Source organism: Macaca fascicularis, chromosome 13 (genome assembly GCF_037993035.2).
Source record: "Macaca fascicularis isolate 582-1 chromosome 13, T2T-MFA8v1.1".
NCBI lineage: Eukaryota > Metazoa > Chordata > Mammalia > Primates > Cercopithecidae > Macaca > Macaca fascicularis.
This window is the reverse complement of record NC_088387.1, coordinates 117,780,928-117,925,106: the sequence shown is the minus strand read 5'-3', so window position 1 is coordinate 117,925,106 and position 144,179 is coordinate 117,780,928.

The following is a 144,179-nucleotide window of genomic DNA, read 5'->3' as shown; positions in this document are numbered from 1 at the left end:
ATGTTCACTGGGTAAATGAGTTCATCTCAATGACACCTCTAGGACTCTAGGTATCAGCATCCTGCACTTCCTCTCTGGTGTAAAAGAGTGTTATGAAAACAGAGTAGAATTCTCTGAGGTCAATAGAATGGACTGAAGAAAGCACCATGCTAGGACCCATAAAATGCTGTTGATTGCCAATAGCTTTACCCCAGCATCACTTCCTGCCCAAGCAATGCAGATGGGATGTTAGTTGTCTGATGTCCTCATACCATGATTTTCTGGAAAGTTGAAGGATTTTCTTTTCATAAAGATTTATTTGTACAACAAATTCTTTTTTGGAAGACAACTGTGCTACAATATATTTTTATTTCTCTCTCTGTCTTTTCTTCTCTCATTAAAACAGGGGGAAAAACATTGACTTTTGTTTCAACCTACCAGCCACCGAGTCTTCCATTCTCCCTGTGTTCCGTTACTGTGGAAGGTGAACACTTTTAATCTCATTTCTGTGTCTTTGTTCCTTTGCTTGGAACCAATGCCCCATATCCTAAATACCTGCAGTACATCTGTTGGGATGAATCCAGTTTAAATACTGTAATACTGCATGTCATAGAAAGAATGAATCGTTTGCTACTGTGTGCTATCATATGACTGTTTTGCAAGTCTATGTCACTGGACTGCAGACATTGCATATATTCTCCTTGTCCTTAAAAGCAGGGAAATATTTTACTCTTATTTATACTCTTGGAATGGTGTGTGGCACCAAATAGGTTCTCAAAGATACTTGCTAAATAAATAAATAAATAATTACTAAAATATAATGCAGCATGGAAACTAGAAATGGCCTCAAAGCCTGAAAGAAAGTGATTCAGTCTAATAGACATACAAAAACCTAATGAATAAAAATGTATTGCGTAGCACAATTATGTGACTTTTTAAGTGAATGGAGTAGTGCTTAAAATACTAGGCAGATGTGTGGCACTTCTGTGGTCGATCATAATTGTGACCATTTTTCTTATTTTGAATTTAGCAAAGTCTCTCAATTAAAACAAACTTTGTGAATCTTGGATAGTTATAAATGAAACATTTGGTTCTTATCAAAAACGTATGGTTGGGCTGGGTGTGGTAGCTCACGCCTGTAATCCCAGCACTTTGGGAGGCTGAGGTGGGTGGATCACCCAAGGTCAGGAGTTGGAGACCAGTCTGGCCAACATGGTGAAACCTCGTCTCTACTGAAAATAAAAAATAAGCAGGGTGTGGTGGTGGATGTCTGTAATCCCAGCTATCTGGGAGGTTGAGGCAGGAGAATAGCTTGAACCCAGGAGGCAGAGGTTGCAGTGAGCTCAGATTGCACCACTGCACTCCAGTCTGAGCAACAGAGTAAGACTCTGTCTCCAAAAAAAGAAAAAAAAAAAGGAATGATTGTCCTTTCATCCCAGTTACATGTAGAAATGATCAAGTACCTGATTCTTTTGGTTGCTGAGTATGAACCAGCTGGGGACCCTGACTTTGACAAAACGTTGCTTTTATAGAGGTGCTCATTCTGATTGGTTTAAATACTGACGTTTAGAGTTCATGATCTTCCCATTCAGTTTTATTAGCAAGAATTTTTTGTTAACCTTTCTAGTCAATGGATTCCTGTCACCAACAACCAGAAAGGAATTTACACTGATTACTTCACAGTGTATTTTCAAGAACCGGCCCATCAGGACAGCCCTGCATTTACGTGCTTCTTATTATGCATGAGAGAAGGGCACGTGCACTGGAAGAAGGCCCTTTTGTAGGTGAGTGAATATTTGAAAAGGTGATATTTATGTTGATACTTAGAAATACAAGAACGACATGCTTATTTTATTAAAGTCATCATGCATTTATTGAAAAGTCTTCCTAATATGGTTATGCTATACTGCTTGCGCATAAGCATGAGTATGCGCTTGTGTGTTCACATGTGGCAAATGGTTTTATAAAGAGAGTAACACATTTTCTTTTTTATTATATAGGTGACACTGAGTAAGAAACATAATAGGGACCCAAATGTGACCCAGGTGTCATACCGAACCCTGGTACTTGAATTATACTGTCTTCAACTACTCCTCCAGTTGTCCCCACTATTTTGCTTCCCCCCCTGTCAACAAGTAGTCTTTCCTAGACAGGATTAAGATAATAGAAAGTGTTTTGTCTTCTACCACATTCCTTCAACTTGAAGTAACGTTGTCTATGTAAAAGATAATTACATGTATTTTAAAGGCTTAAATAATCTGAAATTTTTAAAAAGCTGAAACACTGAATATTTTATGTCATTGCACTTGATCCTAAACTATAATTCTTTCCTTGTTTTGGTAAGACAACATTCCATTGTGAAATCATGTAGCAAGCTTGACAATAAATCACACAGAGATTATATGGATTTAACAGGCTTCATGGATAAATAGAAAGCCAAATGACAATCTGTGTCTTGCTGAGACTCTATGGAAATCAACTGCATTTTTAATTTTTAATTTGTAGTTATTTCTTCAAATTGGTATAACTTGCTAGAAAGATCAAAGTTTCTTATTAGTTTATTCATACATATATTTATTTATTTATTTATTTACTTAGAAGACCTTGTCATTTAAACTCTGAGAAAATAAAATGGTAAGCTGTTCTATTCTACAAAGTTTAAACAGAAACAACTTATTAGGGTTAATAGCACAATTCTGCTACATTCTGCTATTTTCATCTCAAATCCATCTTTCCATTGGTATTGTTTCAATTACTTCTTCCTTGTATATAACATGTTTAAATTTTTAGTAAATTGCAATCATGTTTGAGTATGTCTTTGGTGTTGACACTGAGCAGAATTGAATACAATAGCTTTTTATACAAAAAAAAATTACATTGTCCTGCTCTTACAAGGATACTCCTAAATAGGCATTTCAAGCTAATGAAGCTCTGTATTGGAAATGAAGAACACATGTTCACTTCAAGAAGAGCAGGAAGGAACACTCAAAAATTGGGTCATATTTTGACCAACTACCTTATTCTTTGCTCTGAGTCTTTACGAAGTCTTGGTGTCTGCTTCATCACCACCCTCTGCCCTTCACTAAATAAAGAATACTGATAATTTGGAAAGTAGTAAGTAAATGGAAAAATTCTCACTCCACATTGTACTAGGTTAGTCAGCACATTGTTGTTGATTGCTCATGACAGAAGCCCTAGACTTACCTGGCTTATGAAAAAAGGGAATTTATTGACTTGCATCATGAAAAATGTAAGTATTCAAGAATGACCTAGAAATCCTAAGCAGAGCAATCAGGCAATAGAAAGAAATAAAAGGCATCCAAATAGGAAGAGAGGAAGTCAAACTCTCTCTCTTCACAGATGATATAATTCTGTTTCTATAAAACCACATAATCTCTGCCCAAAGGCTCCTAGAACTGACGAACAACTTCAGCAATGTTTCAGGACACAGAGTCATTGTACAAAATTCAGTAGCATTTCTACACAAAAATAATGTCCAAGTTGAGAGCCAAATGAAGAATGTAATCCCATTCTCAGTAGCCACAAAAAGAATCAAATATCTAGGAATACAGTTAACCAGGGAGGTGAAAGATCTCTACAATGAAAATTACAAAATACTGCTGTAAGAAATCAGAGACAACATAAACAAATGGAAAAATGTTCCATGCTCATGGATAGGAAGAATCAATATTGTTTAAATTGCCATACTACCCAAAGCAATGTATACATTCAATGCTGTTTTTATCAAACTACCCATGACATTTTTTACAGAATTAGAAAAAATATTCTAAAATTCATATGGGAAAAAAAAGCCTGAATAGCCAAGGCAATCCTAAACAAAAAGAACAAAGTTGGAGGCACCATACTACCCAACTTCAAACTATGCTACAAGTCTACAGTTACCAAAGCAGCATGGCAACAGTACAAAAACAGACACACAGACAAATCAACTGAACAGGTTAGAGAACCCAGAACGAAAACCACACACCTATAACCATCTGATCTTTGACAAAGCCAGTGATAACAAGCAATGGGGAAAAAGGCTTCCTATTCAATAAATAGGTGCTGGGATAACTGGCTAGCAATATGCAAAAGGTTAAAACTGGAACCCTTTCTTATACCATATAAAAAAATAAAGTCAAGATGGATTAAAGATTTAAATCAAAAACTTTAAAAACCCTAGAAGAAAACCTAGAAAATGCCACTCCAGACATTGGCTCTGGTAGAGATTTCATGACGAAGACTCTAAAAGCAATTGAAACAAAAACAAAAATTGAAAAATGGACTCTAATTAAACTAAACAGCATCTGCACAGCAAAATAAACTATCATAAGAGTAAACAGATAACCTATAGAATAGGAGAAAATATTTGCAAGCAATGCATCTGACAAAGGTATAATATTCAGAATATCTACAAGGAGCTTAAATAAGCAAGAGACAAACAACTCCATTTTAAAAATATGCGAAGGACCTGAGCAGACACTTCTCAAAAGAAGACATACATGTGGCCAACTAGCATATGAAAACTGTTGAACATCACTAATCATCAGAGAAATGCAAATAAAAACCACAATGAGACACCATCTCACATCAGTCAGAATGGATATTATTAAAAAGTCAAAAATAACAGATGTTGGCAAGGTTGTGGAGAAAAGAGAACACATATGCTGCTAGTGGAGTGAAAATTAGTTCAACCACTGTGGAAAGCAGTTTTGAGATTTCTCAAAGAACTTAAGGCAGAACTACCATTGGATCCTGCAGTCCCATTATTGGGTATATACCCAAAGGAATATGAATCATTCTGCCAAAAAGACATATGCACTTATATGTTTATTGAAATACTATTCACGATAGCAAAGACATAGAATCAACCTAGATGTCCATTAACATTAAACTGGATAAAAAGAATGTGGTATGTATACACCATGGAATACTATGCAGCCATAAAAAATAGTGAAATCATGTCCTTTGCAGCAAAGCTCCATTTGGAGCTGAAGGCCATTATCCTAAGTGAACTAATGCAGATACAGAAAACAAAATTCCTACTTGAATGTGGAAGGTGGGAAGAGGGTGAAGATAGAAGCACTCCCTATTGGGTTGGGCACTATACTCATTACCTGGGTGACAAAATAATCTGTACACCAAACCCCTGCAACACAAAATTTACCCATGTAAATTTTGTAACAAACCTGCACATGTATCCCTGAACCTAAAATAAAAGTTGGGAAAAAAAAGAATGACTCAATCCAGGAGCCAAATAAAGACCTTCTCCCAATCTGTGTTGCTCAACTTTCATCAGTGGTAGCTTTATTCTTGGTGTTCACATGAAGTAAGTTATCTGTCAAGAGTTTTCATGTGCCTGGATCCAAGTCCAGAGATAATTGGAGGACCTGTTCCTCGCTTGTCAATCAGCCATCTCTCTGTGTCTCCTTTAGTGGGACTGGGTCATATTCTTAGCCAACTCTGGCCAAGGGGCTGAGTTTCTCTGAATAACCAGGCCAGAGCCACATGCTTTTCCTATATCTAGGGTTAAGCCAATCCACAGGACACCCATAGAGAGATGAATTGAATATGGCTTCCAAAGCCATATGGGGCTATAGTCCTCTGGGGTGGTGGTGGGGGAGTAATAAAAAGTAACAAAAGCAGTGGTTTTCTACCACCTAAATTCATGAGTTCTGTTACCTAGAACAAAAGTAAGCCTCAAGATATACTCATCAGGTTTATGAATATCTTACTTTAGTTTGTTTGACTTCTGATTGATCAAAGTTATAGTAGAAAATAAACAATTTATCACCTAGTCTACAAATTAGAAATTAATACAAATTTTAGAAATACATAAAGTAGTAATTTGATGATTTCCTTAGCAATATATCAAGTAGTAATTTGGTTAATTCTTCTTTTCCAGGTAATAACTAAAATGTATAATGAAATATATCAGAATTATTTTTAATTGCTTCATTTTGAAGACCAACTTTTAATTAACTAATTAATAAAATAATCTTTAGAGATTAAGCATGCCTATGGCTTTGGCTTAAGGCCATTCTGCCATTGCATTTTTCTTCTGTTTGTTCCCTCTGATTTGGTCTCTTGTTATTTTTTTCCTGCCATTCTGTGTTTTCTTTGTATCTTTTTCAGAATTCCATTTGGATTTATGTCAACTACTTTTTAGTGTATTTTTTGTGTAAAATTGTTAATGGCTCTACGTATTAAATTGTGTATATATATAACTTATTACAGTCTGCTGGCACTGACATTTTATTATTTTGAGTAGTGTAAATGCTTTATCCACCTATAAGTCCCTTTGTTCTTTTCCATTTGTAATATTTTTATTTTTATATTTTCTCTGCATACTTTGGGAACTATATCACACAATATTATGATTTGTTGCTTCAACCTTCAAATATAATTTAGAAAACTTAAAAAGAGGAGAAAAATAATCTTTTTACTTACTTTATCCTTTCTTCTTGGCATTCCAAGGTTTCCCCTTTTATCATTTCCTTCCTGTCTAGAGAACTTTCTTTAGCCATTCCTTTAAGATAGTTTTGCTGGTGACAAAGTATCTTATTTTTTTTTTTTTTTTCCATCTGAGAGAGCCTTGATTTTCTCTTCATTTACAGGATGATTTTGCATGATAAGATGATTTTGCATGATTCCAGGTCGACAGTTCTTTTCTTTGATCTCTTGGAAAATATTGCATCATATCTTCCTAGCTTCTGTGGTTCTTAATGAGAAATCTGCTCTCTTTCAAATTATTTCTTTTTATAGCTAAGTTTTTTTCTCTCTCACTGCATTCAAGATTTTTTTTTAATCTTTGAAAGTTTGATTATGATGTGTCTTGACATGAATTTCTTTGGACCTATCCTTTTTGTTATTTTCTCAGCTTCTTGGGTCTATAGATGGATTTCCTGTCCTTCACAGCAAGGTGAGGGGGCATATATGCCCCATGTCCCATTTCCTACAGCATTTGCCTAGAATAGCATAGTTATCATCTAAAGGTTTTCTGGGTTGCTTGGCTGCCACATTCCTTGTCTTGTGGTGAGAGAGAACAAGATTCACATGGCGTTCTTTAATTTTTATTGTTGGAGGCCATTGGTGCTTTTGGGTTGCTAGCTTTTCCAAGATCTGGTGTGGGATACATGAGACTAGGAAGAATTCTATGGAGCTCACTGCTTCGCTCCTCCTTGGGCCCCAAGGTTCCTGTCCAGTAGGTCTTCCTCTCTTCACCTTGCAGAGTCTTCTTGAATTTGTTTATATATAAAGCCCAGAGTGTTTTAGCCATCATTAATGAGGGGTACCATTTTCAATACAGAAAGTAAAAATTCAAGTATTTTTTCTGCTGCCTATTTGTAAATATTGGGCAGTAGAGAATGTTCCATTTTATTATTTGAGGGTTAGATGACTTTTAGCTTGGATATTCTTGCATCCTGTAAATATAAATTTGAAGAAGGGGCAATAATTTCTCAGATTTCATTCAACATGTATGTATTATACTTTTACTATATGCCTAACTTAGAAGTTTATTTGCACTATGGTTTTGGCTTCATAAATTAATCAAGAAATTGTCAGTTGTGTTATTAATTTCTTAGCTTTTTAAGAGAAGTATAGGAAAATACAAATGAGTCCTTTCTTTAAGGAACATCGATGCTAAGCACAGGAACTCTAGAATAGTATTACACAGCCTGATACGAATTACAAAGTGGGGGCTTTGTCCAGGGTAAAGAGCGCATACTTTGGAGCCGGTATAATTCAGGCTTAAATCCTGAATAAAACATATATTAAATGAATGGGTTGTGGCAAAGCAATTAGCTGCTGTGTTTCTTTTTCCTTATTTGTAAAAAGGGTTCTCAATGAAAGAAGGTAATGTTTATAAAACACCTCACATAGTACATGAAACACAGAGGTTTTCAGCGAATGGCACCTGTCATTATTGACTACATGTGCAATGAGAAGTGTGAGATTTTTGCTGTCTCAAAGAAACCCATGGTCTACCTAATGCTTGTCAAAATCAGAAAATTATGCTACTACTCAGATAGGATTGGTAAAGCCTGCTAAGACCTCACTGTTGGTCTAACGGATGCCAGCATTGGGAGAATGGATTTAGTGTTAGGACTGGCCAAATTGGCATTAACCAAGAGGCCAACAGGTGGTGGACAGCACAGTGCCGATGTGCAGGGAGTGGTTATGCTAAGAGAAGCAGGGAAATTATATTTCTGGGTCATTCATTTAACCTGAAGTTATAATTCAATCAAATAGAGGGTTTTGGGAAAAGGATACATTTCCAGGGGTGTGCGTGGGAGAGGGTGTTGTTAGTATGAAATCAGCGGAATTTCAAGGCCCGCAGTTGACAGGCTTTGCTTTCAGGGAAGACTCCTGCCTGACCCGGGAACTAAGGCCAGTCCAGTCTCAGTGGTAGGATCAATAAACAAAGAATGGGAGAAAAGGCCCAAGATCAATGGGTGAGGTCTTACGGTGAGATGAGATCCTGTTTCTTGATCAGAACGGACTCACAAATTGTTTCAGGCGGAATTTGCAAGAGGAATGCAAGCCAGGGAGTCCACTAGCACAGCAGAAAGAACTCTGGTCTCCCAGAGACTCATGCTCCCATTCTGCCCCTCCCATTGTAGGTCTGGTGACCCTGGATGGTGCCTCACCTTGATGGGCTTCACAGTGCCACTCTGCAAAATGCAAGTGACAGCAATCACCCGTTAGAGTTTTAGTGAGAATAAATGAACAGCACATACAAGACAGGTATGTCATGGAGGCATGCAAAAAGGTCATGTCTTGCCTCCCTTTGAGTGCCTGAAGAGAGAGGCACATGGGAGAGCCATCCACGAAGGAGGAAGGGCTGCGTGCCAGGAAACCGGCCTGCTTGCTTCAAGGCAGCAGTGTGCACGCATAGCTCTTTGGACCGCAAGGCACAGGCACTCAAGGTCAATTTTCCCCAAGCTAAGGTCTCCCTGCATGTCTCTGTAGTAAACAAGACCAGAAAAAGTCAGGGTTGAAAAATATTTTAGAGTCAGATATGATTAAATGGGGAAGTGCGTGATGTGACCAGTAAGTGCTAGAGGAGGGTCATGCAAAGGACAGGTTGGTGTGGACCGACAGAGAGAGAAAATGTCAAGGAGAGGGCGAGTGGAGTGGGATCCTGGTAGGCCGTGGATTGTAGACCGGCTTCGAGGTCAGGACGAGGTGGGATGTGGCGTGCCAGGATTCTCTCTGAGGACGGTGTGTTCCTGTGGAGAGTGGCTTGCCATTGCAGTGGAGTGCTGCTTTTGTTTTTGTTTTAAATTGGCTTTTATTCTGTGTGAATGTTTTATATATGTGAATGTTTGTGGAGGCAGGAAGGGGGAGAGGGACACACAGTTATGTCCTGACTGCAGGAAGTCAGAGAGACTGCCAGAGAGACAAGGTGAGTAACAAGGGTAGTAAGCAAAGGAAGGGTGGGGATGCAGGTCAGGTTCCTCCTGGGAGTTCAGGGCACTATCCATGCCAGCGACAGCTGCCAAGGGTATGGAGGACTGCCCCAAGCCACCAAAGAAACTGCCCCAATTTTTCTTTGTCATTCTACAGTAACCCTTTTCATGATTATTGATATCTACGCATTTCCATAAAATACTTCCAGCAAATTTCTATAGCTCTTCACATCTAATAGAATCAGGATAACACATCAATGTGACAATCCATAACCTGTAGTAAGGACATGGAGCACCAGCCATCATGCAGTAGAGAATACCCCCGATGCCTCAGGCAGGGCTGCTGCAGACAGATGAATAGGACCCACTCCCCACCAAATCAGGAGCTCAATATTAGCAAAGGTGTGGACAGGATCCCATCTTGCTGGGGGTGGTGGGATCAGGCAGAACCTATGGCTCACGTGCATGGGAGTTGGGTGGGGAACACCTGTTCACAGCGTGGCTTTACGTTGGTCACCAGTATGGAAGGTGAAGGTTCAGTAGACAAAAAAAAATTAATGATGAAAAATTGCTTAATGTGAAAATTAGTTACTAAAGTGACTTAAGTCCGCTCAAAAACAAGTTGTTGCATTCCAATTTTATTTATTTATTTAGAGATGGAGTCTTGCTCTATCGTCCAGGCTGGAGTGCAGCGGTGTGATCTCAGCTTACTGCAAGCTCCGCCTCCTGGGTTCACGCCGTTCTCCTGCCTCAGCCTCCCGAGTAGCTGGGACTACAGGTGTCCACCACCGCCCCCGGCTAATTTTTTGTATTTTTAGTAGAGATGGGGTTTCACCATGTTAGCCAGGATGGTCTCGATCTCCTGACCTCGTGATCCGCCCGCCTCAGCCTCCCAAAGTGCTGGGATTACAGGCATGAGCCACCACGTCCAGCTGATGCAGTCCAATTCTTAGCCAAAGGGATGGGTGGACTAGACATACGCTTTGCTACTGTCCTCTGGAGTGTGTTTTCTTTGACTTCGTAGAGTTGTTTCGTTAAATATGAACAAGTCAAATAACCAGGTTAGAGGGAAAAAAATGGCCCCCACCATGGGAAAGTGGTGACGAATTTATTGAAAGTAGTAATATTTACCTTATGGAAAAAATACATGCTTGGAATATTTTCTTCATGTAAATTTGGATTGTGATGAAAAATTTATCAAAGAAGTAGGGTGTATTCTCTACTGCATGATGGCTGGTGCTCCATGTCCTTACTACAGGTTATGGATTGTCACATTGATGTGTTATTCTGATTCTATTAGATTTGAAGAGCTATAGAAATTTCGTGGAAGTATTTTATGGAAATGTATAGATATCAGTAATCATGAAAAGGGTTACTACAGAATGACAAAGAAAAATTGGGGCAGTTTCTTTGGTGGCTTGGGGCAGTCCTCCATACCCTTGGCAGCTGTCACTGGCATGGATAGTTTAAGTGTGGGGTTGCTTTGCTTCCCTTGGAGAACACAAATCATGCCTATATTCCTAATATTAAATGAGTCAATACAAAGCCATTAAATGGACTAAATCACCCTTGGGTTCCTCAAATAAGTGACTTTTGGCTGCTATCCACTTTTAGGTGATAGTGCAAGTTGTTAAGAAACCAGGTTTTTCTCAGGACCAAAAATTTAACAAAAAGTTGAGAAAGAGATTGAGAAGGATAATTCCAAGTTTTCTTTAGTTCAGTGAAATTCACCCCTTTGTTATCACCTTCTGAACATTTGAGTTGGGAAGGGAGACACAGGCGCAGGACTTCATATTCACAGTCAAACCCAAGAGCCAACCACTTCCCTTAACCCCTACGAAAATGGATAGTTTCACTTAAAATAAAGGATTTTAGTTTCACTAACATAAAGACGAAGGAGAGTAGGAAGTTGGGGGTTTTTTGGTACTTAAATTAAGGCTTTGTTTATCTTAGATTTATAAATAAGAATAACTTATTTGTCTGTTCTTCTGTTACATTGATATTGTATTGGTTTAGTGGAGATAATGTGATATTATCTTGTTCAGCTAAATTTATGAGTCCTAATCCTGGCAAAGTTTGATGGTAAACTGCAGAGTTCAGAAAGATAGTTTTGATGTATATACTTTTGTAATTTATGAGAAAAACACAAAGGATTCTATCTCACATACATATATTTTTATTTTTATGAGATTAATTATATGCTAAGTCCACTATTTTTAGGAACTTTCATTTGTAAATTAGAAAACTACAAAAACACATATTATTCTTTATATGTCCAAAATAATCACAGAACTCTATTCATAGGCTTACCTATGAATAGGTATGAATTCCTTACCTATGAATAGGTTTCTGAATCATTTAGGAAGCATTTTCTTTAAGCACTGCGGGGAAAACAAAGCTTGCTTTAAAGAGAGTCCTCGATGGAATGGAATGAGCTTCAGCAGACAATGCTTTGTCTTTTTTATTGACAGCTTTTGGCTACTTTATGTCTTTCTGTTTGCTCACATCAACCTTGTTATTTTTACATTACAAGAAAGCAAACAGCCGCAAATCTTTCTGCAGACAAGTCAATAGGTTTTGTTCTTTCTGGTTTTACCTTCAGAGGCGTTCACATGGAGACAGGCTTGTAGCCAGAGGGCCTGGGGTGACTGGTGCCAGGAGGGGTTTCTGGCTGCAATGAACAAGGCTCCCCCTACACCGGCATTCGATGTCTGGTTGGCTCCATGTTCAGCTGCAGCAGATACTTGTATGATACGTTGCCCCAAACCTCTGGACAAGTTTAAGTTCTCATGGGAAACTGCAGCCAGAGATGTACAGGGAGAACTTAGCTTGGGGAAAATTGACCTTAAGTGCCTGTGCCTGGTGGCCTAGGAAGCTGTTCATGCACACAGCTGCCTTGGCGAGGGTGGGCTGGTTTCCGGGCAAACAGCTTTCCTCCTTCTTGGGTGGCTCTCCCGTTTGCCTTTCTCTTCAGGAACTCAAAGGGAGGGAAGGACATGATCTTTTTTGCATACCTACCTAACACACCTGCTGTGGAGATGCTACCCATGTATTCGCACTAGAACTCTTACAGGTGATTGCTATCACTTGCATTTTACAGAGAAGCAACCAGAAGCTTATTAAGGTGAGGCACTGCCCAGGGTCATGGGGTCTGTAAGGGGAGAGGCAGGAAAAGAGCATGGGTCTCTGGGGAACCAAGGTTCTTTTCACTGTGCCTGAGGACTCCTGGAGATGCTTTTCTCCACCAGAACGTGTTGGTGTCACGAATAGAAGAGCCTCCGTTTCCCTCCTCTTCAGTCCTATGCCTTGCCGTCCTGTTTCATTCAAGCCTCTCCTCCTTTCACCATGCATTCCAGCCCCATTTGTCCTGCACAGTAGCCCCCTCATGGGCAGAAGAATGGCTGTTGGGATCTTTGCAGGAGTGGCTGGTGCTCCTGCTCCTGCCTGTGCAGTGGGACCCAAGTGTGTGCCAAGGCTGATGCTGGTAGTGAAGGAGGGCATTTGCCAACCCGACCCTGCTGCTGCATGGCCTTTCCTGTGACCTTTCTTTCCCTTGTAGCTGGTGAGGAAGGACAGCCATTTGTTGGGGCAGCTCAGACCCAGGCCAGAGTTCACTGGGGAGGTGAGCAGGCTCTGCTGCCTGTCGTAGCTCTGTCCTGTGATGGCTTTTGTGGAGCTCATCCCTTCCCTGGGAAACCCTTTCTGCCCCACTGGGTCCCTTCTGCTCATTCAGAAGGACATAGCTGGTAACTGCTCCCTGTTATGAAGTCCTCCCTGCTCTGAAGTCGAGTCAGACCTTCCCCTCAACCCTGGCTGCTTCCAATGGGCTGCCTTGTGTCCCCCCAAATTTCTAGGGTGAAAAAATCCTAACCCCCAGCACCTCAGAATGTGACTGCCTTTGGAGACAGTCTTCAAAGAGGTGATTGAGTTAAAACGTTATGAGCATGGGCACTGATCCATTGAAGGTGACCACAGCTGTCTGCAAGCCCAGGGAAGAGGCCCGGGAAGAAGCCAAAGTTGCTGACACCCTCATCTCAGACCTCTGACCTCCCCCACTGGGAGGGAATTCATTTCCTCTTACGGCAGGTGTTCAGTGGGACTAGAATCCTCTATTAGTCCATTTTCCTGCTGCTGTAAAGACATACCCAAGACTGGGTAATTTATAAAGAAAAAGATTTATTGGGCTCATGGTTCCACGTGACTCGGGAGGACTCACAATCATGGTGGAAGGCGAAAGGCAGGTCTCCCATGGTGGCAGACAACAACGGAATGAGAACCAAGTGAACGGGGTGTTTCCCCTGATAAAATTATCACGTCTGGTGAGACTGACTCACTACCAGGAGAACAGTATGGAGGAAACCAACTCCATGACTCAGTTCTCTCCCACCGGGTCCCTCCTACCACATGCGGGAATTATGGGAGCTACAATTCAAGATGAGATTTGGGTGGGGACACAGCCACACCATATCAGGTACCGTGACCCTAGCTGACTGGCGTGCACACAGTCAGAGCTCCCTTCTCCTAACAATGGAGCAGGTTCTGGGATAGGGTGAGGCTGCATGCCTTGTGAGAATCCACTCTGTCTTACTCCAGTGTTTGTGCTCTTAACTTGGCACTGTATAACTTCAGAGAGGAGGCTCAGAAGTGTATGGCATTTAGGTAGGATTTTCCTGCTAAATGGCTAACCTGGCCTTTTGGAGGCGGCTGGCTCCACCTCTGCTGTTCTTGCCTCCAACTCAATGGCAGGGCTGGTTTCCACAGCGTTTTGTTAATCCAAGATCCTCAGAGGACAGCCAGGTCAAAACCGACGTAAGTCTCAAGACAGAGTAATCGTCAGAGTTCAGAGCTTGCTCAGAATCATCCTTTACTGTCTAGATAATTTCCTGTTTGTAATTACCTGGTATATTTGAAAATTGTTGCAAAAGTGATAGCCATATGCCTGAATCTATCTAAAATAGAAATGTAAGATGCATTGGGTGTGGGTTCTGTTGCTTCTCTGCAGAGCACCTGGGTCGATTTCATCTTTATCTGATGTTCACACAGTTCCAAGAAGTTTTTCTTCTTATTTTCATCTTCTGTGAATACAAGTCAAAGATTCCGACATTGCATATATATTTCCTTACATATTTTATATGTATGTATGCACATGCATATAAAGCATACAGTAGACTAAATGAATATAATGAATAATTATAAACACTTGCATAATTATATAAACACTCCTATCATTATAAATCAGATAAAAAGTAGAAAATTATCACAAACAGATGCCCCAATTGCAACTCTTCCTCATGAAAAATTAACCTTTTATAAGTACTTCCTTCCTTTCAAAAGTAATTTTACTACCCAAGTATGCATTTCTAAAAATATTTTAACTGTCCTCTTACTCAGTCTTCATATAAATCGAATTGAAAATATACTGTATATATTCCTTAGTGTCTTGTAGTTATGGTTTAACCTTATATTTGTGGGATGCTATTGTTTTTAGCTGTAGTTAACTCATTTTCACTGTGGTATATTAGCCCATTACGAAAGAAAAACAGGATTTTTAACATTGCACTGTTATTCCCAAATATTTATTTCACCTTCCTATAAAGTTACACATGGCCTCACATGGCCATACAATTTGCAGTGCCTCCCAAGGCAGGATGATGTATCCATGCCCCATGGACGTGGCCCTCACCCTCTGCCTTGCTACACTACACATGTGAGGAAACATGATGCATGAGGTCTGAGCAGACTTTCAGGACCCTGCTGCACGGTCTCCAGCTCTAAAAAAGCAGCATGTCTCAAAGAGGCAGTGATCTTTTCTTTCTAGAGTAAAGACGGTAAGTTGAACAGCTCCACAGGGAGTCTTCAGCCAATACGTAGCAACACGCCCTAGATGCGTGAAATGGGAAAGAAAGAAACTATCGTAATTGTAAGCCACTAAGATTTCGGTGGTGTTTGTGCACTTATATGTATATTATGTATTATGTTTGCAATATAATCACAATTGATGTATGTCAATTAATGTAGCATGCTTATATTTTAATAGTATGTGTTTTATGTTCATGTATATTATGTTTATATATTTCTTCTGACCCTGCAGCTTCCTAATATTCTCTTCAGGCATCTCTGCATGGGGAAGACACAAAAGGCACTCAATATGTAGGATGTGACTTCAGAAATGGCATCACTAAAGCAGCACATTTTAAAAATCAACTCTATCAAATTTCACAGCCCACTTTAATTTCTTCATCAAGTAATTCTTCCCAGACTACCTCAGTTTTGAGAGATCATTCCTTTTCTCAAGTTCCTGGGATTAAACACACATTGAATTACTTTGGGGCATCTTTCATCTTCAACTCTTATCTTTCATTCAGCAACAACACTTTTCCAATTTTCATGCTCTCCCTTCCTAAACCATTGTCTGTCTTTATACTTCCCAAACCACTGGCACTTTTTAATAAATATGATATTGAAATAAAAATCAGATTTGCCTCATACTTTTTTCAAATCCCTTCAACATGTGTGCTGATGTAAAACTCTCTGAAAGTCATGATGATCTGTTGTTTTTCTTCTTTCTGGGATGTGGAGAGAAATTGCATCACGATGGGCCCGTGTCCCGGCCACCAGAGATGGTGCTTTTCTTGTTGAGTCAGTGAGAATCCTCATCACTTACACCTGGTGGCCTTGTTGTAGGGAGCCTAATTCTTAATTTTTTTTTTTTTAATTTCTATAGGTTATTGGGGAACAGGTGGGGGATCCCCGTCTCTTCCTCCCCATACTACCACAGCTGATGCTTTCTTGAAAGCACCACCTCCTGGCAGTAGGACAATCAGCACAAAAACAGTGCATTAAACAGCCCAGACTAAGGACCCTCACAGAGCCCGTTTCACCCTCCTGCCACCTCCACCAGAGCCGATGGCCAAGGTCCTAGAACTCTTCAGAGTATATGCCCTTTGTCTTCAGGTTACCAGGGTGGGTAAGGAAGGACCACTGGGTGGGGGCAGGGCTAAGCATGTCTGAGCTCAGACTCTCCTCGGGTGGGTCTTGCTGGGGCTGCTGTCGGGGGTGGGGGTGAGGCTCCCAGGTCAATGGAGCTATGTTCCTAGGAGGATTATGGCTGCCTTTCCTGTGCCATGGAGGTTGTTAGAGAAGTGGAGGAAAGCCGCCATCAGTCACAGGCCTCACCCAGCTCCCAGGCAACCAAGAGGGTGGGTCTCACTCCCACGTGCCCCTCATAACAATTCCAGGCAGTGGGTGAGCAGGGCTGAGAACTTGCCCCTGGCCACCTGCCTCCCAGCTGTGAAAGCAAGTAGGACTTTTGTTCTTCCCCTGCCTATGGAGTCTGCACCGAGGTGGATTCACGCCCTCCCCTGAGTGCTGGCTCGGAGACTTCTCCATTAGTTCAAACTGTTAACAAAGTTCAGCTGGAGGTTTCCTTCTCCCTGTGGGCTTTCCCCAGTGCTTCTGGCCTCCCTCCCCAAGGACCCCTGTGAGGCAGGGCAGAAATCGCTTGCTAGGGAACCCAGCGAGCCCACAGGGCTTTTCCCGCTGCTTCCTGTACCCCTGTATTTCACTTGGCTCTCTAAATGGACTCAGCTCCAGGTAACGTCAGAATCTTCTCCCATAATCTAGAGCTTCAGGTTCCCCAGTGGGGGGATGTGTTCCAGGGCGGATGGTCTCCCTTTCCCACTTCCACAGTTCGGGCACTCACAGTATTTGGGGTGTCTCCCGAGTCCTGCAGGAGCCATCCGCTACTGTGGGTTCTCTTGGCTTTCCTGATGTATTCCTACCGTTGTTCTGGAGCAAAAGTTCACGACGTGAGCCTCCACACACTGCTCAGTACATCCGAGCAAGAGCCACAATCTAGTCCTGCCTCCCGGCCGCCGTGATCCCCTGTCTAGTCCCCCCTCCCATCCGCCGTGATCCCCTGTCTAATCCCCCCTCCCATCCGCCGTGATCCCCTGTCTAGTCCCCCCTCCCATCCTCTGTGATCCCCTGTCTAGTCCCCCCTCCCATCCTCTGTGATCCCCTGTCTAGTCCCCCCTCCCATCCTCTGTGATCCCCTGTGTAGTCCCCCCTCCCATCCGCCGTGATCCCCTGTGTAGTCCCCCCTCCCATCCGCCGTGATCCCCTGTGTAGTTCCCCCTCCCATCCACCGTGATCCCCTGTGTAGTCCCCCCCATCTGCCGTTATCCCCTGTGTAGTCCCCCCTCCCATCCGCCGTGATCCCCTGTGTAGTCCCCCCTCCCATCCTCCGTGATCCCCTGTGTAGTCCCCCCCCATCTGCCGTGATCCCCTGTGTAGTCCCCCCTCCCATCCACCGTGATCCCCTGTCTAGTCCCCCCTCCCATCCTCTGTGATCCCCTGTGTAGTCCCCTCTCCCATCTGCCGTGATCCCCTGTCTAGTCCCCCCTCCCATCCTCTGTGATCCCCTGTGTAGTCCCCCTTCCCATCCGCCGTGATCCCCTGTCTAGTCCCCCCTCCCATCTGCCGTGATCCCCTGTCTAGTCCCCCCTCCCATCTGCCGTGATCCCCTGTCTAGTCCCCCCTCCCATCTGCTGTGATCCCCTGTCTAGTCCCTCCCATCGTCTGTGATCCCCTGTGTAGTCCCCCCTCCCATCTGCCGTGATCCCCTGTCTAGTCCCCCCTCCCTTCCGCCGTGATCCCCTGTGTAGTCCCCCCCTTCCATCCACCGTGATCCCCTGTGTAGTCCCCCCTCCCATCCACCGTGATCCCCTGTCTAGTCCCCCCTCCCATCCTCCGTGATCCCCTGTGTAGTCCCCCCTCCCATCTGCCGTGATCCCCTGTCTAGTCCCCCCTCCCATCCGCCGTGATCCCCTGTGTAGTCCCCCCCTTCCATCCACCATGATCCCCTGTGTAGTCTCCCCTCCCATCCTCTGTGATCCCCTGTCTAGTCCCCCCTCCCATCCGCCGTGATCCCCTGTCTAGTCCCCCCTCCCATCTGCCGTGATCCCCTGTCTAACCCCCCCTCCCTTCCGGTCCCCCCTCCCATCTGCCGTGATCCCCTGTCTAGTCCCCCCTCCCTTCCGCCATGATCCCCTGTGTAGTCCCCCCTTCCATCTGCCGTGATCCCCTGTGTAGTCTCCCCTCCCATCCGCCGTGATCCCCTGTGTAGTCCCCCCTCCCATCCGCCGTGATCCCCTGTGTAGTCCCCCCTCCCATCTGCCGTGATCCCCTGTCTAGTCCCCCCTCCCATCCTCTGTGATCCCCTGTGTACTCCCCCTTCCCATCCGCCGTGATCCCCTGTCTAGTCCCCCCTCCCATCCGCCGTGATCCCCTGTCTAGTCCCCCCTCCCTTCCGCCATGATCCCCTGTGTAGTCCCCCCTTCCATCTGCCGTGGTCCCCTGTGTAGTCTCCCCTCCCATCCGCCGTGATCCCCTGTGTAGTCCCCCCTCCCATCCGCCGTGATCCCCTGTGTAGTCCCCCCTCCCATCTGCCGTGATCCCCTGTCTAGTCCCCCCTCCCATCCTCTGTGATCCCCTGTGTAGTCCCCCTTCCCATCCGCCGTGATCCCCTGTCTAGTCCCCCCTCCCATCTGCCGTGATCCCCTGTCTAGTCCCCCCTCCCATCTGCCGTGATCCCCTGTCTAGTCCCCCCTCCCATCTGCTGTGATCCCCTGTGTAGTCCCCCCTCCCATCCACCGTGATCCCCTGTCTAGTCCCTCCCATCCTCTGTGATCCCCTGTGTAGTCCCCCCTCCCATCCGCCGTGATCCCCTGTCTAGTCCCCCCTCCCATCCACCGTGATCGCCTGTGTAGTCCCCCCCATCCTCCATGATCCCCTGTCTAGTCTCCCCTCCCATCTGCCCTGATCCCCTGTCTAGTCCCCCTCCCTTCCACTGTGATCCCCTGTGTAGTCCCCCCCATCCGCCGTGATCCCCTGTGTAGTACCCCCTCCCATCCTCCGTGATCCCCTGTCTAGTCTCCCCTCCCATCTGCCCTGATCCCCTGTGTAGTCCCCCCTCCCATCCGCCGTGATCCCCTGTGTAGTCCCCCCTCCCATCCGCCGTGATCCCCTGTGTAGTCGCCCCTCCCATCCACCATGATCCCCTGTCTAGTCCCCCCCATCCACCGTGATCGCCTGTGTAGTCCCCCCATCCTCCATGATCCACTGTCTAGTCCCCCCTCCCATCTGCCCTGATCCCTTGTCTAGTCCCCCTCCCTTCCACCGTGATCCCCTGAGTAGTCCCCCCTCCCATCCTCCGTGATCCCCTGTGTAGTCCCCCGTCCCATCCGCCGTGATCCCCTGTCTAGTCCCCCCTCCCATCTGCCCTGATCCCTTGTCTAGTCCCCCTCCCTTCCACCGTGATCCCCTGAGTAGTCCCCCCTCCCATCCGCCGTGATCCCCTGTGTAGTCCCCCCTCCCATCCGCCGTGATCCCCTGTCTAGTCCCCCCTCCCATCCACCGTGATCGCCTGTGTAGTCCCCCCCATCCTCCGTGATCCCCTGTCTAGTCCCCCCTCCCATCCGCCGTGATCCCCTGTCTAGTCCCTCCCATCCTCTGTGATCCCCTGTCTAGTCCCCCCTCCCATCCGCCGTGATCCCCTGTGTAGTCCCCCCTCCCATCCGCCGTGATCCCCTGTGTAGTCCCCCCTCCCATCCTCTGTGATCCCCTGTCTAGTCCCCCCTCCCATCCACCTTGATCCCCTGTGTAGTGCCCCCTCCCATCCGCCGTGATCCCCTGTCTTGTCCCCCCTCCCATCTGCCGTGATCCCCTGTCTAGTCCCCCCTCCCATCCTCCGTGATCCCCTGTGTAGTCCCCCCCTTCCATCCACCGTGATCCCCTGTGTAGTCCCCGCCTCCATCCTCCGTGATCGCCTCTGTAGTCCCCCCCATCTGCCGTGATCCCCTGTGTAGTCCCCCCCCATCCGCCGTGATCCCCTGTCTAGTCCCGCCTCCCATACGCCATGATCCCCTGAACCCTGTCGAACTTGATTCTTATCACTCACTCTCTTCCTCTTATCACTTTGTCTTCCGTACAAATCAGGGTAGGTGGTTAAGCTCACGGTCAGGGGTTCCACCCTAATTCAAACATTTGGGGTGACATTGTAGGCTTTTGCAGTGCAAGAGATGCTCAGCACGATATGGATTCATCGTGAATGCCAAACTATAATGGTGATAATAAAATAAGATTTTTAAATTTAATTCAACTTTCTATTAAGTCAAAATTTTGATACCTAATGAAAACGATCTAAAAATTATATTGGCCTTTCTGCCCTTATAATCACACGATATTCAATACAATGGGAATTTTGTTTGAGGACTGATGCTATTAAAGGTTTCAGTTTCCAACTAAATAATCTTCCACCCAGAGTAGATACATAATGGATTTATTTTCTTACAATACATTTGTATTAATAGACATAGGGAATATATGGCCATTGTAAGCTCCTCTTCATTTTGGTTTTGTTTAATCAAGATTGAGAGGTGTTTTCACTGTGGCAGCATCTCGTTTTGTCTCCTTTTCTAAATTGTGTGTTACAGAAATTATGTTTTTCACACTTTCTTTCTTCACTCTACTAGCTTGTTTCAATCATTATTCATCCAAAAAAAAAAAAAAAAAAAACCACTTTTCATGAAAATCCACCTGAGTACTACATGCCAGGAGAGAGTTTCAAAATTGAACCCATCGTAATAAATGCTATGAGATATGCATCTACTTTGATAGGTGTATCAGTTATACTTTAATAGTATTTTTAAATGGAAAATTATTGAAACATTAAAAACTACAGATGGATCATTGTGATGGATTTTTTTCTGTGAAGAACTAATAATATATGCAAATGATTTTAGCAGATAAATATGGAACAAAAAAAAATGCCCTTTCTGAAATCATTGCAGCTCTGATATTCCCAATATGCTAAGTTCAAATTGTGAAGAAGCTTTCAGAAACAAAAGTAATTTGCTTAACTGCTTCGAACTTTAAAACTCAAAACTTATGCTAAATAGGAGAGCATCCGTGGTTTGGTTTAAAGAAGGACTATGAAAATATACTGTTGAGAGATAGTTCTCCATAGGTCTGGTGTTTCTGCACATCCTGTGAACAAAGGATTTGTTCAAGAAAGTTCTCAGACACCCTTGGAAAGATAAAAATAGTGTCTCAGATCGGAGAGATGCACACACATCTCTGCCCAGAGACATTCCAGGTGAGAACGCTGGGGCATCTCCCTCTCTTCTCCAGAGAAAACTGGCAGTAAGGCAAATGCCTTTCCTTTCTGGAGAGGTGGGGCAGGTTGCCAGCATCCAGCGTGTAACATATTGTCAGGCCTCTGAGGCCAAGCCAAGCCACTGCATCCCCTGTGACTTGCAGGTATACGCCCAGATGGCCTGAAGTAACTGAAAAATCACAGAAGAAGTGCCAATGCCCTGCCTCGCCTTAACTGATGACATTCCACCACAAAAGAAGTGAAAATGGCCGGTCCTTGCCTTAAGCGATGACATTATCTTGTGAAATTCCTTTTCCTGGCTCATCCTGGCTCAAAAAGCTCCCCCACTAAGCACCTTGTGACCCCCACTCCTGCCCGCCAGAGAACAACCCCCCTTTGACTGTAATTTTCCTTTACCTACCCAAATCCTAGAAAACGGCCCCACCCTTATCTCCCTTTGCTGACTCTCGTTTCAGACTCAGCCCACCTGCATCCAGGTGAAATAAACAGCCATGTTGCTCACACAAAGCCTGTTTGGTGGTCTCTTCACACGGACGTGCATGGCACATATCTAACCAAGAAGTCCTCAGCTGTGACAGTGTCTGCCAGGGCCCATCTCTGCATTGCCTTCACGGGACTTGGAGGGCAAGAGGGACCAATGTGAACTTGAAGCACCTGTTGCCTGGATGCCCATTTAAGTTCTTTGTTTCCAGACGGGCCAATCTACGGAGGTCCAGTTAGCCAACCCAGCAGCCCTCTGCTTCTAGAGACTGACCACTGGGCACGAACCTGATTCTTCTTAAACGAATGAGATCATAGCTGTTTGAACTGAAATTTCTGCAACTTTCTTATTCATGTGTAGATTAAAATTTTCAGAAGCTTATAACATCAGAGAATAGTTTATTTATGAAAATAGGCATCCAGGGCATCTCTAAGATCCATAGTAAATCTCATATTTATTTCAAGCTCATACTCTAATTTGCATTCCAAAAATCTGTGTTTCAGTGAGTCCCTGACCATTCTGCTGGAATATTTTGGCTGAATAAATGGAGCAACATTGGGTGGGAGGTTTGAAAGGATCGGAACCATCCATGCTAAGTTGACGTGACACGTTTAGGGATGTGACCACATAGCACTAAAATCTCGACTAGATTTAATTGACACCCGTCATGACAGCAGGTGGAAAGCTGACCTTTGCTAGTTCCCTATATCAACTTTGATTTTATGTTCAACTTTGATTTTAATTTATAGGCCTTTGGTCCTCAGATATCTACCCTCCCTGGAATCTCTCCTGCAATTTCCAGGTATTAGCATTCTGAGGTTTTAATGCATAAATGGGACCAGTCAGCAGTATTGGAGTAGCTCTATAGAAGCACTGGTGGTGTCAGGGTGCCAGACCTGGACAGTGTCCCCAAGTCAGAGAGGCCATAGTGAGCATGAGCCGCAAGTGACTCTCCTACTGGAAAGCCGGTGCCTCACACATTGTGTGTCTTTTGGGGGATTTTGGTGTGTCCCCTTTCATTCTACTGTAATTAGAAATAAACTTTAACCTCCATACAAGTACAATTTTCTTCACTTGGCTATGGTCACAGGCATAAAAAGTAATAACAGGAGCATAAGGGCAAAGCAGTACTGTATATAGTATTTTGAGTGCCTTAAAAAAAAAAGAATGAGACATCTGAAGACAATTTTTTATAATGCAGCACACATCATATAGCATAACTTAAATATGCTGCTCCTAAAGAAAGCCATATTTAGGCAAACTCTCAGAGTTATCTTTTCCCTAACAGACAACAGGTTATCACTAAGGTTTTTAAAGTGCTAGGTACTGTAATATAATGGTATCAATTTTTTCCTTATGTGCATCTATTTTGTGAAGCAGAACAGCAAAATTTTAATAACCCAGTTTCTAATCTTTAGAGCTTAGATACGGGATCCAATTTGCATGTTTTTAGATTTATTTCTGGCCTTACAAATACTGGATAATTCATGAACATTCTACAATAATTGCAAGTTGATTTACCTACTTCCCACGCCAGCCTGCACATTTGCCTGTGCAATGAAGGTAACTGGAAGTAATTTTCTGCTTAAGAAAAATGTTATCAACAAAGTATGTCATGAGCAAGCTTTTTTTCTTTAAAGGTTTCCTGAAACAGGTAATTGGATTGAAATTTTATTTTAAAGAAGCAAAATACATTGATCTGAACAAGCTGCATTTTATTAAAAACAAGTTCTCTAAAATCACAATTGGTGCTGTCTTACTGTAAAAAAAAAAAAAATTGAGCTCTTGGGAATTGTAAACCCAGAGACATAAGCTGTTAAGGGACACTTGGAAATTGTATACTTTTCCTGGAAACGTCAATATTTCTGAAAACATCCAGAATTATTAGGCCATCAGATGTTCCAGGGCTGCCCATGTCTGTCCTTCCTGGATTCCTCCTGGTATCGGTCTCCCTGATTAAGAAGGTTGGAGGATGGTAGTAATGTCTGGGAAAAGAGTTGAGAGGGTGAGAAAAGTTTGGTGAGAAAACAATCAGCCTAATGCTTTCAGTGAAGCCCAGTTTTAGCCTGGAAGCAATCACGGTGGAAAGACGTATGTGTGGGCTTCCACTCCGGCTTCAGGTTTCGGCACCAGGCACCTCTGCTTCCCTCTTTCAGGTGTTAATTCCTGAATTAAAGCAGGCATTTATCCTGCCAGTTGTTCTTTCTGTTTGTAGATTCGATTGAATTAAATGGCTGTTCACTGATGTTTAAAGGTAAAAGCTCAGAACAAGTGAATGAGAACACAAGAAGTCCTCCTTCGCAAAAAGAAGGACAATGAAAACACTGAAGCACATCATGATGTGAACCAGTCTGAAGTATTGACTTCAACATTGTTAGGATTCATTTTTCAACAACACTGTAGAGAGGAGGACTGCAGTTAAATTGTTAACCTAAGATGTGGAGCTTGGAACATTGATCTGGAAGCCCAAAGCACTCCGTTCCTCTCTCGCGTACTAACCCACCTGTTGACTTCATACTTGAGTCTTGACGCCCCTCACCTTTGGCTGCGTTGCACTCCAGGCCACCGCAGAGCCGTCGCTAGCACCCACAGTAGTCAGCTGAGTGCTGCCTCGCTGGCCTCTGAGCTTGTTCTGAGCATCCTTTCACTCTGTCCAGCCAGGTCTATCCTGACTCCACTGCTCCTAGTTGGGACCCACTGCTGCTGTTTTTGACTTGGTATTTGGTTTCTGACTTTCAGCTTGGCTTTGAAGACGTTTGCTTGGCTTGCACTTCTATCATTGGTTCAGAATTCATCAGAGGGTTTACTCGCTGCTAGAAACCTGATAGAACCCCCATTAGCCTAGAGAAAGATCCTGCTAATTTACTTAGGAAGAATTCAGACACTATCTGCACCCAGACTAGAACAGCCCTGGTGTAGTCTCTTAGTAGGATGATACGATATCCTCATGCTTCTGTTTTTTTGTGTGTATAGTGAAGATATTCCATTTGTGGCTAACAAAGACCTTGTTGCTATATTCTGACAGTAACTGACAGTGAAAATCTCACCTTCACAATGGAGAATCAAAAATCAAAACAAGAATAACAACCAAAAATCCTAAAACTACTATTTTATCTTGCTTCTAGGATACAGGCATTGTGATTTAGGAATTCCCCCACCCCCCCAAAAAAAATACACCCATGTAAGACCTTGATTTCAAATGATTTATATGGGAACAGTGGCCAAATATAAGAATTTTGTTGGCTGAAATGACAGCATGAGAACAAAGGCAATCAGTTCTGATATGGTTTGGCTCTGTGTCCCCACCGAAATCTCATGTCGAATTCTGGTCTTCAGTGTTGGAGAAGGGGTGAGGTGGGAGGTGATAGGGTCACAGGACAGATATCCCCCTTGCTGTTCTTATGACAGTGAGTGAGGTCTCATGAGACCTGTATGTCTGAAAGGGTGTAACGCTTCCCCCTTTGCCCTCTCTCCTATTCCACCATGTGAAGACACACCTGCCTCCCCTTTGCCTTCCACCATGATTGTAAGTTTCCTGCGGCCTCCCAGCCATTCTTCCTGTACAGCCTGCGGAACTGTAAAACCTCGTTTCTTTATAAACTACCCAGTCTCAGGTAGTTCTTTATACCAGTGTGAGAATGGACTAATAGGAGTTCTGAAGCTGCACGTGGCAGTGACGCCTCAGTTCTGCGCTTCCTGCTCAGGAGGCTGCAGCCCTCTTGTCAAATCCATTCTGGAGTAAAGTTTTGGGAGTTGTCTCTTGAAATTTGACCTATATTCTGTCTTACACTCACAAAGTTTCTGTGAGTTCTGCATATCTGTCAATAGTTCCTTTCCTTCATAACCAGCTACAGTGTCTTCTATAGGTGGACTGCTAAGGACCATGACCAATCAATATACATTTAGGAAACAGTAATGTTGGCATGCTTAGGAGAAAAAGAGGTATAATCATATAATTAGATATACTTGCGTTACAGCTAAGTCAGTCTCAATTTTCACATTTGTCAAATACGAATAGTAAGAGAGAGGAAAAAAATACATATGAGGCATCTAACACTGTGTCAGGTACAGAGAAAGAAACCTCAGAAGAGAGTGCCGAGTAAGCCTCAAGCTTACCAAATGAATGCACATTAATTAAATAGCAGAAATGTTAGTCCTAATTGGATTAAGCAGTCTTTATCATGTCAGAAAAAAATATTGAGAGGCAAAGACAAACTTCTAAAATTACCCAGTATATATATATTTTAAAAGTTTCTTATTGATGCCTAAAATAACTAAGTCTAACTAGCAAATAACAAATAATTTTTAAATACACTATTTACAGGAACCTTATTACCATTCTTAATTAAGTATTTCTACAAATGATGGAAAGAGTAGGGGAAGACATATTAATAAAAAATGCAGTTGTCTAAATAGAATGTCTATTGGAGGAAATGAGAGGTGGTGGTGGGATGGGGAGAGAGAGAAAACAAGGGGAGGAGGAGAAAGTGTAATACAGTTTCTGGGTAAAGTGTCCCCAAGATTACTTATCGAAGGGTCTGAGACTCCTCCTTGATTAGCAGTTTCTGGTTCCTGCCAGTTTTCTCAGTTCTATCACTTTCTCCCCTTCATGATTATAGACCAGTCTTCTTCATCTCTCCATTTGGTCACTTGTTGCCCAATTATTTCCTTCACCCACTGGGTAATAGACATTCTAATTAAATTGCAGGCACTTTATTCAATGCCAGCTTTCTTTGTACATGGAGACATTTCGTAATGTCTAAAGAAAAGCTCCAAGTTGACATTTCATTGATGTCTCAAACCTAGCCTATGTTTATGATCAGATGCAAGATGCTTCTGTTAAATTTATTCCACTTTTGATTTCAAACACATAGACTTAAAAATGCTGTCATCTTTAAATTGTACACTCTCATTCAATTAGTGCTAAGTTCAGTTGGTTTTATAGGCCAATCTTGAATCAATTATTGTATTTTTGTTCATTGCCTTGGTTCAAAGTCTAATTATTTTTTTACTTGCTTTCTTGTGATAATACTACAACTGATCATTAAGCCCCTTACTCTCTGAAATCTAATCCATTCTTCATATTTTGTGTTTCTTAAACACATAATTCCTAATATTTCTCTGTACAAAAGACCTCTTGGGTCTTGCTGCCTATAAATCCTTTAGAATCACATTTAAGGGTTTCTAAAATCTTAATGTCCTGTAGGTCCATCCGTGTTATTGCAAATTTTCTGTTTTTGGTTTGTTTGTTTGTTGTTAAGGCTGAGTAGTATTCCACGGTGTATATATACCATGTTTTAAAATCCATTCATCCTTTGGTGGACACTTAGGTTGTTTCCATATCCTGACTATTGTGAATAATGCTGCAATAAACACTGGGGTGCAGACATCTCTTTGGTGTATTAATTTCAATTCCTTTAGTGAGATTGCAGGATCATGTATACATGTGTTGAAACATCACATTGTACCCCATAAATACATGCAATTATTTTTGCCAATTAAAAACAAAACAACACTGTAAAAAGGAGTTTCAGAAATCTGCTACTTCTTGTGTACTGATCTACTCCCAGAACTTCTGTTATTCTTATCCTCTAGTGAGGTACTCATCCACTGGAGAAGAATATTTATCTTAAGTCAACATGCGTTCATGACATAATTTGCCAACTGATTGAGTCATTGATGGAAACATGACACTGTTCAGAAGTTTCTAAGAAGGAATAATAAACATTAACTGTTTTCCAGCTTTATATGTCACCTGTACTGGGTCCTCTTTGTTCTGACTTTTTGTTTAAATATGGAATTCCATTTTTAGCTCTCTGCTTTTTTTATTTTTGCTTCTCATTTCTCATCTCCTAATCTGTGGTCTCGTCTATGCCTATTAAATGAATTCTCCATCTATGTGTGTAAGAATACTTGTCCGTATATATACTTGCCCCTAAAAGTGTCCACAACTGTAACCAAATGTGAATGTTTTACAGCCATAACCACATCAAAAATCCCAAAATAGAAATCACATTTTTTTTCAATTTATAATTTCTCTTCTTCTCTTATAATTCCTATTTCAGGAATTGGCACTATTACGCCCCGTGTACCTAATTAGAGGGAGATAATCACTTCTTCAGGAGAACATTCAGAAAACTCCTGAACAAAAGAAGACATAGCCTTTGTCCTCATGAGACTAAGATACTTAGGGTAAGCGAGGACCAGGATAAAACTGCTCTGATTTGGAGCTTGCAGAAGAGAAAGAAAGTTGATCCAGTAAAAATCACCTGCAAGCTCAAAGGTGCGTCGCCTTGGTGCATGAGGTGTGTAGTGAACCTCAGTTCTTTCCCCATGCCTCCTCCTGGGTTGCTGTCTTTTGCTGGTGTAACATTCCTTACTGGAATCTGACCCAATTTAGCTGCCAGCGCTTGCTCAGTGTGCCCTTTCTTTTAGTTTTTAGTACAACTTTGACCTTGTGAATGTGCCTTTGACAATTCCTCACAAGTTTCCTGCCTGTGACCCTGTGCTGCCTTTCCAGACAATGTGCTCTACCTCAGCCGCCCGGAAATGGCATCTTTTGTCGTAATCCACCCTGGGTCCTGCCAATAAAGGAAAAGAATGGGGCTCATCACATCCACTCTCCTGGCTCCAACCATAGAATGACAGACTTAACACCTTGAAAAAACATGAAGAATCACTTCATCTCATCTTATTTTTTTATGAACTGAGCCCCAGGAAACAAGAATGGAGCCAATAGGATAGAGTGCTTTAAAAAATTAACCTATGCTGGTATCTATTAGACATCTCTAGAATTTGATGCTTATTTTTTTTCCAACTTCAAACACTCAAATATCACAGTATGAGTTAGTTTACTTTTAAGTATAACTAATTTTAGAGGCAAGGACTACCCATTGATTTGGGAACACAAATTGTACAAAGAGCACCGAAACTTTTCAGAGTTTAGTCCTAGCTACTTGGGAAGCTGAGGCAGGAGAATTGGTTGAATCCAGGAGGTGGAGGTTGCAGTGAGCTGAGATCGCACCATTGCACTCCAGCCTGGGCAACAAGAGCAAAACTCTCTCTCAAAAAACAAAACAAAACAAAACAAAAAAAAAGTCTTGCGCAAGCAACAGCTCTGTCAGCATGACCTGGGTTCCTGCCTGTGTGCCCGTGTCTATGCCTCACGCAGCCTCTACCCTGCTTTTCTAGTGTATTAGTCAGGGTTGTTTAAAGGGACAGAACTAATAAGATTTTATATATGTATTATAAACGTATAATATATAGTATAGTTTATTTTATATAGATAATATTTATGTGTATGTACAAAATATGTTTTATATGTGTATATATTTTATATATATATATATATGAGTTTATTAAGGAGAATTGATGCACATGATCACAAAATAAAGTCCCACGATAGGCCACCTGTAAGTCTAAGAGTCCAAAAGCTGAAGAACTCAGAGTCTGATGTTCAAGGGCAGGAAGCATCCAGCACTGGAGAAAGATGAAGGCCGGAAGACTTGGTACGTCAGCTCGTTCCAACTTCTGCCTGATTTATTCTAGTCGCGCTGGCAGCTGATTAGATGGTGCCCACCCAGATAGAGGGCGGGTCTGCCTCTCCCAGTCCACGGACTCAAATGTTCATCTCCTTTGGCAACACCCTCACAGACACACCCAGGAACAACACTTTGCATCCTGCAATCCAATCAAGTTGACACTCAGTATTAACCATCACATCTGGGGTGACCTGATGTGGCTCAAGCCAGAGTTTAGCTTCTGTGCATCCTTTATTGTCTCCAGACTGTGTCCTTGTTATATCTAAATTCCTTCACTCTGTTCTGCTCAGGCTACTATACTCTTGTCATTGGCACAGAACAGGGACATGTACTGGGGAAAATGGGGCAGGGAACAGGAAAAACTTGGGAAGAAAAACAAAAGGCCAGGTGTGGGGACTCATGCCTGTAATCCCAGCACTTTGGGAGGCCACGGCGGGCAGATCACTTGAGGCCAGGAGTTCAAGACTAGCCTGGCCAACATGGCAAAACCCAGTCTCTACTAAAAATGCAAAAATAAGCTGGGCGTGGTAGCAGCGCCTGTAATCCCAGCTACTCAGGAGGCTGAGACAGGAGATTTGCCTGAACCGGGGAGGTAGAGGTTGCAGTGAGCTGAGATCCTGCCACTGCACTCCAGCCTGGGAGACAGAGCAAGACTCTGACTCAAAAACAGAAAACAAACAAAAACAAAAATAAAGAAGAACAACGGGAGGCAGGAAGGTCCAGTTCAGTTGCTTTCTTCTCTAGAAGCAGATTGTTCCGGGCCAGGACAGCTTCTTTTTCACATGAACACTCAGACACTTTTTTCTTCGTGCCATTTTAGCGTGGTCATTATGCATGTCACTTTCTCTCTAAGAGACTATGGGATTTGAGAGAGTAAGGCTTAATGTATTCTGGCATAGAAGAGACAGTAACTGTTTATAGAAAAGAAGGGAAAGAGGTAGAAAGGAGGAAAATGTAATAAAGAAAAAGAGAAGAGGACAGAGAAGGGAAAACTATGGATGAAGAAATGATTAAATATGGAACAACTTTAATCTTTGCAACCTTATTCATATTCACAATTTCTTAATTATCGTTTGTCAACAAGATTGACTCCACCCTTAGGTTCAAGGGTAAACTTTTTTTGAAAAATATAAATGTGACTCTAGTGCCATGTTTTATAACCTCCCTGCCACACCCCCTCCTTTGCTATTGACCATATTATACCGAGACCGAGTACTTGGGCTGATAATCTTCACAGGAGTGTGATCACTTTCTTTCTGGATGCTTGACAGTTTCAAGCCTCCCGGGGGATGTTGCCTGGACTGTGCTGTTGCTATCTCTGACTTCCAGACTCCTAGAAAGCAATATTCACTAGTTTAAAACATTTATTAAGTACCTACTATGTGACTGGTACTGACTGATAGCACTGTTCTCAGGTCTAAGAGAGCAATTTTTTAAAAAGTCAAAATCCTTGCTTTTTGTGGTGCTTCTATTCTAGGGGGAGACAAGCAAAACACAGAAATTCAGTCTGCTCACTGGAGACCCCCAAAGTTGCCACAATTGTGGGCAGCAGGACTCTTGTGTTTCCTGTCTTTGGGTAGCAGTCACTGGCTCTGCATTCTTTTTTTCTTTTTTTTTTTGAAATGGAGCCTCACTCTGTCACCAGGCTACCAGGCTGGAGTTCAGCGGTATGATCTCGGCTTACTGCAACCTCGGCCTCCTGGGTTCAAGTAATTCTTCTGCTTCAGCCTCCCGAGCAGCTGGGACTACAGGCGTGCACCACCACGCCCAGCTAATTTTTGTATATTTAGTAGAGACAGAGTTTCACCATGTTAGCCAGGATGGTCTTGATCTCTTGACCTCATGATCCGCCTACCTGGGGCTCCCAAAGTGCTGGGATTACAGGCATGAGCCACTGCATCCAGCTGGGTCTGCACTCTTGAAAAATTCAGTTTTTCCTTTGGGCTTCTGTTGGAACATGCTATAAACAGTAGCTGCATGAAATGTGCTAATGTTTTTGTTCTGAAGGATATTGTTTAGAGCTTTCTTAAGTATTGCAAAGTGTCCATTTTATAAAGACTAATAAGAGAAATTATCTTCTCATCATAAAATCTAAAAAAAGTAGCACTTTTCATGAACAGCTAATATATTCTTACGTTATGGATTCTATGGACGTCTTAATTAATCTTGCATTTTACTTTTGGCTGTCAGAAAGCACAGAGCCGAATTTGCATGGTTCATTTTTAACTATTATGAAGTACTTTACACCATTACTTTTTGTGCGCCAAATTACCCCAGCTTTGTCTCTTCTCTGACCTTACTTTTCTAACGATTGGCTCTCCTCATTTATATTTAAGTTTCATGATTCCTGCACTTATTTTCATGAATTTGTCTCTCTCTTTTCCTCACAATGTGGGCTATTGTGTCAGCTAGATATTGAATTCATGTGAAAATATCAGAGAATCCAGACACGATGACTTTAAGAAACTAATGGTACCCATGGCTTGAATCTGATGATGACAAAGAGAATTCTGCAGGTTTGTCCGGGGGTTCAAAAATGAAAGGGCTGATTCTTCTGCCATTTCTTGGTCTTTACTCCCTGGCTACCTTGTAGTTACAGCCATATGCAGTACCGTACCTACTTCTGGACAACAAAAAGGGAACAGGCAGGTCAAAAAGCACTTACCAGTTGGGTCAGACTACAGTTAATGTTTTCTCAGCAGCTCCAGCCAGGGACTCCACCCCCACATGATTGGCAGGAGCTATGTTGGGGAAAATCTCTACATGGCTGGCTGTCTGTTTTATGATGGATGTATAGCCCGTCCAAAAAAACAATCATGTGTTAATAAGAAAAGAGGTGAAAATGGCTATTGAACAAACAAGAAACAGTCTCCGACACAGGTATAAATAAGTAAGCCATCTTAGTTTTCTTTGTGTCATTTTAATGCTTTATAATAAAAAATTTAACATTTACATAGCACTTGAAACCTTTTTTCAAGTGATTTTGTATCTGTTTCAATAGCTTTATATTCTTTTGCTACTCTTTTCTACTAAATCACTGGAAATATTTGTCACTTCCTATAACTAGAAAACCTGGAATTTTCATTCAAATGATTAATGACGTGTTTCTCTGTATTTCTCCTTGTTATTTATATAATTTCTTTAACCCAATTTCCTTCTGATAGTTTTTCTGTTGCGAGACTAGATATTAATTTCACAAAATTTGCTAAAATCTTTTACAAATGCCATAAATCCCATTAGGAATTCATTATTCAAGATACAAAATATAATGCATTTTATAGAGCTTTTAACAGAGTCTGTAAGCCTGAGGCAGCAGCTTTGAGTTTTTGCTGTAAATAGGGAGCCACAGCTGCCCTTACCTTGACTTCACATCATTTCAGGAAACTGCCCGTAGAATTTACTGCCAAGTGAAGAAGTATTTGTCATGGAAATGGATACTGAATGAAAAGAGAGAGAGAGAGAGAGAGAGAAATAGAGAGAGAGAGAGAGAGAGAGAGAGAGCAAGCTCCCTTTTCCTTGATCTCTTTGGAATAAAAACCTTCAGGCACCATCTCAGTAGCTTAAAAATTTTCCTTCTTTCTCTTTTCTTCCTTTCTAATATATTATCAACATTTAACGATTGAAAGAAAAAGCTGAACTTGTGAGGCTGAGGTGAGAGGATCGCCTGAGCCTGGGAGGTGGAGGCTGCAGTGAGCCATTTTCATACCACTGCACTGCAGCCTGGGGGACAGAGCTGTATCCTGTCTCAAAAGAAAAAAGCTGGGCTTTATAGACTATGCTGTTCCTGACTTTCACTTTTAAAGTTCTTCTTGTAGATACCTTTACATTTCTCAATAATATTCCTTTTGTGATATTTCTCGATGCACTGACTTGTATACCACTCACACCCCATTCCCCTCCGCTTACTCTCCTAACACTTTTTATCACATTTTTTAGTCTCATCAATACTCATTATTTATCCTATAGTAACTAAGTAGGAAATGTTCACTGCCGACATGTGATGTTCTGAGATAACATTTGTTTTCTTGTCTTATTCTTTTCTTTCCATTGGCTATTTTTTTTAATGTGTTGAATTTTTATTTTGCTATGATGTTTTAATTTCCAAGAAATCATTCTAATTCTGAGAATGTCCCAGTGTTCATGTTTTTTTTCTTTTTTTAAAAAAAATAGTTAATTATCAAATAAAGATCGGTTATATTCAAGTTATACAACATAATTGATTTACATTATAATTGATCTCCTATATGTATACATGGAATACACAATGAAATTAATAAGCTCATCCAAAACCACTCATACCACACTTTAACCTCCAAAACCTGTTCATCTGATAGCTGAAAGTTTGTCTCCTTTGGCCGACATGTCTCCATTTCTCCCACCCCCAGTTCTCTGATCTTGCCCTTTATGCAGGCAAATTCTTCACCCTCTCCTTTGTTCTCTACATTACCATGTTTATTGTTTTTATAACACAAATGTAATTCATTATATTGTTCTTACATTTGTCTTCATTTATTACATTGCAGCAATTTTGAAAGCAGAAACCATATTTTATTCACCATGTCACCTGGGCCTGGTACTTGACCTATAATAGTAGTAATTATTTCTTGAATTAATTAGTAGTAATTAGTTGTTGAATTAATATAATATTCAAATGAGAACCAGAGGTTTTATAATGTGACTTGCTCTGCGTTATCAGATTATTAACTCTGCGCGGTAAAATACGTATTTTTCCCTGAAGCCTTTCCTTTTTTTCCTGAAGTTATCTTTGAGAGTAGGACACAGTGGAAATAAACATTTTTCTAATAATGTTTTTGCTAACTTTTGGGATTCGTGGGATTTCAATAAATGATGCTCCTCTTTCCCTCCATATTGTGTAATGAATAAAAAGACAGTTAATAAAGTCAGGTAGCTGGAGACTCAGCTCTCAGCTTTTTGCTGGGGGCATCTTGATTGGAGGATGTGCATAAGAGGGATGCCCACAGTGGGCTTGCAGGCACATCACACCAGTAGCGGAGTGGTGTCCCCACAGACAGTGACAGCGGCTGATGGGACATCTTTGTTCTGCAGAGAGGCTGGCTTGGAGAAACAGTCTCAGGGGGCTTTTCACAGACTTACGGGCAGATCATTTCCTGTCAGCTAATTTTCTCCAACTTCATTTCCTGTCTCAGTGCTAAAAGCAATCATGTATCCCATCAGACATTTTAAGTTGATCCCTAAAAATTATTCACCATAATTTTAAATACCTACAAAATGTATCATTTCTGGCATATTGGAACTAGTAATATAATAATAAAATTGATATGAAACTCTTTTTAATGCATCCAATGACCTCTACATGTAGCACATTTATGTTCACTTTAAGGCATTTAAAAATGCATGATCAGGCCGGGCGCAGTGGCTCACACCTGTAATCCCAGCATTTTGGGAGGTTGAGGCAGGTGGATTACTTGAGGTCACGAGTTCAAGACCAGTCGGCCAACATGGGGAAACCTCATCACTACTAAAAATACAAAAAATTAGATGGGCGTGGTGGCGTGCGCCTGTAATCCCAGCTACTCAGGAGGCTGAGGCAGGAGAATTGCTTGAACCCAGGGGGCGGAGCTTGCAGTCAGCTGAGATGGTGCCACTGCACTGCAGCCTGGGCAACAGAGCAGAACTGTCTCCAAAAAAAAAAAAAAGCATGCTCAATAATGTGTTTAACTATACAGTTAAGTGTTTCATATATATTCATATACATATATGTATTCCTATATGTGCACATGTGCACATGTGTGTATGAACATGTTCTTCGTTAACAGTGGGAAATCTTAAATCATTTCTTGTTTCCTTGACCTAACATTTCCATTCTACTTCTCCTCCCAAATTTCTAACTCAGTTAAAATATGCTTGTGTGTGAAAATAATCAATTACCACATGATGAAAGCACACCACATACATGCTACCACATACAGAAATTTAAAGATTTCCTGTAACCATGAGATGCTAAATAACAATATTTATCTTTAAAATAAAGTTTTGTTAAAATTATTATTAATACACAGTTAATAAAAAGATAAATGCATATAAATTAGTACTTAGGCAAGTATGTAACGAATTGTAAAATTTCATTGGAAAACTATCACTTAATGAGATAAAACTATCACTTAATGAGATTTTTTTGACTTTTTGTCAAAAAAATATCAGGGTTCAGATAAATTCTATTCAATACTTTTAATTTTTATAGATACAAGACAGGTGCTCTTACAAAAAAGTAGATGGAGAAGTGAGGGGCTTATGATAATGTTACTCTTTTCTAAGATTCTGTTTAATTATGACATATTGTGTTATCATCAAAACTTACTCTAAATGTTGTAAGTCAGCAGGCAGCTGCATGAGATTATATAAAGTTTATGAAAACAAAGAATGCCACCTGACTATGACTTTGTGAAAAGACATATCATCCATTAATAAAGTTCCTTATGCTTTCAGAATCTGAAAGGTATGCTGCTTTTAGTTTCTCCCAAGATTAATCAAACACTGTTACTATTATTACTTTTTTTTTAGCTAAATACACCTCATTGATAAATGTTTGAGGTGATATATATCCCAATTACCCTGGTTTGATCATTACAGATTTTATGCAGGTATCAAAATATCAGCTGTACCCTGAAAATATGTATAATTAATATAAATAAAGTAAAAGGTGAAATAAATATATATAATATATATTTATTATATATTATAATATATATTTTAATATATATTTTAAATATATATTATAATATTATATATATCTTTATAATATATATTTAAATTTATAATATATATTTAAATTATATATCATATTTAATATATAATGTATAATATATATTATGCATAATATATATTAAATATTTAATATATAATATATCAAATATATATTTTAAATATATATTTATATTAAATATATATTATAATATGTACATTTTAAATATATATATGTGTGTAAATATTCACATGAAAAGATGGAAAAAAACTTATGTACTCCAAAATTCTATGGAGTTGCAAATATGAAAACATCGCCCGGGTGACCGCTGTAATGAGGCTCTTGATTTTTCCATAGCTCTTGTGTCTAAGTCTTAGGGTCATCACAGCCTGTAAACCCACCCTAGATTTGGCACGTGACGTGCTTTGGCCAACAGGACAATCACATATGCAACACAAGGGAGACCTAAAATGGTCTTCACATGGGGGCACACTCTCACTGCTATCCTAGGAGCCCACTTGACATGTGCCTGAAGCTTAGGCTAGCCTGCTGGGTGAGGAGACACACGGCCCAATCATAGCCAATAACATGGCAGCCTGCTGATTTGCCACGGAACAGGTGGGTAAGCCTCTCAGGGCCAGCCAGGATCAGCAGCTGGACTGGACGGAGATGTGTCAGCAAGCACAGACAACATAGCCTGCCCCGGCTCAGGTCAGCAAAAGTATACAGTTCACCAGTCAACTTGTGAGGACCAACAGATGAGTTTTGTTTTAAGCTACTGAAATTGGAGTTGGTTTGTCAATAGTAAACAATAAAATTTAATCTCAATGTGTTTGAATATAATAATGTTGAATAAAATGTTATCATGTGCTGTTCCTGTTAGTTATCTCAATTACTTGAGCCTGTCTTCTGTATAACCTACTATATAATGTTCATTTTTATTTTAATACCAATCAGCAAAATATTTTATTTTCTGAACATAAAAGTCTGATTCCCATTTTTCAATTAAAGTAAATATTTTAGTACATATTACTTAATGAAAATTGTTAGATAAAATTACAAAAAATCAATATTTAAATTTTCCAGATATTGATTTATGTTTTAAATAACCTCTAAAAGCAAAAATAAATTTATATGCAGTTAGTCTTTGCTTTTGTAATTGGATAATGTAATGGATGGTTACAATTTAAAATTGTTAATAAAGTGAAAAGAATACTAGAAATACATGATATTCTTTGTAAATATGTGTACATGCATGTGTGCGTGTATATGGAATAATTGTGTTCATGTTTTAGAAACTGTTTAATGTGAGATTAAATTTTCAAATTTCACAAATTAGTTCACAGATTTCATGAAACAACATGATCAAAGTTTTCTCATGTATGCCATGGAAAAGACAAAGAAAAATTACTAAAAGCTTAATTGGTCCATGACCTAGAATGTGATTCCATTTTTTAATAGGAGGTAGAAAATATTAAACATTTTATGCAGTGAAGTAAGATGAGGATTGACTATAATTAGAATGAATGTTTCATAATATGATTTGATAAAATAGATTTTAACTACTTTTTTGGAAGAAGTATATTCATTCTAAAAGAAATCATAAAATTGTTATTCATAGCATTTTTTTCTCAGCTCCATTCAAAAGAATGAGCATTACTAACCAGTATCGATTACTTTTTTAAAGGTGATTGCCTTTTCTAGGGACGGGCATTGACAGTAGCTGGAAAAATTCCTTATACTTAAGTCAGGAAAAAGCCATTTAAATGCCAGAATTTTATAAAACTGCCAATAAAATATTCTCAAAACTTTTTGTGAGAAATTTAAGCTTGTTTCTAGGAACATAGTATTTTGTATCAGATTGTTTTTAACATACTTCAATGACAGAATAGATTTTATGTTTGAAACAGCAACATCCAATTCCTGACAAACTAAATCATATTAATGAATCATGATAAACATTGCTAGTCGTAGAACGATATTATGCACATGTACAAAATGTTCTAGCATTGTTGAGCTGCATATTAAAGTGTTGAGGGGTGAAAAAAAAAGTTTGATTAGATTTAAAATCTCTTCAAATTCTTGAGGGTCACATTGATGTGAAGATTTGTTCACATAAGGTGGTTATAAAAATAAAATTGAGGCTGAGCACGGTGGCTCACACCTATAATCCCAGCACTTGGGGAGGCCGAGGTGGGTGGATCACCTGAGGTCGGGAGCTCGAGACCAGTCTGGCCAACATGGTGAAACCCCGCCTCCACTAAAAATACAAAAATTATCAGGGCATGGTGGCACACGCCTGTAATCCCAGCTACTCGGGAGGCTGAAACAGGAGAATCGCTTAAGCCCTGGAGGGGTAGGCTGCAGTGAGCCGAGATTGTGCCACTGCACTCCAGTCTGGGTGACAGAGCGAGACTCCATCTCAAATAAAATTAAAGTAAAATAACTAAACTAAACTAAACTAAACTAAACTAAAATCGGAAACCTAAAAAAAGTTTGCAACAACTCTAATTTTGCAATAATTCATTTTAATGGACAAATGTTATGTTCAATTTTCTTGGTAGTATTGCAGATAGATTTTTAAATCTAATCAAACTTTTTTCACCCCTCAACACTTTAATATCCATCTCAACAAAATTAGGACATTTTTTACATATGCATAATATCATTATACAACCGGCAATGTTTATCCTAATTCCTTAATATAATTTAATGCATAGCCCATGCTTTTAATATATTTTTTAAACTTGTATTTTAGGTTCAGGGGTACATGTACAGGTTTGTTATTTGGGTAAATTGTGCGTTGCTGGGGTTTGAGGTACCCAGGTAATAAGTATGGTATTCATACTTACTATGAGTTTTTCCGTTCTCACCCTCCTCCTACCCTCGCCCTCAAGGATGCCCGAGTGTCTGTTGTTCTCTTCTTTGTGTCTATGTGTACTCGATGTTTAGCTTTCACTTACAACTGAGAACAGGTGGTATTCGGTTTTCTGTTCCCATGTTAGTCACCTTAGGATAATTCAAAATAGCATGAAAGCTCTTATTTACAGAACATGCATGCATTTGTAGAACAGTCGTCCTGCTGCTGGCTTAGGCACCACCTAAAGAACCTGTAGCTGCAGGAGGAAGCATCAGGTGCTGAATATGAAGATAGCACATCATGGCCACTGCTTGGGGCTGTGCCTGACGGGATCCCCCCTGTGGCCTCCCTGCTTTGGCACAGCTGAGCAACTGCACACTAAGTAAAGCGTCAGTCTCGTTTTGGGCACCTCAAGAATAGCTGCACAGCGGCTACATGGTTGCCTTTGTCACAGCAAGCAGCAGTGTGTTCCACGGCTGCCTGGTAGCACTTCCCTAGACAAGGTCGGAGTGTTGTGGTTGAGTCCCCAGTGCTCCATGTCAGCCATTGAGCTCCAGGCCAGCAGGGATCATACGTACAAACCCCATCCTCCCCTCCGGAACCAGCCTCGAAAGCACCTGGGTTGCGGCTGCTGGCTATGGAAGCTGCTAGACAAGGGTGGACTGGTGAGCATCTCACGGCACATCTGTGCCCCACCTGTAAGAGGGAGCCTTGAGGTCCTGCTTGGAAGCTGTGAGTTAGACTACCTTCCTGTCCATCAGGCCAACCACAAAGCTCTTCTGCTGATGAACATTCGATGCCTCCTCTTGGCTTACCCAAATACCATGAAACTAATTAGCCTTCCTGGGTCTGACTCCAGCCATCCTTCACATTTTTGTTTCTTACTCCTTTCCTGCATTGTGCTCCAGTCAAATGAAAGGCTTCTTATACCATGAGCTGTCTGATCACTAAAGTGTTGTTCATATGAGTTATTCTATCTGTATCTTCCTCCCCGCTTTCCCTACCTATTGAACTTCGCTCCCATTTAAATTTAGCTAAACTGTGACTTGGTCATCACTCCACAAATTCTAAAAATATTTTGTATTTTTATAACTCGTTGCATATTGTCTTAAATTATACTTTTGTTTTAAAAGTATTTTGCTCCTCTTCTGGAGAATCTACAGGAGATTCTGATGGATTTGTTGGCCCCTTAATGCCTGTTGCAAAAATACATACTCAGTAAGTCATTATTGAGTATAGATTAAATTGTTATAAAACCATAAACTAGCTAAATTGGGTACTTGAAAAACATTTATTTTATGTTCTATCTGTCCATTTATATCCCACTTTAAATTGTTTTATCCTACTGAGAAATAGATACAGTGTGCTTATTGACACACCTGCATACCTTGTGCAGTATCTGTACTAAGATATTTTCAGAAGCATCTGTCAAGACTCAGGTTTTAATGTTAGTAATATATCAAGTACAAGAGATTTCTTCATGCTTTCTTCATAATCATTCACCATATTCTATAAAGCACCATTTATAGAAAATCTATTCCCCTCAAAGAAGAAAATCTCTAGCAGGAGCTTATATATGATTGCAACATAAATAATGCAATTCATTTCAATAATGGCATAACTGTTATTATTATGAATGGTTAAATCTTGCCTCAACTATTTACTAAATAGCTAACTTTCCTTTTTAAATAATTTTTTCTGACTCTCAGATTCTTCATACATGGTAGTTGATTAATCACAGCAAACAGGACAGATGCTTATCTTTATGAGCAAATAAAGCTGAACATTTTTGTCTTAGATGACACCCCCTATGTCATAGGGTAATAGAATTAAATTTAAAAAATAGTGTTTGTGCATATGTGTGAGTGTGTGTGTATGTGTGTGTGTGTTTTGTTGGTTATCTACCAGGCACTAAAAATGTTACTACACTTTTCTCTTTCTGACATAAGTGAGATGTGACATTTCTCTTAAAAGCATGTTACTCTTTCTGATGTTCAGCTATTTTTGTACTTGCACCTTTTATCATCACACAAGATGCACAAGAAAATTTGAACATACGTTTTCCAGTAAAATCAACTTTTCAACCACTAAAAGTTATTTTTGTGTGTGTGGAAGTACACTCAACAGTAAGTGTGTTAGGGAAAGGGGTTGCGAGGGTGTGTGTGGGTATGTGTGTGTGTTTAAGAAGCAAAACATTTTAGCCTCTTGACCTACTTGTAGGGGTTGTGGGGTTTTAAAAGTATTTTCTCATCAGACCTGATAGTGAACATGTGAGAAGCACGCTCATGTGGGTTCTAGCCGTCCTTGCCAGGTTATGAATATAGACTGAATTGATTTCTCCTGATGGCTGTTCCTTCAACTAGGAGAGAATAGGGTGGATGTGTGTCAGAGTCTGAGATTCGGCCTTTCTTGCTTTGTGGCAAGTAGAGACCTTAGGGTCCAGGAGCTAAACAACGTTCGACAGGAATGAGATAAAATATTTGGTAAAGTGGTGGTTCTTTCACCACCATTCTTTATGAGAATTGCACCAGTGACGTGCTGCTCTACCTTAGAAAGGAGAAAAGCAGCAGATTTAAAGGGAGAGGTTACTTCCAGAATGGAGTACCCTAAGTAATTTCTGTTGTGCACAGTAAGAGAGCACCAGAGTATGGGTGAACTGCCTTTCATAAGATGCCTTCACTGATGCTGTCCAGCATCCCATGCACATGTGTATATGCTCTCCTGCATGCATGTGCGTGCATGTGTCTATTGACATTTGTTCTTAATAATTAAAAAATAAGTCACTATCACATATCTGTAACTGAAAATGCTGAAAACATTACTGAGTTGTATTTATTATGGGATATTTGACACATATTTTCTGAATATTGATCATTAGAAGTATTTGAAAATTTAAATATTAAACCTGCATCACAAATTTCTGTTTTACCCTAAATTGTGTGAGCTGTTTCATTTATTTATTTATTTATTTATTTATTTTTTTGAGATGGAGTCTCGCTGTGTCGCCCAGGCTGGGGTGCAGTGGCCGGATCTCAGCTCACTGCAAGCTCCGCCTCCTGGGTTTTTACGCCATTCTCCTGCCTCAGCCTCCCGAGTAGCTGGGACTACAGGCGCCCGCCACCTCGCCCAGCTAGTTTTTTGTATTTTTAGTAGAGACGGCGTTTCACCGTGTTCGCCAGGATGGTCTCGATCTCCTGACCTCGTGATCCGCCCGTCTCGGCCTCCCAAAGTGCTGGGATTACAGGCTTGAGCCACCGCGCCCGGCGAGCTGTTTCATTTAACTTTATTTCTCTTACCTCTGTTTAAGTAAGTAAATTCCTTCTAATTTAAGATCTTCAGATCTGAGTTTAAAATTTTGGATTTTCTTTGGCTAATTAAGATCAGCAAGACATAAATAAGGTTTCAATTTTTAAAAAATGCTGTGAAACAGCATGTTTTACTATTTAAAGTTCATCCTAAGAAAGGCAAAGATGAGTTTTCTTTATTGAATAACTTAGTAGTCACGCTGTGTACAATTGACTCAGGTTCGTTGTGAGAAAGCTACGGCATGTAGATTGTGGTGGTGTTCATCTTGAAGCAGGTACTTCATCTTATTTATCTGGACTCCATACTGTCCAGCACCGTGCTTTCTCTCTAGGATAGCCTTCATAGCCTTTGGTAATTTATACATGAATAAACAAAAATATTCTTAATGTATGTTTATTCAAAAATGTCCATTTCTTGAACTCAAAGATCATTTCAATGTACCTTCTTTCTCAATTAAATTTACAGTGGTGGAATGAGGAGCTCTTCGTGCTAACACGTCATAGGGATTGGCACCACCCCAAATTGATGGGAATAAGGAGAACCTGGAGGCTGGGAAACAAACTTTAAAACTAAATAAATAGTATACGTCCTGACCAAGGCTGGGGCAGAGAAGAGGGCCAGGAGCTGTCAGATTAAAGGAGATTTCAGAGGCAGAACCAACTAGTTTGTTTCTATGCGATGGATAAGAACATGGGAGATGAGGATGCATTCAGTCTTGGGTGATGCCATCAGCACTATTAACTGAGGTAAATTCTATTTAATCCCCATTGCAGGTGAAAATCTAGATTTGTGGAAAGTGAGGATGATGAGTACGATTTAAACAATTTAGGGAGACTCCAGAAGACATGAATTTATAGGAGATCCAAGAAACTGCCTTCAAGGCAACTAGAATTGTGGATTTCAACTTGGAAGAGAAATTAGGGATAGACATTTTAGAGTTATCAACTGAAAGCCTGAGAATATGTAAATCCAACATTTTCATTTTTAGTTTTGTTGAAAGTGTCTCAAGTTGGTCGTGCTTTGAGTTGTCACACTTTATGTGTCCCCTCCACACTAGTGTGTTCTCCTGGGCTGGTTATTTTGAATAAACTCCTATTGCTGAAGCTGTGGGTCCGCCCACATGGTCCAACTTTGCAGGTGTCCTAAGGAACTCCTAATGAGATTGGCCTAGGTCCATGGGCAGCTCTAGGTATAGTCAGTTGGCCTTCTCTCTTTGCTTTCCACCTCTGTAGTTACTGGAATTTTTTTTTTTTTTTTTTTTTTTTTGCTGCTTATGCTAATTCTCCCAAACACAGCTCATCTTATTCCCTGCTTTAGGAAACCTGCTACTCCTGTTAGTTCTCAGAGTTTACCCGCCAGCCTTTCTCTGGCAGTGGTCGAGGAGGAAGAGGAGGCCCTGCAGAAGCCAGTCTTGATCTGGGCAGCTCAGGCTCCTTAGCTTTTCCAATGGGCACTAGACCAGGGGGCTTTTTTCCAGGGCTGGGTTCCCAGGGCTTCTGTGCTACACGGGGCATGGGGCATCATGTAGGCTGACCCACAGCCGTTAGCAGGTCTGCAGGACGCACCCTCCCATCTCAGCTCACATTAACCCTCCAACAGCAAACTCAGCCCTTTCCCCTCCGGGAGTTGTTGCTCTGTCATACCAGCCCCACTCCCTCCTCCTGCTCAGGCCCTCTCCCAGGGGCCCCAAGTGGGCGATGGATAACTCTGCCTGCAATGGCCAATTCCCACATGTGCTTGTGAGGTTTTTTTTAAAATGACGTTAGAAATTGTGAGTGTCCATTGCAAAGACAGCTGGGAGTGGACTCTGCTCATTTCAGATCAGTCAAACCCTCTGCTTGTTTTCATCACATTGTACCTTTGTTCTTATCATTGTCTTTCTGTAGTTCTAAGAATTCAGAAAACCTTTTTGTCTTTATCTCTCTCTCTACACTTCTCCAACCTGAAATTTGTCTCTTGGGCTTTCTTGTTCATGCTGTTATTCCCACTAGGTTTTCTTTTCCTCTAAAGTAGACTCTCCCTCTTGAGTTGCACCATTGCTCAATAATGTGTGTAATGCTCACGCCACTTTATACAGGCCCATCATGGCATATTCTAATTGCCCTGCTTCCCGGTAAGTATGTCTGTAGCTCTTCAGGAGTACCATGTCTTGCATCTTGCAATCTTACAGCTAGGGAATCTTGATGTAAACTAAGTTGCTCAATAATGTTTGTTGAATGAATCCCAGACTGTATATAGTAAATTTTCTTTTATCTCTCAAACCTCAAGTATAGCAGTTGAGTACAAAATATTTTTTTGAAATGCTCTAAGAAACTCTCTTTATGTTCAATGTTTTCAACATTTATGTAATTTAACATGTCTGTAATAAATGTTAAAAACATTGAATAGAAAAGTAGATGGAATGTCTTGTTTTTAAATTGTCTATGTTTTGACGTTCTCTCATAAACGATTCCAAACTGCTCCCAAATATACATGTCTCCTTTCATTCAATTAACTTTACTTTTAACTACTCCTAATAACAATACCTAACGGTTTATTCTTGTGGTAATTTGCTTTTTGCTACCGTCTGCAAGTCATTTTTAGTTATCCTTGGACCTTTGTTTTCCATCTTCAGTAGGAAACTCCTAGGAAAGTGGTGTCCAGTAGAACTTTCTGGGGTGAAGACAGCATTCTCACCCGAGCTGTGTGTTCTAGGAGCTACTGGCTTCGTGTGGCTCTAGAACACTTGAAATGTGGCCAGTGTGGCTGAGAAACTATGATTTCCTTGTAATTTAAAATAGGAATTTTAATAGCCATGTGGCTAGTGTTGGCCATATGGGACAGCAGTTCTAGGAGGCAATGGCGACTTGGCCACTCACGGTCAAAGCACAGCGCTTACCGTGACATCATCAAGTACGGCAACCTTGGATGTTCCCTCACATGTGCCTCTATTTATCCTCCAAGAAACTGGGCCTTTGTAAAGAAATAGCTTTATTTGACTTTTTAAATTCAAACAAAGATAATTTATTTTCAATCTCTGACAAATGTCCAGTCACTCTTGTATACTGATGACAGGGTAAGTGACCATAAATAATTCATAGCATAAAGGCAAAGTAATTCTATTTAAATTTTTAAGCCTAAAAATCAGATTAAAACTTCATTAGGTGGCTTTGGTATTATTTCATTTTAAGTTGTGATTTGATGTTTTATCAGTAACTTTTTCTGGGTTTATCAACAACACAGTCATTAGAAAACCTTTTAAAAATGCATTCCGGGCCAGGTGCGGTGGCTCACGCCTGTAACCCCAGCACTTTGGGAGGCTGAGATGGGCAGATCACCTGAGGTCCGGAGTTCAAGACCAGCCTGGCCAACATGTTGAAACCCCGTCTCTGCTAAAAATACAAAAGTTAGCTGGGCATGGTTGCGGGCTCCTGTAATCTCAGCTACTCGGGAGGCTGAGGCAAGATAATCACTTGAACCCAGGAAGCGGAGGTTGCAGTGAGCCAAGACCATGTCACTGCACTCCTCTGGCCTGGACAACAAGAGTGAAACTCGGTCTCAAAAAAAAAAAAAAAAAAAAATGCATTCCAGTATTTGTCACAAAGTTTTATATTTTTTAGTTAATAATTTTTCCTCTGGTTTTCTGACTTTTTAAAGATTAAAATAAAATATATTTAATTTTTCCTGACCTGACCCTTCCTGGCAATCATCTATATGGCAAGCAAAATCACAGACACAGGGCAGACGTAGACAGTGTGATGATGTCTTCATTTATCCTGTTATAAAATCAGGAATAAATTACATGAGGGCAACACGCGTTTATTATCATGTTCAAAACCCAAATGGATAATGCTAGGTTGCTATAAAGTCAAGGATCACTCTCTGTCTCGTTTTTAACACAGACATTTTGCTTTTAATGATGTGTTAATTGGAGGAAACATGAATGCCATTTGTGTTATTCTTTGTTCTGGCTGAGGAATAACTGATATTATCTAATGAATATGCAAATAACTCAAGGCTCCTTATTAATTGTGTCTAAACCATCTGTTCCAGAAAAGAGCACTTGCATATCTGCCACATAACGCTATATGAATGTGTGCAGAGAAGTGTTTAAGAAGCCTGGAGAATTTAATCTATATATTTTAATGAATCTATGGTTTCACCAGCATCGATAAATGAGGCAGCTGTCCTAAAATGAAATTAGTTGTTCCAATGAGATGATATGGGATTAAAATTTCACAAGAAAAATGCCAAGAAGAATATTAGTGTTTTAAAATACCTAAACCACAAATTTTGGAATCCCAAGGTTTGTTAATGGAACCCAATTTATGTGGACTTAATCCACAAAATTCAGATCTGAGATAGGCATACATTGCCTGATTAGTATGCAGTTTGTATGTAGTATGTAGTCTGCAGTTTGTATTAGTTTGTAGTTTAGATACATACATGATTAGTGTAACATACTCATATTTATTCAGGGAACTTACAGTATGAATTGTTTTTCTGCTGGTATCTTGTAAAAGGTAAATAACAGCTTTGAAAACATTTTTTTTTTTTTTTGAGACGGAGTCTCGCTCTGTCGCCCAGGCTGGAGTGCAGTGGCGTGATCTCGGCTCACTGCAAGCTCCACCTCCCGGGTTCACGCCGTTCTCCTGCCTCAGCCTCCCGAGTAGCGGGGACTACAGGTGCCACCACCTCGCCCGGCTAGTTTTTTGTATTTTTAGTAGAGACGGGGTTTCACCGTGTTAGCCAGGATGGTCTCGATCTCCTGACCTCGTGATCTGCCCGTCTCGGCCTCCCAAAGTGCTGGGATTACAGGCTTGAGCCACCGCGCCCGGCCGGCCTTTGAAAATATTTTTAAGGAAAGATGAGATAAAATAGAAATCTTATGCCAGATGTAAAGGACTTCTCTAATTAAATTGCAAACAGTAAAAATGAATTGGAAAGAAGTTTACTTCTATTTTTACCTCAATTCTCTTCAAATTCAAATCATTTAACTCCATTTTAGATGGTGAGAGACTGTTTTTCAAAAATTCTGCTCCACAATTCAATTAGACTACATGGCTATCATTATTAAATACAGAATTGTTATTTTTTTTTTTGTCTGCAGGAGTAAACAATAAGCAAAACAGGAAACTGTTTTATTTTACGTGTATCTCATTGTAAAGACACATGTTTTTCACCTCTTTGGATTACAGTCTATAACTCAAATATGATTTTATTTTATAAATATGTCTGGCACTCATTTATATCCTAACTAATGGGCACTTTAGGAAGATTTTTTAAGTCTCAAGTCAAAATTCTTTGCATAAGTAAACAACTCATTGAACTTGTGATTTGTGCTTGAAAACAAAATAAAATGTATTAATTTGATAAGATGTCTTCCCCACTGAATACAGCCTTGGCCAGGGTCTAGATGCAGGAACAAACTAAGAACTTTTAAGAATAGAAAGTCAGTTCTTTCTTAATACAAAGCTGAAGATTATTTTTGTGGTGTTTCTTCAGGATTATGTAATACAATCACAACATTATGATGATATATTCATTACCACCCAAATTAATCTCTTAAAAATTATAAAAATATTGTGCCCCTGTGTACACACACACTGCAGCTCACAATAATCATCTCTTTTGTGTTTATATTCAATCTTAGTGCAGTTAAATAGCATCTTTTTATAAACTGTGGAGAAAGCAAACTTGGGATGCTGTTGTCTAGCCTGTGGACAACCACAAGTTATGTGGGAGGTTTCTGGATGTCACAAATTTTTTGTTAGGAGAAACAAAACAGTAACAGTTGCCACAGCCCACTGTGTGTGGTGTGCTCCGAGAGCCAAGCAGGACGTAGATAGACTATCTTCAAATATTCAATATTTTCATATCCAGGGAAGGCAGTATTTTAAAAATCACTAAAATACATATTAAATACATGCCCTAATGTTAGAATGCTTACTTTAAGCAATGTGATATAAATATGTTTTCTCTACATGTAACCTGACACAAGCAGTCGCTATTAATGACCCTATTTTCTCCATTTGCAACATCTGGGGATGGGAAGAATAGAAAGACATCTAATGTAGTATGAAGATTATAGTTAATAATATTATATTATGTACTGAAGATATGATAAGAGAGTAGATTTTTAGTGCTTTTAGTGGACACACAAGAAAAGCTAGCTATGTGAGATGATAGATGTGTTGATTTGCTTGACAATGGTAATCATTTTACTATGTATACCTACTATATCACAACAGCATGTTGTATACCTTAAACATATACAATAAAAAGTTAATTAAAACACCTTTAAATATGAGCCAATTTTCTGTTTACCTTTCTAGAGATACATTGGGCTTTTATAATTTCTATTAAAGTAAAACTTTTCCCTGAAATGTAGTATCCCTAAATGCTACAGAAATGCGTAAGATTATTTCCTTTAGAATATACCTTATAGGTCAAATTTTTGAGATATCTAGTCATAATAATATTGTGGTTTCTCTCATTTTTCCAGCAATACCAACATTGGCCAGTATATGATGTTAACGTGTATGCTTAATGAGCCAGTGGCTTCATTTATATTACACTTGTATCATACTTTTAAAGTTCCATATTGTTTAGTTAGTTAATTCAGAGACAGGCATGGTTCTTCGCTATTTCTTGTTAATGACTCCCATTGTACCAATCTTTTTGGCTTCTCAATTATATTATGAAATTGATTTTTTTAAAGTTGTTTTAGATATTCATTGTATTTTCTATTATTGAATTTCTCCAATTAGTAGTATAAATGTGGGCCATTACAGCTTTTTTTTTTTTTTTTTTTTTTTTTGAGACACAGTCTCACTCTGTCACCCAGACTGGAGTGCAGTGGTGTGATCTTGGCTAACTGCAAACTCCACCTCCGAGGTTCAAGGGATTCTCGTGCTGGGCCATTATATCTTATCAAGCCCCTGTCTTGTCCATGATTTTGTTACCTCTTGCCAGTTAAGTACTTCTCCAGTGGTTTCCCATTAGATCTCCCTGTTCCTATTCCATACCTCCTTCAGTCTCTCCTAAACAGCACACACCCCTTTTCTCTAAATCAATATGATTTCCATGCATTTCCATCTGTAAAAGTCTTCCAGAGATTCCCATTGCATACAGAATTTTTTTTTTTTTTTTTTTTTTTTTTTGAGACAGAGTCTCTCTGTCATCCAGGTTGGAGTACGGTGGTGCGATTTCAGCTCACTGCAACCTCCACCTTTTGGGTTCAAGCGATTCTCTTGCCTCAGCCTCCAGAGCAGCTGGGATTACAGGTGCTTGCTACCACGCCCAGCTAATTTTTGTAGTTTTGGTAGAGACAGAGTTTCAGCATGTTGGCCAGGCTGGTCTTGAACTCCTGACCTGGTGATCCACCCGCCTTGGCCTCCCAAAGTGCTGGGATTGCAGGCGTAAGCCACCACGCCTGGTCGCATAAAGACTTCTTTAGATTGATTTTGGTGTCTTTCACTCTATGATTCCTACCTGCTCAAGAAAAAGAGGCTGAAAATGAGACTTCCCGGCATTCTTCAGATCACTGGCACTCTTCGCCCTCTAGCCTCCTCCATGCTTTTCTTTGTGTTTTCTCTGTCAGTTTTCCCACTGCCTCTCTGCAGTTCGGGGAATACCAAAATGTTACTATTTTTTCACATTTCAAAGTTCTTTCATTTAACTTGTGTTTGAGTTGTCTCTCTTGTGTGGTGTCTTATTCCCATTTTAATTCTCATGCCCATCTTAATCCCCTCACTGGGATGGGATTACTCATTGCAGCTTACACATTGTCTTGCACAAAATAGATGCTAGGAAAACTTCTTGAATTGAATTAGCTGGCCACTATTTTTGTAATGAAAAAAGTAAAAGAATATTTTTTCGGTTTTCCAAGTATGACTTCTATTTTATACCTATGTATCTTTTCAACTCAGAGTATAAATGTAAATATTACTTTTCAGCTAAATATAAATAAAAATACTACCTTTCAGCTATACTAGGTGGCCTCTTCAAGCAAAAGAATACAAGGCAAGCTGTTAAAACTCCTTTAGGTATACACTGGATCCAGGTTGCCCTGTGTCTATAATATTGGTGATCACTATTTTGCACTCAATCGTGTCAGAAAGTGTGCTTTGCATTCCTTAAATCTTGTTTCTACAGCTACCCCCTACAAGGTAGGCTTATTGCCTCTAGTTTACAAATAAGAACTTTGAGGCTCAGGAAGGTTGAGCAATTCCAGAAAGCTGTAGAAACCCAAGATAAAATGGCAGAATGTTTATTTTGTTTGTGCTATTCATAGTTCTGTTTTGGCTGTTGAATGCTCTCTGTTGGGAAGGCCTCCAAACACTCTGTCTCTCGGAGCACGTATGCAGACTCTGCAGAGATCCCCACTAGGACCTCCACACTGCATTCTCTGATTTAGACAAAGTTCACTCTGCTGACCTCTTGCAAACTCCCAGTAGTTCCTGCCCCTGGAGGTAAATCCCGGGTGTCTCCTTCCCTTGCACGGCCTCCTTGTTGGAAATGTAAATGTTTTCTTCAGGCTACTGAAACCTAGCTCTGTCCTGTGGGGCACCCTCAGGTGTTGGAAAGCTGATGCATTCTTTTCCTGAGAGGCACAGGCTGTTCTCATTTGCTTCCTCACTGTAGCATTGTGGGCTGCTCCAGCCAGACCCGCATTCTGAGGCTTCGTTGGGTGAGGAGCAGACACCAGTGTTTGTGCCCCTAAACTTCAGAGGACAGATGTCAATTTCTGCTGAGAATTTCCTTATGCAGTACTGGGTGCAGCTATAAATTTCTACAGCTCTGCCGAGGATTTATGTTAATAGAAGCCATCGCTTAACATCTCTGGATCTCAATTTGCTCAGCTTTAAAATAGGGAAGATAAAATCAACTTCATAAAGTGGTAAAGTTTGAATCAACTCACGTAAAATACTTAGAACAGCATCAGAAACATGGTAAGCATTTAAAATATATTATTATGAGTGTTAGTGTTTTCTGAGGTCTCTTGAGGGTGTCTCATTTGGACAGAAGGGGCAAGTACCTCCTTCCCCTTCACCTGCAAGATAGCATTCTCGATTACTACAAATTTCCTTCAAATAAATTTCTCTAGGAAAATGCTAGACTTTATTTTTATAATGTAAACTCCTGAGAATTGTGTTTGCTGGTTCAGTCTGGCTACCTTTTAACACATCCTCTAGGTTTGTACACAATTCCTCTCTAAAACAGGGGCCACTTACCGTCAATAACTCTCAAGACCTTTGAGATCTTAGCTGAAACTCCAAAACCCTGGGAAGGATTCTTTGCACATTGTTTTATAAGGAGAAACACAACTTCTCCTCTAGTGTAGCCAGAGCAGGAGTGACATGAACTAGAGAGGCACTAGCGTCTGTACCAATTTTCCAGTAAAACTCTAATGGCAATGAGATGTCCACTCTTCTTATTTTCTGGATTACTTCCTTTGTCTAAATTTATGTTAATGTGTATATTTATGGAAATATGAAAGAATGGGGCCATTCTCTAAATAATGTATGCAAGGTTCTCAATGAAAATGAGATATCGGTAAAAATTTACTATTTACCAATAAAACACGATATTGAATCAAGTAATAAAGAGGTTAACTAATAACAAGGAAATTATTAACTTTATTGTGTTTTACTATTGAGCAATATTGGACAATTATTTGAGCTGGCACGGAAGGCAGAATTATAGAGCCCCAGAGACGTTCACACCTCTATCCCTGAAGCCAGTGAATATGTTACCTTATGTAAAGAAAGGAATTTTGCAGATAGAGTAAGATTATGGCCTCAAGATAGTAGTATAGCCTGGATAATCCAGGTGAACCCAGTAAAATCAAATGCGCCCTTAACAAAACCTTTCCCAGCTGAGGTTAGGATCAGACGTGGTGACGATGAAAGGGCTGTCAGAGAGATGCAATGGTGCTGGCTTTGAAGATGAAGGAGGGCCACGAGCCAAGGAATATGGGCGGCATCTGGAGATTGGAAAGGGCAAATAAACAGACCGTCCCTTAGAATTTCCAGGAAGATATGCAGCCCTGCTGATACTGTGTTTGTAGCCCAGTGAGACCGTGTGAGACTTCTAACTTACAGAACTATAAGAAAATAAGTTTTTGTTAAGTTAAATTTGTGGTAATTTGTTATATTAGCAGTACAAAAGTTATCCAGTATCCAAGGCCATGGGAACTCACCTCTTGCATCACTATGACCTGAATGTGAGACATGGAGTCAAAGGAGATCATTTTTTGAATTTTAAGGTTTTATGACTGCCCTATTGGATTTTGAACTTGTGTGGGGCCTGTAGTCCCTTTGTTTTGGCCAACTTCTCCCATTTGGAATGGCTGTATCTACCCAATGCTTGTATCCCCATTGTATCTAGGAAGTACCTAACTGGCTTTAGATTTTACAGGCTCCTAGGTGGAAGACTTGCCTTTTCTCAGATGAGACTTTGTACTTGGACTTTTGGGTTAATGCTGGAATGAGTTAAGACTTTCAGAGATTGTTGGAAGGACATGAGTGTGTTTTGAAATGTGAGGACATGAAATTTGGGAGGGGCCAGTGGTGGAATGATATGATTTGGCTGTGTCCCCTCCCAAATCTCATCCTGAGTTTTAGTTCTGATAATCCCCACGTGTTGTGGGAGGGACCAGGTGGAGATAATTGAATCATGAGGGTGGTATCCCCCATCCTGTTCTCATGAGAGTGATTAGTTCTCAGGAGACCCGATGGTTTATAAGGGGCTGCCCCCTTCACTGGGCACTGATTCTTCTCTTTCCTGCTGCCATTCAAGACATGCCTTTGTTTCTCCTTCACCTTCCACCATGATTGAGAGCCCTCCCCAGCCATGTGGAACTGTGAGTCCATTAAAACTCTTTTTCTTTATAAATTACCCAGTCTTGGGTATGTCCCTTTGTTAGCAGCCCAAGAACATCCAGCTTGTGATGCCCACAAGCGAGGTACTGCTGCAGAAAATTCCAAAAACTGGGAGGTAAATTTGCTATTGGCCAATGGGCAAAGGCTGAAAGAATTTTGAGTAGAATGGTAAAAACAGCTTGGATTGTCTTAGACTGTTTGCAGAAACAGGCACTGTAATGATTCTGATAGCGAGGACTCAGAAGGAAGTGAGGAGCATGTAGAGAAAACCTAATTCATATTCAAGAATACCAAAGTCATCATTAATAGATGACTGGTAGAGATATAGACATCAAAATCACTGTTGCTGAGAGCTCAGAAGGAAAAGAAGAAACATGTAAGTGGAAACTGGAGGAGAGGCAATCATTGTTGTATGTGGTAGAAAGCTTAATGGGGTTATGTCCTGTAATTGTGCGGTAAGCAGAACTTTTAAATGATGAAATCAGTTGGTGGAGGTGATTTCCAAGCACAGTGTTGAAGGTGGAAACAGTATTTTGTTTTTGTTTTCTGCTTATAGTAAAATGTGAGAAGAACGTGATACACGAGGGAAGAACTATGTAATAAAATTGGTCCAGGAGTTTATAATTTGAGGAATTCTCAGGCTATCTGGAGTGTTCAGTCATATAAAAGGCTCTTAGAAGAGATTAACTTTGTGAGTAAAAAATCCTCTTAATGAGACCAGAGAATATCTAGGAAACTTAAGGGTATTGCAATCGAGCCTTCTCAGCAGAAGCCAAAAATAGAAACTAGAGAGATCTATGAATGAGCCTCTTATATAAATGGAGTGAATTCTCTATTATACACAGAAAACCCACAAGATGGTTCAGAAAATTATATCAGCAGAAACATTAACTAACACAATCTAATTGACATTTGTAGAACACTCTGGCCAATAGTTACCTCTTATTTTCAAGTGCTCAACAAATGTTCACCAAGACAATGTCCAAATTTCTGTTAACTTGTCTGACAATTTTTAAACAAGCATGTTGAGAACTCTGACTGTGGCTTTGCTCATTTTTCCTTGAACTTCTATAAGCTTTTACTTCATGTGTTTTGAAACTCTGGTATCAGTCATATAAACATTTACAAGTTTTATATTCTCCAGGTGATATGACTTCTTTCTCATTAGGAAATGACTTTATTTATGCAAAGTAATAATGTTGGTTCAGAAATCCTCCTTGTCTGATGTCATACAGCCACACCAGCTTCTTTTGAATAGTCTTTTCATGGTATAGTTTGTATTCATCATTTTAATTTTAATCTGTTTTCCTTTATATTTAAGATGTGTTCTCCTTTTCTGTGTTGTGGCCTGGAAACTTTTGTTCAGATGGGAAACTGAGGCAATCCTAGGGCTCATCCTCCTTGCTTCTCCTCTCTCGATGATCACTGTCCTCGATTGCTTGATGTCTAATATCTTAAAACAATTGCTTCATATATGTTGTCCAGTATTTTAAAGTTTTTTTCCCAATAATAAGAATAAATTAGACTCATTATTACATTGTAACCAGAAATTAAATATGATTGCTCATATGCCACATTAATTCAGTTCCTGGGCATCTGATCACATGAAATTAAAACTGTGGCACAGATAGACCTATACGCAAATGTTTACAGCTGCTTTATTTGTGAACATCACATTTTGGAAATGTCTTTCAACTAGGAAATACATAAATATAGTACATTCATAAAATACTATTCAGTAATAAAAAAAACCACATGGATAAATCTCACATGCAATTTATTGAGTAAAAGATGTTTTTATGAGACTAATGCAGAAGGCTACATATTATATAATTTATATTACGTCTTGAAAAAGAAAAACCTAGAGACAAAGCATTTCAGTAGTTGCCTGAGTCTGGGAGTAAGTAAGGCATTTCACTGTAGACAAGTATTGGGTAACTCTTTGGGCCTTTGGAACAAATCTATATCTTAATGATGATTATATTACTATATTAATTTGTCAAAACTCATAGAGCAATATACACCAAAAAATCATACCACAGTTTAAAAAAATGGATAAAAAGCATTATGGCAAACACTATAAAATAGATATAAAGAGTAAAACAGAAATTCTAAGCAAGACAAATTAAAAAACACAATCAGCATTGTATTAGAGAACGTGAAGTCAGTGAGAACCCAAAGAAGAAATTGTGATGTTGTTGGAGATATATGATCAATTGTCATATGCTCTACCTCCTGCCCCCAAAATAAAAAAGAAAACTTATGGCAGGGTGTGGTGGCTCATACCTGTAATCCCAACACTTTGGGAGGCCAAAGCAGGTAGATCACTTGAGGTCAGGAGTTTGAGACCAGTCTGGCCAACATGGTGAAAACCTGACTCTACTAAAAACACAAAAATTAGCCAGGTTTGGTGGTACCCACCTGTAATCCCAGCTACTCAGGAGGCTGAGGCAGGAGAAACATTTGAACCTGGGAGGTGGATGTTGCAGTGAGCCAAGATCATGCCACTGGACTCCAGCCTGGGTGACAGAGAGAGACTCTGTCTAAAAAAACAAACAAAAACTATGAGTTTATTCACTTTTAATGGTAAATTATTTCAAACATAAATGAAACATAAATAAATACCTGAAGCTGGGTAATTTATAAAGAAAGAGGTTGAATTTGGCTCACAGTTTCTCAGGCTGTACAGGAAGCATGGTTGGGGAAGCCTAAGGAAGCAGGATCATGGCAGAAAGTGAAGGAAAAGCAGGCACATGACTCATGGAAGGGGTAGTTCAATTGAGACTTTAGATGTTCCAAAATAACAAAATGGAGCATTAAAATGTCTTCTGCAAAGTATTCCAGGCCCTATTATGCTTTAAATTTAGTCCTTAAAACAACCTTAGTAAGTAGGGGTGCAGTAGATGTAAACATCTTGCAGATGAAAAGAAGCTAAACAACATTGGTTACACATCGAATAAGTAAGTGGAAGAAAAATAATTGGAAAATAACTTATTCTAGAAAGAACACACATGACAGCAAAATAAGAAAAAAATGATTTAAGAAAATAACAGATAAATTTTATTTATGAATATGAATCAATACTTTTAAAACACTACCAAATATAATTCAAGAGTACACAGACAGATACAATAACTAAAACCTAGTTATGTAGACATGAAGAATGTGAAAAACATGACTATTAAGAAATATATTTCCATCAATATAATACGTATAATGCATCAAGTCATTTAAGAAAAGTTGAATGCTTATAGGTATTGAGAAGGATTTACATGAAGTTCAAAACTCATTGCTTATCATATTAGTAAATGAAAGTATTCTTTATTATGATAAAACATACCTATTTCAAAGTGATACTTAATTGTGCATAACCTTGATGTGATTGGGGAGAATAAACTCAGAATCAAGTTGCATAAGTAACCATTGTTACTTAACTTTGATCTGAAAATGCTGGCCAGTTTTTCAAAGGCTTGAAAAATGTCCTTACCTATTGATTCACTTACTGTACTTCCAGAAGGAAGTTTATCCAAAGGAAATTATCCCAAATTAAGAAACAAAAGGAATGCTTTTACACTGTTGGTGGGAGTGTAAATTAGTTCAACCATTGTGGAAGGCAGTGTGGCAATTCCTCAAGGATCTAGAACCAGAAATACCATTTAACCCAGCAATCCCATTACTGGGTATATACCCAAAGGATTATAAATCCTTCTCCTATAAAGACACATGTACACATACGTTTATTGCAGCACTGTTTACAATAGCAAAGACTTGGAGCTAACACAAATGCCCATCAATTATTCACTGGATAAAGAAAATGTGGCACGTATATACCATGGAATACTATGCAGTCATAAAAAAGAATAAATTCGTGTCCTATGCAGGGACATGGATGAAGCTGGAAACCATTATTCTCAGCAAACTAACACAAGAACAGAAAATCAAACACTGCATGTTCTCACTCATAAGTGGGAGTTGAACAATGAGAACACATGGACACAGAGAGGGGAACTTCACACACCGGGGCCTGTCTGTGGGTGAGGGGCAAGGGGAGGGAGAGCATTAGGACAAATACCTAATGCATGTGGGGCTTAAAACTTAGATGACGGGTTGACAGGTACAGCAAACCACCATGGCATATGTATAGCTATGTAACAAACCTGCATGTTCTCTACAAGTATCCCAGAATTTAAAGTAAAATTTAAAAAATATATATATAAAAAATAAAAAAATAAAAATGCCCTTACCTATTGATTCACCGATTGCACTTCCAGAAGGAAGCTTATCCAAAGGAAATTATCCCAAATTAAGAAACAAAGTTGAGCAAGCCATCAGAATTCAAGTCTCTTATCACTCTGATCCTAGTCCACTTTGCATATTGTATTCAAATTATTTGTTTTAATGATTGTCTCCCTACTGGTGGCAAGCTCAGTAAGGGTAATAATCATTATCTATATATTGCCAGTGAAAGTGGTCACCCATCACACTTTATGACTATAAGTATTGGGCAAAAACATAAATGTTAAACAATGAGATATTATTTATGATTATGAAACCCTGAACATGACTAAATTATCCAAATATTGGAAACATTATATAAACTACAGTGCATCTATTCTTTTAAATATTAAGGCTGTTAAAATTACATTCACAACAAAGTACTAGTTGATAAAATGTACTAAATAGGCATGTGATATATGTGATATGTTTATAATTGAAAACTGGGTGAAAACCCATTGAAATGTTAATGGTGGTTGCAATTGTTTGTTGTAATAGAGTAGCTTATTTTTTCTAATTCTCTGTGCTTTCTAACTATACTTTAATGAAGATATTTGCATTGTTTAGATAGGGAAAGAATAAACAGTCTAAAATAAAAATAGCAATTTATGTCTTTTCTGATTTGCTCTTTAAATACTGCGTATGACAAACAGATTAAAGAAATAGTGTCTCTCTATAATTAAAACACAACATTGTTAGTATATGTGAATTTCTAAGACATGGGTAATTTGCTGCATTAACTAAAAGAAATTTAACATATGGTGTAATTTTCAGACTATTACAAAAATATGAAATATTGCTAGAATAAAGAAGTTGATTATATACCTATAAAAAAGCAATGGACATATAACGATTAATTTATAAAATGAATAAAAGATATGCATATTACAATTTGTGAATAGAATACTTAGATTTATAACTGATATGGTTTGGATTTGTGTGCCCACCCAAATCTCATGTTGAATTCTAATCCCTAATGTTGGAGGTGGGGCCTAGTAGGAGATGATTGGATCATGGGGGTGGATTTCCCCCTTGCTGTTCTCATGACAGTGAATGAGTCCTTACAAGATCTGGTTGTTTAAAAGTGTGTGGTCCCTCCCCCTTCTCTCTGTTCCTCTTGCTCTTGCCACGTAAGATGCACCTGCTTCCCTTCGCCTTCTGTCATGATTCTAAGTTTCCTGAGGCCTCCCCAGCCATGCTTCCTGTACAGCCTGTGGAACCATGAGCCAATTAAATCTCTTTATAAATTACCCAGTTTCAGGTATTTATTTATAGCAGCGTGAGAATGGACTAATACTCTGTATTTAGGTCCATGATTCTCGTTTTTATTTTGATATTATCTTGGTCTCTCATTGAATCTGAAGTAAATACAGATAACTTATTTATGACTTTTTTTTTTTTTTTTTTTTTGAGATGAAGTCATGCTCTGTCACCCAGTCTGGAGTGCAGTGGTGCAATCTTGGCTCACTGCAACCTCCGCCTCCTGGGTTTAAGCAATTCTCTGCCTCAGCTTCCCCAGTAGCTGGGATTACAGACGCATGCCACCACACCCAGCTAACTTGTATTTTTAGTAGAGAAGGGGTTTCACCATCTTGGCCAGGCTGATCTTGAACCCCTGACCCCTTGATCCCCCTGCCTTGGCCTCCCAAAGTGCTGGGATTACAGGTGTGAGCCACCGTGCCTGGCCTATTTATGACTTTTTAAAGACACAGTACATGCACATTTTATAGAATCTTTTTCTGCAGGGTTTCTATAAAGCAGATTTCTATTTGTGAAATTCCAAGTTCATGTATGACCTTGCTAAGAATTTGAGATGTGCTCTTTTAGAAGAAAAAATAGAAATTTCTAACATGCTACGAAATTAAATATTATTGTAAGGTACAGTGGTTATTTAATATTTGATGTAGTAGCTTGTGAGAGTTGAAAGCTAAATAATAGCTAACTAAATATGTCCTATCTTATGGAAAAATTTAGGTTCTATTGGTTTCCTTTTCCTTCTTGGACTTCCCTGAAAAATTCTAGCTTTGTGTTAATGATGCATTTTTGCAAGTTGAATGGAAAGGAGCAGTAATGGAAAAAATAACTAAGGCGTCATTTAAATTATGAAAATTAATGACGTGTAAGGGGTAGCCTTGCAGTTGTCTGTCTCATATGCCTGTTTTCATTACCTAAAACCTGGTAATAGGGGGCAGCTCTGCACCATTTTGCTCTTTCCATGAAGTACCTGCAGCCATGAGGGCAAGTGCAATTCCAGTAGGGTGGAGCAGAGATGAAAGGAACCTGGGTGTCTGCAGAGTGGAGCTGTGCAGAACCCCTGGGTTCCAGACACCTGTGCTCTTTCATAGGTGAAAGAGAAGCTAAAGTCTATCTAGCTTAATCAGCATTAGAGAATTTGGTACTAAGAAATGCACTGAAACTAAGATGTAACAGTTTGCACAGAGGAGGAGGTACGGTTTGGTACTTATGCCATTAACTAAAAGCCAATAAATGGGAATCTCACCACATTTTGAGAAAAATCTACCATCATATAAAACCAAAGTCTGGCTTTTAACAGCCTTGAAACCTGGAATCCTGGGACCTATACTCATAAGACATCTCGCAGTGCTCACAGGACTTTGAAGGAGCAAAATCAGGGGGCATAAAGGGTGTGGCTGTGGTAGTTCCAGGAACAAGTGACTGCCAGGTATCCCATCCTCTCCTCTGAAAATGTGAGTTTCATCACCTTCATCCTAATCCTTCTCCACCAATGTCCATTGGATGTATTGGGGGTAAAGAATTTGTCTTTGGGGTTGGGCATCTCAGAGCTGCATATGAGCTTAGCCTTCCACCAAGTGCTGTGTGTGTTCAAACAATAATATTCCATAAAGTAAAGCACGTCAGAAATGTCCTAACAACTCCCCCGAGTGATCTTTCAGGAAATGAACAGTAAGGTACATTTCCCTTTCGAAGTGCAATATTTGAATCCTGATTTGAAAATGTTGTAGCAGTAAATATTCCAGCACATTCCTGGGCATGCTATTTAAGAAACAGCATTAGCAGCAGCAATGGTAATGGCAACGAACCATGTACTGTGAGAGCCAACTGTGTACCTTGGACTCAATTAAGAACTGGATACCCTAAATGACACGACCCCCATTTTAGAGATGAGAGAACTGAGGCTCTAGAAAAGGTTGAATATCCCGTCCAAGCTACTACAGCTATTAAGTGGCATAAAAGAAATGCAGCCCCATCTCCTAGGCTCTGAAGATTCAGCACTGCACACAACAGCAAAATTGTCAAGCTTTATAAATATAGCAACGGGAGAGATATAAGTCTTAGGCTGATCTGAATGTGCTTTGAAATGTGAGGAACAGGAAAAAGTGTTACATTTTCCACAGCCTTAATGGCACAAAATTTTCACTGTATCGGTGAGGGGATTGAATCTGGCTGGATGGAATAATCTTGTTTTATCAGCGTACTCACCATGTTAGACGTTTTACAGAATACAGAGCTCACAAAGGCTGTGCATTTTTATGAGCTTATATTGTTTTGGAAAGAATACAAACCTAGGTCATTAACTCCTAATGGCTATTTTAAAACACAGCTCTCCTCCAAATTGTTCAGTAATAGGTAGTTGGTTAAATGAATTATATATATTTTACAATGTGTGGCCATTAAAAAGTTCATTTCATGAGAATATTCTCTAACATTAAAAATCACTTATGATCAATTGTAAGATAAAACACTGAAGTCATTATATAACAGGCTTATTTTCCTCTTTTCACTTAAAAACATGTAAATCAGTATGTAGATGGATACAAAACAGAAAGGTTAATGGTGACTCAGGATGGTCGAATTTACATGATTTTTAATTTTTTTCTTCAGTTTGCTTCATTTTTTGATATTTCTACTGATAACATATGTTTATAACGAGATAATATTTATTGAGAAATTGTTACTTGTTTTTCAAAAATAAGACATGATCTTTGAAAAGTATTAAAATGATAAGAAAAAGATAAGAAAAAAAAGGAAAAAAATCCCAAATCACATTACCTAGAAAAAAAAATCTATAGGCCAGGTGTGGTAGCTCACGCCTATAATTCCAGCACTTTGGGAGGCTGAGGTGGGCAGATAACTTGAGTCCAGGAGTTCGAGACAAGCTTAGGCAACAGGGAGGTGCTATCTTTACAAAAAATAAAAGAAAAAAAGTAACCAAGCATGGTGGTGTGCGCCTGCCATCCCAGACACGTGGGAGGCTGCGTTGGGAGGATCGTTTGAGGCTGGGTGGTCAAGGCTGCAGTGAGCCAAGATCGTGCCATTGCACTCCAGCCTGGGAAACAGAGTGAGACCCTGTCCCAATAATAATAATAAAATAAAATACAAATCTTTTATGGAAACTTTTGATGACCAGAACCTGAGTTATCTCACTATGCACATTACCACTAATCTTTTATAAATGGATTATATGGTGAATTATTTTCTATCACTCTGACTTTCCCTCTACATAAAACTTCAGAGCTCTGCCCTTGTCAGTAAAATAATTATATAAACAATTTTATTAAACCCTAGTGTATATGAATGTGCTTTAATTTTCTGCCCTAATTCCTTATTAATGAAAATTTCAGTTTCTTCCAATTCTTCTCAATCATAAACGATGCTTATATATTTTGCCTATATACTTAAAACATTGCATAGCATGTTTTACTTTTAGAATTGTAAAACTGTATGAAAAAGGAGGACCTGTGGTATGTTTTAATAGAAAGTGTATGAGCGTCCTCTGTTCCCCAGACTCTGGCTAAGATTCTATAATGATTTATCATTTTTTAAAGATACTGTTGTGCATTATTTTAATGTATTTTATCTTCTGATTTACTTTTATGTTCAAAAGTGAGATTACATATGCCTACATTTTTATCTATACTGATATCTGTAAAGTTTTTCCTTGCCCAGTTTTCATATAAAGGTTTGTTAGCATAATAAATGAGTTTAGGGTAGCTTTCTGTTCTTTTCTATATTCTGGAACAATTTATATAAATAAGAATCATCTAGTTTTTAAAGGTTTGCTATAACTGGCACTTAAATGTAATCTATTTTATTTTTGAAGTGTTCGTTGTGTTTGAATAAGAACACTGCCATTTGTGGTATACTAATGTTGTATCTGATTTTGTTATTCTTTTATCTTAAATATCAATGTCTATAATCATATATCAATTACCTATCATCTATTTTCTATCATCTGTCTTCTATCAATCATCTACCATGCATATATCATCTGTTTCTATCTATCTGCATATATCTCTTATCTATCTATTATCTATCATCTATCTCTGTCTATATATTTACCTATTATCTATCATTTAGCTATCTTCATCTATCAATCATCTATCATCCATATATCATCTCTCTTCTATCAATTATCTACCTCTGTCCTCTACTATCTATCTATCTATCTATCTATCTATCTATCTATCTATCTATCACTTATCTATCTGTATATCTTTTCAAATTTTTGCTATGCCTTTAAATCACTTGCTCACTACTTGGCTGGGGAAAACAGAGATTTTTGATTGAAATTTGCCCTGAGAGCCACATAATGAGATGATAAAAAAGAGAAGCAAATATTGTTATCAAAAGAAAAATAAATATATTTTGAATGAATAAAAATGCCGACATTTTCACTTAAGCTTTTGTCTCTGCTTCTCTAGTTGAAAGGATGAGTATGTGGTATGTTGTCCAAAAACAAATCTGCATTTTAACAAGATCCCCAGGTGACTCCTGTGCAGACAGAGGTGAGAGGTCTGCTCTGTGGACCCACATCTGGCCGGTCTGACCCCAGCCAGGTAGTGCTGACATGTGGCTGCTTACAGTGCAAGGCAGACACCCCCCCAGGGTCACCTGCCTCATGGGCACTTGTCCCTCCTGGAATCTGTTGCCTTTATTCTGAGCTTTCATCACATTTTCTCCTGGCAGGGTCCTTCCTAACCACCTGTGACTGACAAAGCAAACCCTCACCTCTCGGTTTGGTTGGTCTGGTGGAGCACAGCTCTTTTCAGAGGCAGGGCTGCCCTTGAGGACTCACAACCCTCTCAATAGTGGGCTCAGTGAGGAAAATGATTTTCACCGTCTCAAATTACGCTTGGGGCAAACTCCAATTCAACAATCATGTGATTAGAATTTGCCTGGCCTTGTATTTAGGACACACTCTATCTCAGAACTGTGTCAGCTTTGGAACTGCTGCAATCCCTCGACCCAGGGAAGTGTATCAGAGCCACGGGCATATGCAGGTCAGACATTTCCGCCGTGATCTCCGTTATAATTTGGAGGAGGCTGGGGATGGAGGTAAGCTAGCTTGCTGTCAGAGCGGAGGCACCATCCTCATGTTGTTTTCTTACTCATGACCAGCTCGTAGCCTATAATTTTGTGCTCTCCTGGAGTGTTTTATTCAAACATATGTATAAGATATAAAATGTAGATGTTTTCCCAAGTAAGCTGCAAGGACGACCTGACATGCTCCTGGTTCTCCGGAACCTGAACTGGTCCTACCTCACATACACCTTAGTAAAACAGAAACTCCAGGCGGGAGAAGATTGAACTCTGTTTTCCCTGCCTTGAGGGTCTTGTCTTGGGTCTAGGCTGCCATAGGAATGAAATGGAATTCTAATCAAGTATCTGTTTCCACCTAACTTGTTTCTTGGATAACTGTGGCAGACTTATAAAGTATGTGTTCCTCCTTGATGTCATCAGTTTTTTCTTTAAAATGCTTTATTATTTAGAGCAATTTTAGGCTCATACCAAAATTGAGCGGAAGGTATGGAGGTTTCCCATACCACAGCCTCCCCCATTATCAACATCCCAGCAGAACGGTACGTTTGTTACAACTGATGAACCTGCATTGACAGATTCTCATCTCTGATGTCCACAGTTTGCATCTGGGTTCACTGAGCGTTGCACGTTCTACTGGTTTGGACAAATGTATAATGACATGTATCCACTGTTCATTCATTCTTTTATATCTCTTCTTTTTGTATATCTTTTGCACTTCTGGAAATTAGCATTCTTATAGCTTTTCCTATTCACCATATTAAAAGTCACCCTCAAAAAGTAGAGACAGGTGGATGCTTTTCCATGTTAACGCTCTGCATTTTGCCATCCATGCACTTGTCCACACGCTTGGAGGGGCTGGAGCTGGGATGGTGTGAAGAGGCCACTCTGGCTTCCTCTTCATCACTTCTCTCACCACCTCCCACTGAGCTAGGTGTGTCCTTAGGACCGCTGGGCAGAGCACTGCAGGTAGCTCCCTACCACCAGCCAGCATTGCCATGTGAGAGTGGGTTCGCTGTTCCAATCATGGGGGAAGCTCCTCTTGTCCACAATTCACATCCACTCCTCTGTCTCACTTTGGGAGTGGTGTTCCGCTTCTGCCTGGAGCGTTCCAGTTTTTGTGGAAGTTGACATCACCTACCCAGACCTGTGGAAGGGCGTGACAGAAGCGAGAGTAAATGGTGAGTGTCACAAATGAGAAACATAATTTTACTTCTAAAATTTACTCTGTATTTTGCTGGTTCCGACCCGCAGTTCAAGAATTCCGGGGTACACGTGGTTGATGCCATGGGAGGAATCTGGAGGTCAGATGAAGAGACCAATTCTCACCCCGCATCTCTGTTTCCACAGTTTAAACAGAGAGAAAATGGAAAGGGTGCCTTATCTGATGCCAAATTAAGATGCCAAATTTTGCACAGAAAAGATTCCCTCTATTTTGTGAAGTAAAAGCTGCATCTGTATTGTCTGTTAGAGACAAACTTTTTCAGTTTAAGGAACCCTGAATATCTTAGTAATTTTTATCTTGACATACTCCAAGCCAAAAGAAATGCCTGTTTCATTTATCAAATTGTCAGGTCCAGATTACCTAATATATATGTGTGTCCTAACAACGCGAAATAGTTCACATGCATTGAAAATAGTTCACATACATTGAAAATAGTTCACATACATTGAAAGAAAATTATTTTTAAATTTTATTCACGCATGAATGACCTCCCTTACTTACTCATGGGTCTTGGGCCGATTGGGCAGGTAGAACTCCATAAACCTTAACATCATATGAGACCCTGTACCTCGATGGCTTTCCACATCGATGTTCTGCCAGTATTTGCTTTTTGTTTTTTTAAATCATGGCAACTGTGAAAATCCCTGCTTCACAAAGAAATGCTGTCAAAAGGACGTTAATACAATCTGATGCTGAACCCTGAACTGCTATGAACAAGTCATTCACCTGCTTTCTGACCATTGTCAAGTGTCTCTGAGAGTCCCTTGAAAATGTAAAACATCTTTGGTGCCCTATAAATTCATTTACCCTATAAACTTAACCATAGTCATAGTTAATAAAATTACAATGATATACACCATGTGTGGTGCTGTTGGTAATGTTATTTTTTGTTGTTCTCAGGTTAAGTATGAGGTCTTCGGTTACTGTGAGTGGCAGGGTGGTTTCTCATCTGATCTGATCCTGTAGTTCCTAGAGCTTTTACATTTCTAGTTTGTTGATGCATTTTTGAGAGTCTCACGTTTTTTTACCTCATAGCATTCTGCTCTGGGATATCACTTCATTAAATAAAATTATTTTTCTCATCTTCTACTTATAAATTTGCTCAATATTTACTTCATCTCCATCATTGTTATTTTTAAGAAGGAGTATCTTTTTTCTTTTTTCTTTTTTTTTTGAGACGGAGTCTTGCTCTGTCGCCCAGGTTGGAGTGCAGTGGTGTGATCTCAGCTCACTGCAACCTGTACCTCCTGGATTCACGCAATTCTCCTGCCTCAGCCTCCCAAGTACTGGGATTACAGGCACCCATCACCATGCCTAGCTAATTTTTTGTATTTTTTGTATTTTTAGTAGAGATGGGGTTTCACTATGTTGGTCAGGCTGGTCTCAAACTTCTGACCTCGTGATCTGCCCACCTCGACCTCCCAAAGTGCTGGGATTACAGGCATGAGCCACCCTGCCTGGCCAAGAAGGAGTATCTTTTTTCTTAAAAATCTTTCTTCAGATGTCATCGGTTGACTCAATACTACCATTTAATTTACTAATTACATGAAGATTACTCTTTCTTTTAGGACCCTAGTGCTCTATCTATTATAGATAAGAAGATTTTTTAATGTTAAATCTTGATAGAGAAAAAGAAAGTTGATTATTGAGGACAGCACTAAAAACTGCTCCTCCATCGGGTAGAACAGGCATTTCATACATGGCTCTGTTAACTTACATCCCCTTCTCCCTGCCCAGCTGCAGGAGCATGGGAGTATTACTCTTCATTTCTTTCATGCCTCACGTCCTGTGGGTTAGTTGATGCTTTCCCCTTGCATAATCAAGGCTTGTGCACTACTCATAATAGAATTCTCTCCTATGTTAATATGGCAGTATTATTCACTTGGTAAAACTACCATAGTTAAATTTTAATGAGCGCTATTTCTTTTAAGGGCTTATGTGCACTGTTAACTCTTGCTTCTCATCAAAGCGAGCCCTGAAATAAGCACGCACAGTTGAACCACAGGCTAGGGAAAGCAGATCTACACACAAACCGCTCTACACCACAAGTCCCTCATTCCAAATGAAGACACGCTTCTATTTCTGAGCTGCAAATACCTTTCAGTTTGTTTCTGGGGCTTCTGCATTATCTAATTGAGATAATATTTAGTATGTATAACTTATACACTATTTATTTATTGCTTTATCAATGTTTTGATTTATTATTCTATGGTAAACATATGAGGTGTAGATATCACAAAGGTTTCGTGTTATTGATCCCCTGACCTGAATTTTTTCATCTGTGAGTTTGTTCTTCTCACGGGAACACAGCTGTTAATCCTTAGAGCAGCAAGCAGAGAAGGTTAGGATGACTTGCACTGACTTCATGTGAAGCCTGGAGGAATCAATGACACAAAGGAAAGTGAGTGTGAGCATGACGTCAAGTCAGACCATCATTCCGCATTTTCACTGGAAACGGCTGTGTCTGGGTGGCCGAGGAACACCAGAGTGGGTTGGCCATTAGTCTCTTTGGTAGTTTTGCCAAATCATACACTCCAGAAATAAGTGACCTCAATACTGATACTCTGAAAGGCTTTGGAGTCATATTTTTATGGAATAGCATTACTATATTTTAAGAATTCTCTACTTCTGTAGCAATGCCTCTGCAGATCCTGTATGAGAACAGGTTTACACACATCAGAACATTTCCTCCCAAACCACGCTATTGCTTAGAGATAGTCTTATGTTAAGATACCGAGGCCCAAATTCTCATGCCAGTTCCTTCAAAGAACAGAGTAACAACCATATATATAGCACATTCTATAGCATTTTAGGTTCACCTCTGAAACAAATTCACATAAAAAATAAGTAGCTTTGCCAAGAAAGAAAGGCCTTTCCTGTTTTAAAAAACAAGAAATGAATCTGTGCTTACTACAGACTAAATGTGTCCCCCAAATTTATATGTTGAAATCCTAATTCCCACTGTGATGGTGTTAGAAGGTGGGACTTTTGAGCAGTGATGAGGGTGGAGCCCCCACACCAGGATTAGTGACCTTAAAAATAGGCCCCAGAGAACTGCCTTGTCCCTTCCACCATGTGAGGACACAGAGAAAGCATGCTGTCTGTGAACCGGCAAGCAGCCGTCACCAGACATTCCATCTGCCAGCACCTTGATCTTGGACCTCCAGCCTCCAGATGTGTGAGAAATAAGTGTTTGCTGTTTCAGACAAGTTGATGATATTCTTGTTATAGCAGCCCAGACTAACTAAGATAGTGCCTTGTAAGATACAGAATTGGTATTAAAAATTAAATCTGGGTCCCAAATTATAGGAATGAAAAAAGTTACAAAAGAATCTACTCAGTAAAATTCTGTTTTTAATTATGAAATGCATATTTGTAGGTATATATATGTGGGTATTAAAAAAATTATCTCTAGATGGATATGGTTATAGTTTTTTATGTTAGCTATTATTTTTCATTTTTGTACAAAGAAGATAAGCAACATTTGCAATAGGAGAGAAAAGTCAGTAACTAGTTACGTAGATACAATTGGTCATACTGATTCTGGCTTTTGTGAAACACTTCCATGATAGAAAGTGGCACTGACTTTTTAAAGAAGGATTTTCTGAAATTTATACAAGGTTGACGTTTAGTTGCGATGTGGTTAAATGAAGAGTTTATTAACCAAATAGGCAAGGGGCTTAAGATATCTAACTGTGTCCTTTAGCTGTATGACTTTGGGAAAAGCATTTATCCTAGGGAGAAATGACAGCTTGTCTCAATATTATGCATGTCTTAATCCATACATCCTAATTCTAACATCACATATCCATTCAGGGCAGTACTCAAATTTGGTCTGTACAGGTGTCTTTTGTTTATAAAGAAGAAGAATTTCTCAACTTATAAATGGGCATACCTTTAGACTATGTGTACTATGTAGGGTTGGAAAAGCCACCAGATGGCTTTATTCCAATGGGGGCTTGGATTCTGCACCAATGGATACTTAATGCGTTAATGAGAGGGGCGCCAGCTCTCCTTTTTAGGACTGGGTTGATGGTTGGTCATAGAACTGGGCTCCATCATAGCAAAGAGGATGGCAGGACTTCCGAACATTAATGATCAGTTGGCAACACTTAATAATTACAGGACTTGCATGTACTTTTATAATAAGTAGCATGGTCAGAATGACAGCATGGAAGTCCTGAGGGGCACAGAGTTATGAAGATGGTTAACAGAACATGGCATTGTTAGAGACAAAAGAGCGGGTCAGTGAAGAAGAGCTCCACTGAAGTTCTTTAATGAAGTGAAATCGAAGGTGGATGACCAGGAAGCTAAAGGCATTCCTCTAAGACAAACTCATAATCCTGTGTCCAGCTTCTGGACCTCAGTGGAATTTCAGACCCAGCCTCTTTCATCTGAGGGAGAGACCTGATCCCCAAGAGAGAGGACACTGCAAGCCTAAATGCTAACAACAAGCATATGTGGCAGTTCTTCCCCAGAGCCTCCCCAGAGAAATCTATAGCCATGCACTGGGGCAGCTATACATTGTGGAGCGGGAGCTACCCAGCATTTGGATGACTGTTGTGCACAGAGTGGAATTGAACTTTGACACTCTGACCTGAAGTGTCATCATGGGTCACCTTTACAATGGGTGCCTAAGGGCCCGGGTAATGAGTGGAGTCCTGCCCAGTTACAGCTCACAGTGTAACTTGTCCTTGTCCCTGAACCTATAATAGCAATGGGAACATTGATGGTTGGCACATGTGTCACAGGTCTTTGGCTTCTGGAGTAAGTCAGCAGAGTGAGGTCAGTAAAGTTGTAGATACTAAAGCTGTGCCCACTGCCTGCTCCCACACCAGTCACACAGTAAATTAAAACTCACATTCCATTCTGGGAAAAATGGCAGGAAAGAATCCCTTGCTTAAAGACCTACATAATGCTGATGGTGAACTTCATGTCTGCAGTTAATTTTCTAGTGTAGCTCCTAAAAAACCTGGGAAGACCTTAGAAGATACCGGAAGACTATGGCAAGCTCAACCAACTAAGTCCAACTTCAACCGCTGTGCTGGATATGGTGTCCTTATTGGAGCAGATGAACATAGTCTCAGATACATGATAAGCAGCCATCAATGATCTAATTGTGCCTTTTCCCATCCTCATCCAAAGGGAAGATCAGAAATATTCATATTTGTTTGGAGCAGAAAACTGTGTGTATTTAATGGTTTTGCCCCAAGGCAAGCTAACCCATCAATTCTCGTATAAAAATATCTGCTTTGATCTTTATGATTCATTCTATCAATAATTTCATTTTTTACCTAAAATTTTACTACAACCATTAGCCAAAAACACTAGTCTGAGCGATCTGTAATAACATGGACTTTTAAAAGAACACAGTGCGTCATACATGGTATTTGGAGGGAATGGTGACATTGCAGTACACTTCTTGAAAGGACTCCCTTCTTTTGGCATAAAAGATTCTAAGCACCTTTCCTGGCTGCCCACAGCTTCTTCTACCACCATAAAAGACAATATTCTCTTGTAAGTTCTCTGACCCCTGTGGGTAAATGACCACTATAGGCACAGACCAAGTTGTGCCAATGATGTCAGTTTGGATTCCACAGGAAGTAAATTCTAAGACACAGTTAATGTGCAGAGAATTGGGGGAACTTTTAAAATCAATGACTGTGAAAGGGAAGAAAAGGAAGCAGGGTTGGGCAGAGAAGCTGAGGTGCAACACAGGCTCTGCAAAGACTGAGATGACCAAGCTTAGAAGATGGAGGACCCGTCAGAGACACCTCAGGTTGGGGTGACTGGGTCAAGAATTTAGATCTCCAAATAGATCAGGAATTGCCAGAAAGTAGCCCCAGAAAGTTGAGAGTGAAACATCGCTCTTCAGGGAGGCATTCCTAGAGAGGATCACTTTGGGAAGGGTATCTGACAGCAACACTCCAGGGCTGGGGATACATTTCTGAAGGTGGATCTGAACAGTGTCCACCATTGCTTAGATCTGCTTTTACAGAAACATTCTGGGAGCAGCACCTCTAGGGCCTCTGGGGGACTCCTTTCCTGGTGGAACTTAGAAGAGGAAGATTAGATGAGTTATAGCTCTTGCAACTGCAGCTGACCTAGATGTCACACATGATGCTTAGCATCTCTTGCTTCCACTCTTCATCCTGGATTCCCATCACCCTCATAGCACCTTTGCTAGTCTAGATGTCTTTCATGGTGATAAGAAATATACCCAGTTGCCTTGTCCTCCTCAATAAGGCTTCTGTGCTAGTCCATTGGCTGTCAAAATTGGGCAAGAGAGTAGAACGATGTATTCAAGCAGGTGAAATGGGTGCCAAAAACATTCTTCTCTACTCCCATTGCTTAACAGCAAGCTATGTCTTCCTGATGACCAAGGTCAAGATGCCTGCTAGGATGGTGACTTCTCTTCATAACCTCTTTTCCCGTGGCATCAGAGACCTACAATGCCCAAGTAGCAGTAGTGGCTTATAGTTCAATGTGACCTTGGGGGTATGCCTGGTAGAAGCAGAATATCAAAACCTATAGAACCTAGAGTTGCAAGGATAAGAAGCAAATGACCCAAGCAAGTCATAGGAAGTCTTGGAAAGTGGGGCCACTCTTCTTTTTAGTTTGTTTAGTTTGTTTCCTGGACATGTTGATTCTGACCATTGGGACCCAAATGCCATATAAAGTTGGTTGATTTAGTGGATACCCTGTAGGCCAGTTTCAGGGTATGAGACCTAAGGTTCTATACTTAGAAAAGCCTATACTTGCTTTAGTGCTCTGGTGTCATCCTCTTGGAATGAATATTTTGAACAAAGGATCCCATATTTTTATTTTGTACTGGGTTCCACAAATTAAGTAGGAAATCCTGAGAGCATTGATTCCTGGAGCTGGAACTCCACCTCTATAATGCCATCTTTGAACTGATGCTTCAGCTGTGCTTTCAATAAGCTGTTCTATCACTCTCAAAACAATAGCATCAGGGCTGTGGCACAAAATGGAGCCAGTAGATCACATGCTGGTACCCATTTTCACACTTCTTTCACTATAAATATGGATCCTTTGGTCTGGAGATTTTCATATGCAATCCCATACCAGTTAGTCAAATGTTCAACTAGCCTTCAGATCATGGTCGCAGCTACAGCCAAGAGGGCAGCGAAACAAACCAAGAGAACATTTGTCTACTTCAAGTAAAATTATTGATGCCTCTTTCAGGGTAGAAGGCATTCATTATAGTCCAAAAAGAGATTGGTTGATCCTCTCAAGGCATGGCGTTCTATTGGATGCTGAATGCTAGTCTTGGTGACTGACATGCTGGACAGTTCTAGCTAGAGCAGTCTTGGTAAGGGAGAGCCCATTCTTTCAGGCTCATGCGTAGCCTTCATTCCTGCTACCATGATTTCTCCACTCATAAATACAATATTCAACACTAGTGTAGCTGATGATAAAGGCTGGCTGATGTCATCTGGCCAGGTCATATTATGGTATATATATGCCATGGAATACTACTCAGCCATAGAAATGAATGAAATAATGGCATTCATAGCACATGGATGGAATAGGAGACCATTATTGTAAGTGAAGTAACTCAGGAATGGAAAACCAAATATTGGATATTCTTACTTATAAGTGAGAACTAAGCTATGAGGATGCAAAGGCATAAGAATGATACAATGAACTTTGGGGACTTGGGGGAAAGGGTGGGAGGGATATGAGGGATAAAAGACTACACATTGGGTGTAGTGTACACTGCTCAGGTGATGGGTGCACCAAAATCTCAGAAATCACCACTAAAGAACTTATTCATGTAATCAAACACAACCTGTTCCCCCAAAAATCTATTGAAATGTTTAAAAGATTATGAAAACTGAGGCACCATGTTGTACTTTGCTGATAGTGCACAGCTATCAAGGTACACATCAAATTTTCTGATTTTGGATTGAGTGTTTCTCATGACAATATTCCATATGTCTCCTTGTAGTATTGATTTTAGGATACTTGGTGGCATAAATAATATTTTTATTTTTAAAATTTTAATTTTCATGGGTACACAGTGGGTGTATATATTTATGGGGTATATGAGATATTTTGATACAGACACCCAATATGTATTAGTCACATCAGGGTAAGTGGAGTATCCAGTCCCTCAAGCATTTATCATTTCTTTGTGTTATAAACGTTTCAAATGTATGCCTTCAGTTATTCTAAAATGTATAAAAAATTATTGCTGACTGTAGTCACTGTGTTGCGCTATCATATACTAGATCCTATTCATTGTATCTAACTATACTTTTGTACCCATTAACCACCCCCATTTCCCCTCCACTCCCCACTATCCTTCCCAGTTTCTGGTAACCATCATTCTATTTTCTATCTCCATGGAGTTCAATTGTTTTAATTTTTAGATCCCACAAATGAGTGAGAACACATGCAGTTTGTCTTGCTGTGCCTGGCTTATTTCACTTAACATAATTTCCACCATTTCCGTCCATGTTTGTTGCAAATGACAGAATCTCATTCTCTATTTATGGCTGAATAGTACTCTGTTGTGTATATATACCGCATTTTCCTTATCCATTCATCTCTTGGTGTATACTTAGGTTGATTCCAAATCTTGGTTATTGTGAATAACAATAAACATGGGAGTGCAGTTATCCCTTTGATATATTGATTTGCTTTCTTTTGGGTAAATACCTAGGAATGGAATAGCTGGATCATATGGTAGTTCTATTTTTAGTTTTTTGAAAAGTCTTCATACTGTTCTCTAAAGTGGCTATACTAATTTACACCCCCACAAACAATGTATGAGGGTTCCCCTTTCTCCACATCCTCTCCAGCATTCATCATTGCCAGTCTTCTGGATGAAAGCCATTTTAATTGGAGTCAGAAAATATCTCATTGGGGTTTTAATTTGCATTTATCTGATCAGTGGTGTTGAGCACTTTTTTATATACCTGTTTGCTATTTGTATGTCTTCTCTTGATGAATGTCTATTCAGACCCATGGGCTATTTAAAACTCAAATTATACATTTTTTTCCTATTGAGTTGTTTAAGCTCCTTATATATTCTGCTTTTTAATCCTTTATCAGATGTATGGCTTTCAAATATTTTCTCCCATTCTGTGGGTTATCTCTTTTTTGTTTCCTCTGCTGTACAGAAGCTTCTTAACTTGATGTGATTTCATTTGTCCATTTTTGCTTTTGTTGCCTGTGCTTTTGGGATATTTCTCAATAAATCTTTGCCCATACCAATGTCTGGGTGGATTTTCCCCAATGTTTTCTTGTAGTAGTTTTATAGTTTGAGGTCTTAGATTTAAGTTTTTAATACACTTTGATTTTATTTTTATATTCCAAGAGATAGGGGTCTAGTTTCATTCTTTTGCATATAGATACCCAGTTTTCCCAACCCCATTTATTGAAGGGACTGTCCTTTCCCCAGTGTATATTCTTGGCACATTTTTTGGAAATGAATTTACTGTGCATGTAGAATTTATTTCTTGGTTCTCCATTCTTTTCCATTGGTCTATGTGTGTTTTCATTCTGATACCATGCTCTTTTGGTCACTATATCTCTGTAGTATAATTTGAAATTAGGTAATGTGATTTCTCCAGTTTTGTTCTTCTTGCTAAGGATGGCTTTGGCCATTCTGGATCTTTTGTGCTTTCATATAAATTTTAGGCTAATTTTTTCTATTTAGGTGAAGAATGTCATGTTTTTTGATAAGGATTACATTGAATCTGTAGATTGCTTTGGGCAGTATGGATATTTTAATCTTATTGATTTCTTTCTATGAACATAGGATGCCTTTCCATTATTTTGTGTGTATTTTATTTAATTTCTTGCATCAAACTTTTAAAATTTTCATTGTAGAAATTTTTCACTTCTTTGGATATATTTATTCCTAGGTACTTTTTATGTGTCACTATTATAAATGAGATTACTTTCATGATTTCTTTTTTCAGATTGCTTGCTGTTGACATAGAGAAATGCTACTGATTTTCATGTGTTGATTTTGTATCCTGCATCTGTACTGAATTTGTTTATCAGTTCTAATAGTTTTTTTGGTGTACTCTTCAGGTGTTTTCAAATATTAAATGATATTATTTGCTAACAAGGATAATTTGACTTCTTTCTTTCCAATTTGGATTTCTTTTTTTTTCTTTTCCGAGTCTGATTATGTTGAATAGCAGTGTCACAAGTAGAGACCCCTGTCTTGTTCCAGATGGATGTAAGAGGAAAGGCTTTCAGGTTTTCCCTATTCAGTATGATACCAACTGTGGGTCTGTCATATATGGCTTTTATTGTGTTAAGGTATGTTCCTTCTACACCCAGTTTTTTAGGGGTTTTATCATGAAAGGATGTTTAATTTTATCAAATGCCTTTTCACCATAAATTGAAATGATCATATGTTTTTGTCCTTCATTTTGTTGCTATAATGTATCACAATTATTTATTTCCATATATTGGACCATCCTTGCATTCCTGGGATGAATCCCAATTGGTCACAATACATGATTTTTTTAAGGTGTTGTGGAATTCAATTTGCTAATATTCCATTGAAGATTTTTGCATCAATAGTCATTGGAGATGTTGGCCTGTAGTTTTCTTTTTTGGATGTGTCTTTGTCTGGCTTTGGCATCAGAGTAATACTGGCTTTGTACATTGAGTTTGGAAGTATTCCCTCCACTCTGACCTTTTGGAATGGTTTCAGTAGAACTGGTATGAGATATTCTTTAAAAGTTTGGTAGCATACAGCAGTAAAGCCATTGGGTCTGAGACATTTCTTTGCTGGGCGACTTTTTATTATGGCTTCAATATCATTACTTGTTATTGGCCTGTTCAAGTTTTGAATTTCTTCGTGGCTAAATCTTGGTAGGTTTTATGTATCTAGGAATGTATTCATTTCTTGGATTTTCAATTTAGTGGCATGTCATTGGTCATAGTAGTCTCTAATGATCCTTTGAATTTTGTGGTATCAGTTATATCTCCTTTTTCATCTCTGGTTTTATTTCTTTGGATCTTTTTTTTTTTTCTCAGTCTGGCTAAAGTTTGTCAACTTTGTTCATCTTTTAAAAACCAACTTTTTATTTTATCGATAATTTGTATTTTTAATTTTAATTTTATTTATTTATGCTCTGATCTTTATTATTACTTTTAATCTACTAATTTTGAGTTTAATTTGCTCTTGTTCTTCTATTTCTTGAAGATGCATCATTAAGCTGTTTATTTGAAGTTTCTCTACATTTTTCAACGTAGGTATTTATTGCCATAAACTTTCCACCTAGTACTGCTTTTGTGGTATTTCATAGGTTTTGGTGGGCTTTATTTCTATTTTCATTTGTTTCAAGGAACTTTTAAGTTTTCTTCGTAATTTATTAATTCACCCACTGGTCATTCAGGAGCATATTGTTTAATTTCCATGTGTTTTTATTGTTTCCAAAATTTCTGTTGTTGTGGATATCTAGGGTTTTATTCCATTGTGGTCAGAGAAGATATTTAATATGATTTCAATATGAATGTTTTGAGACTTGTTTTGTGGTCTAACATATGGTCTCTCTTTGAGAATTGTCCATGTGTTGAGGTGAAGAATGTATTTTGCAGCTGTTTGATAAAATGTTCTCTATATATCTATTAGGTCCACTTGGTCTACAGTGCAGATTAGGTCTGTTGTTTCTTTGTCAATTTTCTGTCTGGGTTATCTGTCCAGTGGTTATCTGACAGTTAACTGGGTTAAGTCTCCAACTATTATTTTATTGGGGTCTGTCTTTCCCTTTGGCTTTAATAATATTTGCTTCATATGTCTGGGTGCTCCAGTGTTGAGTGCTTATATATTTACAGTTGTTATATTCCTTTGCTGAATTGACTCCTTTATCATTATACAGTAACCTTTGTCTCTTTTTATGCTTTTGGTCTTGAAATCCATATTATCTGATATGTAGGTACTTTTGTTCTTTTTTGGTTTCTATTTGCATGAAATATCTTTTCTCACCCCTTCATTTTCTGTCTATGTGTGTCTTTACAGGAGAAATGTGTTTCTTATAGGCAATAGATTTTTATATTATTATTATACTCTAAGTTCCAGGATACATGTGTAGAATATGCAGGTTTGTTACATAGGTATACATGTTCCATGGTGGTTTGATGCACCCATCAACTCATCATCTACATTACGTATTTCTCCTAATGCTATAGCTCCCCTACCCCCCATCCCCCAACAGGCCCTGATTTGTGATGTTCCCCTCCCTGTGTCCATGTGTTCTCATTGTTCAGCTCCCACTTATGAATGAGAACATGAGGTGTTTGTTTTCTGTTCTTATTAGTTTGCTGAGAACGATGGTTTCCAACCTCATCCATGTCCCTGCAAAAGACATGAACTTATCCTTTTTTATGTCTGCATAGTATATTTGCCACATTTTCCTAGCCAGTCTATTACTGATGGACATTTGGGTTGGTTCCAAGTCTTTGCTATCGTGAATAGTGCTGCAATAAACATACATGTGCATATATCTTTATAGTAGCATGATTTATAATCCTTTGGGTATATACCCAGTAATGGGATTGTTGAGTCAAATGGTATTTCTGGTTCCAGATCCTTGAGGAATCAGCATGCTGTCTTCCGCAATGGTTGAACTAATTTACACTCCCACCATCAGTGTAAAAGTGTTCCTATTTCTCCACATCCTCTCCAGCATCTGTTGTTTCCTGACTTTTAATGATCACCATTCTAACTGGTGTGAGGTAGTATCTCACTGTGGTTTTGATTTGCATTTCTCTAATGACCAGTGATGATGAGCTTTTTTTCGTATGTTTGTTGGGCGCATATATGTCTTAGGCTGAGAGGATGGGGTTTTCTAAATATAAAATTATGTCAGCAGCAAACAGAGACAATTTGACTTCCTGTGTTCCTATTCGAATACCTTTTATTTCTTTGCCTTGTTTGATTGCCCTGGCCAGAACTTCCAACACTATGTTAAATAGGAGTGATGAGAGAAGGCATCCTTCTCTTCTGCCGGTTTTCAAAGCTAATGCTTCCAGCTTTTGCCCTTTCAGTATGATATTGGCTGTGGGTTTGTCATAAATAGCTCTTATTATTTTAAGATACATTTCATCAATACCTAGTTTGTTGAGAATTTTTAGCATGAAGTGGAGTTGAATTTTATTGAAGGCCTTTTCTGCATCTATTGAGATAATTATGTGGTTTTTGTCATTGGTTCTGTTTATGTGATGGATTTTGTTTATTGATTTGCATTTGTTGAACCAGCCTTGCATCCCAGGGATGAAGCCAACTTGATGGTGGTGGATAAGCTTTTTGATGTGCTGCTGGATTCAGTTTGCCTGTATTTTATTGATTTTTACATCAATGTTCATCAGGGCTATTGGCCTGAAATTTTATTTTTTGTTGTGTCTCTGCCAGGTTTTGGTATCAGGATGATGCTAGCATCATAAAATAAGTTAGGAAGGCATCCCTTTTTCTCTATTGTTTGGAATAGTTTCAGGGGAAATTGTACCAGCTCCTTTTTGTACCTTTCATAAAATTTGGGTATGAATCCATCTGGTCCTGGGCTTTTTTTGGTTGGCAGGCTATTCATTATGGCCTCAATTTCAGAACTTGTCATTTGTCTATTCAGGGATTCAATTTCTTCCTGGTTTAGTTTTGGGAGGGTGTATGTGTCCAGAAATTTGTCCATTTCTTCTAGATTTTCTAGTTTATTTACATAGAGGTGTTTATAGTATTCTGTGATGGTAGTTTGTATTTCTGTGGGGTCAGTAGTGATATATCCTTTACCATTTTTTATTGTGTCTATTTGATTCTTCTCCCTTTTCTTCTTTTAGTCTGGCTAGCAGTCTATTTTGTTAATCTTTTCAAAAATATAGTTCCTGGATTCATTGATTTTTTGGCGGGTTTTTCACGTCTCTATCTCCTTCAGTTCTGCTCTCATCTTAGTTATTTCTTGTCTTCTGCTAGCTTTTGAATTTGTTTGCTGTTGCTTCTCTAATTCTTTTAATTGTGATGTTAGGGTGTCAATTTTAGATCTTTCCTGCTTTCTCCTGTGGGCATTTAGTGCTATAAATTTCCCTCTAAACTCTGCTTTAGCTGTGTCCCAGAGATTCTGGTATGTTGTGTCGTGGTTTTCATTTGTTTCAGAAAACTTACTTATTTCTGTCTTAATTTTGTTATTTACCCAGTAGTCATTCAGGGGCATGTTGTTCAGTTTCCATGTAGTCGTGCAGTTTTGAGTGAGTTTCTTAACCTTGAGTTGTAATTTGATTGAACTGTGGTCTGAAAAACTGTTATCATTTCTGTTCTTTTGCATTTGTTGAGGAGTGTTTTACTTCCAATTATGTGGTCAATTTTAGAAAATGCGATATGGTGCTGAGAAAAATATATATTCTGTTGATTTGGAGTGGAGAGTTCTGTAGATGTCTATTTGGTCCTCTTGATCCAGAGCTGAGTTCAAGTCCTGAATATCCTTGTTAATTTTCTGTTTTGTTGATCTATCTAATATTGACAGTGGGGTTTTAAAATCTCCCACTATTATTGTGTGGGAGTCTAAGTCTCTTTGTAGGTCTCAAAGAACTTACTTTATGAATCTGAATGCTCCTGTATTGAGCGCATATGTGTTTAGGATAGTTCTTGTTGTTGCATTGATCCCTTTACCATTATGTAATGCCTTTGTATTTTTTGATCTTTGTTGGTTTAAGATCTTTTTTTTTTTTTTTTTATCAGAGGCTAGAACTGCAAACCCTACTTCTTTTTTTTCCTTTTTCTTTTTTTTTTTTTTTTGCTTTCCATTTCCTTGGTAAATATTCCTTCATCCCTTTATTTTGAGCCTATGTGTGTCTTGGCACATGAGATGAGTCTCCTGAATACAGCACACTGATGGGTCTTGACTCTTCATCTAATTTGCCCATCTGTGTCTTTTAATTGTGGCATTTAGCCCATTTACATTTATGGTTAATATTGTTTTGAATGAATTCTATCCTGTCATTATGATGCTAGCTGGTTATTTTGCCCATTAGTTGATGCAGTTTCTTCACAGTGTTGATGGTCTTTACATTTTGATATGTTTTTGCAGTGACTGGTATTGGATTTTCCTTTCTATGTTTAGCGCTTCCTTCAGGAGCTCTTGTAAGGCAGGTCTGGTGGTGATAAAATTTCTCACCATTTTCTTGTCTGTAAAGGATTTTATTTCTTCTTCGCTTATGAAACTTAGTTTGGCTGGATATGAAATTCTGGGTTGAATATTCTTTTCTTTAAGAATGTTGAGTATTGACCCCCACTCACTTCTGACTTGTAGGGTTTCTGCAGAGAGATCCACTGTTATTCTGCTGGGCTTCCTTTTGTGAGTAACCCAACCTTTCTCTCTGGCTGCCCTTAACATTTTTTCCTTCATTTCAACCTTGGTGAATCTGCTGATTATCTGTCTTGAGGTTGCTCTTCTTGACGTGTATCTTTGTGGTGTGCTGTGTATTTCCTGAATTTGAATGTTGGCCTTTCTTGCTAGGTTGGGGAAATTCTCCTGGATAATATCCTGAAGAGTGTTTTCCAATTTGGTTCCATTCTCCCTGTCACTTTCAGGTACACCAATGAAGCATAGGTTTGGTCTTTTTACATAGTCCCATATTTCTTGGAGGCTTTGTTCATTCCTTTTCATTCTTTTTTCTTTAATCCTGTCTTCACACTTTATTTCATTAAGTTGATCTTCAATCTCTGATATCCTTTCTTCTGCGTCATTGATTTGGCTATTGATACTTGTGTATGCTTCATGAAGTTCTTGTGCTATGTTTCTCAGCTCCATCAGGTCATTTATGTTCTTCTCTAAACTGGTTATTCTAGATAGTAATTCCTCTAACCTTTTTTCAAGGTTCTTAGCTTCCTTGCAATGGGTTAGAACATGTTCCCTTAGCTTGGAGGAGTTTGTTATTACCCACCTTCTGAAGCCCACTTCTGTCAATTTGTCAAACTCATTTTCCATCCAGTTTTGTTCCCTTATTGGTGATCCTTTGGAGAACAAGAGGCATTCTGGTTTTTGGAATTTTCAGCCTTTTTGCACTGGTTTTTCTTCATCTTCGCGGATTTATCTACCATTGGTCTTCCATGTTGGTGACCTTCAGATGCGGTTTCTGTGTGAATGTCCTTTTTGTTGATGTTGACAGTATTCCTTTCTATTTGTTAGTTTTCCTGCTAGCAGTCAGGTCCCTCTGCTGCGGGTCTGCTGGAGTTTGCTAGAGGTCCGCTCCAGACCCTGTTTGTCTGGGTATCACCAGCAGAGGCTGCAGAATAGCAAAGATTGCTGCCTTTTCCTTCCTCTGCAAGCTTCATCTCAGAGGGGCACCCACAAGATGCCTGCCGAAAGTCTCCTGTATGAGGTGTCTGTCAACCCCTGCTGGGAGGTATCTCCCAGTCAGGAGGCACGGGGGTCAGGGACCCACTTGAGGAAACAGTCTGTCCCTTGCAGAGCTCGAGTGCTGTGCTGGGAGATCTGCTGCTCTCTTTAGAGCTGGCAGGCACGTTTAAGTCTGCTGAAGCTGCGTCCACAGCCTCCCCTTCACCCAGGTTGTCTGTCCCAGGGAGATGGGAGTTTTATTTATTAGCCCCTGCCTTTCTTTCAGAGATGTCCTACCCAGAGAGGAGGAACCTAGAGAGGCAGTCTGGCTACAGTGGCTTTGCCCAACTGCGGTGGCTCCACCCAGTTTGAACTTCCAGGTGGCTTTGTTAACACTATGAGGGGAAAACTGGCTACTCAAGCCTCAGTAATGGCAGATGACCTTTGTGCCACCGACCTGGAGCGTCCCAGGTCGCCTTTAGACTGCTGTGCTGGCAGTGAGAATTTCGCCAGTGGACTTTAGCTTACTGGACTCTGTGGCATTGAGATCTGTTGAGCTAGACCACATGGCTTCAGCCCCCTTTCCAGGGGAGTGAACAGTTCTGTCTTGCTGGCATTTTAGACACCACTGAGGTTTGAAAAAAAAAACGCCTGCAGCTAGCTCGGTGTTTTGTGCTTGATACTCAGTTTTGTGCTTGATACCCAGGACCCTGGTGGCGTGGGCATCAGAGGAAATCTCCTGGTCTGAGGGTTGCGAAGAATGTGGGAAAAGCATAGTATCTGGGCTGGAGTTCCAAGGTACAGTCCCTCATGGCTTCCCTTGGCTAGGAGAAGGGAGTTCCCCAACCCCTTGTACTTCCCAGGCCAGGCAACACGCCATCCTGCTTCTGCTCCCCCTCTGTGGGCTGTACCCACTGTTTAACCAGTCTCAATGAGATGAGCTGGGTACCTCAGCTGGAAATGCAGAAATTATCCCTCTTCTGCGCTTATCTGGGAGCTGCAGACAGGAGCTGTTCCTATTTGGCCATCTCGCCAGCCACCCCCTGTTTTGTCTTTTTTTTTTTTTTTTTGAGACGGAGTCTTGCTCTGTCGCCCAGGCTGGAGTGAGTGGCACGATCTGGGCTCACTGCAAGCTCCACCTCCCGGGTTCCCGCCATTCTCCTGCCTCAGCCTCCCGAGTAGCTGGGACTACAGGCGCCCACCACCTCGCCCGGCTAGTTTTTTGTATTTTTAGTAGAGACGGGGTTTCACTGTGTTCACCAGGATGGTCTCAATCTCCTGACCTCGTGATCCGCCCGCCTCGGCCTCCCAAAGTGTTGGGATTACAGGTGTGAGCCACCGCGCCCGGCCTGTTTTGTCTTTTTTTAAATCCATTCAGCCGCTCTATGTCTTTTGATTGGAGAGTTGAGTTTATTTACATTCAATATTGATATGGGTAAGTAAGGACTTACTATCATAATTTTGTTACTTATTTTGTGGTTGTTTCATGATCTCCTTATTCCTTTCTTTTTTTTCTGTCTTCCTCTTTGTGAAAACGATTTTCTGTAGTAGTATGTCTTAATTTCTTGCTTTATATTTTTGTGTATCTGTTGTAGGTTTTTTGATTTGAGGTTCCCATGAAGCTTGCAAATAAAATCTTGTAACTCACTATTTTAAACTGGCGACCACTTAACTTCGATTACAGGAAGAAACAAATGAAGTAAAAAACACACAAAGAGAAAATTAATTAAAATTATTTACTTCTTTACTTCACCCCCTCACAATTTTAAACTTTTTTTCTATTTATATCTTATTATACTGTTTATATGTTTTGTTTTTCCATTTATGTTATGCTAATTATGTTTTAAAAAGTTGTTGTAGTTATTGTTTTTGGTAGCTCTGTCTTGTCTTCCTATTGAAGATATGAGTAGTTTACATATCACAATTACAGTTTTATAATATTCTGTATTTGTCTGTGTCCTTATTGTTGTCTGTGAATTTTGTACCTTTAGATAATTTCTTAATGCTTGTTAATGTCCTTTTCTTGCAGACTGAAATACTCCCTTTAGTATTTCTTAAAGAATAGGATTTGGGGGTTGACAAAATGCGTCAGCTTTTGTTTGAGAATATCTTTATTTCTTCTTCATGTTTGAAAGGTATTTTTGCTGGATATAGCATTCTACAGTTAAAGTTTTTTTTTTTTTTTTCTTCAGCACTTTAAATATATCATGTCATTCTCTCCAGGCCTGTAAGTTTTCCACTGAGAAATATGCTGCCAGATGTATTAGAGCTCCTTCGTATGCTATTTGTCTTTTCTCTTGCTGCTTTTAGGATCCTTTCTTTATCCTTTACCTTTTGCAGTTTGATTAGTAAATGTTGAGGTAATTTGATTTGGGTTATATCTGCTTGGTGTTCTATAACCTTCTTGTGTTTGAATATTGGCATCTTTCTCTACGTTTGCAAAGTTCTTTCTTAGTATCTCTTTGAGTAAACTTTCTACCCCAATCTCTACCTCTACTTGAAGGCCCAGAATTCTTAGATTTGCTATTTTCCAGATCCTGTGGATATGCTTTATTATTTTTTGTTCTTTTTTCTTTTGACCCCTCTGGCTGTGTATTTTCAAATAGCCTGTATTCAAGCTCACTCGTTCTTTCCTCTGCTTGATCAATTTTGCTGTGAGGAGATTCTGGTGCTTTCTTCAGTTTGTCAATCCAAGTCCTCATCTCCAGAATTTTTGCTTGATTCTTTTTAATTATTTCTATCTCTTTGTCAAATTTATCTGATAATATTCTGAATTCCTTCTCTGTATTATCTTGAAATTCATTGGGTTTTCTCAAAACAGCTATTTTTAATTCTCTATCTGAAAGGTCGCATATTTCTGTCACTCCAGAATTGGTAACTGGTGTCTTATGTAGCTCATTTTGTAAGGTCATGTTTTCCTGAGTGGTCTTAATGCTTGTGGATATTTGTCAATGTCTGTGCACTGAAGAGTGAGGTATTTATTCCAATTGTCTTTGTCTGGGCTTGTTTGTACCTGTCCTTCTTTTTTTTTTTGAGACGGAGTCTGGCTCTGTCGCCCAGGCTGGAGTGCAGTGGCGCGATCTCGGCTCACTGCAAGCTCCGCCTCCCGGGTTCCCGCCATTCTCCTGCCTCAGACTCCCGAGTAGCTGGGACTACAGGCGCCCGCCACCACGCCCGGCTAGTTTTTTGTATTTTTAGTAGAGACGGGGTTTCACCATGTTAGCCAGGATGGTCTCGATCTCCTGACCTCTTGATCCACCCGCCTCGGCCTCCCAAAGTGCTGGGATGACAGGCTTGAGCCACCGCGCCCGGCATACCTGACCTTCTTGAGAAAGCTTTTCAAGTATTCAAAGGAAATTGAGTCTTGTGATCAAAGTGATCGAAGACTTTGGTCACTGGAACCATATATGCATTAGGGTTACTCCAAGCCCAGTAATGTTGTGATTTGCAGACTTTAGAGGTACCACCTTGGTGGTTTTGTGTCAGATCTGGGAGATTTCCCTGGATTTCCAGGCAGAGTCTCTTATTTTCTTCCCTTAATTTCCCCAGACAAATCAACTTTCTCTCTCTCTCTCTCTCTCTTTTTTTTCCTCTCTCTCTCTCTGCTGAGCTGCCTGTAGCTGGGGAAGGGGTAATGCAAGCACTCCTGTGGCCAGCCTGCTGAGACTGTGCTGGATCAGACCTGAAGCCAGTACAATACTGGGTCTTGCCCAAGGCCCGGGGTGATGATTGCCTGTCCACTGCTGACGTCTATTGGAGACCCAAGAGCTCCTTGGTCAGCAGGTAGTAAATTCTGCCAGAACGGGGTCTTTCATTTCAGGGCGGTGGGTCTATTCTGTCCCAGGATGGGTCTAGAAATATTGTCCAGGAGCTAGGTCTGTGTATGAGGGGCTTCAGAGCTCTGCTTGGTGCTTTATTTTGCTGTGGCTGAGCTGGTATCCAGGTTGCAAGACAAACTCCGCTTTATTCTTTCATCTCCTTCTAGAGCTGGAAGCTGTGCTGGCTGGAGTTGGAGGAGCGGTGATGCACACACTCCCTCGGCCACCTCAGCTGGTGTTTCACTGGGTCATAGGCACCCCAAGTCTGCCAGCTCCAAGCCCAGCACAGTCCTAGAACTAGCCCAGGAATTGCAGTCCTTGTGGCCTAGACTGCCTTTTAAGTTTAGCTGGGACCCTAGAGCCCTTTAGCCCATGATGGTGGGGGGTGCTGGAACTCAGATTCCCACCACAGGATGGATAATTCCCCTCTGGCTAGGGCTAGTCTAAAAGCTCCCTCTGTGGGTGCTGGCTGAAGTCTGCCCTGTATTGCTTTCTGTTGTGACAGGGCAGCACTGAATTCCATTACAAAGCCCCACAATTACTGTACTGTCCTTCCCCTAAGTGTACAGATTCTCTCTTTTGCCCCACATGGTGCCACCAGGGGATGGGGGAGGAGTGGTATCAGCAATGTAATACTGTCTTTCCTACCCTCTTCAGTGTCTCTTTCCTTAACATGATGTTAAAACCAGGTACTGTGATCACTCACTTGCTTTTTGGTTCTTATGAAGGTGATTTCTTCTGTGGATAGTAGTTCAATGTGGTGATCCTGTGGGGAGGACAGTCACTGAAGGGTTCTGTTTAGCCATCTTGCTCCCTTGTTTTTTGCTTGCATTGTCTATGTCACCTCACATAGTCCAGAATGTACTGAGTGAATTTAATAAATGCTTGCTGAAGTAATGAATAAATGAGAAGTGAGTTTTCTTTAAGTTTTGGAACCTTAAATAGTAAGTTTTAGTTGGGAAAACTCCCGAATAACATCATTGGGAGTGCTGCAAGTATGATTAACAAAGATTACTTATCTCAGAAAGGTAAATTTTATATGTGAACACACTTTTATATGAAGTTTGGAAAATATATTTGGAACAAATATAAGGAATCAATGAGATAACAGTCAGTGTGTACAGGCAAATCAGAAAAGTGAGATTCAAGACCTGCCTTCACATTCTTTTTAAGTTTGAGCATGTACTTAACCTCTTTGACCTCCAAATCTCTCCTTTGGTCTCATATACAGTCAGGTGTTTCTAATTATAATAGATGATGATGTGTGAGAGAATACATTGTTAACTGCAAATCTTATATTAATAAAAGCTGTAATAATAACAAATTTACAAACTAGCATAATTTCATTCAGCAATAGAAATTGTGAAGACAGCATTTACTTTCTTTAAAACAATGTATTTCATAAGATTCACATATTTTGCTTTTCAAATAATTGTTTCTTAAAATTTATATTTGTATTGATTGAGGACTTATGAATTAGATAAGTAATGTCATATTATTTTATATCATCTGTTATCTGTGTCCCGTGGATTTATACAATTTCATAGTTTTTATCTGGTCATGTACAATTGTGTGAATTCACCTGAAACACTCAGAGTGATTCTGCTGTCTGTGTACAATCCTATAGCATTTGCTTTGATATTAAAGAATGCCTTCAAATATAAAATGATGTGGTCATTAAATGTAGGCGAAAACCAAAGTTTATGATGTGAATTCTAAAAACCTCATATGACTTCAAGTGAACTTGGAGACTTGTCTCACTTTGAAAATTGCTGTCTACTTCATTTTACTGAAGAAAAGGATAAGAACAAATAGATTATAAGTCACTGCAGACAGAACAATTTATTTTCCAGACTAAAGGGAATTATGAAAAACCAGACATTTAAATTGATAGAAAAAAGAGAACCTGTTGATAGTCTCAGATTGCTGGGAACAATAGGCATTTCACATTGGCTTAACAGGCACAATTATTTTCTTCCATTTGGTATAAGTCTCTGTCTCCACTTTTTTTCTGGTTCATATCTCTGAGACTACTCATTTGTGAATATACTTGAAAATGTGTTTCCATAGTGAGTTCATGTGCCTATTTTCTTCTCTCCGGCTCTGTATTCTTAGGGTAAATCTCAGTGCCTCATAGAGTGCTTTATCTGCATACCTCCTCACCCCTTTTTCATCAACAATTTCATGCCTTACATGACACATTCTACCATTCCTTTATTTTTGTTTTTGTTTTTTGAGATGGAGTCTCACTCTGTACCCCAGGCTGGAGTGCAGTGGTGTGATCTTGGCTCACTGCAAGCCTGCATCCCAGATTCACGCCATTCTCCTGCCTCAGCCTCCCGAGTAGATGGGACTACTGAAACTAGGCCGCATAAAACTTAGAAACTAGGCCTCATAAAAAAAGAACTTAAAAAAATTAACACCAGGTGGCTCTGGATAGGGTCCCACCCTGCCTCAATAGGGTCCCACCCTGATAGGGTCCCACCCTGCCAATTCCGGGAAACAACCTCATGGGGTCCCACCCTGCCAATTCCGGGGGTCCCACCCTGCCTCGAAGTTCCCGGAATCAACAACTCCAGGAAAAAACCTCATAAGGTCCTGCTCTAACCAATTAGAACAAGACACCTTGCTCAGGCCATAGACAGACCCAATTACCACGCGCCTAAAGCTTTGTTTGAATTTCGCGCCCTAAGCTGTGTTTGAACTTGTGTTTGCCTATATAAACAGCCTGTAACAAGCAGTCAGGGTCCCAGGGCCAACTTAGAGCTTGGGACCCTAGCGCGCTAGTAATAAATAACTCTCTGCTGTGAATCTCGTGTCGGTGATCCTTCGCGGCGACCCCTGCCCAGGAAGGAATCGACGGTTCGGTTCCAACACTACAGGCCCCCACTACCATGCCTGGCTAATTTTTTGTAGTTTTAATAGAGGTGGAGTTTCACTGTGTTGGCCAGGATGGTCTCCATCTCCTGACCTCATGATCCACCCACCTTGGCCTCCCAAAGTGCTGGGATTATAGGTGTGAGCCACCGTGCCCAGCCTGATCTTATAATTTCTACATATCATTATAATTCCTTAAAAACTCATCTAGGTTTGTAAGTTTCTTTAGGGCTACAGTGTGTCTTAGAAACCTATTTCACTGTTGTGTACAAAATAAATAAACTTCTCTAAACCACTGAGAATCAGAGTCTTAATTGTAATTCCTGTAGAACAACAATGGCCTTGTTTTTCAGGAATAGGAAAAGGGAGCCATGGAGCTTTACTTTCTTCAAGAATAAAAAGAAAACCTCATAGTTGTTTTCATGTTCTCCTGAAGAAAACACAAAGCCTTGATGACTGATTTTATTTTAAATTAATGACCTCTAACTTCAAGTTGGCTTTTTTTTTTTTTTTTTTTTTTAAGAGGGAGTCTCACTCTATCACCCAGACTGGAGTACCATGGTGCGATCTCAGCTCACTGCAATCTCCGCATCCCAGGTTCAAGTGATTCCCCTGCCTCAGCCTCCCGAGTAGCTGGGACCACAGGCACCCACCACCACACCCAGCTAATTTTTTGTATTTTTAGTAGAGATGGGTTTTCACCATGTTGGCCAGGATGGTCTCAATCTCCTGACCTCATGATCCACCCGCCTCGGACTCCCAAAGTGCTGGGATTACAGGGGTGAGCCACCATGCCACCACAAGTTGGCTTTTTTATGTATTAATTTAAGGGGTACAAGCGTAATTTTGTTACACAGATATATTATGTAGTGGTGAAGTTTAGGCTTTTTGTATAGCCATCAGCCAAATCGTGTATGTCGTACTCATTAATTCCTCATCATCCACCTCCGCCCCCCAACCTTCCAGCCTTCTAAGTATCAGATGCCTATTATTCAACACTCTATTTGCATTGATTTTTATAGAGACAGGGTCTCACTATGCTGCCCAGGCTGGTCTTGAACTCCTGGGCTCAAGCTATCCTTCTACCTCAGCTTCCCAAAGTGTTGGGATTATAGGTGTGAGCCACTGTGCCACTGTGCCTAGCGTCTCCATTTAGCTCTCACTTATAAAGGAGAACATGCAGCATTTGTCTTTCATTTCTGAATTGTTTAACTTAAGATAATGGTCTCCTGGTCTCCATTCCCACTCATGTAGCTGCAAAAGAGTCCATATCTTTGCTATTGTGAATAGCCCTGTGATAAACATATGAGTGCAGGTATGTTTTTAGTATAATGATTTCCTCTGGGTGGATAACCAGTAATGGTATTTCTGGATCAAATGGTAGTTCTTTTTTAGTTGTTTGAGAAATCTCCATACTGTTTTCCATAGAGGTTGGAAAGATCCACACAAAATTGTACATTCACACTGAGAGTGTGTAAGTGTTCCCTTCTCTCCACATCTTTATCACCTATTATCATTATTTTGTTAAGAATAGCTTCCTGATTGGTATAATATGACATCTGATTGTGGTTGTAATTTGCATTTCTCTGATAGTCAGTGATGTTGAGCATTTATTTTCATATGCTCTCTATTTTTTTTTTTCAAAAAATGCCTATTCTTGTCCTTTGCCCAATTTTAATGGGATTTTAATTATTTTTACTTTTATGGTCAGTGCTTTGAGTTCCTCATAAAATCTGGATATTAGGCCCCTGTTAAAAGCATACCAAAACCTCTGGACACAGCAAAAGTAGTTCTAAATGGGAGGTTTATAGCACTAAATGCAAATATAAAAGATCCTTGGAGACCATTATGAACACATATAAGCTCACAAATTGGAAAACCTAGAGAAAATAAATAAATTCTTAGAAATATACAACCTCACCAGATTGAACCAGGAAGAAATAGAAATTCTGAACAGAACAACAATGTATAGCTAGATTGAATCAATAATTTTAAAAAATGTCCCAACAACAAAAAATCCCAGTACCAGATGGATTCAGACCTGAATTCCATCAAACTTACAAAGAAGACCTGCTACCAGTCCTCCTGAAACTCTTCCAAAAAGTGAGAAGGAGAGAATTCTCCCTCTTTCTTCATGGCCAGTATCACTCTGATACCATAACCAAGCAAGCACACAACAACAACAAAAAATTACAGATCAATATTCCTGATACCTTTGGACACAATTCTCAAGAAGATACTAATAAACTGAATCCAACAACACATCAAGAAGATAATACATCATGATCAAGTGAGTCTTATACCAGGGATGCAAGGATGGTTCAACATACGCAAATTGACTTTTAATGTCAACTAGAAACTTTACCAGATCTTCTGGTTTATTCAATCTGTCATTCTTTTGATGTAAATGACTAAAACTTTCTTATTTCTCTTCAAACCTCCTACACCTTTTCTTCCCTCCTCAATCTCAGCAGATAATTTCTTCCCTAATTCATCAAGAATACAGAAGCACTGAAGAGAAAATGCCCACAAGCTTCCACCACTGTCTATGCACAGACCTGTATGACTGCTTTCTTATATTCTGTCTTCCTTGCTGTTCCTGAGCCATCCTTTTCTCCCATCTGATGTACCCCCTTTTACATAGAATCTATAATACCTCCTCTAGCTTACTCAAGGAAATTTCTCTATCAGTAATGTTTTCTTCTGTCCTTCTCCTCCTCCTTCTCCTTCTCCCCTTCCTTTTTCTCCCTGTTCTCTTTCCTAGATTACTCTCATTATTATAAACATGGCTGCAATTTCTCCCAACTGAAGAACAAAACAGCAGCCACAACGAACCAAGAAAACCTTCTCTCTGTATTCTTTTTCAGTGATTTCTTTTACCTATTTATTTGCCCTCCTTTGTAGCAAAATCCATTGAGATAATTGCCTCCATAAATGACCTCTGCATTGAGAAAATTTGTAGTTAGTTATCCTTGCCTTACTTGACCTATCATCAGCATTTATCACATTTGACCACTAACTTATCCTTTCTGGTGTTGCTTTTCCAGTTATCTCACTAGCTACTTATAGTAAGTATTTTACTAGCTTCTCCTGCTCAATCTCTTTTTCTTCTCAAAAATGATTCAAGGCTCAGTGCTTAATTTTCTTCTCTTTGCTTCTACACTTGTTTTCTTAGCGATTTACTTCATCTCATATCTTTAAATACCCTGAATATGCTAATTGTCCATACATTTGATCTCCAGGACTGGCCCCTCCACTGAACTCAAGACTCAGCCCAACTGCCCATACAACAGTGCTGTCTGTGTCATAGGCATCTCCAGATCAGCTTGTTCAAAATACTTCATTCTATCTCTAAAGTATTACAATTTTACTGCTTTCCTAGTGTTAGGAAATGAAAACGCACTGCTTCCAGTAGCTTAAGCCAAATATCTTTTGTTGACCTTAACTTCATTCTTTACACCACGCCTCAATACATCAGCTCACCTAGTAGGCCCTTGTTTTAAAATATTGTATACCCAAAACCTGCCAATATGCCTTCCACCTCTGCCACGTCCACTCTGATCAAGGCCACTCTTTGCTCTTTTTTATTTCATTACAGTAGCCACATGCTCTCCTGTATCTAGAAGCCCCCAATTCTTTATTATCACCAGGGCAGCCAGGGTAGTTCTCCTTAAATTTACATCAGGATGTGTCAACCTTCTGCTCAAAACTCTATAATATCTCTTCTTGCCACTTAAAGCTGAAAATATTTTAAGAGTTTTGAAAGTTTCTCTATTCTAAATCCAGTGCACTCCCCGCCCATCCACCACCTTACATCTGTAGCCTCACTCACATTCTCTTCTGAAAAAGTGAACCGAGGAGTTCACATTATAGTCATGAGGGTGGTCTCCAATTATCAGTCAGTTATCCTGATACAAGATTATGTGCAAATTTAGAACAGGGAGCACTCATTGTGAAATGTCTTCATATGTCTTATAGCATAAAGTTTTTAAAGATTGCATTTAGGGCCGGGCGCAGTGGCTTATGCCTGTGATCCCAGCATTTTGGGAGGCCAAGGCGGGTAGATCACGAGGTCAGGAGATCAAGACCATCCTGGCTAACACGGTGAAACCCCGTCTCTACTAAAAGCTCAAAAAATTAGCTGGGCCTGGTGACGGGCACCTGTAGTCCCAGCTACTTGGGAGGCTGAGGCAGGAGAATGGCGTGAACCCAGGAGGCGGAACTTGCAGTGAGCCGAGATTGCACCACTGCACTCCAGCTTGGGCGACAGAGGGAGACTCTGTCTCAAAAAAAAAAAAATTCCTTTTAGTTTCAGACCAGTCTTGGACCTCACCTAATAATCTTCCGAAACCTCTTTGGGGAGCATTATCTTACTGGCTTTTCGAGCTCTCTTTCCATTAGCAAATGTGGTTTGGACACAAATAAAGCACTGGTGTTTAGGGCTTCAGGCTCAATATGCTTAGAGCGTGAGGGAAGCCCTGGTGTACGGGTTCACGTAGCTGTATCTTCAACCTACTCTCTTCACAGGAGGCCACTCTGCTTCATTCTTTTTGAGTTTCAAATTCTCAGGTTATAAATATTGTCCCAGTTTCTGACACCTACACAATTTAAGGCCTGTTCTTTGTTATTTGGCTGGTGTTTATTTTTCCTGTGTAAATGTTGAAAGCTTCCCAAGCCATGACAAAATGTTGTTCTTTCTCTTCTAGAGACACTCTTAGGAAGACTTTTTACTTACAAATTTACTGGGGATTGTGGCTTTTGTACACAATACCTGGCAGTTAATTTTACCCCATATTTTAGCAGTTCCTATTGTTCTCCCACTCAATAGCTCACACTCCTCAATACTAGGAAGCTCTATTTATCTCCCAGCCCCATTTCCAGGAGCCATTAGTACAATCTGTGTGACAGAAGCAGAGATCTCCAGAGCACCAACAACTTACATTCTAAACAAAGCCACTCTCAGAACAAAGTCACACCCATTGTCAACCAAGTCCTTGTGGTTATCCCAACAGGCGATGAGATCTACAGATGATTGGACCTTCATAACATATCATACAGGCGATGAGATCTAGAGATGATTGGACCTTCATAACATATCATAATACTTTTCCAGGCATTTATGCCTCTTTAATTAGGTTACTATATGGGTATTTCCAGACTTCTTTTTGCTCAATACTTACGACTGTTTGCTTTTAAACTTTGAAGATTATACCGCATCCAGGTACCTTTAGCTCTTTGCTATTGCTTATCTCTGATAATGAAGGCTCGTTTCTACTGGATAAAATCATGAAATTAGTTAGAAAAGTGCGTATATTGGATTATGTCTTTGCAGAAAGAAATGACAATTATTCCAAAAAGCAGTCATGACACTGTCTTGGTCTTTCTGTTTTCTGTACCTGAAAAATTGTTCAAGTGAAACATAAACTCCAAGCTTTTATCTGGCTCCTTAAAACTGGCTTATCAAACAGTAATATAAAATGTTCCAGATAATAAACAGAAGCATAAGCAGTTTCAACAATTTACTTTTCTAGGGAGAGACGGACTGAGAAGCTTTAGTTAAGGATTTATGTAGATTTTTTTTTTCAAGGAAAATCTAGGAATGTAATTTTTGAATATCATATATTAATCCAAATAAAATTAAACACTTATAAGTTTGTCTCAAAATCAGAGCTCAACCATAGTTGTTTTCAACTTATATTGCCAGATGTTATTGTTTCTGACAATCTTTCATTTATTTCATTCATATTAAGTAACTTAAGAAGATCAGATCTAAGCTGTCTTCATAACACTTCATCACTCTGAAGCAAATGGACTACAATGATAGCACAAACTTCTAAGCGTGGCCTAAAGCAAATTGTTTTGTGGACAGAGTGATTTGCTGGATGTGTTACTCCATGCTCAGAAGGTCATTGCAAGCTCCTCACCACATTTCTTTCCTGATGCATTAATAAGAGAGAGATACCTCAAACATGTCTGAACTATCCCCAGACAGGATTAAATAAAGACTTTCTTTTAAAAAATAAATGCCAGGTTTCATTCCAGATGGCTTATTAGACAAAGAAGATTCTCTGGGTGCTATTCTCTTTGCAGTAAAGGTCACTGACAAGGCACAGTCCCTGCTAGGGACCATGAATGAAAGCAGGTAGATTTACTATAATTAAGGTCCTAGGATCAGAGTCCCACCTGGATTCCAGGGCATTGATATTGCAGTGTAGAACTCCTCAGAAGTCATTAGAGCCACAAAAGGAAAAAAAAAAAAAATTCTGCAATGTTTATTTTTAGTGTCTTTAAAAAAATGCAGTCTTCTCTTAAATAGCAGATAACTAGTCCCAACACCTAGAGATTCTGATTCTGTGGATTTAAAGTAGGCTCTATATCCCTAGTGATCTGCATTTTTAACAAGGAGTCAAAGTAATCCTCTGAAAATGACTGAATGAAAGTGTTATTTATGGTTTGTTTTGGTTTTGTTACTGTTGTTCTTAGGATTTCTATTGTTCTTTTGATCTAGTGTAAATTCTCTTCAATAAAAGACTATTGATGAAGTCTTACTTGTAAGCTTTATATTGCTATGGGTTAGAAATTGACCATATATATTATAAAATATTCAAATTTTATTTTGTATGTAGTGCCTCATTGAATGTCCTTCCATAGATATCTGTGTGCATTTATCTGATTGTTTGCATATTAACAGAAAAGTTTACCTAATATACAAGCATGATGCTGGTATCCTTTCTTGCTTTAGGTATTACCATTTAAAAACTTAGCAGAATAGAAAGGAAGAAAATTCTACCCCAGTATCATCATTATTCATGCTGCCTTCAATAGTAAGTTCAAACATTTAAAATGCTTTTTAAATAATAGTTTTTTTCTTCTATATTTTGCCTGTTCTTATATTTTGCCCATTTTTCTGTTGGTTTATATTCTTTTCTTATTACAAGAATGTGTTAAATGTCTGCAACTTTATTCTGGTCTGTTTGCATGTTACTTTTGTTTATAATGCTTATAATCCACAAATGTTTTAATTTTAATTTTAATTTTACTTTAAGTTCTAGAATGTGCAGGTTTGTTACGTAGATATACATGTGCCATGGTGTTGCTGCACTTATCAATCCGTCATCTAGGTTTTAAGCCCCACATACGTTAGGTATTTGTTCTAATGCTCTACCTCCCCTTGGCTGCCACCACCCAACAGGCCCTGGTGTGTGTTGTTCCCCTCCCTGTGTCCATGTATTCTCATTGTTCAACTCCCAATTATGAGTGAGAACATGCAGTGTTTGGTTTTCCTGTGTTAGTTTGCTGAGTATGATGGCCTCCATCTTCATCCATGTTCCTGCAAAGAACATGATCTCATTCTTTTTTATGGCTGCATAGTATTCCATGGTGTATATGTACCACATTTTCTTTATCCAGTCTATCATTGAAGGGCATTTGGGTTGGTTCCATGTCTTTGCTATTGTATATACTGCTGCAATAAACAAATCAATCTTTTTTCCATGAATTAACTCATGATTAGAAAACGGCTCTACATTTAGGAATTAATTAAATGTGAATGTACATTTTCCTTGAACACTTTTTCTGGTTTCATTTTTGCATTACGTTTTATGTGTTACCAGTTTCTAAATACATTGGTTTTATTCTCCTTAATCTATCTTTTGGTCAGTATTAACCTTTGGATTCTTTGCTCTTGGTCAATTGTGTACCATTAAAACAAGTGCGGTCAAGTGTGGGACTAACACTCCGTATTTCTCCAGTAAAAATTATTGTTTGTTACACAATACAGAAAAGCATTCTGCTCCACAGGCAAATTCAAAATTTTACTTTTTGGAATATAGAAATTTACTAACAACTTTACAACAGTATTTTTTCCAGTATCTCACCATCATATTTTAAAAAAAATCAGGAGTTCAACCTCAGCAGACAACCCCAAATACAGAAATTGTGTACATTTTACTATTGGACCATACTATCATGAATTTAATATGCACATTTTACTATTTCTGCTGCATATGCTACATAGCATGTTCCTGTATTTTTTCTTAATTTTATAATGGTTATTCAACCTATCATAAATTTCCATTTTCAGTGTGAATGCCAATATATATAAACATTTAAGATCAAATCAAATCGGTTGCTGTGTCTCCTTTTTATTTTATACAAATCAGGTTGATACACATCATATATTTATAATCATATCATCATAATCATATTTTGAGTTGTCTTCGTTCCATAGAATCATGTTCTTGTTTTTTTCTATATTTCTCATGTGACTGAGGAGGGATGTTAAAGCAGTTCAACACCTTAGAATATGTACATGTCTGTAGCTGTTTCCTGATTATAGCATGGACAGTAGTATGTAGTGATTTTCAAGCAATCTCCCTACTTCACTTCCTGGGCTAGTGTCCCCTAAAGTATGATCCAGAGACTGCATACATAAAACTATTGAGATATTTCTTTAAAAAGTATATTTCTGGTTCTGTCTTAGAACTATGGAATTCAGAATTCTGAATTTTAGGCATGCTAAGTAAGTTCAGAATTCTGAATGTTAGACATTCTAAATATGCGAGAATGTTGGTGTGATGGGGTGATGAGTGAGTAGTGCTGCTTAATGAAAACACTGCTGTGTAATTTGATGAAGTCTAATTGCCACCACCAAGAACCAATCAACTGTAAGAAACAGTTTAATATATATGCCTTTTTAAACCATGACTGTCTTTCTTACATTTGAAGTTTTGTCTCATGTAAGATTGGTGTTTATTTAAGTTTATTTTAATGTTGTTATTCACCTTTTGTTTCTTATATTTAAATGATTGTGTTTGTTCCTAGCATTATATTAATATAATCATATTGGCTTTTTGCAGTAATAGAGTTCAAAATTTCTTAGACCAGTTTAACGATTATTCTGGGAGCTAATCAAGAATATTAAAGTGACAAGAAGTTTATCAATATACAGCATTTTATGCTCTCAGTGTTTTAATTAATATGGTTTCTATTGTCTGAGGGATGTACACCGATTTAACTCTATAAACACACAATTCTACGTCTTCAAGTGCGTGATAACAGAGAGCTGAAGAAGAGTAATATACTGATTTTTCATTTATTTTCCACCATACATTCACTGTTATAGCAGTAGGCTCTGAACTGGATTTTCACAAAGCATTCATTTACTAATACTTCCAGACTAATATCATTATTTACATTACTGCCAAATATCCTTAATTTATGGTTTATAACATTCAACTCTCTACCATGGCATAAAAGACTCTTCTTTCTGTGATTGGTACCTTTTCTAGTCTTCTTAATATTCTCTTTATGTATTTCAAGGTTCCATACATGTCTTAGTCCATTTGATGTTGCTATAAGGAAATATCCGAGACTGAGTAATTTATTTTAAAAAGGTTTGTTAAGCTCATGGTTCTGCAGGCTGTACAAGAAGCGTGGCGCCAGCTTCTGCCTCTGATGAGGGCCTCAGGCTCCTTCTAGTCATGGCAGAAGGTAAAGGGGAGCTGGTTTGTGCAGAGATTACATGGTGAGAGAGAACCTAGAGAGAGGAGAAATGAGCCAGGCTCCACTGAAAACAAAAAAGCAGTCTCTCATAACCTAAAGAGCTGAAAAAAGATTTTCAGACATATAGTGCTAAGAGGCAAAATTTGGAATCCAAGGGAGGTCATAATAGAGGGGCAGGGTAAATTCTCCAGGTAATCAGCTAAAGTTCTAGAAGGCTTATGTGTTAGGGTTAAGGCCGTAGTATATGACTACGAGGCTTTGCATTAAAAAATCTAGCCATAGCAAAGCCTAAAACTCCCTCCCAACTAGATCAGTGGGCTACGTATGTTATTCTACAAAAGAGAGAAAAGCAAAATTGTATCCAAATGGAAAAACGTATATAAAATGTTATTTAAATTATTAATCATCAGAGGCAAATAACATAAATCCATGAGATATTAGCACACTCACTCACCAGATAAAATTGAAAATGAAAACAAAATAATAAGCAAACCAAGAGAAAAATAAAGAGACAGGAAACCTGAGAATATCAGGTGTTGGTGAAGATCTGGAGCATTACACGTTGGTATAATATGTTCGTGCAACCACTTCAGAAAGCATTTTGTTGGTATTTATTAAGCTGAACATATGTGTTCTCTATAATCTAATAATTCAACTAGGCATATCCTTAATGGCAATACCTCTATAAGTGTAAAAAAGCAATGTAAAAGAATTTCTGCAGCAGCTTTATTGATAATAGATCAAAAGGAACATGACCAAACTGTCTTTTCCCATCAGAATGTACAAATGAATTGTGGTATTTATTTTTGAAATAACAAATCATAAACTACTATGCATCAATATATATGAATTTGACAGTAACGAGTTTGAAGGAGAAAGCCTAGCCTTAAATGAATATATGGACTATTTCACTCGTATGAAGTTGAAAAACGAGTGAAATTAGTGGTGATGCAATTGAGAATAGTACTCACATTGGGAGAGGAGTACTGGGTAGGAAGAAAGATGTTTCTGGATTGTGTGATGGTCTATATCTTGGTCTGAGTGGCCTGCAGACAGGCACATACATTTGTAACATCACCAAGTTGAATACTTAAGTTTGTTTAGACTTTATTGCATGTATGCTTTATCCATGCTTTATCCATTTTTTCCTGAAGCTATTCAATACTTCGGAAAAAAATAGAGCAAAATGTATAATACTTTAGCCTTACATATGATTGTCTGGTGTTGGAAACTAGTCATCCGCGTGGTGCCACACTTCCTTTACGCACCCATGACCACAGGTCACCATGTTGGTGTGACATTCTATCCTGTGGAAACCATTGTACCCTGGTCCTTTTCAATCCAGTGCTCTCAGGAACTTGGCCTGGGGCAAAGGTTGGCACCTGAGAGGATGCCTTTCTACCATCCTGGGTCAAGTTACCTGGAAGAAATATAAACTAAAAGAAGTAAAGCACTACTATTGCAAAAGCAGCAAAAACAATTCCAAAATTAAATTTCCATAGACCTTTCTCTCATCTGTCATTTTAATTGAAATTGGAATAATAGAAAGGAAAATGTGATTGTTTCCCTCTCTCACCTCTCCCAATCTGCTGTTCCTGGAAAGGGCAGGAGTTCTATTCAATCAGGCAGGCTTGTCTGAGGCTCATTTCTTTACCTCCACTTCAGGCCATATTAGAACTGATTTTTTTCTTTTTTCTTTTTATCACTTCATATGGTGGCATTTTCTCCTATGAACTAATATTTTATCAGTAGAAATTAATTCTCTTTTAAATATGTCTTGAAATATTTGTTGCTTTCTTTATAACCCAATATTTTTGATATATTGTATCTGTCATGTTGTAAAAGTCATGGCACTGTGCAGCATGACTGTATTCATTTTACAAGCAAATGTGCAGAAATATGTTAAATTGGCCTCACTAAGACATTTCTGCTTTGCAAAAATTGAAAACTAAATTGATTTGATATAATTAAGCAATAAAGGAAAGGCTTGTTCTCAGTAGTTAACCCTGATAGCTTTTAGCTGCTAAGAAATGTCCTGCCCCTGGGCCTTAATTAGTATGTAAAAAATGTAAAATAATTATTATTTTGTAGTGGGAAAAACTTAAACAAGCTTTCATTTCCCACGGGTGTGCTGTTCTTGACTTATTGATTTCCTACCAATTAATAGTATTTTATATTATTATTTTATCTTTCTTTAGAAACTGCTAAAATTATTTGGAAAGTATATACACTTACAGGAAGTGTTTCATAAAGGTCTTTTGGATTAAAAATTAGGTAATACAAATAGAACTATATTTTCTTAATCATTAGATAATATAAAACACAGAAAATAATAGAGAAGAGGAATAAAATCTACATGAAACCCATCACTGTTGATATTTTGTTGAATTTTTCTCTATCTGTGAGGGTACATTTATTTGACACATCTGGAATTAAAACTTGTATGTGTTTTAATCCATATTTTTCACTTATTCTTTATACTAAAGGTAAGTAAAATATTAAAATATTAAATGTTTTCTGATACCATTAAAACTATTTCCAAACATCTTATAATGAATTCTATTTCACACAACAGATCAGTAATGAGTTAACCAAGTTCTTACTGAAGAACATTTCAAATTGCTGATTTTGCAGGGTGAAAATAGTTAAAAGTTGTATGTTTCATACACTTGTCATTGACTTTTTTGGGAAACACGTTTTGAGGTTCATGCATTCCACTCAAATTCTTTCTCACTTTTTATTGTTTATGTCCTCTAAAGATCAAAGGGTATATCAGTCTGCTGTGGTCTTTAATATTCTTTCTGAAGGAGGAGATGATTCATTTGCTCAAGTTGAGGAATCCCAGGATTGTGTAGGAGATGAGACTTGGGGGAAAAAATCAAAACTGAAAAAATAGTATTACTGTGAGGAAGATGAAACACCGGGCTTCTCCAGCCCTCCACAGGGTCATGGGAGACACAAAGTTGATTTGTAAAATCTTCATAAGTTATATGTCTTAGCCATGTGTGGGGAAGGGGCGCTGGTCCTGGGATTTGAGGAATCTGGATATACAAATTTACAATTGAGTTTAAGTTCTCAATGGGCTATTTTAAGAAAAAGGAGACTATGTTTTCAGCAATTCCTATCCCCCAAGGTGAATTAATTCCTACATTGCTTTGTATTGTATATCAACCAATTCATAAGAAAACTCTATAAGGAGATGAGATACCAGACGTGGTATATATTGAACATTCGTGACTGATTAGAGCCTCCAGGCCTCGTGAAAATGGCAAACTGAACTAGTTCGCTGGGACTTGATGGTGTCTCTCTTTATAATCACTGCTCTTCCCTCTTCTAGGTCCCTAGTACCAGTAATAAGACCAGGGTAGCTGACATGCCAGGTTGATTAAGATTGAACTCTCATACTTTCCACTTTGTTCCAATAAATTCCATTCTGTTTCAATATCTATGCATCTGGGAAGCTTTGCCAGGCTGTCATTAAATCATGTTTTTACTGCTCAGTTATCTGGACCAACCAATGTGCTCCACGCCTGTGCTAGATGCATTCATGCAGAGAAAGCCACAACCCTGTACCTTGCATTCTGCTGACAAGCACGGACTACAGATGACATTACTATTAATGAATAAGTCACCATTCATTAATGGTGTAGTAAAGCTCCATGCCTGAGCTTGACTAGCTTAGCAGGACTATCAACCATGACTACATATGAGACTTGGGTGGATTGTTTTCTTTCCTCGGTAATACTCCCATATCCCTACACTTGTGCCTGTGTGAACCACAAGTTTTTAAATGAAAGACTCTGTCTTTAGTTAATGACTCAAGACAAGGACATCTGCGCGTTGAAACCTTCCCTTCACATATCAAAACTGAAGAGGAGTCTTCATTACACACTGTTGGTAATTAAAATTTATATTGTGTGATTTTTCCTGTATGTAAGACTTGCCACCCGGGGCAGAAGTTAAATGGACCCTCAGCTACCCTTAGCTTCTTCTGAGATGCCCACAAAGTGTGGACTTGGGGATGTGGAGGACACTGACCTCACACCTGGTGACTCAGACCGTCACCCTCTCTTGAACTGACTCTAATTCCATGTTCTGCTTTAACCTGTTCAATAGCTTGAGAGTTGTTTTTTTTTTTTTTTTAAAGCACATAAATTTTGAGAATATTTTCATGCAATCATTAACTTTCATTTTTTGGTATACTATGCATGGATATAAAAGAAAGGAAACCTATTATATGTTGAGCATGTACTCTGTTTCAGAAACTAGGCTGTCGTTTTATATTACACCGTTGAATCCTCAGAACTCCTCAAGATAGGTTAACAGTTGAACCACATGCAATTGTCATTGTAAATCAAATGATAGTCAAATATCCACAGATTTACATGATTCAAATTAATAGTTTACCCCCACTTTCTATAGCAGTGACAAAGAAGTTGAATCACAGTAAAGCAGGGTCTGAATCCCTTCCGTTTGGCTTCCAAGGCTGCATGCATTTCTGCCCACTCTCTAAAGAACAGTTAAAGAACAGGGGGTTCAGATGTTCATAGCACGCCTATTATGCCAAGTAATTGCTTTATATTATTGCATTCGTTCGTAGACACTGGTGTTCCAATGTTATAGATAAGGAGATCACAGCTCAGAGAATTTAAGTAACTCTTTGTTATGATGAAAATAGAAGTTTCCTGGCTGGGATGTTTCTGTCTCTAAGTTCCATTATTGTGACTGCATGCCTGCTTTTGGTCTTTGAAGTTTGGATGCTTACCGATGTCACTTTGTTCTTTTTCTTCGTAACATTTTCACAATGTACATTTAAATGATAATTTAATTGATGCTAAACCTGTATTGTTCACATGTATACTCACTGGCAAATATAGGATCTGGTAGCTAGTCGGGGCAAAATAAATATTTGTTGAATAAATAGCAGATGAGTGAGCAAATACATGTTTAAAAGTCAAGGCTCATTTCATTACCACACCTTGGCCCTTTGATAGTAGCCTGGATAGAGCTCATGGTAGAAATATCCCTTGGAATTCTTTTGGATAAAGGTTTTGTGGGTCTTTTAATTATAAACATCTCTCACCTAGGAGAGAAAAAATTACAGTTAAAACTTTTTGAAATTGATTTCATGAGAAAGAACATTAGAAAGAGAACCTCTGGTGATGGAATTTTTACAATGTGAGAGGCAGCTCCCATACTGCCTTTTGAACTTGTTGGCTGCAAAATGGTAACTAAACCCTTGTGATCCATTTTAGATAAACCATATGAAATTTTAAACATTGATTCTTTGTAAAGTATTATTTCTTTTTTCCACTAACCTTGAAATAAAAATGTATTTTTTATATTTAGGACTTAGATATAAATATGCACATATGTGAAAGATATTTACAATATTATTATAATCCCCTGTATTTTGTCTCTATGATTTTTTAAAGACTGAGAGTAGTATGATAAGGTCTGGTATTAACATTGGGTTGTCACCAGCATTTACTGGAATAAAGAAAAAGGAAAAAAAATGAACTTCAAGTATTTCTAAGTAAAATTTAACAGAACATGCATGTTCATAGCAGTTTTTTGTATTTAACTTTTCATCAATACAAATGATTGTTTAAATCATTTATACTTTTGCCCAAAACCTAATTTTGCTTTTTAATATTTCTACTCCTGATTTTTAAAAAACTCACAATAATACACTACATCCATTTGCATTTGCCCATTTTTTTATTTCAATAGGACTTTTTTACTTGATCAGATTTTCCCCTAGAGTGTTTCATTTTAAATAATTGTTGTAATAGTAATTGACCTTTAAACTTTATTTTTCTATTTCTAGGCTAATACATCAATAACTTTGCTTTCAAAATTTTGCTTTTTGCATATGTTATCTTATATATATATTTTTTCCGTTTGGTAATTCGAAGGGCTAAGTCCTTTAGTTTGATCTGTATTACTTTGTCTTAGTCCCTATGCTTTGGATACAAGTGAAACAAGCATTACTTGAATTAGTTTAAGTACAAAGAGGACTTTCCTGGCTCAGCTGACCATACTGTGAACAACAGTGTTGCCACAAGGCCCCAAAGACAGCACAGATGACACGGGGACTCTTTTTGGCACCATTTCTTGTATCTATTTCTCTCGGCTTGTTGGTTTCCTCCTCACAGATGGTTTTTCCACATAGCAGGGAATGTGGCCACCACATTCTATTACTTCCTTTCTCAGTTTCCATTAAAGGAAGAAAAAAAGCCCAGGGGATGATTTGTATTTGGCTCTAGTAGTTCATATATCCATTACCTGCAACCAATCGTGAACTGGGGCAGGTGTGGGGAACTCAGGAATTTTGTCCTAGTCTTTTATATGTATGTATTGCTTTCACATTTTAACCTGTTAAGTATGTTATTTCATTGTGCTTGATAATTGACTTAGCTCGGTCTACAAGGCTGTTATGATCCCCATAACTCCTTTGTCAGTGATTTTTACATTTGTGAGTTCATGGTTTTATTCACTAATTGACTAGGTACACAGTCAATATGTTTATCAGAAAACTAATCTATTTCTTCAGTCCTTTCATGTCTGGGATTATAGTGAATTGTGCTCAAACCTCTTTCCTTCAGAGCTCTTTTAACTACGGCTAAGTTGTTTTCTGTTGTTTAATTCATGAAGTAGAAATTCAAAACCAGCCTAATGTCTTCCTGGATTTTTCACTTCAAGTTTTTTTTTTTTCCTTTTTACATGTTTAAAATTTATAATTGACACATAAAATTGCACACATTTAAAGGGTACAGTGTGATTTTTCGATGTGTATATGTTGTGTAATGGTTAAATTAGGGCAATTAGCATATCCATCCATCACTTTAAACATTTATCATTTCTTTGTGTTAACATTCAAAACCCTCTTTTCTAGCAATCTTAAAATATACAAAACATTGTTATTAGCTGTAGTCTCCCTACTGTGCAAAGAACACCAGAACTTATTCTTCCTTCCGGATTGGTAAACTTTTGAATCCATGCTGCATTTCAGAAGTAGACTCAAAAAGAGTATTTAGGAAGGGTCTGGCAATGCCAGTGCAGACTCTACTCATCATTCAGAAAGGAAGTGGGGCTTCTCATATGGCAGCCAATGCTCCCACAGCCCTCAAAACCTCAGCCTTTACTCATCCACATTAGGTAAGGCTAAAGAGTATGGCTAGAGTCTCCCACACACTCACCTGTCTGCCTCACACACAACCGTGCCTGTGTGCACACACACACACCACACCATGTCACTACACACGCACATACACACACTCCACACCTTGCCACCACACACACGTCACAATATACAACACAGACACACACCATACCACACACACGCATTATACCATACACTGCAAGACACACCCACTACACCACACACATACACATGCGCACACACTCTACATTTATTTTCTGAAGCACTGAGTAGCCCTGCCTGGAAACACAGCCATGTGTCAGCACCTGAGGTCTTAGTTCAGGTGGGTTGATCTGCCTTGTATCATGAAAAAAGTCTTTTAGATTTTTGCCACACAGTGGCTGAGTTCTATATGTTCTTTTGTCAATGTTCTTGTTCATGAGAAGTGGCGATTTTGAAGCTTGGTCTCACGCCGGCATTTTAAGGTTGTCTGGGCTTTTGCACAAGCCCGAGAAATAGAGCAGAGATGAGCACCAGCCTCTCCTTCCACTTTGTCCACTTTTAATTTTTCAATTGCTTCCTTGTTCTCTTCCTCAGTTCTTTAACAGGCCTCCTCCTCCTCCATAAATCTTCAGTGCTGAAAAAGGCAGAGAAACTCACACGATGCCCAGAAATAAAGTATAAATTTGGAATCAAATCCTCCATTATAGCTATGATAAGACTTTGATATAAATCAAATCCTTCATTATAGGCTATGATAAGGCTTTTATCTGGTGTGAAGCAGTGAGACATGGGAGAGTTTTAGAAAGAGGAGTGAAAATACATGGCTCCCGTTTTATAAAGACTCTTCTAGCTGCTTTATTTGGAATGGGGGAAGTGAGGCAAGGGCTGAGGGAGGACGACCGGAGCATATTGCAGTAACTAGGGGAGACACGCTGGTGTCAAACCAGGATGTAGTAAGAATCAGAGGATGAGTGAGGAGAGGCTGGATTCTGAATGGGTTTTAAATGTAGAGCCAAATATATTTGCTGATGTGTTTCCTACGAAGTGTTAAGACAAAAGAGAAGTCAAGATGACTGTGAACCTTTGACCTGAGCAATTGTAAGAATAGAGATGTTAAGATGGGAAATACAGGCAGAGCAGAGAGCTTGAAGGATGGGTCAGCAAGCAGGTGTTTTTTGTTGTTGATTTAAAAAAAGAGAGAAGAAAAACATGAGGAAAAACAAACTGAAGAAGGTAGAGATAAAATGGAAGTGATTATTATCAGCTGAATATTGATAGGCCATATGCCAATTTTTTTACATATATCATTTTCTTCATAAGAAACATGTGAACAAGATAGTATCCCACCCTCACAATAAGCTCAAATCTAGTATGGTTTCCAACTAAAAGATGACTGTTTAATTTCTTCTTTCTCTAATTTCATCACATTATTTGCTCCAGTCTGTACAGGAGATTGTATTATTTCTACTACACATTAGTTTAAATGTTTACAAAACAACAGAACAGCGACAATTCTCTGCAGTTCCTTTAATCAATAAATCTTTTCATGAGATTCTTTTAAAATGATCACATTTGCATTATTGACTTAAATTCAATGCTTTTTCTGAAAGCAGTGAGGATGGCTTTTGTGTGAATATCATCGACAAACACAGGAAGCAATCAATGAGAAAGGTCAAAGGTCTCAGTGTTTGCCTGCAAGGCTGATGATGCAGTAACACCACTGTAGCAGTGTGCGAGTGTAGAAGTCAAATATTTATTAACACCGAGGTAACGATGGAGCTAATTACACATTGGCCAATTGGGCTCAGCGTCCCGCATTCCAATAAGACACAATCGATGCCATTCATCAGCAGAGCCTTCTATTTATTAAATTTTTCTCATGAGGTGGTCAGTTTGTCTTACTGCCTTCCCTCAGTGTAATGTAATGGGGAGCCGAGCAAGAAGACCTGGGGCAGATGAGAACAGAGGTAGCCTTTATTGGGCTGGCAGGCGGGGTTCACTGGTCACCTACAATGAGGGCCGAGAATGGCACGCTCGGGGCGGGTATCCGAGGCCTTTTATAGGGTGAGGTAGGCGGGGTTTGTAGGTTTCGGTTCTGAGGAATGACGTGTGCAGGAGCTTGCGCAGAGCGGGGGTTTTTGGCGGGCGCGGGCTTTTTTCGCGCGCTGAGAGTCTTAGCAGGAAGTGAAGGGCGGGGAGTCCTAACAAAGGGCCTGTCGTGCCGGGTGATACCGCCATGTTGGGTCTAGATACCTGCCTGACACTCAGCAATTGCCAAAGCTGCGCTATTGGTAACTCATCTCTAGCTGTTATTAGCAGGTAACTGTTGTCTTTTTCTTTTAAAATAACTTTATAATATAGAATTAATAAATACTCAGTGTAAAATATCTTAAAAACTCAAAATACGTGGAGAATTGTTTAAATCACCCAGATTTCCATCATGAAGTGCTAATTTGTATTATTTTGTTACTATTTCTCTAGTCCTTTTATTCCTATGGATTTTTAAAATTTTAAAATTAAACTCAAACTGTTCATAGTATACTTTTTTACTTAATATCTTACTGTAAGTTCTTCCATTTATTACAAATGCTTATATCTATCATTTTAAATGCATATGATTCTAAGTAAGTAAGTCATCCTGACCTTGAGGGAGGATATGACAGGGTCAAAACAAAGAAAAGAAAAAATTGTCTCTTTTTGGTTTTCATATTTAATGCACTAAAAATCTTAGGGAAATGGCATAGGCAATTGTGTCGAGACAGTTTGCAGCGTTATCTTTAGGGCAGAACTTCAGGGAGATACAGTGAGCTGAGACTGGTCTGTGGTATCTAAATCAGAGGAACATATATACTCCATTGTAGCTAGGATCCCACACAAGCAACAAGATACTAGCAAACAAATAGGTAGATAGTGAGGTATGCTGAGAGCTCTACCTTCTAAGACTGTGTGTTTTGAGCAAGTTGCTTAGCATCTCTGTTGTAGCAGCCTCATGGATAAAACGTGATATGTAAAACTCTTAACTTAAATCACTAGTATATAGTAACATCCTAAAGAATATCAGCTATTTCTATTATTATGCTATTATTAGGATCATTATGATCTTCTTTATCACATGGATATGCCATTTAAAAATTATTTTACTCTTAGGGGACATTTTTATCACTCTTTACTCTTTCCCATTAATAAGCTGAGCTACATTCATTTTTTCTGATTGATATTTGTATATCACCTTATAAAATTCTGCTTAAACATCACAAATGGCTCTATAAATTATTTATAAGTTAAAATTCCAAAATGTGAGTCTTTTACTTACACTTCTTCCCTAAGCTCCAGATTCTCACTTATAACTGCTTTCCTACCATCTCCACTTGGAGGCTACTAGAGATACCCACTGGAATCTCAAACTCTATGTCCAAACCAGAAGAGTGTTCCTACCTCCTATGGGTTCCTCGTTTCAGCTTTTCTCATCTCAGTAAATTGCATCACCATTCATCCAACTAGTTTTTCAACCCCAAATCCTAGGCACCGGTAATCTTAACCAGTTCCATCCACTCAACAAATATTTAATCACAGAGTAGTTTTAAGTAGAAGAAACATTAATGTATGTTATTATTATGCATTACAATTAGATCTAATTTAACTTAGGCCACTTATTTTGCCATTGAGAGAAACTAGATAATTTCATAAAGGACATAAGATAACAGACTGGGTCGGGCGCAGTGGCTCAGGCCTGTAATCCTAGCACTTTGGAAGGCCGAGGCGGGCAGATCACCTGAGGTCAGGAGTTTGAGACCAGTCTGGCCAATGTGGTGAAACCCTGTCTCTACTAAAAAATACAAAAATTAGCTGGGCATGGTGGTGTGTGCCTGTAATCCCAGCAACTCAGGAGGCTGAGGTGGGAGAATTCCTTGACCTCTGGGGGGCGGAGGTAACAGAGCAAGACTCTGTCTCAAAAAAAAAAAAAAAAAAAAAAAAGATAACGGACTGTCAGACTCAGGACTTTACAGAACAAGAAGTAAATGCTGAGAATATGGGCATTGTTCTTTTCCATGGGCTAAAACAATATGGAAAGTGTTCTGAAGTACAGAAATTCCAATGGGAGATTAATAATAAATTCTCATTTTTAGGATAACACAACAGGAAAAGTAGCATAGAGAATAATAGGAGTTAGTATGTCTTAAACACTTTCTGGTAGATTCTGCTGGTCACCTCTCTAACATTTGCTTTCTTTTCTTTTTGATTTTATTTTCCTATCAGAGCCCTGGTTTTGTTTTTGGTGATGATTCCTCTCCCACATGTCTCATGGGCAGGAGAATCCATTCCCATCTTAATAGGAAAAGCCTTAGTCCCCTTGGGCAGTAATTGCCATTTTTTCTGGGCATCATTTTTTATTTTTCTCTTGTTCTTCCGCATTTCCCTCTTATCCATCATTAATTCTTTTTGTTTTACTTTCAGGTAAGAACCTTTCATATTCTCTCATCTTGTTTACCATAGACAAGCCACTTTCTTGGACTTCCACAATAGTTCCCAAACCTAAGTAGCTCTTAGTATATACTTTTTGTAAGTCATTCTCACTCCAGCAATAATAAGATCTTCTTTGTTAGGCAATCATGTTAGTTCACTCTTCTGCTCAACCTTTTCCGATAGCTTTCAATTGCATGAATAAAATAAAAGTAAAGTAAAGCCCTACATCTTTCTCATGGCCTATCAGATCCTAATGACCGCAATACTCTCTGGTATTTTTTCATTCTGCTCTCCTCCTCACTTACTGGGTTCCAAGCACAGGTTTTCTTTTTGTTTTGGGAATGACCTGGAGTCAAAGCCTTTCCACTCAAGGTTCTTTGTTCCAGGTGTGCTCTTTGTGGTTTTCAGCTACCTCCTCATCATTCAGAACTCTGCTGCGATTTCCTCTCCTCAGAGAAACCGTCCCGGCTGTCCATTCTCAACTCCTCCTCCATCAAACCGCCCTGACTGTCCATTCTCAAGTTCTCCTCCATCAAACCATCCCGACTGTCCAGTCTCAAGTCCTCCATCAAACTGTCCTGACTGTCCATTCTCAAGTTCTCCTCCATCAAACCGTCCTGACTATCCATTCTCAAGTCCTCCTCCATCAAACCGTCCCGAGTGTCCATTCTCAAGTCCTCCATCAAACCGTCCTGACTGTCCATTCTCAAGTCCTCCTCCATCAAAGTGTCCCGACTGTCCATTCTCAAGTCCTCTTCCATTACATGAGAGTCTCATTTCCTTCATAGGTATTTCCAGAGTGAAAAGGTTTTTTTTTTTCCACATCAGTTTTATGAGCTTTTAATCTTTGTCCCAAGTAGAATGTAAGTTTTATGACGGCAGAGGAAGGTCCTGTTTGACTTCTTTACTACTAGATCAATGTCACATTGAATAGTGTCCAGCAAATATGTTCTCAATCAATGAACATTTGTTGACTAAAAAAGTGAATTAGATTATATAATAATTTTAGAGAATAAGCAATTTCTACTACCACCATAACTTTGTTCTTCCCTCTTCTCCTCAGCTGTCATAAAAGTAGCTAAGTCATCCTGCCCTAGAAGGATATTACAGGGTCAAAACAAAGAAAAGAAAAAGTTGTTCTCTTTCTGGTTTTCATACTTAATGCACTAAAAATCTTAGGGAAATGGCATAGGCAATTTTGTCAAGACACTTTGCATCATATCTTTAGGGAAGAACTTCAAGGAGAGAGAGAGAGCTGAGACTGGTCTGTGGTATCTAAACCAGAGGAACGTATATACTCCTTTGCAACTAGAATCCCACAGAGGCAACAAGACAGTAGCAAACAAATAGGTAGATAGCAAAGTACGCTGAGAGCTCGACCTTGTAAGACTGTGTGCTTTGGGCAAGTTGCTTAGCATCTCTGTTATAGTAGCCTCATGGATAAAATACGAGATGTAAAACTCTTAACTTAGTTGCTAGTATGTAGTAACATCCTAATGAATATCAGCTATTGCTATTTCTCTGGCTCTGAGATTGTGCCGTTGCACTCCAGCCTGGGTGACGGGCGAAATGCTGTCTCAAAAATAAAAAATAAAAATAATAAATAAAGTTTAAAGATAAAACACTTAATAGATACTATGTTTCTAGAAGCTATATTTCTGTTTATCAGTTACATGGACTTGCAAGTACAATTATAACAATTACAGACCACTTATGTCCTTGAAGAATTAATTAAAAGTATTCATTTATTGAAATTCTTTTTGGAAACAATGGTGCCAACTCAGGGTTTCTGGAAGTTAGCAAAGTGTTTCTATTAACAAATAATATATAGCAAAAGTAGTTTTCTGAAAGTGAAGGATCCACACAGAAAGCAAATGAGAAAGATAATATTTTAAATGCCATTAATTCATTAACTGCTGGTTTTCCAAGTAAATGCCAAGGCTAGAGTTTTATTTCTTAACATTTGTATTTGGGGTTCCTGCTCTTAACTTACAGGTTTCAGTGTTAGATCACAGATAGCTTGATTTTTATGCAGCCCTGGAAGGGAAATGCCTCATAGACTGAGCAAAAGAAATGCTATTTGAAGCAATTTTTTTTTTTTAAAATTTCTTACTCTCTTCCAATGAAGAGAAATGAAGCAAATTCCAGTGAACTTAAGTGAGCCTGTGTTGAAACAGTGTTGAGACAGAGGCAGGCTGCCCATAACTGAGCTAACCTGGCTAAGCTAAGCCTGGGAAGGCCACTTTAGACATGACCAGGTGGAATCCTGTGTTTGGACCTGTCTCCCTTTATCACCACTCTTGGACTCTTAAAGTACTCTGTGACAAGACTTGAAGCTCTAAGTTCCTGAGATAGACCTCTCCTCTGCCATCTTTGCCATTTTGAAGCATGAATTATTCGTTCACATACCAGAAGGGGCTGTCTTTACAGATCATTTTTACTCAATGATGCAAAGAGAGGCTTACATTCTAAGCTCTTGGTATTGTCAACAGAGAATTAAGATTACCAATGTACAGTACTTATAGTGCTTGCCAAAAACCTATAATAAGCATTTTATAAGTGTTAGTGTTTTCCCACTGGCATAAGAAATAATAGATGACAAATAAATTAGGATATATGAAATATCACTCTAAATCTGTTATCTTATAAATTTTAAGTGTGAAATATTGTAAATATACAGAAGTACAGAGTGACGCAGTGAACACTAGTCTTAATACAAGTCATCTTGCTTCAGATCATAGTTGAAAGAAATAAGATGGTAAAATTACAGATAAAGTCACTCCATCCCTATTCCTGCCTTCCTGGGACAATAAAAGGATTTCTGATCATTTGGTTGTATATCTTTGCATGCTGGCAATTTTCGATAGAATGCTAGACATTGTCATGATATTACCATTTTTCATAAGGGGGTTTATTTTTCTCTGGCAGTGGAATAAATCAAGTAATTAATGCAATTAATTAAACTAATTAATACAATTAATATAAAACACTTGGGACAGTGCTTTCAACACTGTGCGGAAATTCAATACACAGTACACATTTTTTTCCATGTCTTTCCAACTCTACTTCATCTTACATGCACGCATGCGTGCACGTGCACACACACACACACACACACAAACACACGAAACTGATATACTTGAGGCATCACTCAGGACTCTCAATGGCTTCTATTTCTTACAGTATAAAAGTAACCAAGCTCAGCACACAGGTCTTCTTAGTCTGGTTCAGTCTGTGTTTCCTGGATCAGTTTTCTGTGCTTCTTCGTAAACACAATCTCTAAGAGACTGCTCTCTCTGTCCCAAAACTGCCATATACTTATCCTATTGCTTCTTTTGGTTCTGAATCTTTACTTTAGCCATTACTGCCCCTTCCTTTTATCTCTGACCATCTGAACTTTTCAAATCTAGCTCAAAACTATTGTCATGTTGTGGCCACAACATGGTTCTGATTTTCTTTATTTTCTGTGTAATTAAATTATTGTGGCAAATGACTATCTCCTGTTTGCTGATTTTTCTATATTTGTCAAATATTTTTCTTTTTATCTCTCTATGCCTTTTCTTTACAATTGAACAATAAGGATATGGAAACAGGTCTTAGCACTTTATTGAGCATGGAGTAGTTTTTCAGTAAACAGTTGTACTGATATATAATGTGTAAGGGAGGACTAAATTATTTTAATGTTGTTTAGACATTAGGCATATTTATAAAAGCAGTTTTTGAAAATTTTTATTCACCTGTACCACTTGGAAAATATCTGCAGTACTAGTGAGTAACCAGTTCCCTAATTCATTTTGAGAAACACGAAACCCTGGACAATATAGAAAAGAGAGCGGTTACTTAATCATTTACTCTAGTATGTTTGTCATCAAAGTATTTTATGTTTTGCCATAAAGCCTTAGTAATTCATCGTATAGTTAACCTTACCAATTGGTCACTAACAGTGACAATATAAAAAGATATTTCCTTCTTTTTGCTCAGGAACGTCTTGGCAATAAGAGATTTCTAACAATAATCAACATGAAGATTATATTGTTATTTCAATGATACAACATTTATGAAGTTATTTTGTCATTGATTAGCAAACTCTAACTAGTGGTTTATGGCACAAAGTCATGAATTTTAATTTGTGTTAGAATTGTTTATGTTCCTTGTATTAATCAGGGTTCTCCAGGGGGACAGAACTAATAAGATAGATGCATATATAAAGGGGAGTTCATTAGGGAGTATTGACTCACACAGTCACAATGTGAAGTCCCACAATAAGCCATCTGCAAGCTGAGGAGCAAGGAAGCCAGTTTGAGTCCCCAAATCTCAAAAGTAGGGAAGCTGACAGTGCAGCCCTCAGTCTGTGGCCAAAGGCCTGAGAACCCCTCGCTAACCAGTGGTGTAAGTCCAAGGGTCCAACAGCTGAAGAACTTGGAGTCTGATATTCAAGAGGAGGAAGCATCCAGCATGGGAGAATGATGAAAGCTGGAAGACTCAGCAAGTCTGCTCTTTGTGACTTTCTTCTGCCTATTTTACTCTAGTCACGCTGACAGCTGATTAGATGGTGCCCACCCACCACACTGAGTGTGGGTCTGCCTTTCCGAGTTCACTGACTCAAATGTTAATCTTTGGCAACCCTCACAGGCACACTCAGGAATAATACTTTGCATCCTTCAGTTGAATCAAATTGACACTCAATATTAACCATCACACTGCTGGTTCCACCGGTACATGAAGTTCTACTATAACTATTTGTCAACAGCATTGGAACTCATTTTTGATAAACTCATTTGAGTCTTGCTTGTCAGTTGGTTTGTTTCCATTTTTTTAGGAGAATTAACCAAAATCTTTTTTGCTTATGTGTCAAGAAACTACACTTACCGATTATTATATATGTGTTTTACATATGGCAAAATAAATATATTAATAACAGATTAGGATGCCTTAGTATGTAGACTGGATTACATGGATTTCTAGAACTTTAGAAGATTTTGGGACTAAGGCAGTGGCTCTCCATCTTATTTAATAATAAAAATGCTTATTTTAAATACGATAGAAAAAGAATTTTTGGTTGAGATACAAATATTTTCAGGAACAGATTCCAGTGTTATAAATTATATACTATTATTCTTTCTTCACATGAATTAACCTTTAACTAAAGTATAAGAAAGTCTGAGACAGTCCAGCTGTATTTTCAGGATGTGTAAGACTAGAAGCCAAGAAGTGAGGCCCTTCAGGGAGCACAGGCCATGTCTTCATCATCTGGAATGTTTGACACACCCAACAAACGCTTGTTGAAGGCCCTAAATTCCAGTCTAACCTTTAGTCCGATGTCTATGACTCATTTTGGGTGAAGAAAGTTAACCAACTCACGTGAGTCTCAGTTTATCATTTGTAAAATAAGGACAATCCTTTTGACCCTATTTATCCAAAGAACAATGCTTGTAATTCTAAAGCCTTCAGTCACATGAAGTTGTTGGCATCCAAGACGAGCTTTCCTTTCCTTGGAAATACTAATGTGACAAGTAAAAATTCTAGGTTAAATATCCATAGTTTAAATAGACATTGTAATATTCGTGTTTAACACACATTTAATTAGTATCCATGACTTAAAGAATAAAACTGCAAACCCACCACCTCTAACAACACTGAATAAACACCAGGTTGGAAAATTACATGGTAGTTTGGGGAAACATAAGCTAAAAGCAATGAGCAAACATATTAATTTTTTCTAGTATATTGATTATTAGGCACTGCAGTAAAGGCCGGAGAAAGAGACGTAGATCAAAAAGACAGCAGCAAAACCACAATGACAGTAAAAGTTACCATTGACCATTGGATGTTCACTCTGGCAGACTTCAGCAGTAAATCTCTTTTGAAAGATGAGGAAACTAGCCCCAGGGAGTTTTAAGTGGCATTCAAAGTCACATAACAAATTTGTGCCATAGATGCCCAGCGTTCAGGTCTTGGATTCCGTAGATACTGCCAGTGATTGTCAAGCTGAGTCTGTGAAATCCTCCAAGGTTACTGCAGGTATAGAGAAAAAAAGGAATAAACTGAGTAGAGCTTAAGCTCCTCAAATCTTCCCGTCTTTTATTTTTTATTTTTATTTATTTCTTTTAAAAACCTCATTTTTAAATTTAAATTTAAATTGTTCAGGGGTACATGTGCAGGATGTGCAGGTTTGTTACATAGGTGAACGTGTGACATTGTGGTTTACTGCACCTATCAACCTATCACTTAGGTATTCAGCCCAGCTTCTATTAGCTCTTTTTCCTATTACTCTCCCTTCCCCCACCCCACTGCCCAAAAGACCCCAGTGTGTGTTATTTCCCTCCCTGTGTCCATGTGATCTCATTCTTCAGTTCCTACTTATCAGTAAGAACATGTGGTGTTTGGTTTTCTGTTCCTGCATTAGTTCGCTGAGGACGTTGGCTTCCAACTTCATCCATGTCCCTGCAAAGGACATGATCTCATTCTTTTTATGGCTGATTAGTATTCCATGGTGTATATGTGCCACATTTTCTCTAACCAGTCTATCATCGATGGGCATTTCGCTGATCATTAAAGAAATGCAAATCAAAACCACAATAGATACCATCTTATGCCAATCAGAATGGCCATTATTAAAAAGTTAAGAAACAACAGATGCTGGTGAGGCTGTGGAGAAATAGGAACTCTTTTATACTGTTGGTGGGAATGTAAATTAGTTCAACAACTGTGGAAGACAGTATGGCGATTCCTCAAAGATCTAGAATCAGAAATGCCATTTGACCCAGCAATCCCATTACTGAGTATATACCCAAAGGAATATAAATCATTCTCTTACAAAGATACATGCATGTGTGTGTTCAGTGCAACACTATTCACAATAGCAAGGACATGGAATCAATACAAATCTTTTATTTTTACATTCAGTTTAGTTCTTCAACCTCAAGAATAATTTTGAATTATTTAAAACGATTTCAAATATGTATTTAATTTATTCATCCTTTGATAATAAACTCTGCAAAACAAAAACCACTATAAAATAAGTTGGAATTTACTGAGCAGCCCCTGGGTGCCAGGAGTTAGTTGTTGTATATCACCTGTTGTATGAGAGTGGCTTAAAGAAAAATCAGGCCAAAAATTTTAAGTGATAATCATTATAAGATGTCAAAAAGTGGAGTTTCATGTAATTTCTGAAATAAAGCAGATTAGACTCAGGCTAAACAGGACATTCAGTTGTCTCCTACATTGCTGCCACTCCAAAGCACCACATTGGCTTATGACATGTATGTAATGAGCCCAAGTAGAGCCCAATTAGACTTGAGGGCTAATGGCCTTCAGAAACCAACTTTCTGTTCACAAGTAGTAAATTGGTCAATTAGCATCCTAGGGTGACTCCATGGTGGCATGATGATAGCTTCCTGCAGCCTCTTGGACTCAGGTGATCCTCCCAAGTCAGCCTCCTGAGTAGCTGGGACTACAGGCATATGCCACTACATCTAATTTTTTTTTTTTTTACTTTTTGTAGAAATGGGGTCTTACTGTGTTGCCCAGGCTGGTCACAAACTACTGGCCTCAAGGCATCCTGCCTTGGCCTCCCACAGTGCAGGGATTATAGGCATGAGCCACCATACCCAGCCTTGTTGGGTCTTTTGATTACAGATTTAATCTCATTATTTGTTATTAGTCTGTTCATGATTTCTATTTCTTTTTGATTCAGGCTGGGTAGGATTTATTTTGTCCATTTTGTTAACTCTTTTCTGTTTGTCTTATAATCCTTTTGCTCTACTTTTTTTCTATCTTCCTTTGTGTTTCATTGTTTCTTTTATTAATAGGCTATTCCCTTCCTGTTTTGGGTGCAACTTCTATAGACATTTTCTTTGTGATCACCGTGGGGTTTCCATACAATATCTTACAGTTATTACCCTTTCTTCTAAGGTAATAACAGTTTAAATTTGCTTGTGGCTGGGCACGGTGGCTCATGCCTGTAATCCTATCACTTTGGGAGGCCAAGGTGAGCAAATCACAAGGTCAGGAGTTCGAGACCAGCCTGGCTAATGTGGTGAAACCTCATCTCTACTAAAAATGCAGAAAATAGCTGGGCATGGTGGCAGGTGCCTGTAGTCCCAGCTACTTGGGAGGCTGAGGCAGGTGAATCGCTTGAACCTAAGAGACGGAGGATGCAGTGAGCCAAAATCATGCCACTGCACTCCAGCCTGGGCAACAGAGCAAGACTCCATGTCAAAAAAAAAAAAATTCACTTGCATAAAAGCACCCTACACTTATACCTCTCATGCCTCTACATATGTGTTCTTGTTTTCAAAATGTATACGTACATATGTTATGCATCCATTAACACAATTTTAGTTATAGCTATTTTAATTCCATTGTCTTTTAGTGTTTATAATAGAATTAAATGTGATTTATCTGCCATTGTTAAAATAATACAGTATTTTTCTATATATTCACCTTACCAATGAGCTTTATACTTTCTTATGCTATAATGTTGCTATATAGTGTTCTTTCATGTCAACTTGAAAAACTCCTTTTTCGCATTTCTATAAGGTAGATGCAGTGGTGATGAACTCCCTCAGCATTTGTTGTTTGAGAAAGTCATTATTTCCCCTACATTAATGAGGAGAGTTTTTTTGGGGAGAGTATTCTCAACTGGCACTTTTTTTTTCTTTTAGAATGTATCATGCCAATTCCTTTTGGCCTGCAAAATTTCTGCTGTAAAATTTACTGATAATGGCATAGGGTTCCCTTGTATATAACAGGTCACTTTTCTCTTCATGCTTTCAAAATTCTTTGTCTTATAGTTCTGAAATTTGATTATAATGTATCTTGGTGTGGGCTCTTTTTTGGGGTTTAGTTTACCTGGTGTCTTTTACCCTTCCTGGATGTAAATGTATATTTTCTTCCTGAGATTTACAAAGTTTTCTGCCATTATTTCTTTAAATAAGCTTCTACTCCTTTCTCTTTCTCTTCTCCTTCTGGAATTCTCATAATTTGTCTATTGGTCCATGGTGTTCAACAGGTCCCTAGGCTATCTTCACTTTTTTAATTTTATTTTTTAAATTTTTTGCTCCCTTGGCTGGATGACTTTCAATGACATGTCTTTGAGTTTTTTGATGCTTTCCTCTGATAATCTAGTCTGCTGTTGTTTAATAATGGTGATAATTTTATAGAAGCATAGCCACAAACTGAATCTTTTTGTCGTTCTTGAAGAAAAATGCTGCCGAAATACTTTCATAAGCAGACTTAAGGTTATTGCAATAATTACTGTTTTATGCTTTTCACTTCTGATATTATTGCATCTGTCTATACACTCAGTGGAGGGAATTTGCTTATAAGGTTTGGTCCAATAACTATGGCAAAGGAACAATTTAATGGGTTTGAGTAATGGAAAATTCTATTTTTATTTTCTCCTTTTCTTTACTACTTTATTTTTCCTTTATTAATGTATTCTAAGTTTTCTCTAGATCAGAGAAGATTGATTATGGATGATTTTAATGTTATTCTTCTTAATGAAGTTTTCAGATGGCAAGATACCAAGTGGACAATTGGCTTTTCATTCATTAGCAGAAGATATTTAAAACATCCAAAAAAGCCTTCTCTTAAAAGATTAAAGACCTGATTTACATTTAAAAACTAAACAGTAAATATGACTTTAAAAAATAATTCTCTTTACCATTATACATGTTAGTACTCAAAGCAATTCTATAAAAAGAACATCATGTAAGTTGATCCGTATCATTATGCTTTATAATTGTTTTTTACATTCACAAACATTTGTTGGCTCAAAATAAATATAATAATTTTAGTATAGTTTATACACAACAGTTCCTTCATATCTATGGAGGATATGTTCCAAGACCCTTAATGGATGTTTGAAGTTGTAGATAGCGTTGAACCCAATTGTTGTCATTTGGAACAAATTTTTGTCATGTTTTTAACCCCAAAGGTTAATGCCTTTTTCATCGTAAGCACTTGCCACACACGTTAGTTGTAATGTCTGTAGTTTGAGTTACAACATGAAAACTAGCACTCATTTCTTTTTCCTTTTTCACAATTTTAACAATAGGATATTCGATCTTACTATCTTAGCAATCTTAGCAACCTCAACATACACTGTTTTTCTTAAGTTGAGAACTTTCACCTTTCCATTTAAAGGAGGCACTTTACAGCTTCTCTTTGGACTATGTGAATTGCCAGCATCACTGTTCTTGTGCTTTGGGATCATTAGTCAGTAAAATAAGGATTACTTAAACACATGCAGTGTGATATTATTATGGTAAATCTGAGAACTGAGTCAGCTACTGACTCATGGGCAGGTAGCTTTTAAAGTGTAGATAGGCTGGACAAAAGGATGATTCACATCCCATGTGGGATGGAGTGAAATGGTACGATATTTTATTATGCTACTTAGAAGGCAAGGAATTTAAAAATGTATGAATTGTTTATTTCTGGAAATTTTCATATGGTGTTTTTATATTGCCATTGGTCACGGGTCACTGAAACTGCACAAAGTGAAATCTTGGATAAGGGACATACCCTTTTTAATATACCAGTTAATCATCATTCTGTTTTCTTATGCTACCTATCTAAACATTCTCAGTAATGGTTTTTATTGAAAAATTGGCAGCTTTTGCTATAATGAATCAATATTGTAAACTGTCATTCATTGATTATATATGTATATATATCTAAATTTTTAAGAGACTTTAATATACAAAGCAAATGAGAAGATATATGACTCCAAGTGGCATCCTGATTGCCTGATAACATTTTGTGTGTCTATTTTTAAATTTATATATAATACAAATATCAATAATACAAACATAAATACAAATACCACTTTTTTGGTTTTCTATTTCTGAGTTTTGACAAATGCATAGTCATATAATGACCAATATAATCAAGATGCGTAACTGGTCTATGACCCCCATAAATTAGTTTGGTTCTGTCTCTTTGTAGTCAGCCTCTCTCCTCACCCTCAGAAGCTGGCAACCACTGATGTTTTCCACCCATATAATTTTATTTTTTCATAATGTCATATAAATGGAATCATATATTATACAATGTTAAAAGTTTGACTTCTTTCACTTAACATAGTACATTTGAGAGTCATCCATGTTATTTCATGTATCAATGGTTTGTTCATTTATATTGCTGAGTAGTAGTACGTTGTATGAAGGTACTGCAATTTATTAATCTATTCATAGGCTAAAGTACAATCATGTTATATCTGGTTATTAGAGTATAAGAATAATGCTGCTATAAATATTTACATGCACATGTTTGTGCAAACATTTTCAATTAGTCTTTGGTTAATGTTTTCTGCCTCTTAGTAGTATCTTTAATAGAACAATTTAAAAAAATATGAAGTCCAATTTATTATTTTGCTTCTATGAATTGTGCTTTTGGTGTTGTATCTAGGCACCCTTTGCTTAATCCAATGACACAAAGGTATTTTTACATGTTTTCTTCTATAGTTTTATGTTTTGTATAAGTTTTTGTAAGTATTGCATTTTACATTTATGACATATTTTGAACTTTTTGTATGTAGTATGAGTTATGGGTTCCAGTTCATTGTTTTGAATGTGAATAGACGTTTTGCCACCACTTCTTTAAAAATACTTACTCTTTCTCTTTTAAGTTGCCTCCACACCCTTGTTAAAAATAAACCACACACAAGCATGGCTATATCTGAATGTTCTATTCTATTTCATTGACCTTTATAACTATTCTTCTAATGCTATTATAAATGAGACTTCTAAATTTGTTTTTCTGATTTTACTACTGTCATATAGTACATTTCATTTTTTATTGACTTTGGATTCTATAATCTTGCTAAACTTAGTTATCAGTTCTAGAAATTTGTATGGCTCCCTTGGGATTTTTAGCATAGACAGCTATGATATTAAAAAAACAAAGTGTTAAAATTATTAAATGGCTAGAATTTCTAATACAATGTTTAAAAATGAAAATGGACACTCCTATTGGTTACAATCTTAAGAGAAATAATTGTCTTTCACATTAAGCATGATGTTAGCTATACATTTTTCTACATACGTTTCATCATGTTAAGAAAGCTCTCCTCCAATTCTAGTTTACTGATAAATGTGTGTGTGTTTCTGTGTGTGTGTGTATGTATGGTAATGTTTGGCATGTGTGTATGTGTATATATATATATATATAAAATTAGGAATGGATAGTACATTTTTCAAAAGCTTTTTATTTACTAATTGGGATGATTGTGTGTTTTTTCTTCTTTAGTCTGTCAGTATGGCTGTGGAAGGCAGAATGATGGTCCCTTAAAGATCCTCATGTCTTTATCTCTAGAGCCTGTGAGAAAGTTAGATTACATGGCAAAGGAGCATTATAGCTGCAGATGGAATCTCTATCTCTAGAGCCTGTGAGAAAGTTAGATTACATGGCAAAGGAGCATTACGGCTGTAGATGGAATCTCTATCTCTAGAGCCTGTGAGAAAGCTAGATTACATGGCAAAGGAGCATTATAGCTGCAGATGGAATTAAAATAGTTAATTAGGTAACCTTCAGGTGAGAAGACTGTTCTGATATATGGATGGGCCTGATACAAAGGAGGGGCCATAGAAGTGAAAAGACAGGCAGCAGCAGAGAGCTAGAGGGAGATGTGACCACAGAAGGAAGGTCAGTGATCTGAGAAGAGACTCAACCTGCGATTATCTGCTTTGAAGATGTAGGAAGTGGCCATGAGCAAAGGATTGTGTGACCTCTAGAAGCAGAAAAAGAGAAGAAAATGGCTTTTCCTTTAGAGCCTCCAGAAAGAAATGCAGCCTTTCTGACATCTTGATTTTAATCCATTAAGACCCATGCCAGAATTCTAACCTAAAGACCTGCAAGATCACAAATTTGTGGTGTTGTAAGCCACTAAGTTTGTGGTATTTTGTTATAATACCAATTTAAAATAAATACAATGATTAATTACACAGTTTGATTTTCAATTGTTTAACTACATTTGCATTCCAACCATGGTGTATTTTGTTATTTTTATATATGGAGAGGGACTCAATTCACTAAGTTTCTACCTGTGTTCATAATGGATATGAGTTTGTAATTTTGTTTTCTTATAAAGTCTTCATCTAGATCCTTATCTGAATAATTCTGGCCTTATAAAAATATAGCCAATTATTCTCTCCTCTTTGCTTTTCAAGAAGAGATTGTGTGGAATTCAAATTATTTTTTAATTAAATGTTTGGTGGAAGCCATATAGGCCTGGAGTTTTAATTGAACATTCATTTTCTTTTGGAGATATAGGACTTTTTAGGTTATTTATTTCTTTTGGGGTGAATTTTGGTAGTTTATGTCTTTCAAAGAATTGTTCTACTTTACCTAAATTGATTTATGAAGTGCAATTATTTGTAGCTTATGTAATTATTCTAACATCTGTGGTATCTGTACTCATATCACCTATTTCATTCCTGATGTTGGTAATTTGTGTCTTATCTCTTTTTTTATTGGTCAGTCTTGCTTGAAGTGTACAAGTTTTTCTCTTTGTAAAGAGCTAGCTTTTGATATTAATTATTTTTCTATTATTTATTACTTTCAAATTCACTCGTTTTTAATCTTTTTACTTCTGTTTTCTTTGAAATCAATTTACTCTGTTTTCTGGCTTATTAAAGGAGAAGCATATATTTTTATTTTGAAGACTTTTTTTAAATGAATATAAACCTTTCAATGATCTAAGTCTTCCGTTAAGCACTTCTTTAGATGAATCCCACAAATTTTAATATGGTATGTTTTTATTTTCATGCAGTTTAAATATTTCCTAATTTACCTTGGTGCTTTTTCTTTATCTCTAGTTTTATGTTGAAGTATATTATTTTTCAGAAATTTGGGGATCTTCTAAATGTCTCTCTGTTATTGATATCGAGTTTAATTCCCTTATGTCAGATAACATATTTTGTGTTACTTCAATACTTATAAATTTATTATGGTTTCTTTTATACCTGAAGCATAGTATAACTTGGCAAATGTTTCACGTGCACTTGAAAAAAAATGTACATTCTACTGTTGCTTGGTGGAGAGTGAATAAATTCCAATTATTTTAATTTGGTTAAAACTTGACCAAGTCTTCTACATCCTCGTTAATTTTATTTGTACCTTAAGGAAAACATAAGTAATCTTAGAAACTTGAAGGATCAGCACTTAATAATAATAGACTCAACTAGCTGTTTTCTTTTTATTTGCAGATAGTCCTATATATCAGAAATTTGGGTATAGTGTGCCTGGGTTGTTATAGTATCAAAAAGGTTTGCGTAGTAAAACTAGTCACAAAGTAAATAAACAAAAAATCAGTAGAATTAATGGAGGAAAGTATGACAAATCCTCAATAGCATAACATATGAAATATACTTTTCATTATTATGTTGTCAGGCAGACAAAATATTTATATAGCTATAGAAGATTTGAGCAGCATAATTAATAATTCTTAATCAGTTTGATAGTCAGAATTGCAATGTCGCCAGAGATTCCTGTGTGCACCAGTGTACACATACTGTACAAGCTCTTGGGCTTTAGATATGATGGGATTCTGTTTGTGGAATTAGGTTATGTTATGTAAGGTACAAATGTTTTTAAGAAAGGGAAGTGGGCCTGAAATAACTGTGTGATTCTTTAAATCAGAGTATGTGGTCAGAAACAGAAGTCAGAAATTCAAAGTGAGGGGAATTCAACACAATAGTAGCCAAGCACAGTGGCTCACACCTGTCATCCCAGCATTTTAGGAAGCAGAGGCAGGAAGATCCCTTGAGCCAGGCGCTCAAGACCAACCTAGGCAACAAGGAAGACTTCGTTTCTTCAAACAAAAAATAGCCAGATGTGGTAGTTTGTGCCTACAATCCCAGCTACTCAGGAGGTTGAGGCAGGAGGATCACTTGCGTCTGGGAGGTTGAGGCTGCAGTGAGCCATGATCTGATTATGCCACTTCATTCCAGCCTGGGTGACAGAGTGAGATCCTGTCTGAAGAATAATAATTAAAAAAGGCAATAGAAATTATTTGTTACTGGCTTTAAATATGAAGTGAGACACATGTTAAATGTGAGTTGTCTCTAGAGACAGAAAGTGGCCTTTGACCGAGAGCCAGCAACAGGGACCTCAGTCCTAAAATTATAAGAAGTTACATTTGGCCAATAACCTGAGAGGGTTTGGAAATGCACTGTTCCTCAGAGCTTCCAGAAGCAATCAAAGCCTAGCCAGAATCATCATTTCATCCTTGTGAAACCTTGAGCACAGAAGCCAGTCACACCATGCTCAGACTTTGGAGCCACTGTAAGTCACTATGTTTGTGGCCATGTGTCATGTGGCAATTAAAAACCAATAAAAATGGATAGGAATATATGTACCAAAAGTCATACAAGGCCCTTATAGGAAAAATTAGTAAAACTCAATATTATGAAGATAAGAATTTTCACCAAAATTTTATGGAGGTTCAATGATATTCCCATCAAAATATGAACGTACATTTTGGACTTGAACAGTGGCTCACGCCTGTAATCCCAGCACTTTGGGAGGCCGAGGCGGGTGGATCACAAGGTCAGGAGATCGAGACCACGGTGAAACCCCGTCTCTACTAAAAATACAAAAAATTAGCCGGGCGCGGTTGTGGGCGCCTGTAGTCCCAGCTACTCGGGAGGCTGAGGCAGGAGAATGGCGTGAACCCGGGAGGCGGAGCTTGCAGTGAGCCGAGATCGCGCCACTGCACTCCAGCCTGGGAGACAGAGCGAGACTCCGTCTCAAAAAAAAAAAAAAAAAAAAAAAAAAGAAAACACTATTTTCATATTGACATGGAAAGTCAAGGTATGAAGAGTAGCCACGTCGATTTCAGAGAACAAAGAGACAGCTTGGTAAGAGTATAAATTGGTAAAGCATTTCTAGCAACTCTAAATCTAGGAATTTAACATAACAAAAAATGTAAATGTGCCAATCCTCTCCCCACCACACATACCAATTCATAAGAAGTATTTCTTAAAGATTTTAAGACAATTACATACATTCATACATGTATACATAAAATGCCCTTTCCAAGTAGACTTATTAAGGACATTACATAGTGTTCTTATAAAAAGAAAAGTTACCAGTCACCAGCCATTATTTCCCTGGAATAATACCCACTGCATATTTTAAGTGAAATAACGGAGTAAAAGTTAGGTACACTAGAATATAAAAGTTGATCTTTTTTATTTTATTTTTTCTGATGAGATAAGAAAAAATTATCTACTGATACCAGTCTTGGACAAAATCTTCATGTATGCTTGACAGAAAATGATTTAGTGTCATCAAAGCATACTCATGTATCACATGTTTGTCTTCTAAAGAAAACAGATATTATTAAATCATAGGCACTTAGTTCATCAAGATAGGTTTAGGCATGTAAATTACAGAGTATCAGCTAAGGAAGAACCATACTGTTTTGCATAATAAAATGGCAAGTTACTGAGAAATATGTCAGAAGAACCTGTTGATGAAGAAAGGGCATAGAAAGAAATGTAGGGAACTTTATGATTGACGCTATATTGTACTTGAGGAAGAAAATAAATTTTAATGGAGATTTTTTTTTTACTGTGGTATGTGCAATATAAACAGTCTCATTCATATCCCTTGTGAAGTCTGCAATAATTTCTGTGTAGCTCACCCCTAATTCTTTTGTTGTGAAGAGTTTATGTTGCAAGAGCATGAAAAGAAAGAATATGCTGAATTTTGTATGTATCCAGGACAGCAGAGGCTGCCTACAGGGATTCTGAAGCTAGAGGAAAATGAGACAATGGATGTGATGATTACCTGTGTGAAGAAGTGAAGAGACGCATGCAGCACAACTCTCCATGAAACGCACAAACATGTTAAGGGTGGTTGGGCTTGCAGATAATTTCAGCTTCTTTTTATCTGTGTTTTTTTTTTTTAAACAAACATGCATTTATGGTTAAAAAATATGTTATTTTCATTTAAAAATCCTGTGCTAATTTGGGGGACTCTTTTCTACTAACTGAGACTTTAATCTGTGCCGATTGAGCATGGATAACATGCCATGCCTTACGTGATTCTTGACTTAACATTTTATTTTACTCAATGACGCCCCATCAGCCTGGCCAAGGGTGATGGGAGTAATTTTCTCTCAACTGTGCTGGAGCAAAGGCTCCTCTCCCCAGTACTCTGTCTTTCCTTTACCTTTCACAGGCGCAAGCCTACCTTGCAACGTGGAGCCTTGCTACCTTCCCCTGCTTTCTTCCGTTTATCCTTCAGAGAGCTGTACTTCATGAATCTCTGGCATATCTACCCCCACCATAGCATTTCCATCTTCGCAGTCCCAAATGACTCCTGGGTGACATGAGACATCTTCTGTAAGCCTGACCCTTCCACACACACCTTGATGTGTCACCTGCAGTGCCTTTAAGTCATAAAACATCATTTGGTAATTCAATCCCAGCTGACACTCAAGCCAGAAAACACTGCCAAGTAGTCAAGTGAGGTGCAGCTTGTACACAACTGAATAAAGCCAAGAATTCGGAGGATTTGCCTCTCAGCTTTTGCTTGTGGCTCTGTTTGCTTCTCTGTCCGTGCATGATGGTCCTCATCAGCAGCCTCCTACTCTCCTGTACCCACTATCACGTTCCCTGGGATGAGCAAGCCTATACATTTGAGATGCCTTAGAGTTTCCCATTAAAATTCTGAAGAGAGCATGTGACATATATGACAATCTCTTAATTTGTTGACTACCTGTCCAAGATTTTCTTAAGATGGAAAAAACAGATAATTGGTTTTGTTTACATAATCCCAGCAATGAATGTCAAACCTAGGAAATGCTGGGAGAAATAGGAAAAATATTAATAATAGTCATTGTTGGGTGGTAAGTTTATACTTAAAAAAATTATTGCATACAATATTTTTGTAATTGGCATATATATCAATCAGAGACAAGTCAGGACACAGAGAACACACATTTATACAGAACAATTATAAGGAATTGTTAATCTGATATTCCAGAAATGGAATGGCACAAGAAAACACTGAAGTATTATGCAATGACAATTGTATGAAGCAACTGCCACCCCTAGGCTTAAGGGACTGTAGGAAACAGACTGTAATGATTAATACATAGATGCTTGGGGAGGGGCCCTGTGGAGTGGAGAGCAGAGCTAGGAGGTGGAATTGTTGCACACATAGTGTAAGTACTTCTGGAGCTCAGAAGGACCCACAAAACTGCAACTGGAATCCAGGGCATAGTCATTGCTGATGTATCTCAAGTGTGCAGAAATGGGAGGGAACACTCCCATGCCACTCCCACTCCATCCAGTCTCCCTATGGAGCTCCCTGTTGGCAGAACCAAGGGTGGAGCTAGATGCCCAAGGGGTAGAGAAGCATAGGTTGGAAGCATAGGACCACAGCAGAATACTCAGCAAAGCATGTATAACTTCAACCAGGAAACACCATACACACTTGGTTAAAGGCAACAGAACATCTAATTATTGGATGGGAGCCTGAACAGAGTAAGAGATCTTCGGCAGACGTTCCAAGGTTGACTGGCCACTAACTAGCTAATTGGACTAAGCAAACTGTGATACATCTTCACACAATGCCTGCTTCATAAAACAACAAACAAACTCAGTGAACCTTTGAAGCATAGGAAATCCTAGGAAGTAATCATGAAATATTAATGTTGAGGACTTGGCTTCTAGAAGTCGAGAAGAGAGAGTAAAATTTGGTAATGGCTTTCCCTGTGTTTAGGGCTTGGGTTTTTCTATTTAAAACAGTGAGTGAATGATTTAACCCAGGTACAAATGAGTGAATATGCAAGTGCACTTTGTTGCTGCATTTGGGCAGTTGTGTCTGTCAGCATCAATGCAGAAAATAGAATCACCTCAGATTATTCAAATAAACAGACTTTAATGAAGAGACGATGCAGGGCTATGGGCACCAATACAGGAGCAATCATGGGCTTCTGAGAACCCAGACACTAGCTCCGGCAGGAAGCCACTGCCATCTCTAGGGATCAGCTTCAAAGGCCCGGAATCACATTACCCAGAGCCAAATAAGAGGTGCTTGCTGGTGAGCGCTATCATTGTGGAAGAACACCGATACTGCCAGAGATGCAGGGCTAAGCCAAGAAGGAGAAGAAAAAACATACCAAACTCTCCTCCAACCCTGGCAGGTTCTCCCATTGGCTGAACCTACCAGTGCTCATTAAAGGAGCCTGGATAATGCAGTTCAATGTAGTAGCCTTTTTGCATAGAGATCAAGGGAATCAGGAATGGGAAATTAAAGCAAGAATAATCAGCACAACAGCCTGAATAAGTTTTGCAGCAAGTCAGTGTTGTAAGAGAACTCGTGAATGAATAGATTTATTTACACAGGTTGTAACTAGCATACGGGATAAGAACAGGTTGGACAAGGGAGAGCTTTTATGTTTTCCTGCCAATAGCCGGCATCTGTCAGGATTTCTAAAAGTTGTATTTTTTTAAAAAAGGAGAATATCTTACATTATCCATTATAAAACTATGTATTCATTTTTATTCGGTTATAAATTACCTATCATGAATTTTACACACTGCCTGTGAAAATAAACCTCCACTTCCCACATGGAGGAGGGCGGGGGGGTCCCTAAAATAGAATCTTTGTTGAAGCTGCTGAAAGTAAGGTGTTTACTTGCAACAATAACAGGTTGAATTGTGTCAAACACAAGCAAAAGAAATAGAAACAAAAGGCTAATACAAATATTTTCCTTGAAACTTGTACAAAATATTATTTCTAAAATACTTTCTGGGAGCCACATTACTGTTAGATTGCCTCAGATTGAGAAGCTCTTTTTAAGATAAATACCTTAAATATATTTTTAAAAATATAAAGATATAATTTTAAAAATTTCATTTAGCAGTTGCAATTATGATAGTCATTACCATTTATTAAATATTTCCAAATCTCTGCCTTCCGGACACAGTCAGAACAGCAATTTCCTTGTGCTGTGCTTCAGTTGTGAGATGTCAACAGAAGAAATGGGTACATTGCTCATTTTTCCCTTCTCTCTTTCCCTATGCCACTGCCAGGAATAATTCTCCAAAGACTGGCTACTCTGTTGGCTTAGGACCTTATTAGACAATGCAGAATAGAACTCCCCATGAATCAAAGTAGACATATTGTTTTAAGCCACCATGATTTAAATTTGTTTTAAGTCAGTGTAACTCACCCTGTGCTGTCTGATACAGTAAGTTTTCAAAACAAAAACAATTTATACTTGGAAATCCTGAAATCACCTAAGGACGCAGCTGGCAATGATAATATACCTGAGGCTAAACTCTTCATGATCATGGCTTCATGATTTGAGAAAACTACCTCTACCTCCAACCCCTCCCTTTGCTACACAACATTTTCCAGAACAGAAGCAGAGGCATGAAAGCGTGTTTGTCAGTAATGGAAGTTATTTGTGTCTGCAGTGCTCTGTTGGTCCATAGAGTGCCAGAAGCATACTACGTCCTGTACTGAACGGAAGATGCAACTTAGTGTGTGAGCAGGCAGGGAACAAGCTCCAGTTTTTAGGCTGGCTCCAGTGTTAGATATGGTAAGCATTAAAAGTGAGGGGGCAAAGGGCCTGGTGCAGTGGTTCATGCCTGTAATCCCAGCACTTTGGGAGGCTGAGGCGGGCGGATCATGAGGTCAGGAGATCGAGACCATTCTGGCTAACACGGTGAAACCCTGTCTCTACTAAAAATACAAAAAAATTAGCTGGGCGTAGTGTCGGACGCCTGTAGTCCCAGCTACTTGGGACGCTGAGGCAGGAGAATGGCGTGAACCTGGGAGACAGAGCTTGCAGTGTGTGGAGAACATGCCACTGCACTCCAGCCTGGGTGATAGAGCGAGACTCCGTCTCAAAAAAATAAAATAAGGTGAGAGGACAGAAGGAAGTTTTTGACTTTTTGTGGTATAAAGACTATTAGAAATTCTTAATGTTAGCTTGAAGACATCCAGCTTTCCCTGAACTTGTTAAGCAGTCTAAAGTTCTTTGGTGAGAAAGTGGAAGGCAAAAATAATAAGTGACACTTTCCTCTGAATTAGGAAGAGTACCACAGATAAAAATTATTTTCATTCTCTCTATTTCTACCCTGCTTCTATGAATAGGACTTCCCAGTTCTACCTGGATACACAGCTCCCTAGTGAGAGACTAGCATCTAATCTGAGACTAGGTCTGGCCATTTGGTGAAGTACTGGTCCGTGGGCTACGAATGGAACGATATATGCAGCATTGGAGTTATGACCTAAAGGAGATGGATATGGCCTTCCGTGGTCTTTTTGCATTCCTGCTAGTTTAGATGCAAAATGAAAAAAAAAAGCAAAATAAAAGATTATGGCAGTCGAGTTGGAAGATCCAGTTAGGATCCTGAAGTGAAGCAAAATAAGATTCTGTGTTGTTTATGTCAAGATAATTTGGCGTCTTATTTATTAAAAATAGCAGCTTAGATTATGCATTTATTAGACCAGTTACTATGAACACTATAAGAAAACCAGTTCACACATATTTTTTGTTGTGGCCACTATTGTGTGTTTTTTAAAATCTTTATTTCTTATTAAACTTCAGGTCCAGTGTGTTGAGTTAATCACTCACCTCAGTGAATGGTCTTTTACTGTCACCGATCTACCTGTTTTATTTACTAGCCTGCTATCCATGTTATCTGGGGTTGTTTATTTCACTTCTCTCTGCTTCGGTTTTTTCATTTGTAAAATGAATGTAATAATAGTTTCAATCTCTTAGGGTTGTTCTGAGGATTAAAAAAGTCAATTCGTGCAAAACCCTATATTCAGCATGTAGTAAGTTTCTGTCATTTTTATTAGTTATTATTTGTTTGTATTCTCATTCCCTAATCTTATTTTCTCTGTTCCTGTAAGCAATCTTTTGAATATGTTCATGTGTATCCTTTTGCTTATGTCTGTTCTTATCAAGTATGCGTTTATGTATTTATGTGCATTCGTTTAAATTTATGTAAATGGTATTACGCTACATAAGTAGTAAAGTTCTAAGATCCACTCAGGTTACTATGAATACTTCTGACCTATTTCTCTGAGCTGCCATGTGGGATGCCATGGTATACACCTGCCACATTTCAGGTACCTACTCTCCCAGTGGGCTGCCAAGGCTGCCGTGGTTCTCCACCATTGCAAACAATGGTGTGATAACAACCTTGAAAAAGTCCACTCTGAACCCATTTGAGAACTTAGTTTAATATATAACCATGAGTAGCCCTGCGTAGGAACAGGCTATGCTTATTTATAGTTCGACCAAATTTTCCAAGAATGTTCTTCGAAATGGATTGACCAATTGCTACTCCTCAGCAAATGATTATTCTTATTTCCCCTTATGTACTAAACACTTGTCATTATCCAGCTCTTAAATTGCCAGTCCAATTCTATTTTCACTGAAGAAGGAGTAAGCCACAAAAGAACATCACTACCATGCAATCAATGGAAAAAAAAAAAAAAAGCCAGATTATCTGCAAAATCCTAGCACTTTTTAAATCTTTCAGAGAACTCTGGTCGCAAGACAACCAAGGGCACTGAATTCCAAAGAGTGTCAAGGCCTTCTGCGGAGAAACTGGAGACATTTTTTCCTCTTGCAAGAGCAAGGGAGAGATGAAGTATGACGCTGTAGAAATGCAGAAGAAGAAATTAGCTACAAATTTAAGCCATGTCTAAAGGTCTAATATAAGCTAGCATACTCATTTAGAATAATTAGGAGCCTGATAAACAGAGTGAGGATGAGTTCCCGTTCATGTTTCAGCTCTTCTCCGCAGGTCTCTACTAGAGGCTCCCAAAGAAGATCAGGAGCAGGACAAGAGAGAGCTTCCATCAGCCTTCTAGGAAGTAATCAGGCCTCCATCAGCCAGCTGGCTGCAGTGGTTAATATTAAGTGTCAACTTGATTCGATTGAAGGATGCAAAGTATTGTTCCTGGGTGTGTCTGTGAGGGTGTTGCCAAAGGAGATCGATATTTGAGTCAGTGAACTGGGAGACACAGACCCACCCTCAATCTGGGTGGGCATCATCTAATGAGTGGCCAGCATGGCTAGGATAAAGCAGTAGAAGTTGGAGGGACTTTGCTTGCTGAGTCTTCCAGCCTTCCTCTTTCTCCCATGCTGGATGCTTCCTGCCCTTGAACATCAGACTCTGAGTTCTTCAGCTTCTGGACTCTTGGACTTACACCAGTGGCTTGTCCAGGGGCTCTCACACCCTTGGTCACAGGCTGAAGGCTGCACTGTCGGCTTCCCTACTTTTGAGGTTTTGGAACTCAGACTGGCTTCCTTATTCCTTAGCTTGAAGATGGCCTATTGAGGGACTTCACCTTGTGATCATGAGTCAATTCTCCTAATAAACTCCCCCCGCCTCTATACACACACACACACACACACACACACACACACACATCTGTTATCTATCATCTATCATCTATATAGCTGTCTATCATCTGTCTATCATCTATTATCTATCATATATCTATCATCCATCTATCATCTATTTATCATCTATGTATCTATCATTTATTATCTATAATCTATCTATCTATCTATCTATCTATCTATCTATCTATCTATCTATCTATCTATCTATGTGTCTATCTATCTATGTTCTGTCCCTTTAGAGAACTCGTCTAATACACTAGCTATGTAGGAAGTGATTAGTCACAACTGGGAAGAGGCACAAAACACACTGTACCTTTGAACTTTTTGCCCAAACAAAAACAATATCCTTGAGCTCCCAAGGAAGGAACTGCAAATCTTCTGACCCCAAGGACCCACTGGGGGATCAGTGGAAGTTAAACTCATTTATCTCTGGGTGATGAGCAGGAAACTCTCTTCTGGTCCTTAGTATGCACCACAGGACTAGCGTCAAGACGCACACAACAGAGATCTGCAAGGGGAAGAACAAAAAAAAAAAAAAAAAAAAAGAACTTTCTCCAGGAAGCAGGGCTGTAGGAATACTGAAATCTGTGTAGGAACAGAAACAGAAAAACTATTCAACACCCTAGCACTGCTAAAGAAATACAAAGTCTGTGAAAAACTGAAAATAACATTAGTATAACAAAACTCAAACCTAGTGAGATTGATCCAATGTCACACAACAGCTCACAGAAGAAGAGTGTCCATGTCTATGTATAAAACTACTTATTTAAGTTTTTACTGTTCTAAATATGATGTTAGACACTCAGTGAAATACTGCAAGGCACACAAGGTGAATAAAGAAAAAATGGCTCCTTGTTAAGAGACAAAGCTATCAATAGACTCAGACTCAGGGATGACTCAGACGTTCAAACTATGAGGCAGGGACTATAAACTAACAATGATTAATATAATAAATGATCCCATGGAGGAAATATCACAAGCATAAACAGCTGGGGAATTTTAATAGAGATGGAAACTATAGAAAAATTAAATGAAAATGCTTTAAAAAACGAGTAATTTGAACAAGATACATATTTTAAAATTCCACGGTGGGCTTATCAGCAGATTGGAAACAGCTGAAGAAAGAGAATGTGAATCTAGCACTCTATGATTATCCAAAATGAAACACAGAAAAAAAAAACATAAAATGAAACATTGAAGCCAAGAGCTGTGGGAAACTATCCTCCGTGGCAGTTACTAATTTATTGTCTCTGAGTTCCAGCTCCACCCTGCTGCCCCTGCCCTGTGAGAATGGAGCTGGATCCTCCACTACATGGAGCAGACATCCTTGTAGATGTTTGTCCTCTGTGGCTGGCACATAGACTCTGCCAGTAGAGGGTGATAATGAGCCTGTCTCTTCCTAGAGCAGATGTGTTTCCCTTACAGGCTCCTGGAGCACCTACAACTTCTCCAGGGCTTTGCTCTGAAGCCCAGTGCTTTTCCTGTACCCGGATCGCACTGCACGTGACGGCCAGTGGGTTCCTCCAGCATCTCTTTGCTTTGCAGTAAGTTCCAAGGCACTGCTTCTGTCTATGAATGACTTCTCCAAGATCAGAAAAATATAAACATGTTTTATATAATCAAAAGGGGAAAATGCTCTAACGTTGCAAACAAGTTTATAATCACACAAATAAAAAAAAGTATTGAATACATTTTGGCACAACGTCCAGATTGTAAAATCCTGTGGATTTTTTTTTTTAAAGGAAGAAGAAAAAAATACGTAACTTTATGCAGTATGTTTCCCATTACTAGTAATATTGCTTTGAAATTTCAAAATTATTTTATATATATTATGAGATAAGGTAAATAAGTAAATACAATAATGGCTTTAGGAAGCAGGCTTTTTAATGTAAAAGAAAATCAACACAGATGTATGGGGGAAACTCTCTAATGTTGAATCTGAGTTCAACAGACGGGTATCACTTTATGAGATTTGGTTTGTTTGTTTCTTGTACTGAACTACTCAAAGGACGTATGAGCAATGACCCCTCTGAAGTTATGAAAACAAATACCCAGATCCTAGATTCTGAGTACCATTCCCCATGAAAAGCAATTAGGGCTTCCAAGGAATGGCTGATCCTGGTTCTGGGTTTGGGAAATGGATAAACTACTTTGGACCACCCTTTATACAGCAGTGTGCTAGGGAGTCCTAAATATTACGGGGTCATGTCAAAAAGGCTACAAAAAACATTTATAAGAGGCTCCCATTAGCAAAATTAATGGGACAATTTGAAGATCAAAAATAAGATCTTATTTGTGAAAAATATAAAAAAATCTAGGAACTAAAGAAAAAGCAAAACTAACAAAAACAAACATGATACTTTTTTCTTTACACCAGAATGGCAGCTAAAACATAGAAAAGGCATAATACATTAGAGGGAACTGATTTAGGCAAAACTTGCTATTAAAAACCTGTGTGAGGTTGTTTGGAAGGAATATTTTCATAGTGTCCAAATATTTATCCACAGGTTACTTAGTAACTGCAAAGAAAAAAAAAAAAAAAAGATGGGCGTTTCTAGTGGAGAGATGATGATAAAACCGAGCCTCCCTGATAGCGGGGTAATCTGACGCATGTGCCTCAGGATGTGATGTCATAGGAGGGACACAACGCCATCTCTAATGGATTATTCCCCAACATTTTTGGTTTGCATCTAATCAAACTTGTAGACCAGAAATAGATGAGGTTTTTACATAAAGGGTTGGAGAGTCCATTTTTTAGGCTTTGTGAACCATACGGACTATCACAGCTATTTAAATCTGACGTAATGTAAAAGCAGGCAATATTTCAATAACTGACTTACAGATGGTTTGGTTGTGTTGCAATCAATGTTTATTTACAAAACAAGTTGGAGACCGGATCTGGGCCATGGCCAGTAGTGTGTTGACTCTTGCTCTCAAGTTAAATTCCAGTTCAAAGAGATTAAAGAAGATTTAAAAGCAAGTGAAATGACATTGTGAGGAGTGACGCTAAGAGGAAACAGTCACAGAAATTTGGAGAATGAGACATCTCAAAATCACTGACCACACAAATAATACAATGTAATTAAAATTAAACGCACAAGAAAACACAGGAGGGAGGCCTGTCCAATAATGAAAGAGATTAAAAATGCATGAAGCTTAATTGGATTTCACATCAAAGGAGGAAGAGGTGGAGGAAGAGAAAGAAAAGAGGGGAAGAAAACCCTCGAGGTAAAAAGACATTCTTTCAAAACTAAAGAAATGTACACATAGGTCACCTATTTATGATGCTATTGAAATTTGTTATTGTTGTGGTCAGCTTTGAAGTGACAGATGGTTATCTGAGAGAATATCCTTATTCTCAAGAGAAGCATGCCAAATTTTATGGAACTAGAGGGTCACACTGTCTGCTACTTATTTTAAATTGTCCAAGGAGAATATATACATGAGAAAATATGTACACTTGACTAAATGGAAATCAGTTTTTTTCATTTATGTCTAGCCTAATATAGGGTATTCATTTCTTTCTACTTTTCTGCATTCTAAAATAAAATCTTGGGAAAAACACATGCAAGTCAAAAAAGAAAGAAAACACAAAAATCTTTATTCTGTTATCACAGTCTTATCTTTATTTTTTTTCCTTCTAGAAAGCCCAGTATATCCTCAAACAATAGGATTTGGGCTGATCTCTCTGATTTTGGTTTTCCAAGTCTCTAATGGAAGTGCTGCCATCCCCAGTCCTCAGCAGACAGTTTACTCACTGATGAAAAATATTCAGAAGCTAACAGAAGTAAAAGAGATGAAAACCCACATTCCCTTAACATGCCATATTAAAAGTGAAATGTGCGAATGTTTGTATTTGGAAGAGGGGGAGAAAAAAGGATTCAGCATCTCAGAAGCCAGTTGGAAGTGTCAGGCCTGGCAGACACAGCTAGTGAGGAATTAAGCACTTGCTTTTCTTAATCACCAAAATATGCTGCTGGAAATCTTTGAACCCCAACCTGAATCCCAGCTGCTTTATGAAAGCTCTCTCCTTCTCTCATGACCCATTAAAGAAAGGGGCAGTGTCTCGGCTCCACTCGTTTTGCACAGAGAAGCAGAAGGATAGATTTTTATTTTATTTCTATTTTTTAACTTTCGCTTGACAACGCTAAACCAGTGTGGAATTCTAGAGATAGGCAGGCAGTATCTTTTAGTAGACAAGATACATCTTAAGGAAAATCATGCAGAAGGAGAAGAAAATTAATATAGATGAGTTATCTGTCATCTGCAAGATGTTCCGGAAAGCACGTTTCCTTCTTGGCGTTCCGTCCCCATGGGCGCCCTAGATGAGTGAGGATGCCCTTGCTTTTCCTGCGTGTGCCCCATCATTCTGCTTTCTTGTTCCTTTTATTCAGGAGCCCAAGTGCCAGGCTCCTAGAGAGCAGCTCCTGGCAGACTGCTGAGGGACCTTCTATGGGGTTTGTCTTCCCAGTCACATTGATGTATTAACCAATGCTTGTCGCAACAGAAGAGACATGAAGGGCACATTGGGCATCAGTCAAGGAAACTGGAGTTCTGACCTTAACTCCACACCTGTAAGCCTGGAAAATCTTTTCACCTTTCTGGGTTGCAGTTTCTCACCTACAAATACGGCACTTTTCACAGGAAAACATATAGAGAAATCCTGTTTCTAAAGTTGTGTGTCTTTTATGTCTGCAAGCTGAAAACTCAAGAAGCAACAGGACATGACATAAAGTATGAGGCTGTAGAGGCTCCTAGACCTGGAACCCAAAACCAGCTCTGCTTCCAGGAGCACTCAACATTCAACTAGTTGCTCAAATTCTGAGAGCCACAATTACTTATTTGCAAAGTGGGGGAACTAATAAATTGTCAGGAATAAAAATGGTAGGTATTTTGTAAAGCAGATATAGTAACATTATGTGAATATTAGTTTCCTTTGTTACTTGTACTCTGATATCACCCTATTATATTTTGAATTAAAAAATTCAAAATTTTAACTGAAGGATGGTTACACATATATATATATAACTTCATTTAAATATGTACATATATCTTCATTTAAATTTAACATATATATTTAATATGCATGTTCTAATTTTCTTATATACTATATACATACTATATCTCACCTATACATTTAATTTACAGTATATACATTTGCTCATATGCATTCTAATCTTCACAAGAGTGTAAATGTATATGAAATTTACAATATGATTATCAGAATGTGTACATGAAATAAATTTAAGCAAATTTTATGGGCAGGATAGTCTGGGATTGAATAGAATCAAGCTCAGTTATTTCTGACTCTTAGTCCTTGCTGTACCCCACCACACTACAATTATGAGTGTGATTCTATTATAGTTCAACTTTATCATTTACTGAAATAGTAATTCTTGTTTTGTCTTCTATAGAGCTGTAGAGATCTATTGCCAAGGAATCCCCAAAGCATATATTGCACTGGAGAAACGAAGGAGTTAATATATGCCACATTCTTTGGAAAGACAATGCTGGGCTCCTGTTTGCACTCTGTGGCTGCCTGGTGTCTGACTCTCAGCTCAGCATTCATCTCTGTGGTTTAATTTTTTTCTCCTATTTACTTTGATACAGAAATAATGGAGTCCTTTGTGCTACTGATGTGCACTCATCCATGTGTGTCAGATCAAGGGCACCTCTCTTTTCCAGAGTTTGCTTTAATTCTGCCACTTAGAATTTTTGAATGGGTGCCTCTTCTCACCTTCAGTCCAGGTTGTTTTTTTAAAAAAACAACAGCAACAACAAGCAATGTTTAACTGTTTAGATGGTGGAGACATAAAGACACGGCCATGCTTTTGTTGCCATGAAAATTAAAGCAAACCAGTATTAATTGCCAAATTTTAGCCATAGAAACAATCCAAATATTACAATTTTATTTTTTTTTCCAAATCTTTAAATTAAAAATGTACCCAAGGCCCAGTTTACTAACAATTCATTGTATATGGATACATTTTTTCATTAATAGCTCTATGTTTAGTGTAATGCTAAACTTATTAATACCATTTACGTTTTGATTGGAAATGAAAACAGTCTTTGATATTTTATTTCCAGTGTACTAAAGGCAATACAATTACTGAAAAATATTTTTTATTTTCAGTAATGTGATTCAGGAGAATATGCTACATTAACAGGAACTATTGCTTCCTGTACTATTTTTTATCTCTGGTTTCTCATGAAAGTTTGAAGTTTGATAACTTGTCTCTGTAGGCATTATATTTAAATTATTTACATTGTACAGTAATGTTTATCTTTCAGTCTATGCTATCTAATGAATTAATGAGATATTAGTAGAACTTTTTTATTTTGAGTTATTACTTGAACTTGACAATGTCAAGTTGTCAAGTCATGCACATGCCTTTGCATTTAAAAAAAAAAATGACTGAGGAAAAACATTTGAGTTCTGGCTGGCTTAAGCCAAGACTGAATTCTAAGGTCAAGAACCATGTTTTCCTTTTGGGCACAGTAAATTGACTGGTGTGGAATAAGAGCGTGCTTTATCTTTAGGTTTGTGGACCCGTACTCATAGACCTACTAAACAGAAACTTTCCAACTAGACAGAAAGATCTCCAGGATTCATATTACAACAATTTTGAGACTGGCAACTTGATATAATGGCATAGATAAGTATAATTTATTAAAGAGTAGTTTTTTACAATGAGATTTAATGATGGAATTAATTTAGAAATATTTCCTGATGAAGTATTCACTTGAGAGATTAAAAATGCATAAAAAGTGTTGAAAAGGTTAAGACAGTACAATCTCTTGTTTTCAATCTGGTTTATTTGTTTCTACAATGAACTGGTATTTCATCTGAATGCTAATGGTAAATTAAAGTTACTGAAATTAATTTTCCATTCCCTTTATTTTTTCTAAAAGTTAATATTGATAAACAAAGAGTTACATCAGGTATTGAGTACCATGGGTATCAAAGTCTTGGCTGTGTAGTGTGGTATCACTTTAAAGTCAAAATGCCTGTGTTTAAACCCAAATGCTACCTTTTACCAGCTATATGACCTTGAGCAAGGCTTTCAAACTCTCTATGTATAGGTCTCCAGGAAGACAAACAAACAAACATGATACTAGTAGAGTTTTAAATTCCTTATACAGTTTTGAGGATTAGATGAGTTAAAATATGTAGATTTTAGGACAGTGTTGGACTAAGAGTTAGAGCTATATATGAATAGCTATGGTCATTGTTACTATCATCACCAAAGCCCCATACTCTTTCTCCTCTATGAGATTTATACTAAAAAATTTCAGGAATTATTGGGCCCTGTTCTAAATAATCTATAAAGTTGACCTGTGTTTGGTTTATATTTACTGATAGAGTTGTATTTGGACTTCTGTAGAAGTTGTGGATACACAGGAAGTATAATGGCATATTGTGAATCTTAATTAGAAAAAACAAAACAAATAGCATACCTTAAGAAATGGGACCTTGGCTACTTCACCCTCCTCATCTTCACATAACTCTTTGCTAAATGACTTACACTCTGTTTGACCACTTTATCCTAAAGATTCACCCTTCACATCTTCAACTCTTCTGCACAGGCCACTTCCAGCTCTGTCCACTGGTAAATATGTGCTTGGGACAGAGCAACAAATAGATAAGTAAATGAATGTGTGAGTTACGTGGTAGAGTTCACTGTTAAATCCAGGTGTTCTGACTCAAAATAGGAGTTCTTTCCAGTGCTTGAGACTCCATCTTTGATACCTTGGTCTTACAGGACCTCTATATCCAGATAAACTCACCACGGCTAGGAAGAGCACCTTGAAGTAAAATGGAGAACCTGCGGAAAAGTCATTTTCTCTACCTCCTATGTTTCCTTTCAGTCAGCATAGGTGATGGTCACTTCTCAGGACCTTATGGATACAATTGCATTCAACAGTATCACAAGGAGTTCATGTGTTCACTCTCTCTCTCTCTCTGCATATGTGTGTATAAAATCACCCATTTGCACTGGCTGTTTTGTTGAGGTGCCGATGATGTAAAGCTGAACATGACAAGGGACCTGCTCACTGTCTAAGTAGGGAGAAGGAAATACACAACCATTATACAATGTGAAAGCACAATGAGAAAAAGGAAGCATAGTTGCTTTGGGGGCCCAGGGAAGATCACAAGACAAAACCAAAGTTCTACAGGGTATACTAATAGCCCCATTCTCCCTCACCCTCTGTGTGGCCTCCTCTCTTTGGGATCACCGTTTCTGGAGACCACAAAGCATGGCCTAAGAATCACTGCTTGTCACTCTTACGTGACCACTGGAGATACTGAAGCTCACACACGCAGTAGGTGCTCGGCAAGTTACTGCCTGTTACATGGATGAAATCAATGCCACATGCGCCCAAAAGTTGTTGAAGGCCAGTTTGTTGATTTGTTTATTTATTTTAAAAATCACCATCACGACCACCTGTTGAAGTCAGCTTACCATTCTGTTTTCTGTAGGAGATTTGCCTGTGCCCAAAGGTTTGCCTATTTTCTTTGCTTTAAAAGGAAAATAATTAAGTTACACCATTAATAATTTAGGTTGATCTCATATAGAAGCCTAGTTTCTTCAAAACTTAGAGATTGAAATAAAATGGCACTTCTGATAAAAATTAAAACTTGGGTAGTCCATCTCACAGAAACTGACTTAATGGACAGTGTATTGTTTTTCTGTCCATCGGGGATTAGAAGTAAATAAACTACAAGAGATACAATACTTGCGTGTGGTTTTAACTGAAAAGTAAAATATTGTATATATTTATAGTATACAACATAATGTTTTGAAATACATATACTTTGTGAAATGGCTAAACTGAGCTAATTAACACATGCATTAGTTAGCTTACATACTTATCTTTTTTTGTGGTGAGAACACTTAAAATCTACCTTCTTAGCAACTTTCAAAAGTACAATACATTGTTATTAACTATAGTCATCATGTTGTATAAACTATCTCTTGAACTTATTGCTCCTATCTAAATGAAATTTCACATCCTTTGACCAACATCTCTCCAAAACCACCTCCCTCTCAGCCCCTGGCAACCACCATCTACTCTCTGCTTCTGAGAATTAATGATTTTAGATTCACATATAAGTATAATAAGATCATGCAATATGGGTCTTTCTGTGCCTGGCTTATTTCATGTAATTTAATGCCTCTAGGCTCATCCATATTGTTGCAAGTGACAGAATTTTCTTATTTTTTAAGGCTGAATGTTTCAGTATTTGTGTGTATTACATTTTCTTTACCCAATCATGCATCGAGGAACACAGGTTGATTCCATACCTTGGCTATTGTTAATAATATTGCAACAAACATATGAGTCCAGGTACCTCTTTAACATACTGATTCCGTTTCCTTTGGATATATACCCAGTACTTTTATTTTTAATGTTTTAATGTTCATTCTATTTTCCATAATGGATGTACTAATCTACCTTCCTGCCAAGCATTCAGGGTTTCCCTTTTCTCCATATCTTTGCCAATACTTGTTATATTTTGACTTTTTGATAATAGCCTTTCTAACAGGTGTAATGTACTAACTCCTTGTGGTTTTAATTTGATATCCTTAATTATTAGTGAGGTTCAACAATATTTTCGGATACCTGTTGGTGATTTGCATGTCTTCTTTTGGGAAACATCTATTCAGGTCCTTTGCCCATTTTTTAAGCAGGTCATTTGTTTTCTTGCTATCGAGTCATTTACATTCTGTGTAGATCTTAGGTATTAACTTCTTATCAGATATATGGTTTGCAGATATTTTCTCCCATTCTGCAGGTTGTCTCTTCACTCTGATTGTTTTCTTGGCTAAGCAGAAGCTTTTTCATTTGATGTAATTCCATTTGTCTATTTTTGCTTTTATTACCTGTGGTTCTGGGGTCATATTCAAAAAAATCGTTGCCCAGACCAATGTAATGGAGCTTCTCCCTTGTTTCCTTCTAGTAGTTTTACAGTTTCACGTCTTATATTTAAATCTTTAAACCATTGTATGTAGTGTGAGATAAGGCTGTACTTGTATTCTGCATATGGATATCCAGTTAATCTCAAACCCATTTATTGAATAGACTATCCTTTCCCCATTTTGTATTTCTGGCAATTTTGTCACAATTCAGTTGAACACAATTGTGTGGATTTATATATGAGTTCTCTATTCTGTCTCATTGGTCTATGTGTCTGTTTTAATGCTAATATCATGCTGTTTTGATTACCATAGATTTGTAGTATATTTTGAAGTCAAGTAGAGTAATGGCTCCAGCATTGGTCTTTTTGCCCAAGGTGGCTTTGGCTACCTGAGGTCTTTTGTAGTTCCATGTGAATTTCAGCATCTTTTTTTTCTAGTTTTGTGAAAAAGCTGTCATTGGAATTTTGATAGCTTTCACATTGAATCTGTCGGTCAAATAAAAGCTGTCATTGGAATTTTGATAGCTTTGACATTGAATCTGTAGGTCACTTTGGGTTATGGATATTTTAACATTATTAATTCTTCCAAATCATGAACATGAGATCTCTTTTAATTTGTTTGTGTCTTCTTCAGATTATTTCATTAATGTTTTATAGTTTTCAGAGAACAGGAATTTTACCTCTTTGGTTAAATGTATTCCTAAGTTTTTTTGTTTGTTTATATTTTTTCTGGTAGCTAGTATAAATAGGATTATTTTCTTGATTTTGTTTTTGGGTAGTGACAGAAACACTACTGATTTTTTTATATTGATTTTGTATCCTACAACTTTACTACATTTATTTAATAGTTCTAGCAGGTTTTCTTGAGTCTTCTGAGTTTTCTGTATATGAGATCATGTCACTCTCAAGCACTGACAATTTAACATTTTCTTTTTCAATTTGGATGACTGTTATTTCTTCTTCTTGCCTAATTTCTCTATGTAAGACATTCATTACTATGTTGAATAGAAGTAGTGAGAGTGAACATCCTTGCATTTTTCCTAATCTCAGAGGAAAAGTTCAGCTTTTTACCACTGAGTGTGATGTCAACTTTGAATTTGTCATGTACGTTTTTTACTTTGTTGATGTACATTCATTCTATATCTAATTTGTTTTTTGATTTTTATCGTAGAAGGATGTTGAGTTTTGTCAAATACTTTTTATGCATCTTTTGAGATGATCATAATGGTTACTGGTCCTATATTCTTTTAAAGTGGTATATCAAATTTGTAAATTTGTGTATGTTGAAACATCCTTGCATTCTAGTGATGAATCCCATTTGATGATAGTGAATAATAATTTTACATGCTGTGGAATTTGGTTTGCTAGTATTTCATTGACAATTCATGCATCTATGTTTATCGGTAATATAGATTTATAATTATTTTTCTTGTAACATCTTTGGCTTTGGTATCAGGATAATGCTAACCTTGTAAAATGAGTATTTCCTCCCCTTCATTTTTTAAGAAGAGCTTGAGAAGAATTAATATTAGTTCTTTTAAAAATGTTTGGTAGGCCTGGTATGGTGGTTCATGCCTGTAGTC